The following is a 144,179-nucleotide window of genomic DNA, read 5'->3' on the forward strand; positions in this document are numbered from 1 at the left end:
TGGTTATGCTCTCACCTCTTTACAATAGTAGTCCTCTCTTACAAAGATGTCTACCTGCAGCTCTTATGCCCTTGTGTCTGCCCGGAATGCAATGTCTACCTTGTCGGATAAGGGGCTCTTCAAATAGCTGTGGAGGATACAGCTCATGTAAGAGACAATGACCTTTCTGGCAGTGCAAGAGATGCAGGAGGCTGGAAGGAGTGATGGTTTTTCTGGAGCAGTGAGATTCTTCTGCGTGAAGAAAATGAAGAGCATAGATCAGGCAGTGCGTTAGGAATTGGGTGTGAGAGCTCTAGGAGACATGCAAGTATTTATCAGTGAATCACACTGAGAGTGGAGGGACAGAAAAAGCCACTCAGAAGATGCATCAGAACGAAGAGCAAAGAGCCACAGAGGGAAGGGAAACTGGGCAGGAGCGGAGGCTGAGGGGCGAAAGAAGAATAAGTGAGGGTGTATTTCAGAATCATTTAACTACCACAGAGGAGTGACCTGGAGTATGGATTCCCATGAAGACCTGCAGTTTCAAGTCTAATTGACGAGGATGCAGGATGCATGCTATCTGGGAGAGCCAAGGAACTGGGTCTCTCAGTTTATACCAAAGGAAACTGAGTTCCCGGAGAGCAAATGACTCTCCTAGTATCACCTGGCTAATTAATCAGAGAAGAGAACTGGAATTGGTCCACACCTCACCGGTTCCTGTCAGTTCCTGTCAGTGCACCTGGCATGCATGCCTTTTGGTAGCTGCACACCGAGTACAGTGTCTATGATAATCTAAGCGGCTTTATTCTAAGCACATGGATTTGGCATCATCGTTTCAATTATAAGGCTATAAATATGTCAAAGAGATCTCACAACATATTATTAAATTACAAGAGTGAGCTCGGATACTTTCTGATGTGGGCAGAGTCCCAAAAAGAATGAGTTTTATTGTCAGGAACGAGCCAGGCCTCTCCCTCCCTCCCTCCCTCTGGCCCTCTCTTTCCCCCTTTTAATTTCTATTTGTTTAACATGGACACGTAGTATAAAAATCTAAAATAAATTATGAAAATGCAGTAGAACTCTTTCATCCAAGTGTTTTTCCTTCCTTTTATCCTCTCATTTCCTTGAATGTGGATAGGATTTAATCTCCATAGAGACATCTCAGGGACATCAAAAAGAAAAATCTCTTTTTCTGATGAGAAACTGTGACTAGTATTTTATTTCTAGCTGGGGGGTGGGGTGGGGGGTTGAGGATCATAGCCAGGCCTCGTGTGTGAGACAGGCTCCCACTGAGCTGTACCTTAGGCCCAGTGGCTGCTTTTATTTAAAATTGTATTTCCAATGGAAGTATTTTAGTCTCAAAAGTAATTTATTTTTTTTTTTTAAAAGTGAGCATAATGAAACAAGGTCGCAGAACTATCTTCCAAATTAGCTGCCAGACTTGGGGACAAACTTGAAACTGATAGTTGTAATAATACAAATGTGAGCTCTGAAAATGTGTTCCCACTATGGTCCCTCTAGGAGAAGAAAAAATAGGAAATCATAAGAAAGAAAATGTATTTGTGGTATGAAGTGCATTTATGAAAGTTATAAGTTTATGAAAATTGGTTCCTCTTTCCATTGCGTGCTGCCCAAATAATTCAAGTATCAGGTGCAGAGATAGTAGCTCCAACCACATACTATTGTGAGCACGTTGAGACTCACAGTCTCCCCTTAACACACTAATGCCAACACGTACCACTGGTGGCTCACACTTAGATGTGGCTGAACTAACACGAATTGCAGCGCCAGCGTCAATGTGCTAAATAGTTATGTCTGAGCCACACAGACTCACTAACGCATGAATTCTCTTATAAACTGGTGTCATAAACTTATAACTCTCATAAATGCACTTCATGCCACAAATACATTTTCTTTCTTATAATTTTCTATTTTTTTTCCTTTTTGTGACCCAGCAGTTACTCCCAGTTCTGCACTCAAGAATTACTCCTGGGGACTCCTGGGTGGACCATTGTGGGTGCCAGAGATTGAACCTGAGCTGGTTCTGTGCAAAGCAAGCACTCTGCAGGCTGTTCTATCTCTCCAGGCCCTCTTAGGATTTTTTTTTAATTTTTGCTTTTTGGGTCACACCTGGCGATGCACAGGGGTGACTCCTGGCTCTGCACTCAGGAGTTACTCCTGGCGGTGCTCAGGGGACCATATGGGATCCTGGTAATTGAACCCGGGTCGGCCGCATGCAAGGCAAATGCCCTACCCACTGTGCTATCTCTCCAGCCCCTCTTAGGATTTTCTTAAGAATTTCTCTTTTCTCTAGCGAACTTTATTCTAAGAATGCTATCTATACCACACAAAACTTACAAAGCGCGTGCTAATTGACTGTGTATGTGATCCAATAAGACTGTCAGTAGTTTCATTTCAGGAAGCCCAAATTTATATGCAGATTTTCACCTGCACAGGGTTTGGCATTCCCCAATCCCTGAGTTGCTGAGTGAGCTGTAATGATCTCCTAATGGGGCCTCCTACAGAAGATGGCATGTTTTTAGTCCCACCCCATTTTCTCTCTTGCTGTCTGTGTCTAAGTCACTTTCACGGGTATAGATATTAATCAGGATCCCTAAAATAGGAAGACAGAAACCATTTCAAGTGTTTCCAACAAAGGGATTTGATTACAACAAAGAAGTTAAACGTTGCAGAGAAGGAACCTGGAGATATTAACAACTACAACAAGCCATTGCATCGGTACCTTCACCTACAAAGGTGTACATTCCAATAAACTCATTGCAAATTGAAAGCATCCTAAACTGAAAATGCAGGTTCTAGACCTACCCTGATGATAATCAGAATCTAACTTAGCCCAGTGGTTTGTAACTACCAGTCGGTGGACCACTGTTGGCTAGTAGGTGTTAAAAAAGGCTGAGAATACAGCACTCAAAAGGAGAGAGAGAACAAAAGGGAATGTCCTGCCACAGAGGTAGGGTGGGATGGGGGGATGGGGGGTGGGAGGGATACTGGGATCAGTGATGGTGGAGAATGGGCACTGGTGGAGGGATGGGTACTCGAACATTGTATAACTGAAACCCAAGCACAAATATTTGTAAGTCTACAACTGTACCTCATGGTGTTCCACTAATAATAAAAAAAAGGCTGAGAATGATAGACTTTGCTTATCTTAAACATAGTCAGAATAGTTAGACCTCAGGTGGGCAATTTCATCCAACTCTATGCTTATTTTGTAATGAAGTGATGCGTGCTACTACTAGTACTACTACAAATACAACTACTACTGACTTCTATTATGTGTTGAATTCTGTAAAAGGAGTTTTATCTGGTGCTTGTTGGCTGACTAGAAGTGTCTGCCCAACTCAGGGGAGGGTACCGCACAGCATCATGCTAACCTGGGAAAAGATCAGAATCCAAAATTCCAAGTTCGATTTCTACTGAACTTCTTTCACACTGTGGGAAACTGTAGGATGGCAAGACTAACTATCGTTAGTGGGTTACTGTGTATGTTTGATTATTATATTCATGATATCCCCAGTGACACAACTACGACAGTCAGGGATGGGGCAAGAAGAGGAAACTCTAGGAACTTATCATCTGTCTGGGGAGATGGCTCTGTACAGGAAGCAGAGGAGTGTCCGGGAGTGAAGGGATGACCATGAGACTGTTTCTGGGGTCTGGGAGGTTCCCTTCTGAAGGATTCCCTGGTGCTTTCTGAGCCACTGAAGGGGTTAAAGGATACTGGGCTCCGTGAAAGGGGAATCACGTGGTACTTAAAAATCAAACCCGGGGGCTGGAGTGATAGCACAGCGGGTAGGGCGTTTGCTTTGCACGCAGCCAACATGACCGACACAGGTTCGATTCCCAGCACCCCATATGGTCCCCTGAGCACCGCCAGGAGCAATTCCTGAGTGCATGAGCCAGGAGTAACCCCTGAGCATCGCCGGGTGTGACCCAAAAAGCAAAAAAAAAAAAATCAAACCCAGGTCTCTGACAGGCAAAGCCAGTACTTCGGCCCATTGCATTAGCTTCCTGAATCACATTCTCAGTCATTAATTTTACCTTCTAGAAAGGATTTGATTAAAGTTACTGACAACTTAGAATTAAGTCTTTGTGTGTGTGTGTGTGTGTGTGTGTGTGTGTGTGTGTGTGTGTGTGTGTGTTACCAGGATTAAACGGATGGTCTTATACATGCAAGGCTATGTATATTAAGTCATCTATCTCCCCAATACAATTAGGATAAATTAAGATCCATGTAATATCTCATGGTTATCTAACATACTTTGGTAATGAAACTGACCTTTAACATGGATATTGTACTGGGAGGATCAAATGCTAAAATTTGAGCTGGAGAGATGATACAGAGGATTGGGCACTTGCCTTGCATGTGGTTGACCTGAGTTTGATCCTCAGCACCACATATGGTCCCCTGAGCCCTGTTAGGAGTGACCCCTGAGCAAAGAGTCAGGAGTAAGCCCTGAGCAGCAGTGGGCACTCTCAGTAAAACACCCCCTCACCTCCACCAAAAAAAAAAGAAGAAGAAATTAGGTCATGTCAAATGATAGAAGGCAAAAATATTTCGAAGGACTTCATACATAAACTCTTTTAGATTTTGTGTTTATAAAAATCAGTGTGAATCTTGCAGAAAGGGTATCCAAAATTCCAAAATAAGGGTGGGATGGGGGGGATGGGTGGTGGGAGGGATGCTGGGACCCGTGGTGGTGGAGGATGGGAGCTGGTGGAGGGATGGGCACTTGATCATTGTATAACTGAAACCCAAGCACAAAAATCTGTAAATCTATAACTGTACCTCATGGTGTTTCACTAATAATAAAAAAAAAGTTAAAAAAATTATAAAAAAAGAATTTTAAAATAGCACATGTACATTAAATCAGAAGATAAAGTTTAATACATTTGATCATGTTAAAGGACACAAAACACAGCCAAATCTAACCGAATTCCAGGCATGCATTTACATAAATATATTAAATTAAAAGAAATTATACACTTAAACATCCTGTTCACCTAAAAATCATTAAATCCACAGATCAACAATAAAAAGGAATTCTCTGCATTTACCACTTCAAGATACAATTGTTCTATTTTAAAGATAACACAAATACACTTGTTAGAATTTATATGCATTATACATATATTATATATTACATAGATAGTGTGTATACATATGTAGTGTTTGTACAGATAGATAAATATATATATATACATGGGTGTGTGCGCACGTACAGATACACACAGATGTACTTTACGCCGTCTGGACTGTTATTGCCGGGTTCTAAAGTTGAGCAGAACGAGAGCTGGTCAGGTGTGATTGATTATTCGTTTGTTTCAAGCATGTTCATCATAGCCACTGGCAAACAAGATCCCACTTGTTTGCAAATGTCCTTGCGTTTTCTATGATTCATAATCATGCTAGGCACTTCAATAAATATTTGCTAGATTAAAGAATAGCTGGCAGAATAACCCTTGAAAAAGAACTGAGTTTTACCATAATTTGGTTAAATAATCCAGATTTGTTGAAATGTTGAGAGATTATCTGAGCCAGTGAAATTCTTTTCAAAAGAATACTCACAGAAAGCCTAATTATTACGGATATTTCCTCTGCTCTCTCACACTTGTACCTGCTTTGACTAATTGTTCCCATAGCCAGACTGCCTCTTATAACAGATACTCAAGCGTGGATTACTTCTGGTATCTCTGTAAGAGTATGGCCAAATTTCCCTAACGATTAATAGTCTAAAGGAAATGAACAATGAGGAAAACTCAAATGTCTTAGAAGAATGATAAAGTTAAGACTTCTTTAAAACCGGACAAAATCATCACAGATACAGCCAGGAAAGTCAAGGGTTTCTATCACATTTCTCTTAGGCCCATTAATTACAGTGATTCAGTAATTTATTGATCGGATTTAGATTATTTTATCTAAATAAAAATCGGTTATTTTATCTTCTTGCAACATGATTTTTGGTGAAATTTCGTCAAAAATATCTTCTGAACATGAGATATGGAAAATATCCTTATTTCAAAAGGTTGTCAATTCATTTTTCTCTGTGAGGGCATTATAAACAGGGATCTTTGATCATAAGGACTTAATCTGCAGTGAAATCTAGAAAATCGTAACTCAGGTTTTAAGGATATTTAGTAAGAAAACACCCAACACACAGTATAGGCACAGACTATTCCAAACCTCCTCAATGCTGCTTATGTGACAGGGAGCTGGGGGCTAGTGGGTTTTGGTGCCGAAGGAATATAGGAGAGTTAGTTTCTACCTGGGAAAACTTACACTGGGCTTCCATGCAGTCCCTCACAATTAGCATTCTGTTCTCCCTAGACAATGTGCTAAATTTTTTTACCATAAAAATTAGTCAATTGAGATCACTCACTATACACCTATACTAATTTGTTTGTGTCTGTGTGTATATGTATGTATGATATATGTGTATATATAATTTAATAGCACATAATCTACATGAGCAAAAATCATTAATGAATTGATGTCTGGCTTTGTGATGTACATGAACTATATAACCTTTGGGTTGATGTTGCATTTGGTAGCATTTTAATTTTGTTTTGTCTTATTTTTGAGCCACACCTGGTGATATTCAGGGGTTACTCCTGGCTCTGCACTCAGGAATTATTCCTGGAGGGGCTCAGGAGGCCATATGGGACGCCGGGGATCGAATGCAGGTGGGCTTTATGCAAGGCAAGCATCCAACCCGCTGTGTTTCTGCTCTGGCCCCTGCATTTTAATTTTAAAGTTATTGTATAGTCTGACTAAAAAAGCAATAGTGGGCTTTAGGCTGAAGGTTTAGTTTATGTTTTTAAATTTTCTTCAAGCAATTTTCATATGATCTATACAAAGGGCTATGGGAAAGCAATCTAATCTGATCGGGGACAGACCTCTCCATTGCAGCCAGGGGAACTGTCTCGGAGGTGGAGCCAAGCAGGGCATGGCCCTAGATCACACCCTCACACACTCATGAATACGTTTATGCTTCCAAGGAGTTAATTTAAGGCAATCTGCAAAACTTATAAGGGGCTACTTGAAAGAAGCGTTGAAGTTGGATAGGACTAGCATTTGACTGGTTTGATGTTCATAGTTTAATTGCTGAAATGCTATTATTAGGGTTCCCTCTTTTTTCTTTTTTTACACATTGTATTAATTATTCGAGGTAAACAAATTGGTATTGGTGTAACAAAAGAAAAACTATATATTTCTTTAGGATATTCTATAAGAGAAACATTTGAATGGCCAATATTAACATTCACAGTAATAAGCCCACCAGCTTTCAGTGTAAGGGATAAAGAAATCCAGAAACTGGTCAGGGGTGGAGAGGAGGTGGAGAAGAGGTTGCATGGAATTTTATTCTAAATTTTCTGCAAGTTTATATCTTGTCCCAGAGGAGGGAGTGAAGAAGGATCTAAATTCTCCACCACGAACTACCTTTTTTTTTTCATAAATTTGCCACAGTCGGCTTTCAAATAGATTCCATAGAAATAGCTGTTGCTTGAACAGGACATAGATAGTAACTCTCCACTGTTAGTGCCACTGTGTGTTTCCAGCCTCTCTAAGAGAACAGCAGGTGAAGACAACCGTATAGGCTCTGGGTCACTTCTTCAAGTGACTGTGACATGGGAGGCAAGGGTGCTCCTGTCTAATCTTCATTTGAGACAGGTATTTTTCAGGAGGATAAAGAAAAGTTCATGATCAGTGAAATCAATAGCAATCTACTTCAGGACACATTTAGGAGAGGAGTCCTAAGGACGTGTCCACTTGGCCAAGACAGACCAATAAAAACAAAGAAGGAAGAAATGAAGGGAAAATGGTTATGGAATGGGTGTGCAGTGAAAGTGGGAGAGAAGAGAGAGAGAGATATCAGAGAGAGAGGAGAAAGGAGAGGTATCCAGGTAACATTCTAGAGATTAATACAATGTGTAACTTACTGATCAGCCAACTACAACTCTCCATGGCATATTTTTTATTTTTCCTCTTAAAATTCTGGGATTAGTTTCTCTTTTATGTATCCAAATTTTAAAGGTTCAGCCAATAAAAATTTAAATTAGAATGTTAATAAAAACTCCAAGTGTCACATCTAACCTCACATCTTTCCCTAGCAGGCTTGCTGTATAGTTTATGACCCAGAAGTAAAAATAACAGCAAAAAGAAATATATTTAAAATTGGTAGCAAATGATGATATGAGTGTTCCAAAGAAATAGAGGAAAATGCTTTGAACTATAGAAATGAAATAGAATATATTTTATTTAAGTTTTGTAAATACTATTGCATGTCTGTAGGTTTCTTTACTCTTTAAAATATAACCCACTAATTTTTAGAACAATTTGAATATTCTATGTGATAAAATTAAAGATATATTTTACTATAGAACAGATTGAAACAAAATCTCCAGAAGAAAAGATAGGTGTAGAAGAACTTTTATCTTCAGTCAAGTTTGGCTAGTCTGCTCTTCTTTTTTTGGGTGGGGAATAAGTTGCTCAGGGCTTAGTCCTGGCTCTGCCCTCAGGGATCACTCCTGGAGGGGTTTGGGGGACCATATGGGGTGCCAGTGATCAAATCCAGATTGACTGAGGGCAAGGCAAGCACTCGACCCATTATACTATTACTCCGGCCCCCAAAATCTTCCCTCCTTTTCTTGCTAATGATGTATCAATGCTCTTCTCTTCTTATAACCTTGAATAACCATCAAGAAAAGAAGGTTCTGTTAAGCAGGGCAAGTGTTTAGGCAGAAATGGTGGTAGAAAGTTTCATTCCAACAATGCTTCTTAACTACTGCAGCGACATTTCACACTGAATGGAACCCCTACCGCCACCCAAGTTTGTAATTTAGACTAGACTAGACAAAGGGATGCTAATGTACATATAACTATCTCATTCTTGAGTTCCTTTTCCTCACAATCTGCAATTGGACCATTTCATTTTGACTATGTGTTTTGTAAACTGAATTCTGTTGCCATCTGTGTGATGAAACAATAACTTTTTTCCTAACTCGCATGTCTGTTTTTGGCTTGGGGGTCACACTGGGTGTTGCTCAGGGATTACTCCTGGCACTACACTCAGGTATCACTCCTGGTGGTGTTTGGGGACCATGAGAGATGCCACGGAGCTGCCTGACCCGGTGTACCCTTCCCTAACTCATTTGTTTTAACTAGTTCTTATCTGTCTCATCATGCAACATTTCAGATAATCCCGCACTCACATATTTTCAATGTATATTTGAAAAAAAATCTGCTACTTTTTATTTTAAATGGCCAGTGTAGTTACAATATGGAACTATCAATGTGCAGTTGCAATTGTTCCTTAAGAAAGAAATGACTCTAATGACATTCCCTCCTTTGCAGGAGTTTCATAACTGATGGTCTCGCCACCTTCTTTGCAGAAGAATTTGGTCATTTAGTCTAATGGCTCCCAATGGGAAAGGAAGTGACACCTGGTCTGTACGTTTTTCTAAGCGATTTGAGACTCTTTTCCTTGGGAAAGGTCTGCGTGAAATATCTGAGGCTGATCAACTTAATATAGATATTTTAAAATCGAAGAATGAGCATAACACCTTTTCTTGGGGAAAGATTCTTTTGCAAGGAATAGAAAGATGGAGAGTGTAAGAAGAAACGCTGGCATTTTCAGATTTTCCTGAATATATCGCAGCGATCCTTATTGTCTTCAGGGAAACTATGAACAGGGGAATGTGTAATAAAACTGCACAATTTGACAGATTTGGACAGCTGCTCCCTCACAAGAAGTTCACATTTTGTTAATGTCACCCACGTTGAATAAGGGACAATTAGATGGTAAGGTCCATTTACAAAAATGGTTGTCAGGACATTTTTTTTTTAATTGTAAAACTTTCTGTGATGGAATTCAGTAAAAGGGCTATGAAGAGAAAGCAAAGGGGACAAAAGACTGCTATTAACCTACAGATGCGGGCTACTGCAGGGTTCATTCCAAGATTTGTCACACTGTTGGGCCAATGAAGTGTTAGTGTGGCTGGCCGGGACCACCCCTTTTCTGGGGTAAGAGGGCAATTTGGTCTCCATGCTCATTTAATCCTGAGACTTCTTTGAATAGACTGTCAATTGAATCTAAATCGTGCAAAATTATGCATGCACTTTTTAATGCAGGCTATTGTCCACTAAGCACTGAACCAAGGTTTCTCAACCCATTTCCATTTGGCATGAGGTCACTTGAAACTTAAGTAATCATATATGGAAGACAAGAGCAGTGTACTTAACCAACCTCTCTACATCGTGGTCGCTATATAAATTGCTCGCTGTGCTTTACTTACAAAAATCTCTTGCTTTCAAACAATAGAGAAATTCTATTGACTAGAAACTTTCTTTTCTGTTTTGTAACTGAGGCTCATACAGTCCCCCAAGGTGAGAGGAACAGGTTTGGAAAGTGAGTGTGTGCTGTGGCACAGAATCCATACTACTCGATAATTTAGATTTTGGGGGAACAGGTGCTTATAAAAGGGCCACCTGGAGGGGATGCGTGAGGAGATGCTTCTTTTTCAGTAGTGTAAAGAAAACATCGTTTTGTTCTAATCCAAACGTGGAGGAGAGCTGACCTCACACACCACGAGAGAAATGTCTACCAGACCGTTAGCAGCTTGAAGTTAGAGCATTCCTTTCGAAAGCTTTACAGAACAGTTACAGAAATTTATTCATACAGTAAACAGGAGACAACGTTCATGGCATTTGGAAGGAACATATACATTAGAAGTCAGTAGGCCAGAAGTGTTATATTAAAAATTGGTACAAGCGACTGCTTACATAGCCACGATTTGTTAAACATGCATGAGCTCTTCAGTGAGGTCTGATTTACGGACATCTGCAACATTCTAATCACATATACTCTGACAGTCTGGCTCTCGTGAAAAGCACTTTACAAATGTTTAATGCTGAAATTTTATAGGGATTGGCTGTTTTCTTGCTTTTTCATCCGTCGGGAATGATTACATGTTGGTACAAGGGTACACGGCTAGATTAGCTCCACACAGCACGTTAAATACTGTTTGCTTTCTCACTCTCCTTCTTTCCAATTAAGTTGGTGAAAAATGTAACTTTAGAATTTTACAGGAGAGGGTAAAGGTGTTTCATGTAGGTGATGTCTATATTATAAAAATAAAATAAAAATATAAATATGTAACGCAAACCCAGTGCCTATTGTTAAATAAAATATACAATAAAAGCAGACCTTTTAGGGAGACTGGTTTTAGAATATGCTGTTATGATTCAATTATTAAACACGTTTAAACAATCTGAGAATAAGAGAGTAACCAGGTTTCTCAGCCAATAAAAAAGGCAAGCACATAACATTCTGTAATTGGATACATCGATAAAAATGTAGATTACAATTTTAAATCAGTGTTGCCCATTTATAAATTCAGCAGGGAGTTCTGAAAATGCTCCCTCAGATTATAGTTCCTCGATATGAAAATAGCATTTTTTTTATTTGAGCCATCCGATTTGCACAGTAACATTTCCAAACTCCATTAAAGTTGACCGGAGTTATTATAGACAGAAAATTCCTGGGAAGTCAAATCATCTCTTCTGATGACATAAAAATTCCGTTATCAATTTACAATGGAATTTCTGTGTAAATTACTCTGCACATGGAAATATATATATATATATATATATATATATATATATATATATATAACACCCATCTGCTACGCAACCCACGTATGACAGGGTGGTGACTGTGTGTGTGGACATGCCTATTTGAGCAGATGTGCCCCCCCGTACACACACAGGATCTGCACATTTCTGGAAATCATTTTTTTAAATTAATAGAAGAAAATGAAATCACAGGAGTGTGGAGCAGGATAACAGTCTTTCTTTTTAATGATAGGAGAGAAAAGAAATGCCCGTCGGAAATAGTCACACAGTCCCAGGAACTATACAATGTAACTTGTTAGATCCAGCAAGTAAGATGTCATGTCAATGATCTGGTCAAGAATACCTGCCCGGGTCACCCTGCGGATGCTTCTGTCCATATGCTCGCACTGAGAGCCCAGGTAGCCTTTCTTGCAGAGACACTTGTTGGGTCTGACGCAGACACCTCCGTGCCGGCAGGCGGGCTCACATTTTGCTAGGAGGAAAAAGAACAATCACATGGCACTCTGCTTCGCTCTCTCTGATGAGGAGGCCAGTGAAGGCGACACCAGGGGAAGGGCAGGAGTGGGAAAGGGAGCCCATCCCCAGGGGAGCCAATGAGAACCAGCTTGAGAAGGAACGGGGAAAGCCAGCTTCACGGTCGAGTCAGAACTCAGCCGCGAAGGGAACCAATGTCCAGAGACCAGCGGTCCTCACAGGACACTATCTCGATCCTGGCAGAATCAGTTCTGCCACAGAGGAGGATGGCAGGGGTTCCAGTCTCTGTTTCACTAGAGCATTTCCAAAAGAGGGTTTTCTGAGTAGCCCCCTTCCTCTAAGGCAATAAGAACGAATGAAAGCTGCCAAGTTTGGCTTGATTAGATGGATTAGGGGGCCAAGCCATTCCTTTTCCCAGGGGACACAGCCCTTGTCCCCTCTGCTAACACTCAGATGCTCCTTCCTCTTGGGTTGGCGTATAAAGGACAATAGGGATGTTCTGAACAATTCTTTGTCAGGGTTACTAATAGCGCCAAATAATTTCCTAAAGAAGTTTTTAAAATTATTTTTATGCCACACTCTATTAGGGAATGGGAAGGTTTGCTGGTACAAGGCCATAGAGAAATCAAAATTGGGCATCTGCACTCAAGTCTTTTACTGATGGTGGAAACCTGGGGCATGCAGTCACTCTAGATACAAAGAAAAACCCTCAAATTTGCCTTCTATTCTGTCAGGAGACAGAGTCATTTAAATCTCAAAATTCAATGGGGGTTTTCTATTTGATGCATGGAAAAAAAAAGAAGAAAAGAGTTAATTTTTTTCCCCTTTAAGTCTGTGAAAATTACATGCAAGCAACATGAGCGTATAAATAAGCTCTGTTGGGTTCAAAATATCCTAATAGGGATGGGAGTGATGGTTCAGAGGCTGGAGTGCATGATTTACATGCAGAAACCACAATTCAGCCTGTGTGGTCCTCTGAGCACTGCCAGGAGTGACCCCAAACACCACACAGAGAGTAACCCCTGAGCACCACCAAGAGTGGCCCCAAAACAAACAAAAAAATCCCAAGAGGTCAGATCTATTCACACTACTTGTGCACATTTAAAGGAAAGATCAAATTACTCAATTAAAATAAATTCAAAGAATGTTAATTCAAAGAATATCACATATTGATATCTGTTAATGGTGAGTGTAATGTCACCTGTACTTAAAACAATTTGTGTACCATCAATTAAAATGTACTAGAAGATCCTCGATAAATAATTTATTTGATGGCCTGAGGTAACTTAAGAAGTCAAACAAAATGCAGTGTAAGGAATAAAATAGAACGAGGGCTTTGAAGAAGAAGCAGAGAAAATACATTAGAATCAAGGAAAAGAGAGGGAGAAGAGTATCAGGACTTTGAAGGGTATTGCATTTGAACACCGATTCTCATTCTGAGAAATATGCTTCTGTCATAATCAATATCTTAATGTTATTTGTGTAGAAGTAATTTAATTTTAAGATATACTTTATGTAAGATGTATACATATAAATATTGTTTACTTTTTGTTAGATCTTCTATAAAGTAGATAAGCTATACTTTCTTAGATAAGGTATGATTTTTAAAAACAAATATATGCCAAGAATGAAGCAAAAAGGCCATTGGTGAGTTAATGTTAAGTGTGAACCTGGAACTCCGTCGTGGTTACTGCTAAGAAAAATCTTAATATTGAGATAGGAGAGATTCAGAGTAAATGAGGTGTAAGTAAGTAAGGTGTACATGCTGGTTGTTAAAAATGCCCTTTGAACATATACAGGTTGAAACTCTAATGATCAAAATTATCTCTCTTTACACCAGGGAAAATTCAGATATCACTGCCTGCCATGAGGAAATCTCCAATCAAAGTGTAGAATGACCCTGGAATAAATAAATCTCCATTGCTTTCTGCGAACAACTGCACAATTTGTTGATAATTCATAAGGGAATGGCAAAACAGGATTCTAAACTCTTCATTAATTTGCTTTCAGATAACTGCATTTCCCCGTCCTATTTAATAACACCCATTGAAAAGGCCCTGGTTATTGTGGGTTCTTACCCGGAAAGCATGCAGCCAAGTGAGAGAGGGCATTTTAGGGATGTGGAGGAAAGGCTGGCACTGGCAACAAGGCTGGAGCTAGGGAGGAGCCCCAAACACAGAGCTGGCCAAGCTGGTCACACTGCACTGGTTCTTTTTTTGTGTTTTGTTTTGTTTTTTTCATTCTTCACTTTTTGATAGGATTGATTCAATTAGGGAGCTCCAGAGCAATGCTCAGGGGAAGGAAGCAGTTCCAGAGACATCTAGTCAACCTGGCTAGATGGCTCAATGCTCAGGGGCCTGGGGATGTGATGATGGCAGTGTGTGTGTGTGTGTGTGTGTGTGTGTGTGTGTGTGTTGGGTGTGGCCCCAGGAACATTTTGGATATGATACACCATGTAGTGGTATGTCATTGCCACTGTCACTGTCACTGTCCTCCCGTTGTTCATCGATTTGCTTGAGCTGGCCCAGTACTGTCTCCATTTTGAGACTTGTTGTTACTGTGTTTGGCATATTGAATACGTCACGGGTAGCTTGCCAGGCTTTGCCGTGCGGGTGAGATATTCTCGGTAGCTTGCCGGGCTCTCCGAGAGGGGTGGAGGAATCGAACCTGGCTCGATCGGGCTGGCTGCGCGCAAGGCAAACGCTCTACCGCTGTGCTATGACTCCAGACTGTAGTGATATGACAAGGGTCATACCTTTCAGTGCCCAGATGCTACCAGGACCATATTCGGTGGTGCTGGGGAATCTCTAGGATTATACCCAGGTGCTGTAGGGGGGGTCTCCAGGGCCATATCCAGCAGTACTTTGGGGGGCCACCAAGGGTCACCAAAGCTACACCTAGCAGTGCTAGGACCAGGGACCAACCTATGGCCCTGAACTCAATCTCTAAAGGTCTTTCGTGTTTATGATAAGCTTATACAGGGAATCATCCATGTAACAAAAATGGGCAAGGTTTTTTCCACCAGTGTGGAAACAGGACTTTAATATGACCAATATGGCAAAAACAGTGCTGAATGCCAGCTAATTCTAGAAGCAAGAGGCAAGGGGAAATTCCTGGATTCTTAAGGGCAGACCCAGTCCTGGTGGCATGGGGTACCCCAGAAACACTCACCGATTCTGCAGAAGTCCCCTTCCCAGCCGGGGATGCAGCAGCACTGGCCCGTGGGGGTACAGTAGCCGTTCCGACAGAGCCGGGCACATTCGGAGGTCATCGTCTGTGCAGGCTGGACCGGGGCTCTGCACTCCTCGGGAAGGACAGGTCTGAAACACGAGAGGGAAAGGTCAGGGTCAGAGGCAAGAGAGGCCAGAGCGGCAAGAGCGGCACTGAGCTTTTTTTTTTTTTCCCTCTCCTCATTTTCTTTTTCCTTTTGGGGGGTTTTGGGCCATACCTGGGAGTGCTCAGGGCTTACGTCTGGCTCTGTGCTCAGAGGTCACCCCTGGAGGTAAGAGGGGGAGCTTCTCTGGTGCCGGGGATAGAACCAAGGTCAGACACATTGTACTATCACTCCAACCCTACCTTTAGCTTTCTTAAAATAAGCCGTGAAAAAAACTCAGACTCAGCAGGACCAACCATTTTCAGAAAATGAGAAATCCCTATGAGGGGAAAAAACAAAGTTCTGAGCTTCCCAGCTTCCTCTGCAATATCACAGGCTACATCATCTGCCTCAAAATTCATGGATGCGGAAGTAATTACAGCGTATTGATATTTTGCAGCAGGAAAACTAAGAATTTCTCACAATTACAATGAAAAAATAAAAGACAGGTCCCAATGCCAAAACTTTTTTTTTTTCTTGCATAGGAATAGCATCTGAAGAATGTTTCACCTGTTAGTCAGAATCACAGGGGCAGGTTCATTTACCAAAAAAGCATTTGTAGCTTAGAAAGCTTGGGAATTAACAGTTTTTTTCAATTTTACATTTCGTTTTAGGCATCTTCTCAGTCTTTTAAAAATATGACATCAGAAGTACTGTATGTCATATGACATATTTTAAACTATCATAGCTTGGGCTATGTACAGAATGATTCATAGAAATAATACGCACACGTGCATACAGTATATACACATGGATATGCAAATACATGAAATGCATTTACATACGCATTCCTATATGTAAGAATATACCAATCACAAGAATACTAATGGCAAATAGGAACATCCTAGCTGCCCAGTGAGATATTACAGACTTTGTTTTAATATCTCACAATGTGCTCACTTGAAGAAAGGACCAAGATAAGTTCAGGAGACTTTATGGTTCTAGTATTTTAAGAGTCTTGTTTTTCAAGCAGGGTAAGGCAGGAATTATACTTCCCAACTAATGTTTGGCAGGGGGTGGGGGGCAGGGCATGCAGTGACAGTCTCTCCTAGCCCCAGCTGCCCCTGTGACACCAGGACTCTGTACAGCTCAGGAATGTCAGCCCCATTTCCTCCCCAGTCAAATGGCACTCCTTAAATATCAGTACAAAGAACGTGATCATTACAGGTCAAGCCACCACAAGAGGTAACCAGTTGAGCTCTCTGAGATAAGCTCTAATTAGAGCCTGGAGCCTAAGTTTTCTGGAGATAGGTCACCATGTTAGATCTCTATTGCAATATGAATAGTGATCATAACTTGGGCCTCAGGCTGTTTCCAGAATGACTCAAAACTCCATTAGAAACATACAATGACTCTTTAAGCTCCTGTCTTCCAGTGTTATTCCACTCCTTAGATTTAAGTACTGTTTGGCAACGAATGTGGCGATTCAGAAAACTTCCTCCACCTATTCCGACTCTTATCTCAATCTAGGAGCAGCTGATTTATGGAAAGGTCCTTAAGGTATTCCATGAGCAGAACATAATTTCATTCAGAAAACATGCCTCTTTCCAAAGGAATCTTTCTGAGAATAAGAAGAGGGTGGGGCAGAGGGGGAGAGAATGGTAAATAGTTAAGCCAAGAAAGTGAGGGTGTAAACTTCTTTTCCCTGTGGTTGCTGAAACACTACGTCTGCTCTATTTCTTCCTTATCTGAAATTCTTATCTTATTTGTAAAATGACGGTGGCATTCTGGACCATGCATGGGAAGAGGATTTTATTGTTCGAGATTCAATTATTTAATTTCAATGGCCACAAAATTCTTCTGAGGTCATGATTAGTTAGGAACTGGCACTTAGTCAAAAAAGTATTTGAAATTTTACTGGCCTGAAGTTCTGTGAATTCATTTTCTCTGTTACTATGTGCCTACGCTCTTTCTGACTGGTGGAAAGAGGAATAGAGACAGGGTTTTAGGGTCCATTCCTGGGGTGCTCAGGTCTTAATTCCTGGCTCCCTGCTCAGGGATCACTCCTGGGCGATGCTCAGGAGGCCACTTGTGAAATCAAGGACAGCAACCAGGGTCATTTGTGTGGAAGACAGGTGTTTAAACCCCTACACTCTTTTTTTGTTTGTTTTGGGGAGGGGGAGGCATACCTGTGGTGTTCAGGGCTTACTCTTGGCTCTGCACTCAGAAATCGCTGGGGGCTGGTGTGGGGAGAAAAATGGGGGTGCCAGGGATCAAACCTGGGTCAGCCGTGTACAAGGCAAGTGCCATACCTGCTGTAGTATCTCTCTGGCCTTGATCCCTGTACTATTTTTCTGGCCCTAGACACTTTTTTGAAGGAAAGGGAAAATTTGAGAGCAAAAGCAATCTATCATACGATGGGATGACTTTTCAGTGACTAGTGAGAGCCAATTATACAGATCCTCAAGTAGCAGGACTGTGGATGGCTTTTAGTTTATAATGTTTATATTCAACTAAATAAATGAGAAGCACTCGGTGTGTCTGTAAAGTAGCAGAAGTTAAACCCTGCTGGCGTGGGCCTGCACCCCAAGTTTAAAGAGGTTGAAATCTATTGTGTCAAGGACAACTACTAAATTTTCAAAATTTTGGTCAGGGGTCCAGATTTTAATTTTGCTATAAAACAAAGGAACACAGACAAGGAGTCATACTCAAATAAATAGTCCGGACTTTTTGTCAGCTGCATGAGATATAAGAATTCTACAGCTTCTTTTGGGGCAATGATCTGTTTAAAGGGGAAGTGAAGAAAATCTCTCTCATTCCTTTCCCCATATCTACACTGGGCCATATAGGGCTCCTTTGTGAGATGACTTTCTCCTCTGCTTTTCCCATTCTCAGGGGGCAGGAAATGAGGGGAGGTTTACATGCTCACCCCTCCCAGGATACAGCTTGGTACCTGGTGGAAAGCCAGAATCTGGGTTTGATTGGCCTGACCAATTCCCAGGGTGCGAGCTTTAGCTTGTCCGTCATGGGTGAGTTCAAACTGGAAGGGCAGGTTCTAATGGGGGCCCATTTCTCAGCCAGAAGCATCACCAGTGGCCGGAAGTGAGTGTGTTTAGGAGCTCCCAAGCACGGTCTGTCTGGTGGTGATGTGTGGGGTTCAGATGCAACCTTTCCTGAGCACAGAGCCAGGAGGAAGCTTTGAGCATCACTGAGTGTGATGCCAAAATCAATAATAACAACAACAACAACAACAAAACACACACCAAAAAGCCAACCAAAAAAAAGTAGGCACTCTATGTGTGTATTTATGGCATAAATAAAAATGTATATATATTTTTAGAATTATGAGGGTGGACAAAACTTATGGTCTTTTTTTTTTAATCTCCATACAGGGTCTTTAATATCTTTGTTTCTCTGTCCTGAAATACTCTGAAAAACAAGATAGACTGGGGCTGTATTCTCCCTGCCAGTTATGTCTTTATATGAAGAGCTATAGTATCTGATGATAAATTAACTACAACAGAAGTCCAAATAAGCAATGAGCTTCCACCTTTGTTGGGAGAATGGGGAAGCACAGGACTTAAAGAAACACTTGGAGAAGTTTTAGTTCTTAACAAATGAGATTCATCTTGAGGACTCGATTTTTCACTCTTCATATTCTCCATTTTATGCCTTTTTAATGAACGCTAGTTGTAAGTGGCAATGCATTCAAGTTTCATAGCCATCCGTATAATTGCTCTAGGAACTGATATTCCAACATTCAACCTTGGTAGTGTAAGACTATACTTAGGATAAAGCAAATATTCCCTTAAATGCAGTTTTCTTTAAATTTTTTTTTTTTTTTGGTTTTGGGGCCAAACCTTATTGTGCTCAGGGCTTACTCCTGACGGGCTCAGGGGACCCTATGGGGTGTTAGGAACCAAAGTAAGGTCTGTCACATGCAAGGCAAGAGCCTTACCTGCTGTAGTATCTTTTCAGCCCTGAAGTATTTCCTTTAAATATGTTCAATCTCTAGGAATTAGGATGTATCATCTATCTCGAGCGGGCCCAGTAACGTCTCCATTGGAGACTTTGTTGTTACTGTGTCTGGCATATCGAATACTCTCGGTAGCTTGCCGGGCTCTCCGAGAGGGGCGGAGGAATCGAACTTGGGTCGGCCATGTTGGCCGTTTGTAAGGCGAACACCCTACCCGCTGTGCTATCGCTCCAGCTATCAAACATATATACAAGTTCATTCATATACATATATACTCATATATATACATGAATAAAAGTGAAGTGTATACACACATGCACAAAACCTTTGATAAGCATTTTAAAATAACACAATCATACAGATGCATGTTTCTTCACAAATTATATTTATCTGGAACAGATGCTGGCTCTATGCAACACACATGGTTTGTCTGAGTATGTTTAGGTATGTGGACGCATACATGCACAGATGCAAATCCTGCTGAAGTATGAATCAAATTCCATGTAGACTTAGGCCATGGCAGTGAATTAGGCCTACCTGCTCACCCATTTCTTAGAAATCGGGATTTAGGTCTTATCCTCTTCTTCTCTAACTCTGTACTTTGGAAATGTCTAATGCTACTTGATATCTTAGAAAAGGCTTGATTAGCAGATGTGGCATCGTGTCTCCCCTAGGTAAAACCCAGCATATCAAACATAAAATATGAGCTGGCAGACAAGTCTCTGCCAATTTTTAGTGATAAGCCAGGGAGGAAAATAATCATCCCTGGTTGTGGCACATGCATCCTGTCTTTGAGACTTCAAATCCACCATGCGGAATGGATTTTTATAGGGCATCTACTTGCTCATGACCTCTAGTGTTGAGAAATTCTGTCATGTTTGAAAACTAGTCCCTGATGGAGCCTGTGTCCCTGTTAATAGCTGAAAGGTCAATTGAGCTGCTAAACAGTTTGTGTTACTATCCGGGTGGCCATGAAAACCAGTCTGCAGCGAGGGGACTTGGCAGCTGGGTCAACAGGCACTGCGGGGATTTATCAACCTAGGGGGCCACTTGCATAAAACGTTGACTGATGAATTGGGACTCAACTGGCTTATGGGGCTAAAACCTCTCTATTATGTCTCAGTTTCTTACGGCTGCAGAGCTCCCTGCCAGCCACAGAGCCCTATATGTGAAGGAGAAACAGATGGATTGCTTCTGAGGGGGAAACTTCTGGGGGAGGATAAGCACTCTTCAGCACCCAGTAAAATAAGGAGGATCACGCAAAATAACCACAACAAATTTAAGAAAAGGAAGAAAGAAACCCAAGGCAGTGAGTTGGGACCAGGTAGCGAAAGCAGGCAGGAGAAGCAGTATTTTGATCTGGGCCATAGAGGAACGCTTGGGGTCCTTCCTCACATTTTTTTGTAAAATGATCCCATAAGCCTGGAATTTGCATTGTTAATTTATAGCTCTTAAGGGGGCTGGTCTGCCTGAGCTGGTAGGTTAGCTGATAAGCTGCACATTAAAATCTAGTAAGACTGGGTATCTAATTAAATCAACGTGACTAAAAAATCATTTTGTTTTACTGATTCTTAGAGAAATAACCCCAGAATCACCTCCCGATTTACAACTAATAGGGTCTCTTGGTTTATGTTAATTTGAGCCATTGTCCATAGTATGGCTAAAAAATATTTAGGTTTCTATAAAATGAAAGCTTGGGGGGATGTTGAAAATATTGCTTGGAGGATGCACAACTCTTAGAAAAAAATGCTTTTATGTGCATCTCCCAGGAGCATTTGTGTGATTCTGAAGAGGTTTAGCAAGGAGCAAGCAACCATGGCGCTATTAGTATACTTTTAAAAGAATTAAAAGTATTAAAGTTCTGGAATGTTCCATGAATGCTCCTCCCCCCCCCCCCCGTTCTCCCCCCCCTTATACACACACCCAATTTTGGGTCTAAAAACACCTTCCAAGTTGTCAGAAGACCTGTAAATAATTCATGAATACATGGAAAGAGCCCCAGACATAGAAAATCATTGAATAGGTTTTAAGTATATGAGTAAGTAAATGATCTGCATTGAGCTCCATAGAAATGAGAGGGGAAGAAAGCAAGACCAACTGAGCTTTATGGATGGATGAAAGGGCCAGGTGTGATGGAGACCCTGAATGCAGAAGCCACACCGAGGGTCATGCCAGTGATGCCTTGTCACACCAGGACAGGCTCTGAGTCTTGACTAGTCCCAGTGGCACTGAGTCACACGGGACCTGATCTCTGCTATTTGAAATCTGTTTTCTGGAACTGCTGACTGACGTCCAAGGTCTGCAGGACCCAGAGCGGCACAATGACTTTAGGGACCCAGTGAGATGGTCCAGTAAGCTGGAGGGCTGGTGTTACGACTTGATCCTAACTCCACTCTATATGAGATGTGATTGAACAGTCTCTAAAATGGGTTCAGCATTTGAGTGTGGAGGCAAAAGTTACTGGTCTTCAACTTCCTTTTATTTGGGATTTTGGGACACACCTGACTGTGCTCAAGGGTAATTCCTGGCTCTACACTCAGAGATCACTCCTAGTAGGGGCTCAGAGGACTGTATGTGGTGCCAGGGATTAAACCAGGGTCAGATGCATGCACAGACATTGCCTCAACCTCTGTACTATCTCTACAGTCCCTCTGACTTTCTTTTTTTTTTTCAATTTTTTTTTTTAGATTTTTTTAGTGACCCTCTGACTTTCTTAATAAAGTTTTGTGTTTATTTTTTCTCTTAAAAATCTCCTACGTTTTCGGTAAGACTAAGGAAAACTTAGATGTATTTTAATTAATTTTTCTTTACTTTTATAACAAATAGTGATATTTGGTTTTTACGCTACACTTTTTATCATGAAGCAGAGTGAACTCATAAGTCTTTAATGAGAAGACTACCCACAGTTTGTGATTTGAAATTTATATAAATGATTATGTAATTTATAGCCCAAATTTTCCTTATAGACTGAAGTGGCAATACTGGGGCCTAATCTTTTGCCAGAATAGATTCTAAACTCTCTGATCATGTGTGTGCGCGTGTATATGCGTGCGTGCGTGCGTGTGCGTGTGTGTGTGTGTATGTAACTACATATTGGTGAGTAAAAATGAAATTTCTATGACATGACATCTGTGGTTTCTATATTCTATATGATACAGAATACAAAAATTCAATAATTTGTTTGCATCTCTTACAGGGTCATCAGTTAACTGAGGTCTAAAAGTTATTTTGAATCAACAAGATTTGGAAACTTCTCCAATAAGGATGCAATTATCTTGAGACTTTAATTTATGCTAAATTTATTTATTAACTTTTTTGGGCTGATCTGGGGATGCAAACCAGGTCTCATGAAGACACTTCATTGCTAAACCACATCTTCAGCACTGTGTAAGATTTTTTGACCTGACAAAAAAAAGTCTAGATGTTGTTGTTGTTTAAGTTGATGAGGCTCTTCCTTCAAATTCTCTCTCCAAAGTTTTAGAAAAATAGTTGGGCTCTGGAGCAGACATCCTGAACACGGCTATGCTAGTAATTAGCTCGTGTTTCCAAAATAATCCGGTTGACATACACTAAAGTGTCTGCTTATACAGAACTTCCAATCATCGAGGGAGAAATACTATCATAATAAACACTGGCGTCCAAATCGAAACAGCATGAGGCTCCCAACAAATGTTTATGAAAACATTTGCTTTCTTATCCTCAGTTTAATTTTGAAATTTATGCCTGTGCATGTGTACAAGGACGGCGAGTCTGTGGCCCTCTGTGACCTCCCACCCCACCTTCTGGAAACCAAACATACATCTTAACCCTGGCCCCATACATGACACAACTCACCAGAAACAGGCCCCCTAATGAGAAGTCAGGCTTTCAGGTATGACATTCGGAGACCACCCTACGAGACGGGGCCCCTAGAGCATGAAGCCAAGGTCCCATATGGCAAGCCTGGTAATTAGACACTAATAATAGAGTGAGGTGTAAAATTCACTTCAACTCACCACCAACAGACTAAACAATCGAGAGAGAGAGAGAGAGAGAGAGAGAGAAGAGAGAAAGAGGGAGGGAGGAGCTTTTGGGAGAGGAGGAAGAGGAGGAAGTGGAAGAGGAAGAGGATAAGGAGGAGAGAGACAGAGATACAGAACACATTTGGGGGCGAGGAGGAAGAAGTGAAGAGGGGGAAGGAGGGGGAGGAGAAAAAAGAGAAAGAAGAGAGAGAGGGAGAGAGAGGGAGAGTGGGGAGAGAGAGGGAGAATAGGGGGAGAGAGAGAGAGAGAGAGAGAGAGAGAGAGAGAGAGAGAGAGAGAGAGAGAGAGAGAGAAGAGGAGCATTTGCGTTTGGGGGCGGAGGAGGGAACATTCATTACACCCCTATCAGGAGGCTCATAAAAACCTACCAAGTCTGACAAGCACCAGGGAGACCAGGGAGTGACAGAAGGTCCTTTGAACCCAATGATTGATCATCCAGCTGAGGGAAGCACCCCCAGATCCCCTTTGGCATCACCAATCAATGGAATTTGGTTTTGGTTCTTAATACTGCCACCTTCAGCCATGGCTGGAGGTGTCTCTGTCTCTCTTTGCTCTCCAGAAAGGGGACACTGCTTTCACCTCAGGAGGGAAAGGGCACTTCCTCTGGGCATGCCTCTTTTTTGTGAGGAAGGCAGGACTGCAGAGACCAGCGTTCCATGGACTCCGCAGGGCCAGGCTTAGAGGGAATTACTCCTTTTCTTTGGACCAATGTCAACCTCCATTTTTCTCAGGAAAGACATCGTTCTGTTTTGCAGATGGCTTTCTTCAGGAAAACAAACTCCCGATTTACAACTTCCAAGCGGTATATTTTCAGAGTCAGAGGGACAGTGCAGAGAGAGGATCCTGGTCCAGGTTCCATCAGGCCCCTGAGCACTGAGTCGGGAATAACCCCTGAGCACCACAGGGTGTAGCGCCTAAACTCAGAACTGAGACCAACGAGTGAAAAAGCAAACTAGCATAATGCTCATGATTAGGCTCTGCCCACTGTGCTCAGGGAGGGCCTGGGTGTGGGGTGAGGGCAGCCAGGCTGGGGGGCAGTGCTGGAGAGTCTCCCTGGGGGCCTGGCCGTGCAGCGGCTGGGATTTGAACTCGGGGCTTCCTACGCCAAACTTGTGTTTCTACCACTTGAGCTATTTCTGGGGCTTCGTGACCCTTCCAGATGACTCGGACTGATCCTTCTCAAAGAGAAATTATGTTTGGGAATTTCAATTTGCTGCTGGACTCCTGCACTCAGTGTGCAGAGAGACAGTGAATATCTTAGTCTGACATTTCCGAGTGTTCTCAGAGATTGGTTCTAAAGTAGTTATTTCCAGGGGCTGGAGAGATAGCACAGCAGGTAGGGCGTTTGCCTTGCACGCGACCAACCTGGGTTCGATTCCCAGCATCCCATATGGTCCCCTAAGCACCACGAGGAGTAACTCCTGAGTGCAGAGCCAGGAGCAACCCCTGTGCATCGCCAGGTGTGACCCAAAAAAAGCAAAATAAATAAATAAATAAAGTAAGTTATTTCCAGAATTTTCTGAGGGAGGTCCTGGGGCTTCACCAGCCTATGGTTTGCTGCAAGGGCCTGAGGCCATGGGCTAGAGTGTGGTCACCTGGCCACCCTCATGGTTCATGGGGGCTTTATTTTAGTTTTGGTTTGGAGGCCACACCTGGCAGGCTCAGGGGCCCATATGCTGTGCTAGGCATCAAACCTGGATCAGCACTGTGAAGGTAAGCACCCTTCCCATTGTACTGTCATGCCAGTCCCTTGGGGCCTTTATTAAAGATGTGCCTGGCATCGCATGGGGATCAGGGGGTGCCAAGAAGGAGTGCCCAGAATGCACCTGAGTCACTATTCTGTCTCCTGGCTCCCTTTTCATGACGTGCGATGCAATCTATCTGGCGGTAGAATTGAAGTCCTGAGAGCTCCCATCTTGCCCGTAAAACACACTCACTTCCAGGTACCCTGAATGTCGAGTGGGAGCTAATGTTGAGCAGGGCAGGTGAGGAGGAGCAAGAGCCAGAGACACACGGTCTTGGAAGGCACCTCACAGGCACATGTTCCTTCGTGGAGGAAAAGAACGAAACCCTCCTGTTTCCTCTGGTTCCATCCCAGAAGCCTGTCAGCGCTGTGGGCTTCCGGCTGGCTTGGAAATGAAGTTGAGTTGGTCGAACAGCCAAAACAATGGACCCTGATTTCCTAACCAAAGTCACGTTCTGAGATGGGCCAGGAGGGGTCCTATGTTCTGGTAAGAAAGGGGGTTTATATTTCTTCCAGTTTAGAGCTGGCCACATCAGGGTCATATTCTGGCTATTACCTGAGGACCCCCGATGCCACAAATACAACAAAAATGACATAGTGTACGGCTGCAATAAGGTCGTGAAGGCTCAGCTGAGGAGAGGAGTCCTCACACCCCCTTGCTGAGCATTCGGGGGGCACACCTGAGTTCATGGTGGCTGAGGCATGCACCGAGTCCCCTTAAAGAACAAAACCAAGAGCTCACCTTTTGGGATCTATGAATTTGTACAGCTTTCCATTATGGGTCTGGGTCATACTTTTACTACTTGATAGGATGTAAACTTCACCTGCCAAAACAGAAAAGCAAGAATTAGGAGGATTTTACTTCTGATCGCCGAGAAGATTTTTTTTTATTTTTATTTTTTTGGAATATAGCACTGTAGCACTGTCCTCCCATAGTTAATCAATTTGCTTGAGCCGGCACCAGTAAAGTCTCTATTGTGAGACTTCTTGTTACTGTTTTGGGCATATCAAATAAGTCACGTGTAGCTTGCCAGGCTTTGCCATGCAGGCGAGATACTTTGGTAGCTTGCTGAGCTCTCCAAGAGGGGCGGAGGAATCAAACCCGGGTTGGCCACATGCAAGGCAAACACCCTACCCACTTGCCCAGAACAACAGAAGTGAGGGCGCAGACCTCTGTGTGGTCATAAATCTGGATATAATTTTTTGCGGGACAGGTGGGTAGAATGGGACCACATTCAATTATGATTAGGGCTTACTTCTGACTGTGCACTCAGGGATCACTCTTGCAGGGGCTCTGGGGGTCATATGCAGTACCAGGGGTTGAACTCAGGTTGGCTGCATGCCAGGGATGGACCCTGCCTGTGGTGTCATCTCTCTAGTCTTTGTGTACTACTTTTGACCCCCTCTCCCAATCTTAGCTACTAGCAGCTGCTTTTGACTAAAAGCCTTCCCAATAACCCAAGTTGACGGAACACATATTTTATGTGCTATATTTGTCAGATACTGTATTATTAGAGCAAAATAAGCTAAAGAGATCATGAGCAAGGAATCACTGTATCACCGCCATCCTGTTGTTTGTCGATTTACTCGAGCGGGCGCCAGTAACCTTACCATTCCTCCCAGCCTGAGATTTTAGCAGCCTCTCCTTACTCGTTTTTCCCAACGATTGGAGGCTCTTTCAGGGTCAGGGGAATGAGACTGGTTATTATTACTGTTTTTGTCATATTGAATATACCACCGGGAGCTTGCCAGGCTCTGCCCGTGTGGGCGGGATACTCTTGGTAGCTTTCTGGGCTCTCTGAGAGGTGTGTGTGTGTGTGTGTGTGTGTGTGTGTGTGTGTGTGTATACACACACACATATATATCTCCAAGGAAATCAGGAAGAAAATACTGCCATGCATTTGGGGGATGCCATTCATTCAGATTGTCTGAAAATCCACATGAACATGGTATACTTTCTGTTCAAGTAATAAAATAGGAGACTAACACCCAAGAATAGCCAAGATAAGTACCAGGAGGTTTATTCCACGGCTTGGAAACCAGCTGCACATGCTAGGGGAAAAGGCAGCTCAGATAGGGAAGGGAGGACCAAATAAAGGGTGTTGGGAGGATCCTCCCAGGGTGGGAGAAGCATGCTGAAAGTAGACTCTAGACCGAACATGATTGCCACTCAATGCCTCTTTTGCAAACCACAGCACCCAAAAGGAGAGAGAGAACAAAAGGGAATTCCCTGCCACAGAGGCGGGGTGGGGTGGGGGGGGTGGGGAGTAGGAGGGCTACTGGGATCAGTGGTGGTGGAGAATGGGCACTGGTGGAGGGAGGGGTACTCGATCATTGTAGAACTGAAACCCAAGCACAAAAATTTGTAAGTCTACAACTGTACCTCATGATGTTTCACTAATAAAAATTAAAAAAAATATATCACATGGAGGCAGGACAGACGTGGGCTAGAAGTCGGGAAAAAGGGCACTGTGACAATGACAGAGGTACGTCGTCACTCTGGACCAGGACTAGGTGCTGGAAGGAGGGTGAGTGACACGCTTACTACTTGATCAGTAACAGTATGGCAAAGCACAGTGCCTGAAAGAGCCAAAAACAAAAGGAAATAGAACCTCCCATAGAGGCAGGCTGGGAGGAGGGGTGGGGCGGGGCAGAGGGGAAGGAAACTGGGGACTTTGGTGGATGGAAGTGGACACTGGTGGTGGGATTGGTGTTGCAGCACTGCATGCCTGAAACTCAATCACGAATAACTTTGTAACTGCAATTTGCAGTGAATCAGTACAAAAATAATTTCAGAAAAAAACTGGAAATGAAGCTGCATGTGTGTCTGTAGGTTGAGGCGTGTGCACGTGTGTGTGTGTGTGTGTGTGTGTATGTGTGTGTGTGTGATTCTCCATCCATCCATCACCTCTTTCTATGTACATCTGTGGACCAGCTACCTCCATAGACATGCAAGAAAATCACTTGTATCAAGACTAGAAAAGAGACCCTAGGTGGAGTTTCCAAATGCACTGTGTTCCAATCTTCTCATATCACGCCTCTCAGAGCCCAAGGGAGGCTTGACCGACTTCACGTCCCCTTCTTGCTCTGCTCCCGCCAGCAGTGCTCCGAGCGCCTGTCTCTGCCTCTCCAGTGGCACCAGCCACTGGACCCCATGCACGGGGCAGATTTCTGCCTGATGCGCCTGTCTCAGGACTCACCAACAGGCTGTTTTCACTTGGGGCACCCCAGAGTGGGGCGGGTGAGACCCCCAACCCCAGGGGACCCAGCCCTGGCAGCCGACCTCCACTACCCAACCGCCGCCACGCTCCAGACACATCATAAGACACTTCTTACCCATTTTCCATAATTACCACACCATATTTGATGGGGTTCAGACAGTAGGCAACAAATCATAAACATATATATATATATATATATATATATATATATATATATATGCCCAGCAAGCTACTGAGAGTATCCCACCCACACGGGCAGAGCCTGGCAAGGTCCCCATGATGTATCCAATATGCCAAAAACAGTAACGATAACAGTTTTCATTCCCCTGACCCTGGAAGAGCCTCCAATCATTGGAAAAGATGAGTAAGGAGAGGCTGCTAAAATCTCAGGGCTGGAAGGAATAGAGATGTTACTGGTGCCCACTCGGGTAAATTCACAGTGATACAGCGATAGAGTGACAGCTCCTGTTTCAGGTGCCAACAACGTCATGCTCTTCCACTCTAGATTCCTGTCTCAACTCCTGCCCAATTCTCTGTGTCTCAGCATTTGTCCGGCTTCCATTCTTGAGTTCCTCTTTCCATAAATCTCCACGAGGGTGACTTTCCTCTTGCCTTCAAGTCCTTGTTGAAATATCTTCCCTGACCGCGCTATTTAAATCACATTTTTCTGAAGCTTGCCCAATCGCTTTGCCTCCTCCTCACTAGATTTTACTCCAAAGGATTTTACTACCCATAAGCAATATTTATATTTGTAAATACATACTACAGCTACATAAATCTGTGCGTTTCTCCAACCCCTAAGACAGAACTCTGCAAGAACAAATACTCAATAAATATCTGCTGCTGAGTGTGTTGCAGGCAGGTTTTTATCTTTATTGTGCTTAAAGAGCAAATGGGAATATTTAGTTACCACGTTCTGTTTAACTGAGGCCACACAGAATTGATGCAGTTCTCCTTCTTAATGTTTTTGTTCTAAATTAAAATAAAACAAATATTTGAACGAGTGGCACCCTGACCTGGATTTTTTTACTTCCTACTTGACCTCTCTAATTCAAGCTCTGCTCCTGATGAAGAAATGCGACAGGGGGATTTCAGAGGGAACCACTCTTGTTAATTACCACTACATCCATATAATTCAATATATGGAATGGATCACATGAATAGGGACTTATAACCTATATTTATGATTATATGTTTATAGGACTTTAAAATATATATTTGGTTCTCATTCATGAAATAGTCTTTGATATAGTCTATATTTCTTTATTTCACTTTATAATTATATATTAAGCACAGATGACTGCCTTCTGACTTCTGAAAATGATGTAATGGAATTCACACACATACACACACATAAACTCAGATATAACAGAAAAAATAAAAATAAAGTTAAAAGGCAAAGAAATGTAAAAGGTCAGTATTTCACCAAGTACTTAATACAATTCACCTGGTTTATTCCTTAAAGCAGGCACATCCTGATTTCACATTATTAAGAAACACACCCAGACGAAAACAGACTCCCAAAACTTTTTGTTTCCGAAAGACAAAAATGTAGTCATTTAAAAAATATGATTCTTAGCTAGTAATATACCTAACAGTTTTATATGGAAGTATATTTCTTTCTTACAATAAAATACCCATGATGTTATAAATCCATACAGTATGGATTTTGTATGTTTCATTTCCAACATCGGGTTGAGTGTAGACAGGCTTGTATATTTTCACCAATGGTAGTGATACTGATAGGATTATGGAGGTGAGTCATTTGTAGTAAAGTTCAAGGAAATCAAAATAATTCAGCACAACATCTAATCGCCTCTAACTTTGCAACCAGAAACTTAATTTTAATTTGTATTTTAAAATCAGAGTTTTCCAATGAAATTTAAGTCATATTACAGAGGATTTAAGTGAGCAAATTTATCATTCTGGTTCCTCCCAATGGGGTAGGAGGATAGTACAGAAAAATAAATTTTTAAATGCTTTCAGTGCTGCATAAAAAAAGGGAGATTGGACCTCTCTTTTTCAAAAGAGTGTATTCCCAGAGCTCTGTAATATACCTTTTATTTCAGGAATCTCGTGAGGTCCTTGCTAACCCAGGTGAACACATGGACTATTTCAGGGAATTCTCCACTGAAGCAGGAAAACCACATCCATACGGTTGGTGGAAATATTCCTCTTTGAATGAGAAACATGATTTTTTTCTTAGAACCTGGAAACTCATCTCTGAGTGTAATGAGTATGGAACCATGGTTTGTTTGACTATTACTCTAACGGGAGTCACTTTGAAAAGCTTCTCATCTCTATAATTTAAAATGTGTAGCATTTCCATTCTTGGGAAGGGGTGTCAGATTTCAATGTCAACTTTAAAAAAAATAAAGACTCTTTCATTGAGATAAGATTGTGCTTTTTAAGGCCACAGATGTCATAGAGGGTTATTTTCACACTTCTGCAAAATGCACACTGTCTTCAATGAAAAAGCACAATATTCTTCCAACACAGTCCACCGACCCATCCCTACTTGAACCCCCACTTCCCACAGGTAACCTCAGTTCTGTGGACAGAATCTATGTGTTTATAAAAAACGTTTCGGGGGGGGGTGTTGGAAAGATAGAACAATGGGTAGGGTGCTTGCCTTGCACTCAGCTGACCCGGGTTTAATCCCTGATATATCTCAAATGGTTCCCTGAGCACTGCCAGGAGTCTGCTTCGTGCAGAGTTAGGAGTAAACCCTGAGTATTTCCGGGTGTATCCCCCCAAACAAATAAACACACAAACAGAAACAATTTTTTTTGTTTTTAATTTTTGTGGTGCCAGGGATTGAACCCAGAATCTCATATATGAAAGGTGAGAGCTCTGTCTGAGCTATTTTCTCAGCTGAAGTTCATTTGACTTGGCTTTGCCAGTGAAATAGCATATACCAGGATAGCATATAATAACAACACATTATGTTGTGGGATCATCAACTGGATCGTAAGTGAGAAAAGAATTTCTATTCTGTTGGAAAGGGATCGATATACTTTGTTCTAAAGGAACCATAAACTCAGTTTCATGCCACATGGGAAGAACAGAGTAACTGAGGAAAACAGGGTTAGGTGAGATCCACATTGCATTTAACAAACTTATCCCAAGAGACATAGATAGGTGCAAAATGTTCAATAAAATATAGAAACAAATGATCCAGCTCCATCAAAATCTGTAGATACTTAAGATGCTTTCTCTTTGCGACTCAAAAATTCTCTTTTATTCTTACCTCTCCTTCCCCCCTGTGTCGCTCTTATATTTCGGGAGTGGAGATAAGATATAAGGAACACCAGGGAATAGCTACAAGGGGAGACAGGGGGACCCTCTTTTATTTCTGCAATACATCTTTGCTGGACGTTACATTTTCAATCAATAGAAGGTGAGACCGTTAGACTACTTATTTAGGACAGAAGATCAAGCCCCTTGGGAGAGGGAAGCAAACAGAAAGAGTCTGTACAGTACCTAATTCATCTTCTCCAAATCCCAATATATGGCCCGAAAGGTGACCTCGACAGGAACCACTGCTGCCGAGACAAAGTGGCTTTTCTTGCCACTGCTTGCTCACGGGACTTTGCTGGAGAGTCAAGAAATTCCTACAACAGAAGGATATCATAGACCTCCAGTGAAAATTCAGGAAGACAATAACATGTTGAAAATGAAACTCACAAGCACAGAGTGCCATGCCATGGACCTGGCTTCGAAAAGGAAAAAAGATGTTAGCTCATAATGGGGGTCGACACTGGAATTCCCACGGGGAAGAAAAGGGCTTAAACACCATGTTTCATTTGGAGGGAGGCTCTCAAAGTCCCGAGTATGAGAAAAGCCCCCTTCCCACCCTCTCCATCCAGAGAACGATACTTCCTCTCCAAGCCTACACTCCATGCGGTGCTATTTATCAGAAAGAGGGATGGGGGAGATCATGGGATCAACACACTTTTCTAGTCCCTTTGAGCTCCCCACAGATCAACTTCTGACATGGGCCTGAATGCCAGATACTTGGGAAATGAGACTCTCAATTTGGATCTCATCATCATTTCTTCTCATTATCCATAACTTGGCCTCTAAAATTGGGGCTAACAATTTCATTCTGCAGCCTACCTGCCTCTACAGAGAAATTAAGCTCACGTGCCAAAAGTTCCCAAACTCTGGCAAATTCAATCGCAATGCTTAGCTTTCCAAGAAAATTTAATAAAATCCCTACAACTCGTGTTCTGTGACAGCTTTCCAATGAGCCTTTATGCAGGACATCTATGTTAAGGAATAGGGAAGAACCTAGACAATAGAAACCGTCCATCTGAAGACTCCTCTGGCCTTTAAAACAAGTTTAGAAACTTAACTGAACCTGTTCAGAAGATGTCTCTCGGGACTGAAGATGCAGCTGAGCAGTAGAGCTCTTGCCTTCCATTTTAGAGGTTCTAGATTCAATTCCCAACACCAAAATTAAAAAGCATATCGTAGTTCTTTTATTGAAATGCCATACACAGAACAACAACAAAAAAATAATGCCTGTACATCCCAGGCCTGACCTCCAAAGGCCAATAAATACTTGAATACTTCCTGGCAGCCTGCCAATGAATCAACAAACATGTTACTTGGTGTATCAAATTGTGTCAACAGGAAACCTACCCATTCCGATCTCCAAACACATAGCTTCCATACAGTCTTTCAGACTGGCAGCCTCGGTAAACAAATCCACCAACCAAAGGGCCATTACTGAATGGCTTGAATTCTAAAAGTGATGGCTCACTTTCTGGAAAGAAAGAAGCAGAACATTAGATCAAATGAAACATTTCTGCGAGTATAATAATGTAAGTCAAGCAACAGTGATAATAGTCCTTAGGTTTTGTGCTAAAATCTTTACCAAAAGACCAGCCCTTGCTGTAGTTATCTGGTAAAAATAATTATTTCCTTTGCTGGAGTAGTAGAACATTCGAAGAGCTGATAAGAGATTGCAAATGTTGGCTGCTATCATAACTGCCAACTGAGTCTGGATACTTTGGAAGTCATGTTTATCCACTGTAAAACCAAAAAATTCAGGCTGCTATTATAACTGCCAAACAAATCCGGGTACTTTGAAAACTGTGGTTATCTAATTATAAAACCAGGACACTTTAAATAACAGTTAATTTTTAAATTAAATTTACATGAAAGGTCTTTAAAACACATTTTTTTCCAGTGAAAATATTGGCGTGGTGTACAGAATTGTGTGGTTAAAATCATCTACCCCAGGCCAGTGCGTACAGGGGTTCAAGGTGCTTGCTTTGCATGTGGGGAACCCCAGTTTTATACCCAATACCACCTGGTCCCAGCAGCATCTTCGGGTGTGGCCCTTGAGGCTCTTCCTGCACTGGTAAGGTGACCAGAAAATCCCTGGCACTGCAGAGACGGAATAGCACCACATCCTTGGGCCCTCGCACTGGACCCCACTGGCCAAGACCTTCAGGGGGGCCCCAGGGTGTAGAGTTTTGGTTGGGATAAGCAGTAAAACACACAGATACACTCAGACACATAGACACACAAACATACACACAGATACACAAATACACACAGACACACAATCCTTTTGAATTCCATGTATATAACCATGTCAACACATCTCAACAATTCCATGCATGTTATCTTATACTTGAAAACATGCATATCAGCTGCACTGGAAAAGATCTAAAGCCAACTGTGAATTAACTGGTATTCCTCCGTGCCTCAGGTCAGTTATGCTACCATCCACAGGCAGTGTTTCAGGTAGAGACAGAAATTTTAAAGTTCTCTTTCCCCCAGTTTGATGATGGTGAGACCACATCACAAAAGATTTAAAAAGGTAAGTTTTACCAAGTTGGTGCACAGAGGGGCAGCGTTACTGAATGAATAAGGTCTGGACTGCCTGGGTGCCAGTGTGAGCCCTGCCACTCTACACTCAATGACAGTGACCCTTTCTGGGCAGGGACACTGCGTGTCACACAGGCTTGCTCTGTGCACAGAATGAGGGCAGTTGTTCCAGTGCTGACCACACAGGGTGGCATGAAACTTCATGTGGATGGTTGCCAAAGGGGGTAATTTTTGTCAGCTTTATTGGGGCATCATTGACAAATGAAAAGATATATATGGTGTATCATGGTACTATGATGTATGTGTACACAGTGAAAGTATTTCCTGGATAAGCCTCTTGGTTTTTGTACTATGGACCACACTTGGTGATCAGGGGTGTGGCCCTAATCTCATTGGTGCTAGCTCTAGGAGGCCATGCAGTGCAGGGGATCCAACTCAGGGTCCTGTTTATCCAGGTATGTGCTTTCTCTCTCTCTCTCTCTCTCTCTCTCTCTCTCTCTCTCTCTCTCTCTCTCTTCTCTCTTTCTCTCATTTTTTCTGGTTGTTTCAGAAACATAAATGGAGGTCTGTCACTATGCTGACTAGTTTCAGCTAAACCCCAAGTAATGTGCTTACAGAACTTAGTTTAACATACACAGAAGCAAAATGCCATCCAACTAGCGACAGGGAAGACTTAATTCCAAGCCACATTATTTTGTTCCAAATATCTGTAACAAACACACCACACACCTAAAACATAGTGAAATGACTAGATACCACATAGCTGCTTCATTTCAGTGTTAAACAAATATCTCTGATGATTGAGTAAACAGAAGAAGCACTCAACTTAATAACATTAATGTACTATTTCCAGAATCAGTAATATTTAATATGTGGCTTCCTCCAAATATTAAAATTTGGACTTCATTATTATTTTATATGCATCTCTAAACTCTCTGGTAATCACATTATTAAAAAAATATCTCAATGTTCAATTTCCATGCCTTTAGTAAGATGTTTTTACAAGTCTGTGACTTTGTTTTCTCTAAAATAAACACCTTTAAAAATTAAGATTCTTATTTGAAACACATAATTTTCCTATTTGCTGAGACAAGCACACTGGGTATTGAGAAATTTCTTGCCTTTAACACTTGGCTTTTCCTCTGTATATAAGATGTTAAGACAAGTTCTCCTTTATATTTTACACAAATAGAAGTTATTCATCTTGCTTCACAGATGACCAAAATATTAACTGCTAACTCCTGAAGATCCACTAAAATTTTCTGGACCTACAGAGCACCATTCAATCTGTGGGAACGGTAATTAAGCTAATGGAACCTCCTGGGCTTATAAGAGTCCCAGAGCCTTTAAAAAATGAGCAGTTGATGCCCTTACTGCCGTAAGGCCAGTGTTATGATACTTTCCCAAATGCTCACTCTGCAGAAACCCTTTCTCCCTTTAGTTAATTTTCTGAAATAGAACCAAACTCAAACTCAAGCAAAATCAACACATCATAGTCTACTCACCATAATCTTTCCCTTTTATGATCTGTAGGATTCTGGTTGATGATCTGTTCTTTCCATTGGAATCTGAACATAATATGGTTAAATTGTTGTTAATATCAGGGGGGTGTCGGTCCACAGCACATCTGCAGAAACAAAGGGGTGCATCCATTAATTCCTACCAGGATGTCCTCCGTGATCAGGCTGGAGCCCCTGCCAAAGACCCCCTATGGGCTTGGGAAGGCTATGATTGGAAGCTCTAGACAGAGTGGACGTGATCACTGGTTCTGCTCGAGTGCAGAGATCCGTGGAGAATATTTTTACATTTCTCTGGGTGGCTCCCTCCATTCTGAATGTACACAATGAGTTAAAGTGTGTTCGTTTGCTGTTGAATATCACATGCATAATATAACGGGTAACTAAGAACCAGGCACAAGACCAAGTTAAATATACTACACTCCATAAAGAATTAGTTCTGTGTTTCTTACATAGACTCATGATATTCTATGTAATATATGTAGAGAGAATATATATTAAGGCTGCTTGAGAAAAGTAAAGTATGCGCCCCCAATAAACAAAATTATGAGGCTGGAGTGACATTCAGGGGTAAGGTTCTTGCTTTGTACTAGGTCAGCCCAGGTTCAATTCCTGGCACCAGATACCTGAGCACCATGAGGAGTGATCCCTCAGCTCAGAGGCTGAAGTAAACTCTGAATGCAGCTGGATATGGCTACCAAATAAAAAATTAATTAATTAATTAATTAATTAAAAAAATCAAGATGTTTTTCCTCCACCACTGAGAGTATTTCTTGAGAAGACTCCAATTTCATGATCATCTCTAATCAGGGAACAGAATTCACTGCCAACTCCCTGGGTCCTCCTTTTACTCTGCACCCCCCACCCCAACCTCCCGCCCTTCCCACTGTGTTTCTGTGATCTAGTTTAAAGCCATGGATACAAAAGGGGTCATCGCTGATGACAGATTAAATCACAGGACTGCACGCAGGCAGTTTGGGTGGAGTGAAAGATTCAAGTTGAAAAATCTGATTTCTGACGTTCTCCCAACAGTCTCATATTGTCTTTAGTTTTCTCCTCACTGAGATTACTGAGATTCTGGTCCAGAAAATTATTAGACTGGAAGGGGGGGCACTGTTCTGTGTAAGGCATGATGGGTGTAATTCTTGCATCTCCACTCATGAGATGCTATCAACATCAGTCCTTCCCCCGACCCACCAATCCCCTCGAGTGATGCAAACAAAAAAAATGTTTCCAGACGATGCTAGATCCCATTGACAATTGTGGTTTAAGCCCAACAAAATACATTAATGGCATAAAGATCCAACTGTTGGGGCTATTAAATTTACGAAACAATAGACAAATCTGAATAAGCAGATTCTAGGGGCTTCAGAGACATAAGTCATATATAACAATTACTTGAACAACTATCATGAAACAGACTCAAAACACTTTTGGCTCTAACAAGTCCATTCATAATGGAGACACTAGCGCCTGGCTGGCCAAAGATGGGGGAGCTTCTCTGTGACAACAGTCACTGCATTGTCTTCTTGGATTCAATGGTCACAGAACACAATGCCAGGCAGGGAGGGCACAGAGATAGGCTGTGACTTAAAGCAGAATATAAGTTTATGGCAAAAACGCTCCCTCCACTTCTACTTTTCTTTCTTTATTTTTTTAATGAATCAATGTGAGATACAGTTACAGACTTATAAACTTTCGTGATTATGTTTCAGTCATACAATGATAGAGCACCCACCCAACCCTCCACCAGTGCCCATTCTTCACCACCAATGTCCCAGTATCCCTCTTGCCATCGCACCCCTTCCCACCCCTGCCTCTACGGCTCTAAGATTCCCTCTTACTTTGTCTCTCTCTTTGGGTGTTATGGTTTGCAATACAGGTACTAAGTGACCATCATGTTTGGTTCATAGTCTACTTTCAGCATGCATCTCCCATCCTGAGTGAGCCCTCTAACCATCGTTTACTCAGTGATCCCTTCTCTATGCCAGCTGCCCTTCCCCCCAGCATGTGAGAACAGTTTCCAGCTTCCAAGCCACGGAGTAATCCTCTTGGCCCTTATCTCTACTATATTTAGGTGCTAGTTTCCTGTTATGTTACATTATATTTCACAAATGACTGCAGTCCTTCTATGTCTGTCCCTCTCTTTCTGACTCATTTCACTTAGCATGATACTCTCCATGACCATCCACTTATATGCAAATTTCATGATTTCATCTTTTCTAACAGCTGCACAGTATTCCATTGTGTAGATACACCCAAGTTTCTTTAACCAGTCACCTGTTCTCAGGCACTCGGTTTTTTTTCCAGATTCTGGAAAATAATGCTGCCATAAACATACAAGTACTTCTACTTTTCTTTAGCAGACAGAGAACGTAGAAACCAGCCCAACCAAAGTCAGCCTGTTTCAAGCAAGACAGAGCAAATCTAGTCTCTTGAGAAGCAACTGCTCGCAGCCGTGGAAGGTTCCCCTCGGCTGCATTCCAGGATCTGTTAGCCCTTCCATCCTTTAATTTCTTGTATCCAAAAGACGTGAACTATCTCTGATTGGAATACAACAGGTGAAAACATGTCACTAACCACATGACCAAATCCACCAAGAACAGACATCACCAAGCATGAACTCGAATGTCTACCATGGACACTGGGAGACAGAGAAGAGTTAACACCAGTTCTGGGCAGCTGTAGCACACTGTCATTGGAGAGGCTGCACATGTGTGGGGAAGAAGCTTGCAATGTGGGGGGCGGGGAACACGGGATGACTTTTCCTCTTGCAAAGGGCCAAGTTAATTTGGGAACCTTTGGTTAGAAGGGAGGTACATGGGAAAGCTCTGATAGCGTTGTTTCCAGTTTTCTGTGAAATTGAAAACAGCTCTAAAAAAATTAAAGTCCTTTTAATTTAGAAAAAATGATGAGGTGAATTCAGCTTTCTGAGTATGGCTGAGAAGTAGAAATGAGATCTTAGGTGAAAGATACTATATTCACTGCGTAACTCTCATGGCCTGCTTTTTTATTTTTACTGAATCACCATGAACAACACTTACAAAGCTATCATGTTTGAGTTCCAGTCATATAATGATTGGACACCCATCCCTCCACCAGTGTACATTTTCCACCACCAATGACCCCAGTATCCACCCCCACCACCCCGTGTCCCACCCTTCCTCCTGCCTCTATGGCAGAAAATTTCCCTCTTACTCTCTCTCTACTTATGGGCATTACGGTTTGCAATACCAATAATGAGATTTCATAGCCCTCTCTTTAGTAATACCAGCAGTACCATTTAAAAACTGTAGCCATATATAATTGCACCTTACTTTTTTTTGTCAAAACTGCACATGAAACACCACAATTATGTGGTGACATTAGGCATTTAGTTCAGTTCTCTGTCCCAGGCACTTAAAGAATAAAACAGGCTTTCCTTTTAGCTGATGACTGAGTTAAGCTTCTGGTCTGCTTGTTGAAAATCTTCCTTGGTCTGAAAGTCTTAGAGGAAAGTGTTCCATTAGCTCTCTGCTAGGAGGTTAGAATGTATGGCACAGGCCTCCCAGCATTGCTATTGCCAGGAAAGTGCCTTGTTCTGTGTTTCTGCGCTAGAATCTCCAGGATGAGGGTGCCAGGGAGCGAGGGATGGGGGGAGCGGCCCCATTTCACAGTGCTGTTTGCTGGAGGTATCTGCAAGGGGCTGAGCTGGAGGAATGGAATGTGACTGCTTCCCTCCACATCCTGAACCCACTGTAAGTATTCCCCGTCGCGCAGATTTTAAGATCTGCAGAGATGCCAAAAAGGAAATGAACTGTAGACTTGGACTTTGATGGAGGGGAGATGAAGGGCAGGAGGGATTATAAAAATAAAAAGTTTGAGAAATACTCACCTTGCACATAGTGAACACTCAATAAACATGAAATAGCAATAATAACTTCACTAATAAATGAATGAATGTGGCCCCGTGCCCCTCAGAATGAATAACAGCACAGACTGGGTGAAGCTTTCCATCTAAAATTGCTCCATTCTGCCTCTGAGGATTCTGAAAGGATCCTCACCCCACAAGAGTCTCACTCTACATGATCCTTGGTATCTCTTTTGTTCAAGTCCATGACAGCCAACAGTGCAAACACATTGCTTTAGTATGTATATGTTTGGCCACATTCATTCCTACTCAGGGTCATGCTTGGGGAAACTCCTTTTGGTTCTTGGGGACTCTGTGATGTTGGAGACTGAGCCTGGCCTCCTGTGGGCAAAGCACATGACCCAGCCCACTAAGCTCATAGGCCCTGTCATGTTTTCAAGTTGTTTTTTTTTTAAATAACATATAGCCCAATTCCTCACAAATGGATACTACATCATAGGTTAAGTGAAGCTGTGATAATAAGAATTATAATTTATTTAAGATCCATTAGAAATTCTTGAGGCTGTAGCTGTGTTTCTCTGATGGGTAGAATTCTGTTTAATCACGACAGAAGCTCTTTCATCTTCCCTGAATGGTTGCTCGAACCACCCCTTTTATGGCAGAAGAGAATGAACATTCAGAGAAGTGTGAGGAGGCCCAGGAAAAGGTGGGCCATCTCTCTGAATCACTCAGGTGGCATTTTGAATCATTACACCAGTCCAGTGGTGCTGATCTAAGGATAATCCTCCAGGGCTGGAGCGACAGCACAGCTCACCCTGCATGTGGCTGACCTGACTTGATCCTGGGAACCCCATATGGTTTCCCGAACCTCACCAGGAGTGACGTTGAGCATGGAGCCAGGAGTAAGCCCTGATTCCCAGCTGGGTGTGGTCCCAAGCTCAAATAATAGAAGAACTCATCATCCTAAATGCTATGGCAGGGGCTGGAGCGATAGCACAGCGGGTAGGGTGTTTGCCTTGCACGAGGCCAACCTGGGTTCGATTCCCAGCATCCCACATGGTCCCCCTAGCCCCGCCAGGAATAATTCCTGAGTGCAAAGCCAGGAATAACCCCTGAGCATCACTAGGTATGACCCCAAAAGACAAAATGCTACAGCAATCTCCCCTTCTTCCCCACAACCCCCGCAGAAAACGCTTCTCTTCCTGGTCTCATCATCTGTCCTCTCAGTCAGTGGGGTGAGCGAAACGAGCCAGTGCCATATTAGACAAACAGCCTGGAACCCTGCCCTCACCTGGACACCCTCTTAAAGTCGTCCCCCAGACCCCCAAGGTCCGCCTGGCTTGACAGAAGATGAGAGCACAGGCGTGGCTCACCTGCCTGGATCGTGCAGGCCGTGTGCGAACACCTCGGGGGGCTGGTTGGTGCTGTTGAAGTGCGGGTTGCTCGTGGGGATGGAGTAAGGCACCGTGCACACGTCCGCATCCACGTCCAGCCGCAGCACGGAACCTGTGAAGTCACTGAGGGATCAGAGCACTATGTAAGTATTTCCACCGCTGGCACTCATGGCGATGAAACTGAAGGGGGAAGTGGCGTCTGTGGCTCAAAGACCCGTTCCCCCGTTAAAAAGAAAAAAAATCTCTAAATGCCAGCTGGTGGGACATGAACCCGAGGGATGGTGCCAGGCAGTGGCAGCCTCAGGACCCAGTGCTTTGGGGGCCACTTGACATGCAGCTGAAGCCACGTGGAGCAGAGAACCCCACCAGGAATATGGTTTTGGACCCCTTCCTATAGTGACTTTCAAAAATACTGTACCCACCTACTGTGCAATTCCTCTTTCCTTTATAAACGTGGATGGACCTTGATGCCAGGAGCGAGATGTTTAATCGAGGATGGGGTTGAACTCATACATTCATGACTCTGTCCCCAGTACTGAAAATACTTTAATCTGGGGTCAGGGATGCAGCTCAAGGGGCAGAGCACATTGCTCACACGCTTCAGGCCTGAAGTTTGATCCTTGTGTCCCCTCCCAGCCCAGCGCCCCACAGGCCCCAGGGCAAGAGCCACTGACCCCAAAGCATTTCAATCTCCTGAGATGCTGGCTGGGCTGGGTTTGGTTTACCTTAACCCATCCATCTCTTCCATATCATCCAGTGTGATCATTCCATCGCCGAGAATGATGTACAAAAAGCCATCGGGGCCAAAGAGCAGCTGTCCTCCCAAATGCTTTCTGTGCAGTTCCGCTACTTCCAGAAACACTCTGGCTGTCCTCACATCCACTTGGTGGGGATTTTTTCTGCAGTGGGGAGGAAGCAATACCATCAATTAGAAGATAATACAGGCAGCAGAAGGTCCACACCCTGTGAGGCAAACGCCTTTGCTGTAAATGACCAACTACATGGAGGAAAGGAAAAAGGATTCTGAAAGTCCCTCAGTTTCCACCTTTCAGGATAAGACATCAGACTGAACGAGAGATCTCTTTAGAGGGACAGAATGAAAATGATCATTGGAGCTATTCTCCTCAAAGACATTTAAGGGTTTCAGCAGTGTGAAGACTATGACCTAATCATTAGCACCTTTCGGGCGAATTCTCTGTCATCCCTCAACCAAAACCTATGCAGAGATAACGAGAAAACAGGACAGAAAAAGCCTTGATTGTTTGTGGTACCTGGACACTGTATATTCCACAACCCGAAGGATGTGGTCGTGGGGCCCGATGGCCCAGCGCTCCTGGTTGGTAGTGTAAGACACATACAGCTTTCCATTTTTCTTGTAATTGGGATGGAATGCAAGGCTTAGCAGTCCTCTTTCATCTCCTCCCTGCAGTCAAATGAAAAACACAAAGAATTGTGAAGTTAATTATGTTCTTTATTGTATTTCAACTGGAACCCCCAAAAGAGTCTCTTTCTTTCTTCTGGATAATCTTTTGCCCGCACTCTTTTCTTTTCTTCCTTGCCCAACGCACAAAGAAGGATTATAAAACATTTCCCTTGGCGGAACTCTTTAAGGGTCAGGAACGAGACAATTGTCTTGTGTGGTTATCTCTGCACAGGACCCATACAGGACTTTCTGTCAAGTGATTTGTGTGTGTGTAATCTTGGGACGCTCGAAAGACAAGTTTAAGTGCAGCAGAGAATTCTTTGCCGGGTGACCAGGTTGCTCATAGTTCAGAGACGACAAATCAAAAGACTGATAATCAGCAGTCGCTTCTAATCTAAGTCTCTCAAACCGAAAACAGAGTGTGGGCTGCCAACTCCCACTGTCTTGGCAATATGTTTAGAAAACAGTGAAATTGCTTGTGTAATATGTAAACCTTTGCTTTACCCCGGAGTCATCTATATCAGCCGTCACTATGATGGTGGTCTGCTCTCCATGGCTAGGTAATAAGCAGTTGTGGCCGCGTTGCGTAGTAGAAATGAGGTCGTTTTACATGAATCCCTTCACTGCTTCGTTTTTTTCTTTAGGGAAGCCTAGAGGAATGGGAGGGGTGCTCAGAGCTAAAGGGCGGGGGGTGTTGGGGCTGAGAGGAATGTTGGTGAGCAAAAGAAAAGCAAGCCCCCAACAACTTTCTTTTGTTATTATATGAATGTCAAGGATTTGTATACATTCAGCATGCCAAATGCTGTAACAATTAAAACATCATCGTGTTCTCAAATAGAAAGGCATTTTATCTTTATTTTCTGCTAATTCAGCTTGAGGAAATTCAATAGGGTCTTAGCATTTGCTTTATCCCACAAGTAGTCTAGGAATTTCTATAATGAAATCCAAGGATCTAAAATTATCTAGATCGGAGACTTGAAAGTTCATATCCAAGTAGCCAGAGAGCAACTTCCTTTACAGGCACTACAGGGGAAAAACTTGACCCAGAAATTCAGCGTTGTGCATGCATCCTCTATTCGCTCTCTCATTAAACTCCTCATCTCCATCGGCCCAAAGCTGAGCCTCTTCAGCAAGGAGGGAAAGCAGTTTCTTCACAGGGTTCTGTTCAATAATGAAATACTCACATGCCTTTTGTGCCGGATAAAGTGTTGCCAGCAGGGCAGACAATTGTTGGTCATCTTGGTTCAATGTTGATTTGAGCATTTTAGACATGAGGCTAGCGGGATTGGGGACAAACTGCTTTCAGATGCTACCACCCAAAGGGCAAAACATCCAAACTTTAATAATATTTTTATGAAAGGGTACAAATCTCCCAGAATAACCAACTTGTTATTCAAAAGGGAAAAAAATCTGCCTCTTAAATTTCCTATCACTGTATGCTTAATTTTAATCAAAAAAGTAAGCTTGTTAAACTACAAGATTCCAGGAATCATTATACTGCATGAACAAGTCTCTATTTGGAGGATTATTTTGTTATGCCTTTAATAATAATTTAATTTAATAAAGTGAGGTTGCCATGTTTCTTCTTCTATCTTCCACCAAAACAGTACTTTTTTGTCTCTCTTGAGATTTTGAAAGCTGGGATGGGTAATGACCATTTGCTTGCAGAAAAAGCTATTGCAGACTTAAGTCTCCTTGACAGATGGAGAAGGGGACCTCGGATGGGATTTAGTTTGTGATTAATTCCTCTTCGAAATATATTTCCCTGTGAAGCCGTGAGTGCAGGGTAAACCCTGCCTGCCCACTTCACAAATGTTTGTGTTCTACTCTAAGGAGCTTTGGCTGAAAGCAGTTCTTTTGTAGTTTTTAATTGAATCATCTGCAATACAATTTGAGTTGGAGAGCCACAAGTTTTATAACTGTGCTGCTGGATGTTTGGGAATTAGGAAAAGTTGCATTTGGGCACTGTAGAAAGACAGCTGGGAAAAGAGATTTAAGCAAATCCTAAACAGAAGCCCACCATTCATTTGGAAGAATCATCTAGTCCCCAGTGGCTCTGTGAGTATCCCTGACATTTATTCAGGGGCCAAATGTGGAAACAGAAAGAGACATGGGAGAAGCAAGGAAATAATACAAGAGTAATTAATTGGGGCAGTGGGGAACGGAGAAACCAATAAGTCTCCAGGTTAGAGGGTTTACATTTGCTTGATCATCCTATGATTTCATGATTTTTTTTCCAAACTCAACTTTCAGGAGCAAAGTGGTGTGTTTGGTTTAGAAACAGGACTAATTAATTGCTCAGATATATCCGAGAAAAAATACTCACTTTCTAAACTATGTTGATGAAAAAAATAAGATTCAACATATTCTTTAAAAGCTGAGTGTACCTCTGGAGCTTTGAAGTCATCTGTTTTAAAAGAGCTGCTCAAAGTTCAGGTTTGAAAGAAGGGACCCATCTTAGCTGTCAGGAGACTAAAGGAATCAGAAGCTCAGACTGACCTTGAACAAGCCTTCGGAATTTGGCTGTCTGTATAAAACATGTTTCTGAAAATTATATTCACGTCATCCATTTAAAGGAGTATAAAATCATGATTTTTCCTCTCCCACTCAAACCTATCTTGGATGTGGGAGTTACTTTCTGAGATGTATTTGGAGAAGTCGGTTGCTTAACCATTGAAGGATTTGACTTTGGCCATGATGGGGCAAAGCCACGGACTAGAAATAGGACCAGGTCAGATTGCTTCTGTAGAATCCTTGGCAGAACACTGGGTCACCCTGACCAGAGAGCCTGGTAGGCTTATCTGCCTGGTTTCTCATCTTCCTGCCAAGCAGCTCTGCCCCTGCACCCAGATCAAACTCTGGACTGACCATCTCATCCTGTGTATTGGAGTCCTGAACCCAGGCTCTGAGACAGAACCACCCTTGTGACATACTTAGTTTACTTCCTGATGCTTCCATCCATTCTTCCTCGCTGCATGTAGCTTTATGGAATTAAAACCATGCATTTCATGAAACTAATATCCAAGGCTGGGAAAAACAGGGGCTAGGAGGACTGGTCAATGGTTGGAAGCTTGCCACAATTGTGTGTGGGGTGAAAGGCTGCTAGGATAGAAAAGGGACCAGCATGACAATAATAGTTAGAAATAACCACTCTGGACAAGAACTGAGTGTTGGAAGTAGGTAAAGGGATATACATGATAATCTTTCAGTATCTGTATTGCAGACCATAATGCAGGGAGGGGGAGAGAGAGAGAGAGAGAGAGAGAGAGAGAGAGAGAGAGAGAGAGAGAAAGTGTCTGCCATAGAGGTGGGGGTGGGTGGGAGGGAAACTGGGGACATTTGTGGTGGGAAATGTAGACTGGTGAAGGGATGGGTGTTGGAACACTATATGACTAAAACCCAGTCATGAACAACTTTGCAACTGTGTTTCAATTAAAAAAATACAATAAAAACCAATAAAATCTCTGATTTTTGAACTGTTCCAAGTAAACATCTGGGGGAGAATGAACCTCCAAGTAATTGGCTGAGCCCAGCTAGCTGAAAAAGAAGGTCAAATGGAAGCTACACCTTCCAAAAGACTCCGAATTCTATCACTGTACATCTGAAAACCTTTAACCAATGTCCAAAATGTTTGTTCTTAGCCATATGGAAAGTGACTGGTCCAAATACTCAGATTATGCCTTGTACTTTGTTATTAATGGTGAACTCTGGGTAAACGGTGCGCTTTCAGGCATGCCCTCACTGCGACAGCCAAGCAGACTATGCACCGACCATACAAAGAGGCTTCAGGGTCACTTCTGTTTGGTTCACACTCATTTCCTTAAGCCCTTCCTGCAGTCTCACCTCAGTATCATAAGCTTCCAGGAGACTTTTTATTTAATGCACCCTCCAAGCACCAATGACTGCACTAAATCATGTAACTGAGTGATATGGAAAAAAATATTTCCCTGAGTCTGGAACCCTGAGACTGACCCGCTTGGGAGTAAACCCTAAAAATCTCCTCCTCAGGCATGTTACCCAGGAGTCACCACTCCGAGGACTTTCGAGCTGTCAGTTAACCTTTGGGAACAATTTCAGAATCAACAGATAAGACAGAGCTCCCCGCCCCGACTCCCAAAGTAAAAGTAAAGGCCCTCCCGTTGATCATCGATTTGCTCGAGCGGGCACAGTAACGTCTCCATTGGAGACTTTGTTGTTACTGTGTCTGGCATATCGAATACTCTCGGTAGCTTGCTGGGCTCTCCGAGAGGGGCGGAGGAATCGAACTCGGGTCGGCCATGTTGGCTGCGTGCAAGGCAGACGCCCTACCTGCTGTGCTATCGCTCCAGCCCACTCCCAAATCACCCCCAAAAGAGTACCCAAACCATTCCCAAATCACCCCCAAAAGAGTACTGATGTCTTTAAATATAAGATCCTATCTAGTCCTCGAGCTTTGGAATAGTTTTCTAGTGAAGAGATCACAACTTGAACCAGATGCTAGAAATATTCCTCCACTTGGAAGGATATCGAACACCCAGCTGACAAAAAGATACAACCAAGGGTAACAGTAATGCCAGTTTTGGAGGGGAGATTGGGCCACACCAAGACAACCTCAAGACAAACTCGAGGCTTACTCGTGACTCAGTCCTGGTAGTGTTAGAGATCAAACCAGGGCCAGCCAGGTGTATGACAAGCATCTTAACCCCTGTACTAGGTCCCTGGTCTCTGATATTACTTCTAAAGAGAAAAGGTAATTTATTGTGATATTATTTAATTTATTTATTTATTGCTTTTTTCGGGGTCACACCTTGCAATACACAGGGGTTGCTCCTGGTTCATGTACTCTGGAATTACTCCTGGTTATGCTTGGGAGACCACATGGTATGCTGGGAATCGAACCCGGGTCAGGCCGCGTGCAAGGCAAATGCCCTACCCGCTGTGCTATCACTCCAGCCCTGGGATATTATTTTAAAGAAAACACTTCCTACAAACTTTCAGTGTCCCTACAATTCTTTTCTTTCCACCTCCAATTTCTGACTTCTTTAAAATTTGCTTTACTGTTGACTTGTATATTTTCGGAATCTTGTATATTTGTATATTGAAAGATCTGGGCAACACTGACCTGGAAGCAACATTTCTTTCAGTGACCTTTTGGCGGCAAATAACTAACCTTGTTAGTCTAGTACATAACTATCTGGGATCAATAAAACAAAAGAATGCCAATTAAAGTCACAGTGCTATGGAAATAGATTCCTGTTCTCACCTTATTCTCAAAAAAAGCCTGCAGTTTATTCAGCAAATGTTTATGGACTATTGAGTAGGAATCAGGGAACAGGATTGGCACTCGGAAGAAGAGTGTGAATGAGAAGCAAGCTTTGCCCTCCAGTAACCAACAAAGTGAGTTTCCTGTCGGTCCATTCCAACCACATTGCTTCATGATGGTGATGTTTAAGGGGGAGGAGAGCCAGGGAGTTAAGCAATAAATATTACACTATTAGAAATGTACATGCACCCTTCCACCAAAAGTCAAAGAGAATAAATAAACTTTCTTTGACAGAAAGCTAATTATTATATTTGCACCTAAGGTTTCTCTAATCTAAAACCTGGCAATGAAAGGGAAAAGCCTAGGCTACATAAAAACTAAACTGTAGGACAAATTTAGACAGCGTGACTGCCAACAATTAAGTGCATCTTCTTCTGATTTACATGTACATGACTGAGCCAAAGGGTTACAAATGAAGTCCTCCAATTGAATTCTTTTTCCCTTTTCTTCCTCTCTCTCTTTCCCTCTACCCTCTTCTCTCTCTCTCTCTCTCTCTCTCTCTCTCTCTCTCTCTCTCTCTCTCTCTCTCTCTTCTTTTTGAGTTCTGGGGCCAGACCCAGTGGTACCCAAAGTTGTGGGTTCTGTGCTCAGGGATCACTTCAGGCAGGGCTCGGGGGACTGTACATGGTGCCAGGGATTTAATTCCGGTCAGCTGTCTGTAAAGTAAGTACTACACTGTCTCTCTAGCCCAAGAATTCTTTTGCTCTCGGTTATGATGGATCTTCTGAAAAATCATCACAATAACGGAGCAGCAGCATTTAAAATTCTCTGTATTCTACACTTTCATGATGAGGCAAGGGATCATATGTCCTGGGATCCACAAGTGTATTTTTGCTAACACACATCAGGAAAGGAACAAGAGGATCTGGGGAACAACCTGAGTCCCTTTGAAAAATGTTGTTTCTCTTAGACTGGAACTTCTGCTGTTCCAAAATGAGCTATTTGAGAACCGTCCATTCAAAGACAATAAGGCTGTATTTGTTCTACTGCTGCTGTAGAAAATGACCGCAAATACAGTGGTGGGCAACAACACAAATACATTATTTTAAATTCTGTAGGTCGGGGTCTGGAACAAGAATATAGTGGTTAAGTCACTTGCCTTGCACATAGTTGACCCAGATTCAATCCCCAGCATCCCATATGGTCCCCCAAATCTGCCAGGAGGTGATCCCTGAGGACAGAGCCAGGATTAAGTCCTGAGCACAACCAGATGTGCCCCCCCCAAAAAAATCCTCTAGGTCAGAATCTAACATAGGTCTCACTCAATGTGCTTTCTGGAGGCACGAGGTCACAAATGTTTACTTCTGGGTCCTCTTTAGCTTCCAGAAATCACTTTGTATTCTTTGGTGTGTGTCTTCCTTCTTCATTCTTTAAAGACAGCAGAAATGGGTTGAATTCTATTATTATACCATGCAGACCTCCTCTGCTGCCTCTTCCATGTTTAAGACTGTAGCGACACAGTGCTCGCAGATAATGCAGAATAACCTCCTTATATGCTGGTTAGCGATGAGAATTCCTTTCTGCCATGTCCTAAACATGTACCCAGGTTAGAAAGATTACAGTATCCTTTGGGAAAGGGCATTAGCCTGCTTACTCTATGGATATTTAAATCTCATCTTAAACAAGGATCCAAAGCATTGATGATTTAATCCTTCTTGCACGTGCCCTGTTATAAGGACCATGGAAGAAAAGACTAATGGAGTTGAACCCATAATTTCACCCAAGGAGAGCTGTTTCCAGGAAACACTCTCTTAGCTTTCAATACTGAAGGAATAGGCACAACTTCAGAATGAAGTGAAAGAACTTCTCAGAATTGAGAAGGGTAGAAGACTTGCCTGACGATGTGCATATAGAGCGAGCTCTTTCTCCCCTCTTTCTCTCTCATATTTTTGGGCCACACCCATCTGTGCTCAAGGCATACTCTTGGCTTTGCAGTCTGGGATTTGATCACTCCCGGCAGGCTTATTGAAGCCAGGTTGGCTGTATTCAAGGCAAGCGCCCTACCTGCTGTGCTATCTCTCCAGCTTCTAAAGGATCAATGTTGGAAGGGCTGAGGGGTCTGCATGTGGTGCTGGGGATTTATCCTAAATGGACTGTGGGCAAGGCAAGCATCTTACCTGCCGCTGTTCCATCTCTCCGCCTAAGAGTTCCCATGTTAATTAATAGGAGACAAAGAATATGAAAATACATACAAGCTGACCTTTTCTACTGTCTCAAGGCTTTTACACTCACCAAATCTGCTGTTTTGTTGCTAAGTTTTGAAACACACCAGAGAGTGTTAAATTCTTCACAGCTCCTGGGAAGGATGAGAAACTTATTTTTTTTTCAGTAGTTCCACAGTCTAATTAGGTCTCAGAAGAGGAATGCATAATCCCCTGAGGATCTCTGGTGTATGGGAGGGGCTTCTGGTTCGGCGAGGAGCTCTAATGATCAATGTATCTGGTCTTGCTCTCCCATGCCTGGCACAAAGTGCTTAAAATCACTAGAAATTCTTAAGTGGGAATACTGCCCTGTTATTCCCAGGAGCTCCAGTCAACCTTGCCTGTGTGGATGCTAATGAGGAGGTTCTGAGGGGCCCTGGCTAGTGTTGGAATGGGAAACTGGGCCAGCGGAACAAAACGATGCAATCAGAAGACTGGACCTTTCAGCTTCACTTGTCTGTCTCTGGGGAGGGGAGGAGGAGGTGCAGGGTGAGTTCAGCCACCCACGGCTATGATTCAATCAACTCTACCTAATGAAGATGCCACTAACGCCCCCCTCCGCCCATACTTCTCAACCTTTTCTCGATTGTAACCCTCTTCCAGTCTTTGTTTCCTACTGTGGCATCTAACCTACCAGTTGACCCAGTCTCATGTGTGATATCCTGGGGTCCTCCGGTCAAAAATACTACCAACTTAAGACAACTGGGTTTGGAGAGCTTCTGGGTTGATCAACACCAAAAGCACTATAAATTAGCAGGCTTGCAGAAGCTGTGGAAGCTCTGTTCTCCCCTGCCACCAGCACCACCTTCACTATACCTTACTTTCCCCTAAGGATCTCTTTAATGTAGCTGTTCTTGATTTGCTGTTCCCTTGCACTATAATAAACCAGTAATTGTAAATAAAGGACTTTCCTGAGTTCCATGAGTCATTCCAGGGAGTTCTTAGCCCGAGAAGGGCTCGTGGGAACCCCTGAATTTGTCGTTAGCTGGGCAGAAATGTGGGTAACCTGGCCACTTCATTTGTGGCTGAAATGGGAGCAGTCCTGTGAGACCCGGGGGTCTGGGCTAACACTCAACTCTCCTGTCAGGTCAATGGAATTGTTCGACAGAGTTTGGCCTGAAAAATTTGTTGACGTGAGAAAAAAAGAAAAAAAGCTCTCCTTTGGTGTCAGAATACCCCAGGAACACAGCCAAGAGGCTCCAATGTCTAACCCCTCTTCCCAGGAAGAAGGTGATGAGTACCTCTACAAAGAAGTTGAAGTCTGAAGTTCAAGAATACTTGAAATCATTTGGTAGTCTTTGTTTTATAGAAATCTTGCATTTAGAATTTATCATTCAACAAAAGACCCTGTCATTTCATTATTCATTCTTTTCTGGGTGTCTGTGGCAGGGATCAAACCAGTGGTCATAGGCATTCTACCATTGTGCAACATCTTACGTCTACCAATCTTCACTCTGTTGGCTGTTCTCTCTACAATGTTCTCTGGCAGCCTGATATAGGTGGGATCTATTCCTTTCGACTTGTGTGCTTTTATTTAAATTTCCCCCCTCTTTTCCCAGACTTGGCTCTTCTTTGGGACACCTTACACTTGCTCCAGCTATTCTCTCGGTTTCCCAATAATGAAGACCTGAGACTGGCTTCATCTCCTCAAGGCCTCCACTCAGCTTAATCATGTGCAACCCCAGTTCCTTTTGTCTAAGAAACATCTCCAAGTTTCCAGTGCTGGAGGAGCCATGTTCACCTCCACAACACGCCCTGACAAAGGCGTGTCCTGCTTCAGATGGAGCCATAGGGTTGCCAGAGGGCAGGCAGGTCCCTCAAAGGTTTTACCAAGTGTCTCCCAGGGCAGGTCAGTCATTTGTGTAGACAGCAACTGGCCCAGACCACCACTGTGTCTAGGAGAGCATGTCTTCTCTCCCAAGGACAACAAATCCAAGGAGAGACAAGAACAGCCAAAAGATTGAAAGGTAATTTGCACGAAGACCAGCAACAGCCAGGCTGACTTTCTTCAAGAGCTCTTTTCCTCAAAGTTTTCAAGCAAGGCAAAGTCAGTCAGTCACTAGGTTTTAGAGAATGACTCCAGCGGGAAGAAACATGGAGGGTTTATTGCTTCTTTTGGTTTGTTTTTGGGTCACACACTGTTGAGGGTTTGTGGTTACTCTCAGCTCAGTGCTCAAGGTATCATGCAGTACTGAGGATCGAACCCCAGTCTCCTAAATGCAAAGAGTGCACGCCGGTGCTTTGAGCTGGCTTCTTTAGCCCTCCCGGCTACCTCTTATACTGTATGCTAACTTTTCACATTTTATTTGGTGGAGGAAAAAAATGCATATATATATATATTTAGTTCCATACTTAAAAATATTATGGTTACAATATTTTACACATGTATGTTCATATATTATTTCATATAAACATTGTATATGTCAAATGGAATTTCATATTTCAATTTCATGTTTCCATTTTCCCCAAGGCTCTTAAAAATCTATTTAAACTGTGATATTTGATACTGTGTGGCGTATTACACAGTGGACTGATTTGTACCTTTTCCCTCATCCAGACCTGTTCAACTGCTCTAGAACCGTTGACTTATGCTGCGCAAGGAATCCCTAATGACATCAGGGACTGGCCTGAACTCTGGGGATGCCGGTGCTTTCTGTGACAAATGTTAATAATATCTCTGGTGTTTCCACATTCAGTTCTATAAAACATAGTTTCTAACAGACAAAATCCTTCAATAAAATGAAACTGAGTTGAAAAACCTATCTGAAAGAACAAAAAGCAGCATCAACAACCAACTACAGAAAGTACAAACACCCAATACAAATTCCTATCACAAAACATTTGTGAAAAAGAGAGATTTCTAGAAATGTTGGCCATACTCAGAGAATGCAGAGCTACCGGGCTGTGTTTGGGCAGCATGAAAGCCGTGAGGAAAGATTTGACAAAAACCATGAGAATGAACATGGGAATGAAAAAGTAAGTAAAATTAAACAACTTTATGAAAATAAAATTGAAAAAAAGAAAAAGTAAGTGAAAATGACAAAGAAGCTTAATAACTCCACTAGACCCTTATAACACAATCTGTTTAATATCTGTTGAAACCTAGAGATTTATAAATAGGTATTTTGAGGCTAAACCACAAAGGGGAAAATTGGAGAAAGCAGCATTGTTCCACATGTCAGATAAGTACATTTGGAAAGCCAAATTCACTAGGCTATAAGCTTCTTGAAGGCAAGGGCCTTATCTCCGTATTCCTGGCATCTTAGAAAGGATGTCATCTCTGTTGGGCGACAGGTCACAAAAGAAATATGTATCTAGTTCTTCGTATGTGCCGGAGACATTGCATGATAAGTCATTTGTGAATAGTACCTTGTTTAAACTTTAGATACTTTTGACAGCTCTGTAGTATAATGCTGTTTTTTTAAATTACATTTAGTTTTCTGGGCAAAGCTAAATTTTTTTTTTTAGTTTTGGCTTGAAGTAATTCATTCAAAATGCATTTTTAATGTCTCAAACGAAAACAGAGTTGTTTTTGACTGAAGGACAAATAACGTAAACCAGGGGGCTACATCATCTACCAAATATTTTCTAAATGAAGAGACTGTGTTCCCTCATCAGCACCAGCTCTCCGTAGCTGACTCAGTATAGAAACAGTCTTGCTGAGTACCACAAGGGAATAAAATAAAACTTCTATCTCAGTTATTTTAATAGAAGTGTTGCTTTCATTTTAAAAGCAAAAGTTGTGCTGGTGCACTGTTAATATGGGGGAAAATCTGGGTAACAAGTCCTGTCTTGTGTATCTGTTTTCTGGGGTAACTATCTCACTGTGGCCAATTTCAAAACTGCAGTTTGATGAAGAAATGAATGCACATTACCTCCATGGTAAGATATTCTCTGCTCCTTTAAACCTCTTTTATTCTTTCCTCCCATCTTTCCCTCTCCTATTTAAAATTTCATTATGCCTGTATCTTTAAATGGGAAGCATCCAAATATTTTGGTGACTTAAATGAGGGTTTAAGATACTTAAAGCATTTTGTGCCTCACTGGATTTTTAGATGAAACACACTTAAAAACAAGTAGACCACCCAAACATAGAGCTGAGCACTTCACAAGCCTTTCAAGCTGCCCATATGGTTATTTAATGGGGGAGAGGCACAGAGAAAGTCCTCGGTAAGCATCATTCCTCCTGCTTCTGAGACCTCTCAGATAACGGAAGGAAACAATGAATGCGAAATCAGTTTTAAAAATTCCAATGTGCTACTGAAATGGAAGAGGCACGTCTTGCAGCAGGCAGAGAGGTTAAAACCAGGCTCATAGTCAACTAACCCAATGAGAGGATTTGGAAGGGAATGTAATTTTGAAATAGAGAAACTGTAGGTTACATTTTAGTCATAGAAAGAATGCATTTAAATTATGTAGAGGACTAATTATCTTGCTGCCTGCCATTCAAAGAACTTTTGGACTTTGGAAAATTGCAGGCATGGAAAGGCACTAATACTTATATTTAGCAACAGGCTTGCTACATAGTTTTGATATATATTTGTCTGTATCATTTCAGAGATTTAGATGACAAGTGTTAACCAGTACATCCCTACCCCCACTTTTTTGGGGGGGTGGCACACAGGATTGTGCCTAGGCTCTGTGCTCAAGGATCACTGATGGTGGTGCTCAGAGGAACAGTCTTCAGTACCAAGGTTGTAACTGGGGTCAGATACATTCAAGGCTATGGCTTTACCTTTTACTGGCTCTCTAATGCTTTATTGAGGAATGTTTTTTAAGACTTGAGGTCACTGAATTCTTATTCTAGAGTTAGAACATACAGACTTGGCTATGGAGGAAATATTTCTCTTTTGCTCTGGACACAAATATACCAGGTTTGGTATACTCTAAAGTTTAAACTTCAGCACTGGAAAATTTTTTTAAAATTAAGGAGTAGGAGAACAAATCAACGCCAATATTTGTGTTCTCTAGTAATATCATGGGAAATTATAGAAACGATTCCTCTCCACCAAAAACAAAGTCTCTGTAACAACTTCCAAGATTTGTGTAGAAAAATATGTCTTCTTAATACTGGCAAACAACTATGAAAATGACCTCAAAACAATACTGACTAATAGAATACATGTGTATATAAATGAAAAATATTAAATTCTCAGTTCAAATTTGGATATTCAGTTATAGACTAAGGACTAACATTATACTATTCAAGGAGTGTGAGCATATGTATAACCATTAAAATAAATCAATATCCCCAAAGAGTAGGTGATGTTACAGAGAAAAAAAATATTTGGTTATATTTGGTCAGATTAAATTTTTCCTTCTCTTATAATCTCAAGAATTTCCCTGGAATTATTCTTGAAGTACAAATATTTTTTGAAAAATTACGAAGTTGACAAATATTGACCAAACCTTGTTTATAAAGCAAATAAGTCCCTTGGAATAAGTAAGGTAATTTAGAAAATATTTCAAACGTCCCAACTTATTTTACTTAAAAGGTAAAAAGGAAAAGGTGCCCTATTGTCTTGCAGATTTAAAGGTTTTTCTTGGCATGAACTGATGTGTAATAAAGAAAACTATTTTTTCATAGTTTCTTACTAGCAATAATTTTTCACTGTCCTTAGAAATATAAGGACTATTAATTTCTATAAGAATAGTAGTAAACTATTTTATGAAACTATTTGGAATATGAAATTTTACAGCAAAAACTGATGAAATAAAATAACCCATATGATTTCATTTGCCATGTCTAAAGTGAAAAGCTCTGAATCACGAAGTCTGACCATTTTGTCATTAAATGCAGAAACTGAAAACATTTTCCTGACAGTTTCATCTAATGTCTACTTTCTCATTTTGAAAAATCTCTTTTTATTTGTCAGAAAAAAAATGGGTGATCCAGGATCCTTGAAGCAGATTATTAAAGACAAAAGCTAAACTCTAGGGAAAGGCAGACAATTGTTTTTAATGAATTTGACCTCTTTTATAAAGTTTGTTTTTTATGATGTGTACCCAGCATGGTGGTTATACAGCTAAAAGCATTACACCCTCACATTCAATAGAAATATAACATCAGGATCCTTCAGTTTTCATCATGCTTCACTGCTCTCTGTATTATACACTTCCTATTGCTACTCTAAATAAGAACTCAAATTGACTTATACAAGAACAAACATTAAACAATTAAGGAAGATTAGTGCTTTGAAAAGAAACCTTGAAAAAAAAATCCTAACAGTTTAGACCACCAAGGAGCACTAATAAATTTAAGAAAATATGAGGTTTCCTCTATGTGACTTCTTTTGAAAAGTTACGCAATCCATTTCTGGAACTTCAAGGTCATATAAAAATTATGGCACTTTTAAAATTATCCTCTGATTAGAGTTTGTGTTTACATGATTTATATGTCAATTAAACTTGTAATTTACCAAAAGAGCAAAGTCAAATTCTCTGAACTTGTGATAGTTTCCTTCATCACTGTTCTGCAAAATGATGAAATGCAGAAATTCTAGCCATACAGCCAAACTAAAAAACATAAAACTAATCAATATAAACACTCCTTTTACATGAAAACCCTTCTTATTTCCAAAGAACATGAGTTACAAATCAACATTTGGAAAGAGAAACATTTGCTATTCCTAAGGTATCCAAATTATTAGGCAACTTTTGGGGTACAGTTACTATACTAATTCTTTAGTTGTTGTTTGTTTGGGGGCCACTCTAATGGTGCTCAGAGCTGACTCCTGGCTCTGCATTCAGGAATCACTGCTGGTGGGCTCCTGGGAAGAGAGGGGCAGGTCATTTGGGATGCTGGGAATCAAACTTGAGTCATCTGTGTGCAAGGCAAGCTTGCTATCCACTGTATCATGGATAATAATTAATGAGTGCATTTAATGTTATTTTTAATGTTATTATTAATGTTATTTTTAATATACTCCTCTCTTGAGTAAAAGCAATTGAGCAAAAGCAATTTCATTTCTAAAAGGTGTCTAATATTAAGTCAGATAACAATTTAAAATATAAAAGAATATAATTTAAAAAGTCAGAACAAAATTTGTGAAGAACTAAAGGGTCACCTTGGATTTCTTAAGTCTGAAAAATGTCTGAGTGCACATAACTTGCCTTAAATACATGAATATTTATTTTAAGGAGGCACCATCTCCAGGTTATTCCTGTTTGTTAAGAAACTTTCAACCAATGGGAAGGTTTTCAATGGAAAACCATTCTTTGTTATTTTTAATATAGTAGGGGACTGGCTTTAAGTATCTACAGATAACATACTTTTGGATAAAATCAGGGTAACTTCCAATATTCAAATTGCAGACTGTGCTTAGTTGCACTAAGAATCAGAGAATTAGAGCTCGATTTGCTGATATGTTCAGAATCCAACATATACTGCAATTTGGACAAACTCAAGGACAGACTCATACTTCCCAGTTTAATTCACCTTATCACCTTGCAAATACAAGGTCGTGATTCTAAATCACAGGGCAACGGAAGTGTTTATAAAAGTCCCATCTTCCAAATGATCTGTGCCCACTCTCTCTTCCATCTTCATCAATTCCATGGAGTTTCACTGCATGGTTCTCCCCAATGGATTCCAGCAACAGGAATATTCATTTGTGGGCTTAGATTGGGTTTACACTAGCTCAACAACATAAAGGTGGACGACCTAACTCTGTCTCCTTACTAGCTTTTTTTTTTAACATAGAAAGGGAGCTGAACTCTTTTCCACCTCACTTTTATTGTCTTCATTTTTTTTTTCATCTTACAGGTCATGAGATAGTGAACTGGAGGAGTGAGAAATAGAGACAGACACACTATCGTGCTCAGTGAAGATCTACAGGACTACCTTTATGCCTTGGCCTGGGTTACCAATTCCAGTTGGAGAAAGAGACCTTAAACAAGTCAGGCTACAAATAAATACATAATTATGTTTTGGAGGGGAGTATACAAGAATAGGGTGCAAAGGGAAAGCCTCATGGAAATTTAAATTAGGTAGGAGGTTAGGGATGGTCTCTCTGAGAATGTAGGTTCAAGCAGAGACTTGGTGGTGTCCGAGTAGGAAAGGAAAAAATTCACCAGAAAAGGAAGTACATCCTTGAGAGATCATTCACAAAAATTGACGATGGATCTTTGGGGGAAAAAAGAAAGGGAAGGGAAGGATTCAAAGACACACTATCCCATCCCTAGTCTCAGACTGTGTAGAATTTTAGGTACATATTAATCTAGTGAACAAATGTAGGTTCTCTAAGATGAGAGTTGAGTTTGAATCCCTGCTTTGTGGCTTAACAGGCAGCCTGACTTGGGAGAAGTAATTTAAGTACCTTTGTGCTTCCTTCCTCTTTCTCCGCCCGCTGCCATTGTAAATGGATTAAAACGTTGGCTTCAAAAGGATTCTTTTTCATCAAATAAAATGTAAAGTTACTAGCACTCCATGGGCGTACATTAGCTGCTCACTAATCAGTTCTTTCCTTCCTCAAGGTCAGAGGTGCAGGGATGGGCGTCCTGGACTTTCATATTCTGATGCTTTTGCACTTGGCTGTTCCCTCTGAAAAAATCACCCCTGTATTCCTGCTCTAGAAGAACTCAAGGGTCTCTGAGGGCCCAATACCAACTGTTCTGCAAAGTTTTCTCTCATTCTAGTTTTCACACCTCTTTTCTGTCACACTTTCTACTTCATGGTAAGTTTCCAACAACACCACTATCGTCAACTTGGGCTGATGATGTCTCCCAAGAGATAGCCTAAAGAAGAAATTTTGAATCGAAGGTCTTATTTCTCACTGATTGTATCTCACTGACTGACACTCAATAAGCATTCAAGTGTCTGTTGGGTCTATGGATAAAATAATAAAAGATAGTGTCATCATGCATAAAGATTTGCCTTTAGCCCATGATCCTCTACAATTCATTTTTATCAAATAAACCACTTTAAAGGATTTATCTAGGGTATGAGAATAAAGTTTCAATTCTAACAATAGAGTCTGAACAACGTCCTTCTGGCATTAGCAAAACAGAAAAGAGCAGGATGTTAAAACTTACCATAGCCACAAAAAGACTACTTATGCTAGGCACAAGAAATATTCTAGAAAATGATTAGTTTGAAATTAGAGATTAATCTCATTAGAAGTTCAAACAAAGACAAAAGATTACTAGCATGATGAATATAAAATTTGGGTGCTTTAGTTTTAATGTTTTAATGTGACATGGTAAAGGCATAAGAGAGAACTAATGTTACTAATGTTATTAATGAACAAATGTTAATTTGGTAATCTTGGAATTAGTTACCTAGCACTAATGTCACCATAAGCTGAAGCAGTAAGGGATAATACTAGACAATCTGTTTTTTCTTGCTAACTACTTGTCTAGCGATTCAGAGCAAAAACACTAATAAAACCACCAGTCATCATTATGATGTCATTCTCACAATTTCCTTAGAAATAAACTAGCAAGTACAAAAAATATTTATAATGTGCGACATCATCTATGTGCCTTTCCATTGCTTAAACTTTGGATTATATTAGTGAGTTTCCTGTTTGTCATAAAGAACACCTTCTGGGAGAAATAACTACATTTACCAGAGCCCTCTGAACTCAAATTCTATCTGTAAATTGATGAATGTAGGTATAGCCAAAACACAATGCACTGAAACAATTGTATGACAGAATCCACTGATTTTGACATTTTCATTATTTTTTCTTTTCTTTTTATGTTTTTGGGCCACACCCAGTGAAACTCGATGGTGACACATGGTTCAGCACTCAGAAATCATTCTTGGCGGTGCTTATGGGACCATAGGAGATGCCGGGGATCGAACCCATGTCAGCCTCATGCAAGGTAAGCACCTACATCCTGTGCTATCTCTTGGGCCCTGAAGTTTTTGTCATTTTTTTCCTACCCAAACTATTTATTTAAAAATTATTTACTTAGAAAATACTTATCTGTAACAAAATGATTTTATCACCTAAAGCAAGCTCCCTGGGGCTGGAGTGCTAGTACCAGTGGGTAGAGTGTTTGCCTTGTAAGCGGCCGACCGGGGTTCAATCCTCAACATCCCATAGGGTCACCCAAGCACTTCCAGGAATAATTAATGAGTGCAGAGCCAGGAGTAACCCCTGAGCATCGCTGGGTGTGACCCCTAAAGCTAATAAATAAATAAATAAATAAACACCAAAAAATTTTTAAAAAATAATAAAACAAGCTCCCAAATACATCTGCCTACATTAGGACCTTAATTAATATTTAGAACACACCTAACTTGAAATGATTGGTATCCAGTGGCATTTGGCATTTTTGCTGCTCCCACTTGCAAGTTATAATACACTTTATATACATTTGGGTAAAGGTCTAGGCCTTTACCCAAATTTAACTTATGATCAGTTACAATTTCTGCAGAACAGGAGACAAGAAAAATTAGAAGTCCTGTATGTCTGAGATTAAGTTTTCCACTCCCCACCCCTTCCACTCTTGCAGATAACTTTGTAGAGGATGCATTTCCTCATTAATTCCATTCTGTAACCCTTTTCATCTGGCTGAGTCTGCTAAGTCACATAGCTTCTTTGACATTTAACATGCTCCCCAAACCACGTGTCTTTTGGAGTTTGAAATGTACTTTGGAAAAATAAAAGAATAAAAGAGCTCCAGGTTTCTTCAGAGGACATAACTCTTTTCCAGATGTCCAATATTTAGACTCCCCATTTATTTTGGCAAAATAATCAGACTTCCCATTCATTCAGCATACGGCAAGGGTTATCTCACGATAGGTGAAACTTTCCCCAAAGACTTGCATGAATAATGCTTTCTCATCTGTTTGACTTGGACTTTATAAGAAAACAAAAAAGGATCTCCAAATAATCTTCTAGAAGCATTTTTAATGTTTCCTTTGTTTTTCAAAATTCAACAGAAGGATACTGTCCATGAGCATCAAAGAGAGGGTCTTGTAGCAAGCCTCCATCTCCAATATAACTTTTTAGGTTCATATTGCTCGAGGCCAAATCAAAACCAGCTTCTTTTTCCTGCTCATGAAGCTCTTCCAAGGCTAACCCATTCACAGGAACTGAGACGGCCTTGTATCTTGCTTGGTCTTCAAATCACTGCTGACTCTGAGCAGATTTTCTTCAGATGTGTACAGGTTGGATCTTATGTGGTTATTGGATAAACTTTGGATGAATTATTTTTATCAGGTCGATATGACTTTGAATACCAGTTGTTGCATATATATCACTGTAAGATTACTGGAGTTAGGGCCGGAGCAATAGTACAGTGGGTAGGGCGTTTGCCTTGCACACGGCTGACCAGAGTTCAATCTCCGGCATCCCATATGGTCTCCCAAGCACTGCCAGGATTAATTCCTGAGTGCAGAGCCAGGAGTAACCCCCTGAACATTAGAAAAGAACTAGAATTGGGTCTGTGTATGACCCCCAAAAAGCAAATAAATAAATAAATAAATAATGTGAACTAAAAAAAAGATAGACATAGGATGTTTTAAATTAAAAAAAAATACTGGAGTTTTCAGAACCAGAGTTCAGAAGAAGTTTTACAAAATAGGGATAAAAACACCAGAATTCTATGACTATTACTAGGATTCTATGACTATTACTAGTGGGCTGCATTTTATAAAGTATTTGAACTATAGAAATTCAAAAGATGTGCCCACACCTTTTTCAATTCAAAGTTCAAGTGACGAGGTTTGAGGCATAAATGTAGATATACTTTTGTTTTACGCTAACTTACAGTAAATGCATTGACCTCTTCTAAAGGTTTGTAAAACACTGGTCACCTACTAGGTGGATTTGCCAGGTGAGACATTCAGCCTTTTGATTGGTTTGACCAGCACATCTGTGTAATTTACTTTTACCATTTTATTTTACACAGAGTGAGACTCAGTAGATGTTGCTGGTCAAACAACATCACAGCTTAAACAAAAGCAATGTTTACTACAATGCAGCTGCCCTGTGCAAGACAATACAAGGGTATTATTAAGGTATCAAAGACATAATTGTAGGAATGGCTCATACCCAGGCAGGCATAAGGAGGATTACCTGTTAGATTATTCAGTTGCAAGCGATGAGTGAAAGGAGGCCTGACAACATAGAAAATTTGTGCAATGACAATTCGGTGGCATAGTATCGAGGAGGAATCACCTTGCTCTGAACTTGATCATTTCTTTCACACCTGTTCACGAACCTCTGAGAAAAAGAGTAATGCCCCGAGCAGCCAATGATTCCGAAAGAAAGCCAGGATAATTATCTTTTATTCTTTTAGTGCTGAGGCTTTTCTACATATTGCCAGCAACTCTTTGTCACAGTGACAGCTGAGGCCAGCTAGGAGGGAAGTTCTAGAAATTCCAGGAGCACTGTGCTGAGAATGCCCTGGTGAACCAGAGAGCGGCAAGCTCAGGCTCTAGACCTTTCTTTTGAAAGGTCAGAGTCACATCTTTAATCATTTTTCAGAATTTTTTTTTTTGCTTTTTGGGTCACACCCAGCGATGCTCAGAGGTTACTCCTGGTTCTCTGCACTCAGGAATTACTCCTGGTGGTGCTCGGGGGACCATATGGGATGCTGGGATTCGAACCTGGGTCGGCCGCGTGCAAGGCAACTGCCCTACCCGCTGTGCTATCGCTCCAGTCCCAGAAATTTTATTTTTAAGTACCATTTAATTGGGGAAGCAGAAAGTAAATGGCTTTCTAGTAATTCCTTATGGGAACGCTTCTTTTCTTTTCTTTTTAATATTTTGATAGGAGGAGGGCTCCTAAATCATGCTCAGGAGACCAGAGGCCCCCTGGGCTGCTGGGTGAATTCAAAGGCCCAAGGATGCAGTGCTGCTCTATCCCTGTGGTATCAGGATCTTCCAGATACCCAGGGATCAAATCAGGGTCGGTGCATGCTTAGTGTGTGCCCCGATCACAACACTATTTCCTGGTGCTATTTTGAATACCTCTTTAATTCCACATTGCTTCTCGACTCTAACTCCATTTGTAATCCCCTAATACAGCTACTCCTGCATGACAAGGCTTCTAGTATATTCAAGAGAGAACAAAATATTGCCTTTTAACCAGCCTTTTGCCTTGACCAACTTTGATGCTCTTTCTGCTGATTTCTGTTTTAATTTTGCAACGTTTCCCCTCAAAGACGGCTTCTCACTAATTTCCTAGTTCTTAAAAAAAATCCTTTTCTTTAAGTCTGGTGTCATAATCATACTTTTTGGAGCCTCCAGGGAGGATTCTGCACTTAATTATATTATGGCCACTATAATTTGGTGGGTCCACCACACTTGCTTCCTTAACCAATTCATCTGCTACTCAAGGCTAAACCAAGAGCAACCCTCTTTATGCTTCAGCAACAAGCTGTTCCAAGAAAGCCGTTGTTTATAGTATTGAGAAACTGTTCCTCCAAGCCACATCCCAGTGTAATGTTCAGTTGGCAAAAAAGAAGGGTTGTATGTTGTTCAACAAGGAAGTTGGCCTCATTCGACCACCCAAGCGGGCAGCAAAATAAGGCACCTAGTAAAGGTGGTCTTTTATACGAAGGTCAAACAGAACTTTACTGGAAACTTTGGGTGGACTGGGAAGTCCTGGCTTAATATAGTGAGCTGCATCATTGAACACGCTCGGGTTTTACTGTGGAAGCGATGCTTATTGCAGTACCAATGCTTGCTCGATTAGGCTTTTTTTTCCTCCCTTCAAAAAGCAGTGATTAAAGAGAATGATAAATGAAACAAGATGGTTTGTGCAAGATATTGTTTCCCAATACTGATGCAAGCCTCAATGGGGCCCCCTTCTCACTCCTGGGTTTCCTGTTGTTCCGTCACTGCAGTGTCACTGGCAGCGTGTACAACGAAGCCACCTGCTTTTCTTCACTGAAAGAGTAGCAAGGGTGAGCACAATGCCAAGGTCAGAGTCAAGGGTATTCCTGCCTTCTTAAAACTCTTTCAGCTTTTGCCATTTTCATTGCCATCCAGGCCATTTTTGTGTCAGTCTTCTGGGCACATCAGTTCACGATATGGCAGAGAGAATTTCTGACTTTTTAAATGTACAAAATGTAAGAAGACAGCAAGTCCCACGGTCCGCCCCGACACCATTCTGGTCTGATTCTGAGTAGAAAAACATCTTTATTCTCCTGCAAAAGTAAATCAATTAGGAGGATGCCCCAATTTGGAGGACAAATGGCATGGTCACCCTGACATATATCCCTACTTCAACTCTAGAGGTTGAACAGGAGATTCAGTTTTGTGTCTATGTAGATGGCATGCAGATGTTATCAACACAGGTCTTGTCCTTCAAGAGCTATGGCCCACACAGCAAGACATTAGAGTTTGGTGGTGAGAGTTATGGTTAAGGATAAAACTCAAAAAGCACATTCTTGGACAACTACCCGTAGAGCAAAAGGCTGCAGATTATACATAGTCAACGCAGCTTTTCTCATGGGAGTGAGCCGCAGATCTTGGGCCAAGGCAAGGCAGGTGGGCCTTGGGGTAGATGTCCGAGCCACAGCAAGCCAATGGTTGCTGAGAACCCTCCACATCACTAAAAGTAGAGAAGTCATCAGAAAACGGTGATACCACTTTTTTCACCAGTGCTACATAGAGTGATTCATAGTGATGATCTCAGAAATAGTGCTTTGGAATGAGGTCCAAAAAAAAAAAATCCAAAGACTTAGAAAATATAAACTATAAAAAACAACAGACTTAGTTGAAGACATATTCAAATTTGTTTAGAAGTTTCTCTATTTTTATATATATTGATGCAAAATATAGTCTATTATCTTAACATGTTTAGATAATAGGGTTATAATAGTGTTGAATTTTATGCTACTGATGTACAAAATCATTACACACACACACACACACACACACACACACACACACTCCTACCCCATCAACCACCACCACCACTGAAGTGCCCATGATCATCTACCCGTCATATGTCACCTCCAACAGTCCTCCTCCCCCATCCTATTATTTGAAGATTGACAGTTACATTTGTAGTTTCCCTCAATCACCACCCCTGTGTTCTTGACCCTCTGCTGGGTTCCCTTGTTATTTAGAGCAATGCAGCTTCTCTTACAGAGTGCATTGAGGGGTTATCACAGCCTATGGTAACCTCTCAGCTCTGATGTTCAGGGCAGATGCAACCACAGATACTAGGTAAAGAAATGGAGTGACTATGTTATAATAAAATTTTATTTACAAAAGCAGGCAGTGGGCCAGATTATGTGCATAGTTTGCCAAACCCTAATTTATCATCACCGCATCTTATGTATAATTTATTCAGACCCACGAGCTATATAATAGCCACATATGTAGAAGCAATTGGCTTAATCTAGCACAAGCTTCAAATTCAATTATATTACTGTGATCTTAAACATAAAATTTGAAGGAGCAACCATTATAACCAGTGATATTTTGTTAATGATTTAACATTATTTAAAAAAAGAAAATTATGTACTTATCTTCATTTTAAAAAACCAAGGCTTGACTTTTATATTCAGAAACGCCTCATAAACATGTCATACTTTTTAAAAAATGCAAATGAGAAAGTAAATAACATTTGCTGTAGTCATTTATCTTAGCACACCTATTTGCCTATCACTAGTAAAAATCAAATATAAGGTTTCCAAATTCTTGAATGAGAATATAGAACAGTCATTGTAATTCATCAACATATAAAGACAGAGGACCTCTATGCTTCTATCAATTAGAAACCCAGTAGTATAAGCTTAATGAATGAATCTCTAATGATTAAGGCATCTATAGCCAGATTCCCTCTATAGAGTCAAGCCATACTGGTATTGCAGGCCTCTCAGGAAAACATTCTGTATGCAGGTTCCCACACAAAGACCTTGCAAAATAGATTGTTCCTTGAACTGAATCCACAGCTCTGTCAGCTTCGTTTGTTGTTCTTGTTGTTTGAGTTAACAAACAACAACTGGTGATACTAAGGGACCATCCCTAGCTCAGTGCTGGGAGACCGGACAGTGTAAGGGATCAAATGCAAGTCTCCAGCATGCAAAACACATGCTTCGACAACTCTGTAATTGAATAGAAAGTAGTTGGGTTACCATCTTCCAGTTAACTACCTACTGGCTGGGTTGCACCTAGACCTTCCATGGGGAAAAGCCAATTTCAAAGAACATGTTTTCCTATCATTTGGCATCATCAAGTGGCAGAATGATGAATCTGGCAAGAGGCCCAGGTAGTAAAATGAGGCAAATGTTTCCAGCTACCTGAGCAAATTCAACATGGTTTCCAGAAGGAATGCTATGACTGAAGATGGTAACATATATGCTAAGGAAAACAACACAATTTTTCAGAGAGGGAACTGAGTGTGTACAGGCACACTTCTGAGGCACAGAGAAAGTGAGGAGCAGGCCTGCCATATATTCAAGTAACACTATTCCTATTTAAAACTGAGACATATAAGACACAAACTAGTTGTTTTCATTAAAAAGAAATGAACTTTTTATTTTGGAATGCTTCTTCCATGGAGCTAGCATTAATTTGAAGAACATGTTTGAATGTGACAAAGACTTTCAATGAGAAAACAAAGGGCTAGTTTAAAGGTTTTTCATAACTCTGAGAAATTAATGTACACACATTCTTGGGGAGAGCTGGGATTTGTGCTTTTCAAACTTTCTCCTGCTTTCATTTAAGTCAATTAACAAGAACAGACTTTAATATGCATATTAAAAATGTAGCAAAGCCATACCAGTAGACTCCTGGGAATATTTACAGTGTAAAAGAAAAAATGACACTATTGCTCGTTAAGGAGACTGTGATGCATTAATCATACAATGACCATCAAAGACAAGGGAAAACATGCCAGACTTGAATGCTCAAGTGAATTAAATTGTACCTGATGGCACTCAATCTTCCTGGGAGAGGATATGAATGAATTTCAGAGCCAGAGTTTACAAAACACTTCAAAATCATGTTGCAGAAATACGAAACTTTATCATGAAATGTTTGATAGCCTCTGAGCTTTTAGAGTAAATAATAATAATTGGCCTTTTAATGAGCTTTTTAGAGTAAATTCACTTTATACTACTGATATTCTTATGGGTTTGAGTGTAAATTCTACAGTGACTTATTAAGAAATAGGACTGATGGAGAGAACAGCGCGTGTCTTGTGTACTGGTCCACAGACCCACAGGCAGGATAGCAGGTAGACCAGCAGTCTGTGCAGCAGTGGTTAAAGAACACTCGTTTAGCCTGCCTGGCACCTGTCCCCTCTTTCTCTATTTACATCCACTCTGAATTTCCTTGGGGGCCTTGGCCTTCAACACTGGGGGTTCAGAGCTTTGCATTATGTGGCTCTTTGCTTCTGGCTGCAGAAAGAGCAGGGCACAGGAGCCAGGCCTGGGACCCAGAAGTAGCAGCAGTATGAAACGTCTGTGGAAATGCTTAGAAAAAAGCAGCTCGCGTCCCTCGACTGGACAAGCAGGTAGGACAGTCAGCTTGGTGCTTGGTGCTGCCAGAAACTGCGCCACAGGAAGCAAAGAACCAAGTGAGCAGGAAAAGCCAGCCCTGTTGAGAGGAGAGGCAAACAAGGAGTTCTGACTTATTTATTAAGCCTGCTAAAATTGAGTTTCTGTTTCTCTTAGACTCTCCTCATCCCAGGATTCCTCTTTCAGTTCCTTCCAGAGTTAGTTCTTAAGTTGTCCTGTGCTCCAGAGAAGAAGTTCCCAAATCCCCTAGACAAGGAAGTCAACTGGTTTCCCAGGAGCCTAAGAGATCATCGGGGTGAGCCCTGTAGTTCCTGTGTCAAACTCCAAGCTGAGTATCAAAGACATTCGGAGCACTGTCTCTGGTCTGCTTCTAAGACCCACTTGATCTCCCTCCGTGCCTCACGCTTCCTGCAAGAACAGCTCTTCTCTCTCCATCCTCTCATTCCCTTTAAGAGTCATTTCCTATGTGAGGGGCTGCCACCCTCTGATGGATGGCGTTTCTGCTTCTTCCCTCCAGGATTTCTCGGACTTGGCTTCTAGCATGCACGAGGTCATGCATTCCACTTCCTCTCCCTCCCAGGATACGAGTTTCTCACAACCCTGCTGCTTTTGCCATTCCTCTTCTGATCGGAAGCACTTTGATCTTCCTTAGGGAGTACCTTCCCCATTCCGTGCTCTGGGCTGAAGGCTGGGATCCAAAGAGAGTCCCTGTTCAGTACTTAACGCTTATTATGAACCTGTCTCCTGGTTCACGTTTAAACGTAACTGAATACCCAGTCTCCAGAGAATGATAACGTGAAACAGGCTGCACTGATTCACCTCATCAAGAGACTTCACGCAAGACAAAAATCTAAACCAAAACTAAAACCCACGCCACCCTATGTCCGTGGTATCATATATAATGACACATACTTTCGGCAAAAATAAAAGCATGCCAACAGCTCCAGACTGCTTTCAAATAATAGTATTTTCAAGTACCATTTCCAAATGCATTACAAAAATGTTGAGTTTGTCATTTTCTCATGTGAGACCTTAGTACAGAAACGAGTTTTTTTCTACATTCAGCTTTACCATCCTTGTGTCTTCCAGTGGGGAGTGGGGGGATGGGGGTATCCTATGATGAATCTTTTGGTTGGAAGCATATGGCTGCATAACTCCTAAAAGAAATGTCACAAATTTAATACTTATGTCATTGTTTAAAGACCATTCTCTGCTGACAACTCTCGACACTGAGTTTTTCTCCTGGGTGGCAATTAAGCTATATTTCAAACTTAGATCTTGTTTATATACGCTCTTGAGCCAGAACCTTTGGTTTATAGGAAAGAATTTGCTGATTTCTTTCTTTCCTCACTAAAAAATTACTGAAGTTACACTAATTGTTTCTACAACTGCGTGTTGTTGATCTCCTCAAAGGGTTGCTATCAGACACAAAGCTTAGCCTGCTTGCTTTGCTTATACTACAATCTGAAATATAAATCAAAGAGATTATAGGAATATTCTACATTTAGTCTGTGTGCTTCCATACCTAAACACTGTCTGCTTAAAAATTAGGTGTGTAATTTTTTTGGGAAAAAAAGCTTATCTTAAGTAATTCATTTACACACAATGTTGTGTCATATATGTCTAACATAGTTTATATTTATTTCGATGTAATACAATACAGGTGTGTTGTAAATGCACACATGTAATGCACATTATAAATGCATTTGTACACACACATGGATTTATGAATCTTATAAAACGTTTATAGACAATACAACTGAATCATGAAGTAATTTTCTTTACTAGAGAATTAAAAAATATAGGTCTATTCAACATAATCCAAAACTACTAAAGAGAAAAATAAGATATTCATGGACATAAAATAGACATCTAAGTCTTCCTAACTCATCCCTGTTCATTAATGGGGAATTAATATTGTGAATAAAACATCTTCCAATGTTTTCAGTCTGAAATGCCAAAGGGTATATTAGTTATCTATGTATATCTTCCATAAAGCTGATTCCAAATTCTCACCTCTTGATGTACATTATTGCCTGAAAGCACAATAAAAGCCTCCTCCAAATGGAAACAGCTGAAACAGAGACAAGGTTTGTTTCTCTGTTTAATCGTACATGTGTGGGATGCATTCTGGTGTCATATCTTTCTTCATCTTTAATGATTTTCTAAGTTTTCAGGTGCCCCAGTAAATCCAAATTAGCAAAGTTACAGGTGTTAACTTTTCCACAGGGTTTGCTTCTGTCACCCACAACACGTGCCACGCAACCACTAATCTGTTTTTGAAACTCAGTTATACTTCAAGTCATTCACTATATGGTATTTCATTTGGAACTGAAGAAATGAAAGCCCCTGGCATAAGTTCCCTGGAGATCTCACATTGAATATGTGGGCAGCACCATCTCTTAGGCTAGGTGAAGGAGAGATCTTTCTTTCAATATGACACCCAACAATGGGGCTGAATGCCTCCTAGAAACTTAGAATTAGAAATGCAAAGGTTAGATGAAGTGAAAGGTCATCCCCCCCATGGGCAGGCGAGGCCAGCTTCCCACCAACTTTCTAGTAGAACTGCTTCCCTAGGGCATATCATAAAAGTAATTTACTGACAACTCACCTTACCAGAGGTCACTCAGGGCCTCCAGTCCTCTGGAATTCACTTTTAAGAAGCATGATTAAGTGGGGATGACTATTAGCCCTAACGTATTTAGGCTGAGAACAAATGTCCGTCAGAATTAAATTCTTTGTGTGTGGGGTTTCAGACTTAAAAAAGATGTGTGCCTGATGAAAAGCACATATATTCTATTCACCAAATTGAATCATAGCATGAATATTGGCTAATTGATTTATTAGGTTTAAAAAAAAATTCTCCAGAAAGCCAAAGAGACAACACGGCCTAATAAAGTGGAGACTGCATTTACCAACTGAGTTAAAAAAAATCTTCTGCAGGCTTTTCTAGTCCAGCTCTTTGCTCCTGCTGGAAGAAAAATTGCATTCTCATTATTTCAAAGAAAAATGAAGATGCCATTTAAACTCGGCCAAGAAAGTTGACTTCTTTTCAAATTTTTGTAAGGAAAGCTATTTCCTGATTAAAACAAATCTTTCGTGTTTGGTGGTGTTTTTGATAATTTTGACATGAAATATCTGGTTTAATATTAGGTAGAGAGGGCTTTTCCACATTTAAAAAATTACAAAAGGTTAAAATATGTGTGCCTTGGACAAAATTAAAACAGATTATCTGACACTGTGTGTGGGATACAGCTCTAATCTACACAGGGCATGGAAGCGAAGCTGGTATTTTCAACTGCACAGCACACATCACAGTAATAACAGGGGATGAGGCATACAATTTCAAGGAACACCCACAATGAAAATTATTCTTTCCAAACAGAGAATTGTTTTGGAATAAGTTAGGTTAATTGGCACCATGGGATTTCTCTCAAGGAAACAGAGCATTGAAATCCTTACATGTGCAAGTAAAATGATCAAGCTCTTCCCTCCTTCCCTTTTCCATTTTTCACATCTAGTTTACTCTGTCTGCAACCAAATTAACTTTTGCCCATTCACATGCAGGTAGGAAAGGAGACAGATTTTCTCCACCCAACCTCATTCCCTGCTTAATTTACAGCCTGAAAAGTGTTAGTTCAATGAGGCTCAATTGTCTACGACAAAGAGGAAACTCACTGAAGAGAGGGAGGGATATTCCACTGTGAGGAGCGAATTAATGGATCCTAATAAGCGAGGCCATCACCTTATAATTTCAGTAAGAAATCCCCTACAACAACATTTGTATATTCTCTTATCTGAGGTCCAAACCTTGGCATGCCATCAGCATATAATTCTCTCTGACTTTAAGATAACCTAAATTTTGGCATATCCTGACATGCTGGTTCCAAATATAAATGCCATTAAAAAGAAGAGTCCTGACTGCTCTGTTCCAAAAGCATTTCCCGGGGATGAACACGTGTATGTTAAGCATTCAGTCTTTGTGGTTACCAGTCATGTTCGTGTACTGCCCTTTATAGGCTAAGGAATCTTTGCACTTCAAAACTCTAAGGAAGTAAGGCATGCATTCGGGAAACACCAAGTATAAAATGACTCCGTTTCACCGGGGATGTTTTGGACGATGCCTCCAAGTATGATCCTCTGGAAGCTGGAGCTAAAATGAAACCTCTGTGTTTCCTGACCCTCTCATTTGACAGATGAAAGAGTTTGTTCGAGGCTCCAGGAGCAAATGACAGTCCGAGCACAGAGCACACCCCAAGCAACACTGGCTCAAGACTGTGTTCCTGAGTCCACACCTGCTCTTGCTCTTGAATTGGCCACTGGCCACGCGGACACTCCTTCTCTTGGCTGAAAAGGTGAAGCTGGAGCCTGCCACTCTGAAGCTTTGAATCCCCCTAGCACTCAGAAGTGATGGACGCCCAAGCCAAGGGCTCAGCCCTTTCCTGCCCTGACGCACGCTTGCCACCTCCGCCCACCAACTCCTGGGTGCTCCATGCGGCCACCTTGCCTGTTCCACATGGGTCTCCCCAGCCACCCAGGACAGCTGCCTCGTAGCCGTGAGAAAGCACCACTTTCAAAACCAGTTTCGAAAATTTAGCAAGACTGTGGTTCTTGCACTTTCAGGGCATTTTCCAGCCCTTAAGGGGGACCCGAAGCCTCCCAACATGCTGAGTTCGGCAGCTCTTATGGGGCTGATGAGTCACTCAACAGAAGAATCTTGTTACAGGCTTAAGGGAACTGTGCCAATGGGTTCATGGTGATGGGATGGCATTGGGCTCTGGCTTGCGAGATGCCAACAGGATTTCTTTTTTAATCTATATAAGAGTTTTATTAATCCTATTAGAGCTACCCCATGCATGAAGATATACAATGTGTAGTAGGGTTCTTGCCTTGCATATAGCCAGACCAAATTTGACACCCAGCATCCAAAATGGTCCTCTGAGTCCCACCAGGAGTGATTCTTGAGTGCAGAGCCAAGAGTAACTTCTGAGCATCATCAGGTATGGACCCAAAACCAAAAGAGAAAATGGTCTAAAAGTTGGTATTCTGTGTAGGCTGCGCCTGATGTGATTTTCATGACTAAACAAACTCTCACCGCCAACAGGGTTTCTGTATCAAAACAACGAATGAGGCAGAATCAAGGATGCCCCCCCAACTTCCTCTTCCATCCCACTCTGGAAAGCCTGGAGTCCCCAGCTTCCCAGTCTTGGAACCCCTGATAATTACTGCCCTTCTTCTGGAAACAGTGAGAGACTGACACCATTTTCTATCTCATGCAATTTCATTGCTACAAACGACCTGGGAATCATTTAGCCCAGTTAGTTCTCTGACTTCAAAGGGGATTGATTATGGCAACGTCCCAGGAGATTAAGCTGATTGCTCCAAGTCACTCGAGCCCTGGAATCTTGTAGTGGATGAAGGCTATGGCCACAGACCACCAAGTCTCCCCCAGAGCCCACCTCATGTGACATATCAGGGATCCCCAGCGTTGACAACAGATGCTATCACCCAGAGCTTTCCCTACGGGTACCTCCTACAATGATTCCAAAGGAAGCAGTTTCACAGTCCATCAGCCCAGAAGGCTTTTTTTTGCGTTTGTTTGTTTACATTCATGTGCAGGAACTTTTAGGGAGGGCGATTTAATCAAATGCCAAATGCTCAGAGCAGACACACAACCAGGCACACACACACACACCACCTTTCTTCCACAAGGAGACACTGTCTTTAAGCTGCAATTAAGGACCTTTTGCAATTAAGGAACTATGCCAAGTATTGGGTAAATCTTTTTTTGGAAGCTAGCCACATCACTGCAAGTCACAAAATCCCAACGGAGTTCAGCCCCCAGGGGGATGTGCAGAGAAAGCCCGGGTGTAAATACATTATTAATGTCACGGGGTTAACCTGACCTCCCAAAGCCCTGGAGATTTAAACAGAAGCTTTCAGGGCGGTGTGTGTGGGGGAAACAGTCTCGGTAAGAGAGAGAATGAGCTCCACGTTGGTGTTTGCAACCTAAGGTCACAGGGCTGAGTTCAGGCGAGGCTGGTAATTGATAACTTATGGCAGATGCCTGATGACCTATGCTGTGTGGGGAGGGAATTTGGTTCGCATTTTGTTTCACTTTTCCTGAACAGGTGTGCTCACAGCCACCTGAAGCCTGCACCATGGGGGCCCTGTCACCCAATCGTTCCTCAGAAAGGCTCCAGATCAAATCAGAATTCAGTTTGTTTTGCTTTTCATCCTCCCAAGAGGTCTTCCATCTGAACTTCCACCTACATATGAGCAGCTTCCACTCAGCGTACGCAGCCTTTTAAAAACATTTTAAGGCAGGTTTTCTGAACAGTTTTAAACTGTGAGCAAAGGTTTTTGGAAGAGGTGTGTCTTCCCTAGCTAGAAATAGCCTGAAGACGAAAGTCATTTTATTAAATTTGTGATCTCTTCAGATCTAGGGTGCTTTAGGACGGAGACTGATTCAGAAACAGCCCCTTTGTATTATTTTTTAAGGCAAAGAATTTAGCTACCCTTAAAAAGAAAGCCAGAATATTCAATATTTGAGTATTTGTAAGGAGCATTCTTTTCTCAACAGCTCTGTGGTCATGAAAATTTTTGTCTTATGTTTTGTTTATATAAGCTTCAAATACTGCATTCAGAGTCACAATAAAATGGAATGATTTAAAGTGCTAAGAATGATCATATTAGTTCAGATCAAATGCACTGATGTCTCTCTTTACATTCTTGTCTTTCTATATGTATGTCTGATAAGATAATCAAGATAGCTTACCTTAAATAATGACTTTCTGTGATTTAAAGTCTTTGAGTTTATAAAATATTTAAAAATGACGAGATGAACTTAAAATGTTATATGGGAGGCACAGAGAGAGTCTGAAGGAAACTCACTCACTGGCTGACAGATATGGATCTTATCTCCTTCCTGGGGGTAATCCTGAAAAACTACTGTGATGACACACATTATCACATGGATAACAAAACTCTTGCTGGCATAGAAATGATTCAAAGGAAGATTGGTGTTGAGTTTTTCTCACTAGAACCCATGACAGAATGGTCTCCATAGATAGTGCCTTATTTCTCAAGGTTTACTGGAACTAAAAGTCCAAAGTTGGTTTTGATTTCTAGGCAGTGATCCATTAAAAAAAAACTTTAGCAATGTCCCCAATTCTAGCCACCTTGTTCCGATGACAGCTCAACATAATCAGACATTACAAACTAAAGTAATTAGGGGCCAGAGGTAGTACTGTAGCTAAGGCAGTTGCCCTGCACACGCCTGACCCATGTTCAATCCCCGACACCCCATGTGGTCCCCCAAGTACTCTCAGGAATGATGTCTGAGCACAGCCTGGTGTGGCCCCAAATCAAACAAACAACCCCTCCCCAAAACTATAATAACTAATGTCAATTGATGAATGATACTAACAGGTACATTAGAATGTATATAACATTGTATAGGCAAAGCACATATACTTCACATACCGAACACGATAATCTACTAATGTAAAATATATCTTCTTCTTGTTTAAGTCACACCCAGCAGTGTTCAGGGCTACTTCTATCTCCGTGCTCTGCGACAATGCAGCAGTGGGGAGTGGGTGTGGGGTGGGAATCAAACCTGGCCTCCTGCATGCAAAGTGTGCAGTCAAACCCACTGAGCTATCTCTCTGGCCCCTAAACTGCGTCTTGTAAAATGAAATGCTTAACAAACTTCCAAATTTGGACATTAAAATGTGATACAAATTGAAGAACAAATATGCTCACAGATCCAGGAAACTGCCAAAGCTCTATATCTTGGTTATTATAATTACTATTTTATCATTGCTTGGAGTATACTTTTTGTTTGGGGGTCACACCTGACAGTGCTCCTGGGTCATTCTTGGCTCTGTGCTCAGGGATCACTCCTGGGAGTGCGCAAGGTGTGTTGAGACTGAACCTGGGTTGACTGCATGTAAGGCGAGCACCTCCTCCACTGTACTATTGCTCTGGGTCCTCAATCTACTTTTTAAATGCAAGATTTTAAATAATGTCACATGGTTTAGAGATGAACTGTGTATAAAGTTAGCTTGAACAATGTTGAATGTTGACAATTTAAACCATGGAACAAACGTGTGTAGTTTAATAAGAGGTCCTTCTATGTAGAGAAAACATCGATCAAATACTAAGCAATAAATGTACTATTTGTATCAAAAAAAAAGAATATTCGATGTGATAGGAGAATTTTTCACTGTATTTAAGGCTCCAAAGGAAGGTCACAGAGAACTTCACTATAGCACTGTAGCACTGTCCTCTCGTTGTTCATCAATTAGCTCGAGCGGGCACCAGTAACATCTCCATTGTGAGACTTGTTACTGCTGTTGGCATATAGAACACACCACAGGGAGATTGCCAGGCTCTGCCAGGTGGGTGGGATACTCTCAGTAACTTGCCAGGCTCTCCAAGAGGGACAGAGGAATCAAACCTAGGTCGGCCGCATGCAAGGCAAACATCCTAACCACAGTGCTATCACAGAGAACCTTACCTTGGTATATCTCCATGTCTGATCTTTAACTCCATTCACTCATAAAATTAACTGATACTGGCTGCTGCTGTTTGAATGTCTCCTATAAAGTCTGAAACTTTGAAAGTCCCCTAAAAAGTTCTCTCTTCCAAGACCAGAATTGGGTACATTGGGTAGTGCCTTGCATGCAGCCAACCCAGGTTCAATCCCCAGCACTCCATATAGTCCCCTGAGCCCCACCAGGAGTTATCCCTGAGCACAGAGTCAGAAGTAAGCCCTGAGCACTGCCTGAGGTGGCCTACCCTCCAGAAAAACATCTCTTCCTCGACTTCCGGTGCTATTTTATTGATCTACCTTTTAAAGAAACGTATTTGGTTGAGTAACATTCTCTGAATTTTCTTTCATGTTCTTTCACAGCAATTTGCCCAATTATCCACCCAAATCCCGACATTCTAAATCTGTGCTTCAAGCAACAGCAGCGGGTGGATAAAAATACATGCCTTCAGAGTTTTCAGTCCCAGGTTATTTCCTTTGCAAATCCTATAATTTATTAACTCTAAGGAGACTGGCACAAGCCACGTTCCAAAATAAACACAATAAATGACCTACATTCCTATCCTGTGCAGATGGGGGAAAGCTACTATCAAGGCCAGGGAACGCTGATAGGGCTGCAGCAGAGACCGTGGACCAGTGTGGCTGGATTATCAGGTCCAGGCTCTGAGAAAACTCCAGAACTAGGGGCTTGCACACTCCTCGTGAGACAGCTGGCAGTGCCACAGACCTTGTGTCCAGAGGTGCTGCTGCAAGAAAATGGAAAGGGTTTTCGTTCTCAAATTCGGTCTCCAAATAAAAATCCCGACCAGGGTCACCATTCTGAATGAAAGAAAACTCAATCACAGGCATAGATATAACTTGGTTTGCCACATAGTTCTGGTCCACACACCAAGGTGGCTAGAGGATTTTCATACAGTATCATTCGATTCATTTAAAGGGCATTTAATTTTTTTTTTTGTTTTTTGTTTTTTAGGTCACACCTGGCGATGCACAGTAACTCCTGGCTCTGCACTTAGAAGTTACTTCTGGCGGTGCTCAGGGGACCATATGGGATGCTGGGAATCGAACCCGGGTTGGCCGCAAGGCAAATGCCCTACCCTCTGTGCTATCTCTCCAGCCCCTAAAGGGCATTTAAATTTAAATACCAGCGAGCAGGTGAGTGTGTGGGGGGGGGGAGAGTGGGGAGTCTTTCCTTCTCCTCTCTCTCAGGTGAATGTGACAGATGATGGGGATAACTAATATTCACAAAGGATGTCGGATTCACGTGAAAGAAGAAGGGGTGAGGGGTAATCTCTGGTTCTCTCTAGTCTACAGATAGAGAAACAGAACCAAAGTAACTTGGCCAGGGCCAGACTTAACAGCTGCAGGCTAGAGCCCAAGACTGGAGGCAAAGCTCAGGATCTAGGCCCTCTCTCTTTTGGGGGCACCAGCTATCATCTCCCTCTCTGTCTCTCTCTTTCTCTCTCTCCTTCCCTCCCTCCCTGCCTCCCTCCCTTCCTCCCTCCCTCCTTCTCTCTCTCCCTCTATCTCTGTGTCTCTCTCTCTCCCTCTTCGTCTCTGCCTCTCTCTCTCTCTCTCTCTCTCTCTCTCTCTCACACACACACACACACACACACACGCTTCTCAAATATTCCCTTGAGGCACCCTTATGCATGAGAACTTGGCCTTGGACCACTGCTACAGAAACGACTCTGGGAATGGTTAGGTGGGCTAGTTGGGAAGCTCAAAGAACATCTGGGTATCTAACTCTTCATCTGACATGGGATGTTAATGCATGCCTCGCCAGCCTACGGCAAGAACTTTCTGAAGTGATCTATGCAAAGAGAAAGCCAAGCAAGGGCTTCACCACGGAAGTTCTGAATGATTCGAACGACCAGAAAAGCCCTGCTAACAATGTGGTCACTTGAAGACAACAGTCTTATTTAAGAAACTAAGATGCCTTTACTCTGGAAGCAGTGAACACCTCTAAAAAAGGAAAGTAGTGTGTTTCCTGTCACTTGGAGGCAGCTTTGGTGCCAGCCCTCCTCTTTCCACTAGATAATAAAGTCCGTGAGAAAGCATTGTCCACAGGCCTATCTTCTCTTTCTGGTTAGGAATGGTGAGAGAGAACTGCCAAAGGGAGCAGGGACATCCTTCCGAGTCAAGATGCCTTGGTTTTTCTCTTGAGGCTTAGAGGTACTGTTTCTGCCTGTCAAGTCTCAGACAAATATAAAGGCAAAATTACCACCAAAGATACACTTGCATTTCTTAAACTGGCTTTAGCAATAGGGTAGCAAAAGTCAAAAGGAAGGCATTAGGACACCTGCATAGGTAAACATAAAATGCAAAGCAAAGACAAGAAAATGTGACAGGTTAGACTTTGAACAAATTGAGAAGAAACTGCCTATCAATCCCATCAGACTGATGAGCCCTTGGATGTCCAGCTCATAATGTTTTCATGCTCAGAACGATGCATGTGATTGATTGGAAAACATGCAATTTTGGAGGTTTTCCATTGAGGCTTGTTTCAGTATATCTTGCTTCTCCCTCCAAATGTTCTGGGATGCTGGGACCCATGTCTCTCAAAAGCCCCACCTCAATGGGCTCAACGACTAGGGAAGCAAGAGGCTCTGAGATGGTCTACACATGACATCTGGACAGTGGAGAAGACTGGAGTTGTGTTTTTCCTGGGGAGCCTTCCCAAGGTGGTAGATGCAGCTTCCGTGGTTAAGGCTATATCCTCCCCAAACCCCTCCAAAGTGAAGATTTAGATTTTAGGTAATCAAGGAAAAGTTTAGAAGAACAAATGACCTAGCAATACTGCAGGAAAAAATGATAATAATTGGGTCAACCGGCTGAGTCTGAGATGACCAAAAAGACCAAAACCAGGTTAAAAACTGATAAACACTGGGTAGAAGAATTAGTCAATTATTATTAATCGCCAAGAGAAAAAATTGTCACAGTTCCAGAAATAAGCTCTGGTGTGGTCCAAACTCATTCCCTCTTATCCCCTCCAAAATAGAAATTCAGACAGCTGAAGCTGCTTTGAGTCCTTGCCTGAAGTTTGTTCAGAATTCTGATAAAAACTAAATTCAAAGATTAAAATCACCAGTACCTTAGAAAAGACCCCCACCACCACTAGATAAACTAAGGATAAATGAACACTAGAATAAATACCGCAGGTTCATGTACACACACACACACACACACACACACACCTTTATATAGTTTATTAACCAACTGGTAGGTCAGGCCATTTTTCATAGTGACAATATTGATGTTTTACTGGCACCATGCACCATCACCAATAATCTACCAAATTACTACATAACTTAAAAACATATTTCTGATTCACATTTTCACTTGCCCTTTTACTAAGCTCAATCTTCTGGGATTGCTGTGAATGGAAGCTTCTCTTCCACTTGCAAAGGCAACTTAAATTCACATGGCACTGAATTTAGTCCCTTAAATCCAAGTCCACAATGTATTTTATTTAGCAGAATGAAATCAGTCCAAGAACTGACTGCATTTGGGCTGTTCTGCATATAACTTTTGCTTGGTAAAACATAGTTACATTCACAAGGTGCTAAAATCTACAAATATAGGTATCACAATCTGGATGTTTAAAAACAAGATATTGCATTTTTAGCTTCAGTTGGGACCCATTTAGAAAAGAATAATTCAGGTTTCCTGAATGATGGCCGTTTGCTGCAGTTATAGGAATTAGAGCCAGTCGGAGTTTAAAAAGAGATTCACCGTGTCCAGTTTCATGCCACAAAAAAGGCCAGTCCCTTACCACGACTATTAATTCTTAACTGAAAATTAGCAGAAAAGGAATTCCAGATCCCTCAGTGCCAACACTAGATTTTTTAGAAATGCTTATAATCAGGAATTCCTCTTTATGTTTCTCTTAGCATACTCATACAGGCCATTAATTGCTGCGTGGGGTGTCTGCACTGTGTTGGCTTCCATTTACACGTATGACATTTGGGTTTAGTATACATTATTAATCAGCCATGGGAGACATCCAACCAGTACCTTAGTTAGCTGAAAAAAGCTTTCTGCCCTCTCTTCAGATATTCAAATGGAAAGACTAGAAGTGATATACATAATTATTTATGATCTCCCTATTTGCATTATTCATGCAAGATGATCCTTAATAAACAGACAATGCCCTGAACACCCTCACTAGTCAAGAAGCCTGAAAAAAAAAAGACTATGAAATGTTTTCATTTCAGAAATCTGAAGAAGTCTGAAAAACATCAATAATAGGATCAGGTCATGGATGTGTGGACATCTGCCTCCTCTTAGCAACAGACGCCACTTTTGTCTTCCAGGTGGTGACCTGTGACACATTCCATGGAAACTTGGCTAGAGGCCATGGTAGCAGTGGTAAGAGTGTGGTCCAGGTACTCTACTCAGTCCACACGCAATGACCCATGTGAAGGATCCAATCTCACTAACATCTAGGGCTGAGGACTAAAGGAAGCACATGGCAAGTTTTTACTATAGGCCAAAGGCTGTGAACACTGAGGGTTTGACTCCAGACCCCAGAACTCTTCTACAAAAGAAAGGCCAATGAGAGTTCTGGAAAATTCCTTCCTGCAGGCCAGCAGAACCCACACCCTGCCGACCAATAGCATGGTCTATCACAACAGACCTGGGACTTTTTTTAATGAACAGAATACAATGTCTCAGAGAAGATAAACTTTCATTCAGACTGCCCAAGAATGGACATAAAGAAAAACTGATTGCTACGTGGGGTGTCTTGTTCTGCTCTCTGAAATGACCCCAATTCAAAGGAAGACATTCTCCAGGCACTAAAATTAGCAATGAAACAACAACAACAAAAACTCATGTCTCCATTTCTTAGCCATCTATACACCTTCATCTTATGTGTGTCCTTTTAATACCAACATTTTAACTCAAAACATGTTTGAAATATCATTGAAAGTAATTTCAGAGGAAATTCGCAATGTTAAATATGACCTATGTCCTTCATCATTAATATTTTTTCTATGAATGACTATGAAGGAAAGCATTCATGAGTAGATTAAACAATACATCCAAAATGGTAAATGACATAATTTACAATGGTAAAAAGTTAACACTGAAACCATGTTAAATGTCTCATAAGAAATGGAATACACACCCAAAGAGAAAAGAGAAAATAAAGTCTTACAAAAATGTTAAAAACCTAGGAACAAGCTTATGACACTACTTAAGTGAAAAAGAAAACTAAAAAATGTATATATGGTTTGATTTCAATTTTACTTTAAAGCTGCTAAGGAATAAAAGCTATAAGAAAATGTGTTCTTGTGTTTCCACATTTATTAATCTTAAATCTCATTACCTTTGGAGTCAGAAAGAAAATCCTTAATTTTAATATAAAAACATTTTAATATATAAAATGCTGAGAGTAATAATGCTAACTGATGAATTTGTAGGTCACGCTTTTTCAAATATGTTCCCTAAACTCTGCTAAGCAAGCATGCTTTGCTTTTCCAGTAAGAACAATATATAACTTGCAAGTTATGCATCCTGTGAGGTTTCACCAGCACTGAGTTATCAGAATGAAATAATGAATTAATCCAGTGTTTGTTGGGGACCACAGACAGCACCAGAGATTAAACCAGGATCAGTTGTACAAAACGCAGGGGCCTTGCTACTTTGCTCTCACTGGTTCAGAATATGTTTATTAAAATATGAAGTGAAAAACACTTCTGCTTCATTTTAGAAGAATTTTAACAATTTCTTTGAATTATAATAAAAATTGTATTAGGAGAAAATTATAGTTGTTGACCTACACCATTTTTTTCCAAATGATCTGTGTGTGGGTGCCAAATTCCTTTCCTTTAGAAAAGTCCTGAAAAGTCCTTCATTAATGTAACATGTTCTGGTGATACTGTCACAATCAGAACATGAACTTGGGTCTGGGTGGTCCCACACCTTATCATTCTCTGGGTTCTAAATTATTGCATCCCAGGGGGCTGAAACAATAGGACAATGGGTCAATGGGTAGGGTGCTTGCCTTGCATGCAGCCAACCCAGATTTGATCCCTATATAGTTGTGAAAATTTATCTGGGAGCGATCTGTCTCTGACTTATTTCTTCTGCTTTGATATTTTTTCCATTATTATTACTATAGTTTACTAGGTTACATACAGTTTTTTACTAGGTTACATACAGTTTTTTACTAGGTTACATACAGTTAATATGTATAATTTTGATGTACACAAGGAAGAGAGCTAGGAAACATTTCTATATGCATGGAAGAGTATCAACCCGTCTTCAATTTCTTTTCAGTTAAGGGAAAACAATAACTGGTTCTTCCCAACTCATACTGTTGCTTTGTTTTATTCTAGAAAACCCACGAGCTGTTCAATGTGCCTGAATTATAAATGCCTCAGTTTGCCCAGCACAACTCATGACCTTGCTCCTGTGAAATAAAGCTGAATGTTTTATTTACATACCTGTTAGATTGTTTAACAAGATCATTCAAATTGGGAAAAAAGTGAAAAACAAAGCAAGAGATGCACTTATATTGCATAAAAAGGATTAGCTGCAGATATCAGAACTCAACTTACCTTAGAAACATTGGATAAGATAAGGCACATTCTAAGGAGTTTTTTAAACGACTGAATCAAAAAACAAAGCAGTAAGAGAATGATTTGCAATTGCCAAAACAACCAAAAGTCTGTTTCTACCAGCAGATGCTAATATACAATTCTAAATAGTACTCCTATTAAGAACATTCCTTATAAAATGAAGTATTATGATAATATGTCATTTACATATGGCAAAGCATGTCAAATATATAGGCATGACTGCACTCAGAGTCACCAAATAACATGAAAAGTTTTACGATCTTGTTCCCGTTTGGCTGCCAAAATGATTCTTGTCTCCTTACATTCTCCTCAAATATTCTTTTATTACAAAGAAATCGTTTCAGTGAGGGTAACATGAAAACAGAAGTAACATAGGCAGAGCAAAGATAAAGAAAATGTAAAAAGCCAACCTTTATTCCACTCTGCACAAGTTTGTGAATGTCCAAATAAGGCTCCTTGAAAATTTCTCCTTCGGGGCTAAGAATCTTCACGTAACCTTCCTTTTCCAGAATGAAGAGCCGCTGGGAGCCATCCCCACTGTGGAGGGCACCAACTGGCTGACGAAGTCCACTCACCACCTCCTGAAGACAGAAGCAGTTGTGTTTGTGCTTTCTAAACAAATGAAAGAAAGCCAGTGAGCTTCCCTGAAAATGAAGAAGAGAAGGATGCCCTATGCATCCCATTTCAAGGTGATTATTTTCTTCTAGGAATCAATAACTAGCCCTTAGTCAATCCCAGATCACAATACAATTCTCTGAACCTCTTGGCATGGAAGTCAACAAAACTGACTTCATTCAGAAAACCGAAGAATCCAAATGCAAATGCATTTTGAAATGTTCTAACTCTCATCTGCCCTTTTTCCAACATTAAAATGAGCTTTACTCACAATCATTAATCCTGATGGAAAGCCACTCAGGGAGAAAGTTCTAAGATGTGCTATGACTCTAATTTGATAATAATAATTGTGCTGACTCTTTCCAGGGCAGTGTAAAGTGAAGAGCAATTGTAAAATTTAACTTTCAAGCTATATTCATAAAATTCTCATGAATCATAGAGAAGCCACGCTCATAACAGAAGATTAGTAATCTAAGCATTTAAAGCATTTAGGATAATGTGATTTTTTTCTTTTTGGGTCACACCTGGCGATGCTCAAGAGTTACTCCTGGTTCTGGACTCAGGAATCACTCCTGGCAGTGCTCGGGGGGACCATATGAGATGCTGGGAATCGAACCCAGGTTGGCCGTGTGCAAGGCAAATGCCTATCCACTGTGCTATCACTCCAGCCCCAGGATAATGTGATTTTAAAGAAACAAACTACCACAAAGCACTTGAAGGACAGAGCCACCTTAGATATAACCACAAACAGTTCATTCAATGTCAAAGCCACAAAGTGGTCAGTTGGCTTTACATATTTTTTTAAAGGTTAGAGAGCATTTATCTTTATGAACCTGCTAATCTCTTCCACTTTGTCATATTCTTCCATCTGGTCCAAGTAGTTAGACGCTGGTCCTCTGATTTGCTTCCTTGGAAAATCTGGAAAGCATAACCCACCATCTTTTCTTGCATAGTAAAAGCAAAACTCATCAGCAGTTGTTTGAAGGAAACCTTTAAAATTAAAAATAAAAATGTAGAAAGATTCATTAGAAATACTTAGTGTAACAGTAAAAATACCAAACTTGAAAGATAAGGCATGAGAAACAAATGCTTAGAAATTATAGAAATATTCTAGGAAATGAAACAGGTAAAAATACGTGGAAAGGAATACAAGTTGTTTGGTTTGGGATTTCCATGTGTTTTTAGGCAGAATTTAATAAATTACATTAAGAGTTAAATAATAATGAAGATATTTCTTTTTTTTTCTTTTTGGTTTTGGGCCAAACCAGGTAAGGCTCAGGGGTCACTCCTGGTTTTCACACTCAGGAATAGCGCCCAGTGGTATATGGGATGCCAAGGACCAAACCTGGGTCAGCCATGTGCAAGGCGAGTGCCCTGCCCACTGCACTATCACTCTGGCCCCAACCTAAATAAAATTTTAAAGTATAAAATACTTGTATCTTTTCTCAACCATAATAGTTGATACACTCACCACACCTCACTGAGAAAAAAAAGTTACACTAGCCAAAACAAAAGAGCAAGTTAGACTCACTTAAAGGAAAACAGAAGAAAAGTTTTATTTTCTTTAGACAAAGGGAATTTTAATCAAATGAAAGAGCATGATTTGACTCTAAGAAAGAGGACTTTTTGACAAATAGAAATTTTGACATTGCGATTTCAACTTGGGTTATTAGTTAGAACGTAATGTTGTTGATGGTGGTCGGGGGAAGCGTGCATTAGTAAAATTCGTTTGCTTTAAGTATGTAGATGATTTCTGCTCTCCAAAAATGGCCCCTGTATGATACCCCCAATGCCTGCCTCTGGTCTCACAACTTTTAACTGGGTTCAACATTTTTGGTCCTGATCAGGTAAGCTGTTACCTGACAAACCATGGAAACTGTACCTCGATCAGTTCATAAGTACTTGGTAGCTTTGCCAAGAGATCCAAATGGTTCAGACTTGACCTATATTGCCATCAAACTTTGGGGGGAAATGTATCACACCGACATTTCTGTACCAGATTTTTCAAGGCAATGTCATACCAGTCTCTGGCGGAACTTGCCTTTCAAGGAGGCAAGTGAGAGTGAGTATCTTGGAGCTGGGCAAGGCAAGGTGGCATGCAAGCCAGGAAGGATGCTTCCTGGACAGCCCAAAGGAGACTCTGAAAAATGTCAGGGATTAGAAGTCGAAGGGTTGGGGGGTGGGAGGGGAGGAGGACTGAGGCCGCAGCCCTATTTCTGCATCTTCTACAATCCTCTGTCTGCAAAAGAGACCTCTGGCCTCCATTTTCCATGGTTCAGGGGACTGCTAAAAAGTACCTAGACGTGTGAAACAAGTTGGTTTGAGGTTAAAAAGCAGAAATGCTGCTAAATTAAACTTTTCACACTTTTTTGGCTGAGATTTCTCAGGAGAATATATATAAATATATACGTACCTAAATTTCTCTATTTACCCCCGAGGCAGCACGCTCTCTGCTAATATGCATTCAACAAGGTTGCCCTACTACGCTTCTATTTATAACTGAATGTGCAAATGAGAAATTTTGCTTCAATATGATGTGTGCCTGGGGCGGAGAGGGATGGGTGAGGTGGGGCTGGTGGGGAAGGGGGTGTCACAAACACATTTTAAAGGGCAATTCAGAAAACATTGAGAGGGTTTATTTTTTTTTTCTTCCAAAAAAGTAATCACTATTCCAGCATTGCAGTCTGCAAACCAATCCCATCTTAATAGGAAATTAATGAACAATACTCGTGGCTGATTCCATTTTGTGAAGGGTTGTATGCGCTGGGGGCAAACACGAGGAAATGGGAAATCATTTTCAAATGGAACATCTGAAGGCTAATGAGGACAGACTCCTGAACCCTGTGACTCCAGAGGTACGAGACTCTGCTAGCTTTAAAATTATACCTTGTGGGGCCAGAGAGAGAGAGAGATTGGTAAGTGAGGTTCTTGCCTTGACTGCAGCCAGCCCATGTTGGCGCCTCCCAGCACCACATGTGATTCCCAGTGTTCTACCAGGAGTGATCCCTGAGCACAGAGCCAGGAGTGAGCCCTGTGCACCTCTGGATAAGGCCCTCAAATCAACCACACAAAAACCAGAGCAGTGATAACACAGGCATTAAAGCACATGCATGCAGCCAACCTGACTTGAATTCCCAGCAGCCCATTGTGCCCTAAACATTGTGTGATGAAGTTCTTTCTGCAGGTCCCTGAGAACCTCTGGGATATCCTTGGAGGCTCTGAGCATCACTGGGGCAGCCCTGGGAGCCCCTAGCCTCACAGAACGAGTAGGTCTGCATCCTCAAGTCTTCTACTGGACCACCAGTCTGGCTGGCGGAGAGGGCCGGGATGTAACCTCCAACTTCCTGAATAGTACCTTGGAGGCTCCAAATTATTTTTAAAATACTCAATCTGTAACAACTTACATCTAGCTTAAAAAATAAAATTAAGACTCCTGTGGACTGAATTATCTGTTCAGAAGTAGCTCACAGGACTTTCACACAAGATTAGGGATGTGTCTCAGCAGTGTGAGACCGTGAGTTCTACCCCAACACTGCAAAAATTCAAAAGAAAGCCCGCAAACAAATACTTTTATGAATAGTCTGCACTAGAAGGGTCCAGTTTTGTGAACAATGATGACCAAGATTGTCTTTTTTTTTCCCTAAGAGCTAAGGAATCTCAGATTCAGGCCACCTTCCCAAAGGCAGCCTTCCTTCTGCTAGGGAGAAGCCCCCGGAAGGGCCTCACACCTTCAGGATCATCATGCTAAATCAAATCTCAAGCATGACAGAAAGAAGGCAGCTTCGTTGGCTTATTATTTCTTTTTAAAGTCTCCTGAGGATCTCTCCATGACTTGGAAATTGGCCTCACATGCTGGGGGGTCAAAGGTAGGTGGGATAGAGAAGGGACCATTAAGTGAATGATGCTTGGAGGGCTCGCTCGGGATGGGAGATACGTGCTGAAAGTAGACTACAGACCAAACAGGATGGCCACTTAGTAACTGTATTGCAAACCAGAACACCCAAAATGGGAGAGAGAGTAAAAGGGAATGTGCCTGCCAGGGTCGCAAGCATGGGTGGGGGGGGGGGAGGGTTGGCGGGTGGAATACTGGGAGCATCGGTGGTGGAGAATGGGCACTGGTAGAAGAATGGGTACTCGATCATTATATGACTGAAATGTAATCACAAAAGTTTGTAAGTCTGTAACTGTATCTCATGGTGATTCATTAAAAAATATATTTAAAGAAAAGAAATAAAAAGCTAAAATATAAAAAAATTAAAAAAAGAAAGCAAAATATTCCTGGAAATTCATCCAGCATCCTGGGTGTGTAACTATTTTGCATTCTCAGCCCAATCCTACCATTCCACAAAGTGCCCTATAAAATACTCGTATGCAAACACATCTTCTCTGTGGAGCAGTCCAAGCTCTAAGCGATCCCCAAGCCAGTCTACAAATGGAAGCGCACCTGTCCTCATTAGCAGCACGGAAAGGAAAAAAAAGAAATAAGGAAGAGAGTGAGTGAGCCGGGGGGCGGGGGGCGGGGGAGGGGCTCTGGGTAGCAATTTCTAGCCGAGGGAGCAGACTTTGTGCGTTCAGCCCCATTGCCCGCTCTCCTGGTGTCTAATCAGACACATGTGTAAGATAGAGAGCGGGTCAGGGGGGGCCACGGACTAGAGAAACTCTGTGGAACCAAACCCTTGACCTTGGCCTCATTACCAATGGGATTAAACCAATTGAACTAATTGTATGCAGACATTTCACACTACAATAACCTAGAGCTGAGGAGAGGCTGGTGGCCGAGGGAGAAAAATTATTATGCCAAAGACATGCCAGTGTTCACACAGGGCACAGCAGCGACTCCATCAGCACCCTCAAGGCCAAAACAAGTAGAGGCTGACGGTGTTGGGTCGGGGTGGGCCGTTTTTCTTTTTAATGTGATTTGGGTCTTGGAGAAATTTCTAACACTTACCTCCTGAAGTAAACTCATAATGAGTGTGGATCATGAGTAGTGACACTCCTGTGCCTTTGTTATATTGCTGCTTAATATCTCACCTAGAGGCAAATAAGCCTGTCATGAACATTTCGGAGTTGCGAGTGGCTGGCAAGTTAGACTATCATTCAGGTGTACATTAATCTGAAAGGACAGTTGGCTTATATGTTTTGTTCTTTGCCTCCTGGGTAACTTGGGGGTGGGACAGGTGGCAACGAGAGGTCCTGGGAATTATCTTCTACTTTCAACCATTCCAGCATTTTCCAGCACTTTCCAGCAAGAGACACCCACAGGAAGGCTTTCCTCTTGGTTTTTTTGGTTTGTTTGGGATGTGGGGAGTTGGATCCACCATACTTGGCAGTGCTCAGGACTTACGGGATCTGTTTGCAGGGATCACTACTGGTGGGGCCCAGGGAACCATATGGGGTTCCTTGGATCAAACCCAGTCAGTCACATGCAAGGCAGGCTCCTGACCCGCTGATATAGCTGTCTGACCCTGCTGCATGTTTATGACGTGTAGAACGATGAGGACAGTCACAAGGATGGCCAAAATATATGAACCCGTTTCTAACTGTCAAAGAACTCAAAAAGCAATTGGCTTGGGGCTAGAGTGATAGCACAGCAGGTAGGGCATCTGCCTTGCGCAAGGCAGACCTGGCTTTGATTCCCAGCATCCCACAGGATCCATCGAAAACCACCAGGAGCAATTCCTGAGTGCATGAGCCAGGAGTAACAACTGTGCATCACCGGGTGTGACCCGTAAAGAAAAAAAAAAAGCAACTGCTTTTCAAACTAACTTAGGAAGATCAGAGAAAAGCAAGCTGTGGCATTTAGTAGGCTGAAGGTGAATGCGCTACTGATTAATGCTGAGGGTTTCTGAAACATGAGAGTTCTGGAACTCTGCAGCACCTCCTTGTTGGGGGCAAAGGCAGAGAGGCCGGCTCCCATCTTATTCATCATACTTTAGAAGGTGGCCACCACTGGGCCAAGAATCCATCAGGCTAACAAACTGGATCACGTACATCACGGGAAGAGTGTTATTACAACTCACTTTGGGGATAAGTATTTAGCCCGACGATTAGCATCTGACTCCAGCCCTGCCCGGCACTCGGCTGTCCTGCCGCCCTGGAGTGGGGCTTTCATCTGGTCATCTTTCAAGGCAGCCTGGGTGGCCACCCAAAGCACTTGACATCTTGATGCACTTCAGCAGTTTTACATATATACAAACTTTGTAGAAAAATAAATTTGTCATTCGTCACCACCTATGTGGATCTGGGGAGCGAGGGGCTTGCATCTCAGTCCCTGAGCTGCTTGCTGGGTCCTCTCTCTCACAGGATATCATTTTGGGGGTGAGGGTGGAGTGGATTTGTTTGGGGTAGCTAAAATAACTTCAAATATAGAAAGACCCTCACAGTAGAGTCCTTAGAGCTTGTCAAGTTGTGTCTTTCTCAGGCAGATAGGGGTAGATCGAAAAGAGAAGTGAAGTGTTCCAATCACTTTCAACCTCAGTGGCCAAGGCAAGTCTTGAAGACTTGAGATTTGCTGCAAACCTGAATATCCCCAATCTGTTAATACTTCTCTCTGCAGCCCATGGAGGCAACTGTGACCTCTCACGCTTGGTTGCGGGGAATGTGCTAAAGAGAAGAAATAGTTGGCTTGAAGGAAAGCTTTTGAAACACAGCTGCAGTTGATAGAGACAATAATAATATTTTCCCATTGAACGGATTTCTATACATGTTATAGTACACCTAAGGAAGCAAGCGACCGACCCCAGTCAAAATGTTTGCTTAGGTTATTAAAGGAACTCCATAAAACACACACACACACACACACACACACACACACACACACAAAAGCTGCACTTTATTGGATCAGAAAAATGTACTTTGTGAAACATGTGGGTCAGTTAGAAAATTCTCCAAGGCATCTTTGGGTTCTCAGAGCTCTTGTCTTATCCTTAAATACCTTCAGTTTGACAAACTGTTAGCTTTGCTTAGTCTGTGTGTGACTTGGCCTAACTAAACAGAAACTGTCTTTTAAATTACTTTTTACCTTGATAGTGAGTCTTCCAAGAAAAGCAATACCAACTAAAGCCTACAAACTTGTGATGGGGAAATTACTCTATGGCCAAGAATATCTAAGGAATGATATGGTGATTGGGGGGAATTTTTCATACTGTCAATCTAAAAAATTCTCCATCCTTCTTGCTGTTTAGTGCTAAATTTGGGTTTTCTTTTATTGTCTGCTTTTTTGGTTTTGGGCCATGCCCAATGATACTCAGGGGTTATTCCTGGCTTGGCATTCAGGAATTACTCCTGGCAGTGCTTGGGGGAAAAAATCATGCGGGACCCCAGGGAATTGAATCTGGGTTGGCTGCATGAAAGGCAAACACCCTACTGGCTTGTCCTGTCTCTCCAGTCCCACAACTTGGGTTCCTTGTCCCTCAAATAGAGATTGAGTCTAGTTTCCTTCCTCTATTAGAGGGTTTTGAGAAGGTAATTAATCATAAAAGATGAAGATGCTGTATCCAGAGTATCCTTTCTGAGATTTCCAATCATACCTGATGTCACAAAATACCTTCAAATTCAGTATGGCCCATTTCTCTAACAGCTCAACTGTGCAGAAAGAGGAGACTATCAGAGACTGCTGATTTCTGATAATCAAGGCAGCACCAGAGAGAAATTTGTACAAATAATCCCAGATGTGTAAAGGTAATGTTTTACCCTTTTACCAAGCCACATGAAAACCTTTCAGCAAAACCAATAAACCATTCATTTGAGAGTTGGAGTGACAGAAACCCTGTTAGCAGCAACAGAGTTTACGCATTTGGACAGGTTATGGATAAGGTAAGGCAATTATTTGAAAAGGAAAGAGTCATTTTCAGTCAGGATTTTAACACAGGTATCATCAAAGGCTATTTTGAAATTTTCTTTAATTTAGGCAATTTTTTTTTTACCTGGAAGATGGCCACGGCAAGTGTAAAAGAACTCTTTGCAATAATCCTTACAGAGCAGGGGAAGTACTAAGTCTCGTTCCAGAACTTCCCTGTCAGGTGAGTGGAAGAGGCTCTGAGAATTGGGAGAGCAAAGCGCACATTTGATCTCCTCCAGTAACTTCCCACATTCCGTGCTGTTGGTGACAGACAGGATCTGAAGCATGAAAAAGAAACACGGTTCCTTTGAGCACATATGCAGTCAGTGGGATTGAGTTTGGGTCTGGGTCCCCATGTCCGAGAAGCAGAAAATGGTAATTTCGCAGTGGTCACAATAAAAGGATTTCCATGTCACCCATAGACAATGACTCAATGAATACACCTGAGGTATTTCTGGGGTATGGGTGCGCAGTCAGAAATCATACTACTTTTACGCAATCCATTTCTATGTCTTGCCGGTGTGAACATGAGACTCTTTAACTTTTGATCACTTGACTCTGCCATGCAAGGTATATATCGACTGATGGTTGATTTGCAATATTGCGGATTTTGTTTTCCAACTCTGTGTTAAGCTCCCCAATTTGAAAACTATGACTTTTATGTTTGCATCTTCAACAAAAATCATTTACACTTCTAAAACGCATACCATAAGAGTCTCAAAGATGTGATCCGAATCACGTTCGAGAATGCTCGATGAATTTTCAACCTACAAATTGCACAGATGATGTTCTTCTCGCGTGAAGAACAACTTTCCCTTTCCTATGCCATAAAAATGATACCTGAAGCCGAATCAAAGTGGTCTAAGACTTATTTTTATGATTCATTGCATCTGAGCCAGGAAAAACTTTCTAACTAGCTCTTCAGGTATACTCTCTGTATGAATAAACATGAGAGTTTAACAAAAGTGCTTTTGTAGCATAGTTAGTGAGTTTTAATGGAAAAGGTATGCTTTTATCATTCTTTGTATAGAATGATGCATTTTATTTCAATAAGGTTTATTTGGGAGTTACTGAATTATGAAGGTAATAATTTGGAGATAGAATTGGTCTTGGTGTAGAGAACCAATGTTAAAAAGTAGACCTTAGGCACTCCACTAATGCACATATAAGACAATTATTAGCATGTTTGAGCCATAAAATGTAGTGCCATCTAAATCAAGCACAGAATCCTCATATTAAAAAATACCTTTATAGTATTTTTATAGGAACAAATTTTGACCTTTTCTCAGTTCATGTGACCTTATTAATATTCAATTACTTCCCTTGAACTAGGAATTGAGATGAGCATTTTAAAACCTAAGTCTTATCAATGCAAACATATAATGCCCAATTAAGGCAAACTGTGTGAATTTATTCTTTTAAAGCTAGTGACATTCTAGGTAATGATAAAATTTGGATCTGATAAAGTAAAGCAACTCAGAAATAGGTGCATACAAGCATATTAAATTTTATCACACAGCAATTAAAACCTAATAAAAGTTATCTTACCTTTGGAAAAATACAGCATTTACACAAAAAACATGTGAATATATGCATATGTGCATATATACACACATCATTGTAACTGTCTACAATATTCAGAAAACCTATTCATCACGACAATGTCTGCATTTTGATTTGTATCAATTTATTGAAGTGCCTATGCTTAACTGGCCAAAAGATTCTCAAGGAAACATATACCAATAATGTTTTAAATGTCTTTTATTATCCATCCTCTGGCATCTGATGGATCTGGTCAACATTAATACTGTTCTTGTTTTCCTGACTGTTCCAGAGCAGTCCACCAAGAATAAAACAATTGTAGGATACGAAACCCACCTCTTCAGCAGGCTGGGAAACTGGAATGCAATTGCCTCTGGTTTTACAGGGAGTATCTGCATGCTTCCATTTTTTTCCCTTTTAAATAGCTGAAACAAAATGACCCCTCTATATTCTCTGCCAGCTGCTATCCAAGGAGAACTTGATTTTAGTGCCTAAGGAATTTTGTCTTTTACAATTCTTGGAATGTGTCCTGGCCACAAGATGGCTCATCAAAAGTTTCAAAACTAGGATTCAAAAACGATCTGAAATCAAGTATAGTATTATTTTTTTGTAAGGATGCATGCTGTTCCGGAGCGGCCGCACGGTAACATTTTGCTCTGTGTGAGGTCTGCAGGGTAAATACCTATTTGAAGATAGATAGAGCTATCATTCTGGCTTTGGTTTCAATGAACCAATAGTCTTCCTGAAGTCAATTAAACCGACTCAGCCCCAAGCTGCAATACTGCCTTAGACAGCTGGGTCCTGGCGTGTGCAGGCTGTACTTTCTTCTCTTGTGCCTCTATGTCTGTGCCTATGCAAACGCTTAACTTTACGTGTGACGATGCCATCAATCTCCAGAAGAAATTGAAGCTAATTTCCTGCTTTCAATTTTTACGCACAAGAACTTCCAACTACAGTGGTTTCAACACCAGACTTTAGAAATCAGGTGCAACTTCCACGCCTGGTTACAGCAGGCCTAGAAGTGATGGTTTGCTGACTAATTCACAATATCTAGCAGGTCATCCTTTAATCTTTTGCCACAAGCAAGAGAAGTCTGGAGAAGGTACACCCTAAGGGAGGAAGAACGGCCTACAACTAACTGTAGCTCTATCAGTCAATTTGTCATAAGCAAGGTGGCAGAGACCTTCTGCAACTCTTTTTATTTATCCAGAAACTAAACAGGATTAAAAAAAAAGGTACCCACAAGGGTTGTATGAGCTCACAACGAGAGAGAAATGCATGACAGTATATTAACAGGTTGCCTTAGGATCACTCAGTAACGCAAAAACAAAGTTATTTCTAAAAATTCGATGCCTACAAGGTTGATCAGCTGTTGGTAGAACACATGCTCTCCCGCTCTATGGCGCTGGATTATGTCATTAAAGAGTTCAGTTTCAATTTTAGGCTAATATGTAAATAGATCATTGTACTAAGGCAGCTGTTAAAGGGACCCCAGGATGAGTTATTTGTTTAGTTGGATGTGTGCAACAATAGCCTTTGTCCCTGGAAGAGCCAGAGCAAACAAATGATTGTAAAAGGACACACTTGAAAACAATTACTTTTCACCCATTCCTTGACAGATTTGGCTGTGAAACCACCCAAGGTAGAGAGAGGGCTTCTATTCCTCTGTTGGTCCAAGTTAAGTTTTAGAAATTCAGGCTGTTTCAGCAGACTTCTGATTCGATTTGGCTAATGGGAATTAGATCCTCTCAGTTAGTTGTATAGAAGTGTGGCAAAAATACTGCCCACATCCTAGAACTTCCGAAATGTTAGCCGTACCTATTCGTGAAGGTGGTCAGCAATTATAATCAACAAAATGATGCAAATAATGCCTCCAAATGAAAACCCAAATGCAGAATAATGACCATGGCTCAAGAACTGAACTCAACACTAGCTCATGAGTTTAAAGAAAATGTGGAAGTCTGGAGACTTAATTTAAATTGAGCATTTCAACAGCCTCAATATTCCTACCTAGTTTGCTATTATCTGTTTAGTCTCAGGAGTTTTGGAATGGGGGTGGGGGGGGCTACTCCAACAGTCTATGAAGTTCCAGAGGGGGCTTCCCTCCCCCACAGAAAAAAACTAAAAAAGTAAAGACCTTTTAAAATCAGTCACCGTCTTTCCTATACACACATCATGAGATAAGACCCCAACTTATAAGCCAGGAAGGTTGGGGGGTGGGGGGAAGAAACACTGAAATTTATTATAAAATAACATGTTCTAAAACCCATAAAAATATGAGAACTAACACACAGGTCAAGGATGCGAATACACAATTATGTCAAATCTCTGCTTTGAACAATTTGGGTATTGTTGGTTTCTAACCCACTTGTAATGGAACGGCTGGCTCTACTGCCCCAAGTTTAATTCAGACACGTTTTGCAAATGAGTAGGGGTTTGTTGGAGGTTGGAAAGGAATGCGGATAGCTAACGTGGCTGAGTGTTTCCTAAGGATTATTTCTCAAAAAAAAAAATTATATAACTTCTCTTAAGGCTTCTAACTCCCAGCCACCTCTCCCGCCACCCGCAGTCTATTTAGTTAAGAACAAACTTCTCATTCCTCAGGCTCCCGGAAGAGTTCAGTATTGCAAACGTCTGCATAGGACTGGTAAACTCCTAGTTTGCATCGCACACAGAAGACTCAGTGACAAAAAATTTCTAAACCTCGCTGGTTCTCGTTCTCTCTCTCTCTCTCTCTCTCTCTCTCTCTCTCTCTCTCTGGGTCCCGGTTCTTGGTGGAAGGAGTGGGGGCGGGGGGGGCGGTGGTCCCGGTATAACCCTGGCGAGGAGGTGAACGTAGCTCTTCGGTAATGTAATTCAATTATAGCACGGGAGCTTAATGACATTGTTTGGAATAAAATGCTGGAATATCTGTTCTCTGAATCTCAGGCTACTGCCGCATATGGTAAGAATAAAGAGCGGCGCAGCTGAAAACCTGCACCAAGACAGTTCTCACTCATCTGGGAATCGAGGGAGTTGGACAAATGCTCCCTCAAAAGGCATGAACATTTGGACAGAGCTGGGGACTGAAAGAGAATGATGTTCTCTAGTTTCACCCATTAGTGAACCAACTAACAAGCACAATGGTGTTGTTGTTATTCTTTTGCCATAAGCAACAGGACTCCGTGTGTGGGCAGCAGTTTAGTGCGGAGGAGGATAAGTCGACCCCTTTTTGTCCTATTGATTTTTTCCTATTTGCATGACTTGAGCAAATTAAATGATGCAATATGGCTTTTTGTTACAAAACAAAGTGAGAGATACCACCCAGACACATATGTTGATTCGTAGGAGCTGTTTACATGAGAATAGAGGGAAATCTACCGTGAACTGAGCATAAAAATTAGATTCAGCCTGGGTATTTTTTTTATTATGCCTGGGCCAGCAAGACTGAAGCACAAGTTTTCCAAGAGTCTCAGACCTTGACAACTGCAGTGTTGTAACAGAGGAATTCTTAATTAAACCTAAAACGGAGAAGGGGGCGGGCGGGCGGGGGAGGGGGGGGGAGCAAAGACACCTGATTGTTTATTTCACGTGCAAGGATTGTTAATGACCTGAACCCCCAGTCTTTGCCGGGACTGGAGGAGACAGCGTGCCTTGGTATATCCCCCGGCAAGAAAGATGTTGCAAACTCCCAAATTCAACACGTCCTTCCATTCAACCAACACTTTTCGTAGCAGTTTAGACGCGCACAAGGAAGAAGTAAATGTCATTAGCCCTAAAGCCAGTTTCTAGAAAAGTTCTTCCTAGACAACTAAGTACGCTCGAAACCCTGGCTGCAGAAGGTTACAAAATATCTCGGAGACCGAGAACCAGCGCAGTTTGCACGGAGAAATAACGTCCCAGCAAAATCCGTCGCCGGTTTGGGGGGGGGGGGTTTCTAAACCCGAGTAGCGGGAGTCCCTTTGCTCTGGTAAACGACTGTAACGCAAGACACCCCCGCTGTCGGCCCCCCACGGGGCTGGGGCTCATAAACCAAGCAAGCTTCAACATCCTTTACAGCTCAACCCTCTCCCGGAGCAAGCACGTGGAGCACCCGGCTCCGATCTTTTTTCACCCTAGAAAAACAAACCGGAAACCACAGCCACCTTAATTTACAGTTTCACCGCGGCCAGCGCCCGCTGCGATCCCACACCCGCCGCGAGTCGCGATGCAAATTTTCGGATCTGTGCCCGGGGCCGGGACCGGGGGCCGCTGGTACCACCCGGGCATCCATCCCTTCTTCTCCAGCACAGGCAGCTTTGCACATCGGTGCACTCCACTCCCAACCCCACCCCCGGGACCCCCATCACCCGAAAATCACGCCGGTCCTGGCGCCAAATTAGCAATAGAAAAAAAAATAATAATGAAAGAAAGAAAAAGAAAGGGGAAAAAAAAAGTTACTCCAGTTTTCACCCGGCTCGGGGCACCCCCGGCGCGCGCACGCATGCGGCCGCGGGCCACCCCCCACCCGGCGAGCTCCTACCTGCTGCTGATCCTGGCGGCCCAGCCCCGGGCTGTCACTCCGCGGGCAGCAGGACAGTCGCGGGTAGAAGCCCCCGCACAGCACCTCCCCTCCGCTCAGCACCTCCAGCTGGGACAGGAGCCGCCGGTCTCGCCTCTTCAGGCGCCTCGGGGGGTTCCCGTTCAGGCACCTTCTCCTCCGCGCCGCGCTCGCCTCGCCTCGCTCCCCAAACTTAGCATCTCCCTCGAAGAAGCCCAGCGCCACGGCCAGCAGCAGCAGCTTGAAGGACAGCATCTTCAGCATCGTCGTCCGGGAAGGCTGGCTCGGGGCTCCCGGGGGTTGCGGGCCGGGGCTGGGGGTTCACTTGGTCGGGGCTAGGGTGGGGGGAAGCTCGGGGCGCAACCCCGGCGGGACCCTCGGGGACGCAGAGGGGGAGGCGTTGGCGGCGGCGCCGAGCTGGGGAGCGCTGCAAGTTTGCAGCCGCGGCCGGGCGTGGGCTCCGGTGCTTTCGGGGTGGTGGTGGGGGGGGGGGGGGAGGGAAGTCCGGGGCGGGGGACAGGACTGGCGTGGGGGGCTGGGGACACTGTCTGCAGCGGGGCCCGTGTCAGTGGGCTGCGGGGCGCGCGCGGCGGTGGCCGCGGGGAGGTGAGCGGAGTTGGAAGCGGACGAGCGAGCGAGGAAGCAGAGGCGCGGCCGGGCCCGGAGGACGCCCTGGCGGTGGCGCGGGGCTGGCTTAGGTGACACGGTAGCCGGACCCGGAGCGGCGGCGGCGGCGGCGGCGGCGGTGCTCGGGAGGATGCTGAGGTCTCCTCTGCCGGCGGCTGCAGCTTCTCACCCAGCCTCTCATGTTTCGCTCCCTCTTTTCTTCTTCTTTTTAACCAGCGCGCGGGGAGGTGCTGCCACCGCGCGCCCCTTGACGTCACCGCGGCTCCCGCGCCCCCGCCCGGCCTGGGGGGAGGGGAGGGGGCGGCTCCGGGGCGAGCGCGGCCCGGCCCCCCCCCTACCCCCCCAACTCGCGGCACCGGGGCGGGGCGGCCGCGGGGGAGGCCCCGCCGGGCTCCGATCGGGGAGGAGGCTTCGAGGGCGCGCGGCCCTGCGGCGCCCGCCTGGCCCGGAGGGGACCGGGTGGGGTGGGCTGGGGGCTTCTGCGAGACCCGGAGACGCCCCCTTCGGTGTCTCACTGAGCCCCCTCTGGGAGACGAGGAGAGCAAAAGTGAGTCCGAGGGGCGCGCGGGAGCGTCTTCCCACGCCCGCCCGGCCCGCGCCCCCGCACACCCCCGAAGGAGGAGGAGCGCACGGGGTGCGGGTGGAGGAGGCCACAGCCCTTTGCCCTTTCCCGGCCACCACCGACTCCCTTTCGTCCCCGGACCGGTCCTCCACGCCCGGCCGCTGCTGTCCGGAAAGGTCCTGCCTGGAAGCCTGATTTGGGGGGCGCACGGTGCTGTGTGGGAGGCACCCCCAGAAGGTGCGAGTTGCGCGCTTGCTCGAGTTGCCCCGGTGGCTCGGAGACCGCCGCTAGTCCACGTTTCCATCCCGGCGGCGTCGGGGTGCAGGGCTCCCCGCAGAGCTGGCTGGACCCCACCTGTGCCTCAGAAGCCCGCCCCCTTGCACCCCCCGGGACGCAGGAACTGGGGTTCCTCGGCCCAGGTGGCCGAGAGGAGCAGCAGCTGGCGGCGGAATTCGGACTTTATTTGAAATGGGAGGAAAAATAAATCCCTAGGGAGCTTCGCCTGACGGGGGTGGGGTGGGGGCGTTGGGTGGCGGGCGTTGGTTCTGGAGGGGGTGTTAGTGGCGGTGTTTGAGGGCGTCCAGGAGCGCTGGGCCGTGCAGACCCGCGCAGAGATAAGTCACCTTACCCCAGTCCGGGCTGCGCTGCGCAGACCCTGCCCTGCCGCACACGGGGTGGCTGCAACACGTGCTCCTGGCGAGGGGTTCATGGGAAGCTGCATCTGTGTGTGTGTTTGGGGGTGGGGGGCTCGAATGGGAAAGGGAGGTAAGGTAAGACAGTAAGACAGTTTCCCCTTTTGGGCGGTGGAGGAACGCACCCCAGGTATGGGTGACTCCACTTACCAGATGTAGACTTGGCTCATGGATGACTTTTAAAGTGCCAATAGAGGCTAGTTGAGATTTTTTTCCCCTGTTGGGCCCCCGAGAAGTACCAGGGATGCTAGATTTCCCCTTCCCACCCAAGGTGAACCATTAGAGTAACTGAAAAGAACTGGGGGCTCTTTGTCCAGCCCTGAGCCCACCTCATGTGATCCCACACGCTACTGCTGACCCTGACCAATTTTCTCTGACATGTTTTACCTCTTGAGGACGTCTAACGAATAAAAACAAGTCACAGAGTTACAGGGACACAAAGATTTGGCACTTAGTTTCATGGACAGTGCAGGGATATCCCTTTCCCACCTATTATCTGCCCCCTCCCCAAATAACTTGCAACAATCTCATCCAATTAGGTAATTAGGTGGTTGAAAAAACAGAACCAGGGGATGCCAAGCTAGAGTGTGCTTCCCTTATACCAGTTTTATGTTCTTTTTTCCAAAGTAAAGATCCCTTTAAAATTATGTTCAAGCTCTCAGCCTGTGATGAATCTAGGTCTTCCGCTGGTTTGGACTTCAAGACTCAAGAAGCTTAGGGGTAAATTAATTTTGCTCTTAAAAATGTATGCAGCTGTTATAGCCCATGACTGACCCAATGTTTCAAGATGGAAAGAGTGTCTACAGCATTACTGAAATGAAAGATACGTGTTCTTTCTTGATATATGAGAGGTAGAGTTGATCCCATCTGTTGTTAATCATAAAAGCCAGCAAAGGGAGTCACTTCTGAGATAGTCGAGCTTGTTCTGTATGTTGGTTTTCTAGTCACCAGGCAGTGTTATCCAAGTGAACTCATTCCCGCCCAATTTGTTTCTTTGCAGAGGCAAATCGCAGACCTCACTCGCTGCTGCCAATTCACCACAGAATTCTTTTAGGAACCAAGCACTGAGTTTTATTTCCTGAGATTGAATCTTGAAAGTGCCCTTGCAGTTCTCAGAGCTTTCCTGCACCCTTGAACCTGGAGTGCTGGTCTGTTGTCAGGGTGGTCTCTCTCATCGAGAAATCCTCAGCGGGTGGTAGAAGAAGATGGAAGCCCCCTCTGCCGTTCAGAGAAATCAAATCTGACTTTCCCACAAAGAACAGAACAGCACAGATTATCCACTACCCTCACCACTACCGAATTTAGGAGGAAGGAAGCTGAAACTCTCTTGAGGTTCAACTCACCGTGCACAGCTGTGGTCATGTGGTCTTGTCTACCCACAGGCTATGCCTCCATTTTCTAATTTTTTGGTGGGGGCCATTGAGGAGGGTCCACACCCAGTGATGCGCAGGGTTTATTCTTGGCTCAGCACTCAGGAATCACCCCTGGCGGCGCTCAAGGAATCATATGGAATGTCAGAGATGGAACCTGGGTCAGCCACGTGCAAGTCAACTATCCTCCCTACTGTGCTATCAGTCTGGCCCCCGTGTCTCCTTTTTCTGTCTGGCATCATGGTGCCCTCCATGAGTAGGAGTCAGCTGTGATCATCCCTCCCTTACTGCAATTCTACCCCGGGTTTCATAGTCCTTACTCTGATAGATAAAGATTCTCAAAGAGGATCCTTTTCATTTATTCTAAAAGAGGAAAGATTGGACCCACATTGAAATCAATTCCATAAGCAAGCAAAACTTCCAAATTTCCCCTTTGATAAGAATTATAAGTGTATGTACATATGTGCAAATCTTGACAGGTGGGTACTTCTATTTTGATTTTGGTAAATGTTTAAAATAAAGCTACTTTGGGTGCTGGAATTAGCTTTGAATATGGATTCTGACTCTTTGAAATGAATCAAAGTAGATTGAGTTATTCTTTCATTCTGTTCCCAGAAACGTATTTAGTGCATAGCACTGTGTTAGTATTATGTACATGTATAATTAGGAAAAATCATACAAATACCCCACATCTAGGCTGTTAATAATTTAGTAAGAAAGACAAATGCGAGGGCACAGAGAACATTATGATTATAAATTATAGTAAGGGCTAGGGAAGAAATCTACCCAGATGAAGAACACAGCACATTTATTTCAGAATAAAGGGATTAGAAAATGTCTCTCTGGGGAGATGATATTTCAGTCAAGACCTGAAGATGAGTCAGAAAAATGTTTGGAAAGTGGCCCCACCCTTTCATCTATCTAGACACATTTGCATTTGGAGTTGGATCTGCCAGGTATAAAGAAAGCACAGAGTAGAGTCCTTGTCTGTGAAGAGAGCCTACAGGTCACATCAGTAGTGTCTGGAAACTCGAGGAAATGGAAGTTATATTCATGTGTTTATTGTTACCCTTTGCAGATACAGTTTCCCCCCACCCTTTTGTTTCTTTTTAAATCTGGGATTAATTCTGATTCTACTCCTTTCTAGAAATGATTCTAGCCCAAGAGGCAGGTATAAACATTGTATCTCACTTAGCTGATACTATGTGTGATCTCTTTGCTTTCCTTTGTGGGAGTTGAAGATCTATGAGATTGTAAACTCCCTGAGGACGGTTCCTTCCCCCACTGGAACTCCCACCACTTACCCGCCCCCCCCCCCCCCAATCTCTAGTTCAGTCTCTTGATACGGTGACCAAACTCTCAAAATATTCACCGTGAGGAAGGAATTTAATTATACAAACAAAGATTGACTTGCTCTAAGAGAAGATGTGACTTAAAGTGCATGGTTACTAAGGAATGTAGGGAGACATTGCAGGCAAGTGAGTCCACCAAGAAGGATGAGCGAAGAGCCAACAAAGCTGAGGAATACAAACACATCTGAACACGAAGATTAAGATTGTACACTGACAAATAAACAATGAACTGTAGAGGGGTTAGTGGTCTAATCTTTTAAAAGTGAGTACTTGCTGTGGGCCCTGAGTGCTGACAGTGAACAAAACTCTTGTGGAGTTAGGGTGCTGTTGGGCTGTAGAGACAGAGAGCAGTGACACTAATACCCATAAGCTCTGCAGAGAAATGGAACCTTGGAGAAACGATCACAATCACGACCATTCTGTTAATCGTCAATTGCCTCGAGCAGGCCCCAGTAACGTCTCCTTCGTCCTAGCCCTGAGATTTTTTTAAAAAGTGCCATATTCAAGGCTGTTTCAGAGTTAGGAGAATGAGACCCATCATTGTTACTGGTATTCGGCATATTGGGTGCACCACGGGGAGTTTGCCAGACTCTGCCCTGTGGGTTACATTTGGTAGCCTGCCAGTTTGTCCAAAGTAGGAATGAGATAATAAGATGTCGCGCGGCCGCATTTGCAGCCGCACGCTTCCGGGAGCTGGGTTTTATAGTCTCTGAGTCTTGGCCGTTGATGGGATTACATGGCGCCAGGGGGCCAGTTGGTGGGTGTGACCCCCGCCTACTGGAATTTGGAGGGTCTGGGTGGAGGATGCTCAACCCTGACCTGATCCGAGTAGGCTGGGAGATCTCAGTCCCGGGACCCACATGCCTTTGTTCCTCGGCCGGTACCTTCATGTGTGCAGAGAGTGGTCTCAGCACAGTGGTGACTGGTTCTGGAGGTCTTTGGCTGCCAGAGTCCTGGTCGGGGCGGGGAGGAGAACTCAACCCGCTCCCCTCCAAGGGGCCCTGGCGAGGACAGCCGGGCGCGGGGGCAGGAGACTCTGCCCTGTTCTCTTCTGGGAGCTGGATTTTATAGTCTAGAGAAAGGATGGAGGTGGGATTATTTACGTCTGTTGTCAAGAGTTGTCTTCTGAGGAAGGACGGAGACTTGGGCAGAAAATGGGTGGAGCATTGGAAGTAGCAAACTCCGTGCATGCAGGCAAATGTCTGCAATCAGAGAGAGACCCAAGTGCAAGGTGAAGCAGGCATGCTCTGAATAATTCAGGTGTAGCAGAGGCCAGTGCATGCGAAGCAGAGTGGATGGCAGGATGACCAAATATGTGACAAGGTTGGGTTGTCCAGGATCTTGTAGGTTCCTAGACCTGAGCTTTGACACCAGGAAATGCATATCTCTGTGGGGGCCTTGTCAGGAAGAGAAATGGCGACATTTGCTATTGACACCAAGCAAATAAAATCTGTGGAATTGCCCCAACAGGTGTGGGAAAACTGGAAAACACAGGGGAGGCCACGGAGGTGGCGCCAACTGCAGGAATAGGGCCAATCCGTTGAGGAGTCAGGCAGCAGAGTCTGGGGTGACCGAACTCGGAGCTGAGTGACGTGATGGAGAGACAGGGCAGCTGCCTGGTATGTGCAGAGTCCCTTAAGATGGTGAAATCAAGGTGCTGATTCTCTGAGGTGGCATGGAGGATGCTGTTGTGGGCCACGTACCAGGGCACTTCTCATTTTTTAGACTGATGGTTTGGGTCTTATGTTTTGATTAATGTCACCCAAGATTGATCTTCAAAGACAATTGTCATTGTCTCTCCCTCCAAAGAAGCAGCTCTTTATTCATCTGTGTTTCTCCTCTGCTTATTTTGATTTAATTGATTTCCCCTCTGACCCTTACTGTTTACTCTCTTCTGCTTACTTTGACTTTCATTTACTCTGGTTTTGCTCATTTCTTTCATTGGAACCTAAGGTCATTAACTTGGGAACTCTCATTATCTAACGGAGGCACTTCAAAGCCCATATTTCTCCCCATAGTACAACTTTAGCTGCATCCCTGAGATTCTGAAATGTTATGTACTCAGTTTCATTAAGCACAAAATGCTTCCCAATTTTCCCCTTTGAGCTTTTCTTTGAGTGATAGGTTATTTAAGTGTTTTATTTAGCTTCTAGGTAGTTGAGAAGCTTTTAAAAAAATTGAACTAAATTCAATTGTAGTCAGAAAATGTAATTCGTAAGGATTGAAGCATTTTCATTTTATGAGGCATTTTATAGTCAGAATATGTTTGAGCAATAATTTTGTATTGAATTGGAAAATGTGCATTTACTGTTGCTGGATGATCATGTAGGTTGATTTTTTTCTATGTTCAAATCTTCTTTTTCCTTAGTGATTTCCTACTTTGTTCAGTGAATTATCGAAAGGTGGAATGGTCACATATCTAGATGGGATTTAAACTTTTGGGCTTTGTAATTTTTTTGCAGAGATATCAGTTTATGTTTCATATATTTTGTAACTTTTTAAAGTGGATCCATCAACATTTAGGATTCTTGATGATTCTTTGTCATTATGAAGACCTCTTTATCTTTAATAATAATTTTTCTTTAAACTCAACTTTGCTATGAATTTATCCACTCCCTCTTTTGGTGTGTGTTAAGATATGTTTCAACTCTTTACCTTTCTCACTTGTTCCTCTTTACAAGCCCTGAACCGTGTAATCACATTTCCATCAATGATTTACCACATATCCGGTAGAGGTCAGAGGTCCATATAGCTAATCCCGAAGTCTGCATCTATAGTAGGTTGTGCCATATTGGTTTGTTTTCTTATGGGGGGATGCACTTCCCAAGTGGTGTCCCGGGGTCCGTGAGACCACACTGGGTATGCTCTGCCAACCAGGCCAGCAATTCAGTGCAGGGGCCCAAGGATCCCTGGAGTGCCCAGCACTGCAGGACCACCTGGCTGTGCCTAGGAGTCTCCAGGCCCACACCTCACTCAGGGGATCAGTTGGGGATTCAATCCAGGCTCATGGAGTTCAAGGCATGTCCTTTAATCCCTGTGCTGTCTCTCAGTCTTCTGAACCATCTATATTGTTACAAGCACAGTCTGATATTGGCATAAGGATGAAATCACTTTGCGTTTCTCACAATGCATTTCTCAGAGTGCATCCACTGTCATATGACAATAATTAAATTGTATTTATTGTAGGCAGTAAATAATGAGCTTTTACTCATCTTGGGGTCAGTTTGTCGACATATGATTTTTAAAACAAAATCTAAGCACCAGGATCTACAATTCTGTTCATGATAGGGTTTCATACATAGAGCATTCAAATACCACACTCTACAGCCCCCAGACTCCACTTCCCTCTACCATTGTTTCTGGGTCACTCCCTCATCCAATCCTCTTATCCCAATCCTGTTCTCCTGCCCGAGCAAGCTTAATTCTGTAGACCTTTTCTCTGGCTTTGCTGTATTTGAGCATTTGTTATTATTCCCTTATTAGGTTTCAGTATATCCCACATATGAGAGATACCATTCTGTGTTTGACCTTCTTATGACTAACTTCTCTTGGCATGATTGTCTCCAGATCCAACTGTGTAATGGGAAATTTTATGATTTCATTTTTTATAGCAGAGTAGTATTCCATTATATATACATATTTTTAATATAACATTGAGTTTATAAGTACGTGTATCTCTTTATCCAGCCATTTGTTCTTGGATACTTTACTTATTTTCAGAATTTAACTATTATGAATAGTACTTCAATGAACATAGAAGCGCAGTTTCTTTTTCAGGATATTTTTGAGGCTCGTTGGATTGTTTGATAGCTCAATTTTCACTTCTTAGACAAGTGTTCATATGTTTTACTAAAAGGGTTGAACTAATTCACATTCCCACTAGCAGTGAATGAGGGTTCCTTTTTCTCCATATCACCACCAACAATCACTGCTGGGTTTTGTTCTTTTTGATGTGTGCCAATCTCATTGATGTAAATTGATGTATAATTGTTTTAATGTGCATTTCCCTGATGATAGATTATAACTTATGACTTTTAATTGAGGTGCTTAGATGCTTTACACTTGATTTGATTCTTGAATCATCACTGTATCACTGTCATCCCGTTGCTCATTGATTTACTCAGCGGGTGCCAGTAACCTTTCTGTTCCTCCCAGACCTGAGATTTTTGCAGCCTCTGCTTACTCGTCTTTCCCAATTTTTGGAGACTCTTTCAGGGACAGGGAAATGAGACCATCATTACTGTTTTTGGCATATCGAATATGCCATGGGGAGCTTGCCAGGCTTTGCCCGTGCAGGCGGGATATTCTTATTAGCTTGCCGGGCTCTCCGAGAGGTATCTACCTATCTATCTATCTATCTATCTATCTATATTTCTCTCCATGATTATATATTTCTCTCTATGATTTTTTGAATCACAGGACTTTCAAAATATATCATTTACTATTTGCTTTATATTTATCGCATCTATTCTTTAATTCCTTTTAAAACAGTATTTTTATTTTTATGCTACTGACTTGTTAGCTATAGCAATTTGATTTTGATTAATTCTACTTGAGTTTGTAATCTTTCATTTATTCCATTAATATTATTTCACTTGTATAATTTAGCAATCTTAATATTCTCTCATTTACTCCTCCTAGAATTTCTCAGATGTAAACAATAAGACTTAGTATGTATTATTACTTTTTTCTAGGTACATGCTTATATTTTGCAGAGGTGAAAAATAAGAATTAAAGTCTTTTCGATACCATTTCTATGGCTCTTAATTTCTTTCTTGTATAATATTTTTGTTATTATTACTCTTTTTTTTGCCATGCCTGGCAGTATTCAGGACTTCTGACCTGTGTGTGCAGGACTCACTCTGTGTGCAGGATTCACTCTAGGTGATTTTTGGGAAACTATATATAGTATCACAATTGACCCCAGGTTGGCCTGTACAAGACAAATGCCTTACCTGCCATACCATTTCTCTGGCCCTATCTCTTGTATGATTTCTCTTCTGCGTAAAGTTTTGCCCTTTATGTATATGTATGTATATATATATATATGACATTTTTGCTGGGTATAGAAGTTTATGTTGACAGAGTTTTCCCTTTAGTTCTCTGAAGATGTTGTTCCACTCTCTTTACTTTTCCAACAAGAATTTCTTCTCATTCTTATTTTTACCCTTTGTATATAATGTGCCTTATTACTTGTCATATTTCCCCTTATCAGTGGATTTAAGCCATTTAATTCTAACATACCTTTGGAATAGTTTACAGTATCTTTTTATTTTTGTGCTTGAAATTTGTTTTGGCTTCTTGGATCTGTGGTTAAATATTTAATAAAAATTGGAAAATTTTTGGCCGTATATTTTCAATATTTTACTTGGAGGATGGCAATTATATTAATTCAACTCAAGTGTCTCACAGCTCACAGAAGCTTTCTTCATTAATCCCCTTCTACTTTATTCATTCATTTTAGATGATTTCTATATCTTTATTATTTAATTCTGTAATGTCTGATCAACTGGTTATCTCATACCAGGGTTTTCTTGCGGGGAGTAACATACCCTGCTGTGCTCAGGCTCTCCTCCTGAGCCTGTGCTCAGGGATTATTCCTGGTGGTGCTGGAGTAATCATAGGCAGTGCCGGAGGCAGTACCCAGGTCAACCACTTACAAGGCAAGCACCATATTTACTATATGACGACTCCGTTCTCGGTACTTTGTCACTATACGTAGGTGACTGAACCCCGCCTGTAATAACTCAGTTATCCTGGGCATCTGAGTCCTGCCCGTACCCGCCCCTGTCTGTTCTGGAACTGGTACTGGGTATGGGTGCGCTGCCCCACATGATCCAGGGAGAGAGGAGAGCATCCAAAGATCACTTGCTGGGTTGCAGGGGGAAGGGGAGAAGCCCCTTTTACCTGCTGCTTAATTCCACCCCAGTCAACCCATTCTATGTTCTGATTGGCTATCTGTTCCATGGGCGGAGATTTAAAGTGACCTGACACTCCACACATCAGCTCCTGAGGTATCAGTTATAATATATATATATATTTTTGCTTTTTGGGTCACACCTGGTTATGCACAGGGGTTACTCCTGGCTCTTCACTCAGGAATTACTCCTGGAGGTGCTGGACAGGGGAACCATATGAGATGGTGGGAATTGAACCCAGGCCGGCTGCCTGCAAAGCAAAAGCCCTACCTGCTGTGCTATTGCTCCAGCCCCCATAATAAATGTTTTTAATGCCCTTGTTTGACAGTTCTATCATCTGTGTCCCTTTTGGAATTATTTCTAGTCATTGATTTTTATTTTTATTGTAGCTTATATTACCTTTCTTTAATTTCCAAAATTGATGCTTACCTTGTTAATGCTTAATATTCTATTCTGATAAATATTTTGGGCTTCGCTCTAAAGTGCAGTTACATTGCTTGGTAATAGCTTGATCTTCTCAATCCTGCTGCTAAAACTTAATACGAGAAAACCATTTTTAACCTAAGGCTGTATTTCTCCACCATTTAGGTGTTATCATTGTCAGTGATTTTTAATCTAAGGCTGTATTTCTCCACCATTTAGGTGTTATCATTGTCAGTGCTCTACCCAATTTTCCTTGAATTGAGAGATTTCCTTCTGACTTTCAAAGATGTGAACCTTTCTTGAACCTATCTGGGTTCTGGGTGTCTACTCCTTTTAAGTGGTTCTTTTTTTTTCCTCAGGCAATTTCTCCATTGGCATAGGCTTCTAAATATGAAAACCTGAGGCACGTCCGCTTTGGATTTCCACAGATTCTTTTCTCTGCGCAGCTGTTCCCTTTTCAGAACTTTGCTTTTTGAACTTCAGCTCTTAGCATCTGCAAACTCCAAGTACCTCTCTTCAACTCCGAGTTAAATTCCTCTTTCTTGCACCAGAACGGGCAAAAAACTGGGGTAATGACAGAGTTCCCCTGGTCTCTCCTCTCTGGGGGCCGAACACCCTTGGAATATTTAAAAGATGTGCAGAGTTTGGATGTCATGTCCAGTTTGTTAGTTCTCATTGTCAAACATAATATTAACTTTTCCTTGTTTCCTGTGTGGAAATAAATATGGTCCCTATTTGTCGTGGCTAGAAGCAGATGTCTCTCTCAGGTACATGTGTGTGAATGATTTTAATAACCAATTCGATTTCTTTAAAAATTTAGGCCCATTGAATGCCCTGCCACAAAGGTAGGGTGGGATGGGGGAGATTGGGGGTGGGAGGGATACTGGGACTGGTGGTGGTGGTGGAGAATGGGCACTGGTGGAGGGATGGGTATTCGATCACTGTATAACTGAAACCCAAGCACAAAAATTTGTAAATCTATAAAATTCTATTTTTCTGTGTAGTTATCAATGGACAGTTTCACTCTCCAATGCTCAATGTGTGTGTGTTTCTATAGATATTTATAAATGATGCATATAAATGAAAATCTTCCATAAAATAAAAACAGGGCCAAAGGAAAAAAAATTGTAAATCTACAACTGTACCTCATGGTGTCTCACTAATAAAAATCTAAGAAAAAATAATTTAGGCCCATTTACTCAGCTCATGGGGAATTTATTTCAGTTTTTTATTGTGAGTCTCTGTTCATGTCATTCTACTTATAGCTTCATGGAATGTATACTTCTCTCTCAAAGTAGCGGGCAAGCCATTGTTTCAGTATTTTGTCTTCGCTATGAATTGGGATCCCAACTTCATTTCTTAGGGTGTAGCAGCCCTTCCCATCCTCCCCACCATCCTTTGTCTCCAGAGCCATGCCCAGTCCTTCTTCCCTGCTCAGCTATTACCCTGGGCAATCAGGACTCTGAATTCTTTTTTCTCATGCTCCAATGGCAACAGTTACTTCTTTTGTTTATGCTACTCACTATGTTAAATTTATTTAGAAAACACACAAAACACCCTTCTTCCACATTTAAAAAAAAATTGGCCTGGAGGGTAACACCTGGTTGCTGTGTATTTGGAATATAAGGAGGGAAAAAGCAGCCACAGGGTTTCAATAGACACTTCTGTTTCAGCCCTTCGCTGTACTCTGTTACCCACTGCATCTGTACCCTTGAATTTGTAACCCCTCCATCCTCCCCACATTCTGAAATACAGAATGGCGCCCACTTGGATGGCAGTCTCACCCTGTAGTGTATTCTGGGCTGTGCATCTTTTCCAATTCCGTGTCATTGAGTTTCACTTGCTTTTTACTTCCTACAACTGTGGAATGAAGGCAATGAAACTGTACAATCATTGCTAAACTCCCTCCTGTTCTTTTCTGTGCTCCAGAGTAGACCCCCCTTCAATGGGTAGACACTTGTTCTAGAGAATCCACTGGATTAGAGGAGATTTATTCGTATGCTGTTAATAATCTTCAACTAGTATCAGTTACTCTTAGTGACTCAAGTTAAGAATTACTCCCCCTACCAATTGAACAGCTAATTCTTTAATGCATCTTGGTCAATTACTTTCTCTAAAACTGTCTCACCTTGTTTCAGTGACTGCAGTAGCAAATGTCTGTCAGTTTATGTATCTGGATATTCCTTCTCATTCTTGACTTCCTCTCTACATCCCTTGACATGTTTTTATAGCCTAGATTTATACCTACCCTTGATCTTCTTGGATTCATATGTCTGCCAAACATTTCCACGTAGCTATCCACCTAGCATTCCTAGCCCAAGATGCTCCTAAACAAATGATTTATCTTAACCCCTAAGTATGTTCCTTCACTTATACTTCTCTTGATGAATAGAACATTCAACTTCTAAGCGCCAATTGCCCTTCATGTCCCATCCTATCTCTTTGATATTGCTCAGACATATTTTTTTCTTTTTTCTCATCTCTTTCACTTTATCATGACAAATACTCCAGTAAAGACATTTTTTTAGAAGCCACAGCAAAATTACCTGTCACTGAACTTCAACAATGACCAATATCTAGCTAATCTGCTTCATCTGTATGCCTCCTGCTTATTATTTGCCAAATAAGATTATTTTAAAATAAATTCCAGATGTCATATCGTTTAATCGGCAAGTTCGTTAGTATGCATTTCTAAAAGGAAAAAATATTTTGAAACACAGACACTGAAACTTTACCATAAAAAACTAATAGCTTTTTGATAATATATTCATGTATCCAGTAAATATTTATATTTTCTTGGCTGTCTCAGTCTCTTTTTTCAAAATATATTGTTCCAAATTAGAAATTACAAACCACATACTGCATCTGATTGATAAGACATTTTGATTCCACTAACTTTAGTGGGTTTTTGTTGTTGTTTTCTTTCCATTTTTTTTGATGGATAAATCAGGTCATTTTTCTCTTTCATATTGTGGATCTTTCTGATTGCATCCACATGGTGACCTTAAAGATCTTTCACTATCTTTCTATTTTCTATAAACTCATATTTACTAAAAATTGATTAAAAAATTCTAGAAGTTTGATAAGAATTTTTGAAAGGAGGGACTGGGAGTGTAGCTCTGTGTACATTATTTACTAGTGTAAGACATTGCATTTAATTCCTGACATTGCACAAAAAGAAATTTCCACAGATGGCTTTTATTTAATCATGTTAGGGAGCATACAATATATGACTAATTTTTTTTGGTAAAGAAGATTTTTTAATGATTTAGTGTGTCACTATATGAATTCATCCATTAAAAATATCGTTTGGCTTTCTTCTAGTGCTCTTAACAAGTCTTGATGATTATTGCCAAGATACTTTATGTATCGGGGGCGCTATCATTTATTATCAGAGTTCCTGCAATAATTATGTAAGACTTCCATGCCTAATCTTTCCCAAATAATGCAACTGATGCTGAGTGGATTTTTACAGAATACAGATTATTTCATACAATCTCCTCCTCCCTACCCCCGGTTGAGTTATACAGATGGTTCCTAGTGGATTCAGAATAAAGTGCAAAATCTATAGCAAAGCTATCTAATAGCGTTTGTCATCTGGTGCCTACCTATTATCTGCTTTGCTACCCGTGACGTATTCAATATGCCAAACAGCCCAACACAGTAACAAGTCTCAAAATAGACATGTTACTGGGCCCGCTCTAGCAAATTGATGAACAATGGGAGGACAGTGACAGTGACAGTGACATTATATGCTTGCCATTTTCTGAAATACATTTTTTTGATAGCTAAGAAAAAGATGGCTGGAGGAATCGGTCGCGATGGGAGATGTGTGCAGAAAGTGGATAAAAGACCAAACATGATGACCTCTCAGTGCCTGTATTGCAAACCATAATGCTCAAAAGTAGAGAGAGAGTGTGGGGAATCACGTCTGCCATGGAGGCAGGGGGAGGGTGGGAAAGGGGAAGGTATATCGGGGATATTGGTGGTGGGGAATGTGCACTGGTGGAGGAATGGGTGTTTGATCATTGTGTGATTGTAACCCAAACATGAAAACTTGTAACTATCTCACAGTGATTCAATAAAATTTTTTAAAAAAATTACAGACATTAATAACCGCACTGAAAATAAAAGAAAAATTACAGACTTGTTTGACATGCCAAAAAATAAAAATAAGAAAGAATATTGGTTTAGCATTTATGAAAAAAGGAGAGATGAATTGATACACTATTGAACTACAGACAAATGGCAGAATTATTTTTATAGTGATAATATCTAAGTTCTAAAGATTCAGAGCATCCTGAGAGGTATTTTACCTACTGACAATGGCCATATAGCAAGTTTAAGGAGAATTTCATTCCAAGGCAAGAAACCCAGAGAATGGGCAAAAGATAAGAGAACACTGAGTTTTGAAAGTAAGAAAAGTTATATTGCATGCTTGCTGTAGCAGCACATATGTTAAAAATAGGAACAATGCAGAGAAGATTAGTACGACCCCTGCACAAGGATGATATGCAAATTTCTGAAGCATTCCATATTTTCAGGTAAGGTCAGAAAATAGACCACTATGACAATGATGGTGGAAAGTGATCACTCTGGACAAGAATCTGAAAGGAGGTAAAGTCATATGCTTGATACCCTTTCCTTAACAATACTGCAAAACACAGTACTTAAAAGGAAAAAAGAAAAATGTCTGCCACAGAGACAGCCTAGTGGGTGGGAGGGAAACTGGGGACATCAGTGGAGGAAAGTGGATACTGGTGAAAGGATGGGTGCTCAAACATTGTAGGACAGGAACCCAATCAGGGAAATGCTGTAACTTTGTATCTCATGGTGATTCAACATTTTCTAAAAAGAAAAGTGACATTGCATATTGAGGTATAGTTGGCAATTAAAAATGACATTTATATTGTTATCTAATGACGCTTTCGTATACATGAATATTGTAAAATAATGATGACCATATTAAGTTCTTAGAGTTAGCTTCTGGTGGGGGGAGCAGTTTGATCACACCCAGTGATGCTCAAAGGCTCTCTGTTCAGGGGTCACTTCTGGCAGTGCTTAGGGAGGCATGCAGTGCAGAGGATGGATAAGATAAGCATCATTAGATAAATTAATCACTGTCACTGTCACTGTCCTCCCGTTGTTCATCGTTGTGCTCGAGCTAGCCCATCATGATAATTGTTACAGTGTTTGGCATATCAAAACGTCAGGGTAGCTTGCCAGGCTTTGCCGTGCGGGCAAGATACTCTCGGTAGCTTGCCGGGCTCTCCGAGAGGGGCGGAGGAATCGAACCTGGGTCGGCCATGTTGGCTCTATGCAAGGCAAATGCCTTACCCGCTGTGCTATTGCTCCAGCTCAGACAACTTAATATAAATATCATTTTTAATGGTCAACTATACCTCAATATGCAATATAACTTTTCTTTTTAGAGTATGTTGAATAACCATGAGATACAAAGTTACAGCATTTCCCTGATTGGGTTCCAGTCCTACAATGTTGGAACCAGCATCAGCAGCATGAAAGGAAAATGCCTTCATCTACCTGTACTGTCTCTCTGGCCTGCAATTGCCATTTTTTTTTTGTTTTGTTTTTGGTTTGGTAAGCAAAGTTATATTTCAAGAATGTGCTCATTATAAATTGGCCAAGAAAGATACATTGCTTACTCCGTTGATATTGTTTTTAAAAACTTCCTTCTTATGATATATTTTCATAAGAGTATTAAATGGATGGGCTGGAGCGATAGCACAGCAGTAGGGCATTTGCCTTGCACGCAGCCAACATGGCCGACCCAAGTTCGATTCCTCCGCCCGTCTCGGAGAGTCCGGCAAGCTACCGAGAGTATCTCGCCCTCAAGGCAGAGCCTGGCAAGCTACCCGTGATGTATTCGATATGCCAAACACAGTAACAACAAAGTCTCCAATGGAGATGTTACTGGGCCCGCTCGAGCAAATCAATGAACAACGGGAGGACAGTGACTGACAGTGACAGTGACTGATTAAACGGATACAAATAATAGTGGTTTAATTAATCAGTTCATATACAGTGAAGCTATATTTCTATAATTGACTTATTTGCACCCTTTCCCATTTATATTTTATTTGTACTTTAGGGTATATGTAAACTAGGGTATATATAAAGCTTTATTAAAACATCTTTTAAAGATTTCACATGAATTATGCCTTCTTCCTCATGATGACTGTGTTATATTTACTCACTAACTGAGTGTAATTTTATCACTAGATGTAAATCTTCTAAGAACAGCCACACCAATTAGGAGATAGCGTTTGAGTGAGTTTCCTTACAGATAGTGACAATTGGTTCTTACTCATGTCTTAATCATGATGTCATGATGGGATGATATCTGAATCAAATGGACGTTATGTACAGCCTTCACTGCACTTGATCCAGTTACAGGGGCTGTGACTGCCCCTATCACGTGTTCTCTTTGGTGCAGCCAGTCCATATTTTGTCACTGTTTTGGAGTATTAAAAACTCTGTTGACTCTCCATTGACTATTTCCAGGTCAAAGATTTGCTCTCTACCCCTTGACTAACATCAGTGTCCGTGAGAGGGAGTTGATTGTAATGAAGATTCTTGAGTACTTAATAAGCAAGAAGCTCTTGTAGATTTCTCATGATGACTGGACATTGTGTCTCTTAGAATTGAGTCTTATCAAATCAAACCCATGTAAAAGGAATAGCTCTATTTAATGGTAGTTACTTAAGCTGTTATTTCTATAATGCATTTTAGGCAGTTGCTTTAGTAAATGTCAATTTCTTATACTACCCAAATCAATCACGGTGGTGTAATTTGCTACAACATTTTCCTTTGAAGGAATTGGAACGATGAGCTAATGGGACAAGAGGGTGTGCATAAATGGTACTTAATTATAAAATAATGGAAAACAGGCCACATCATGAAATTACCTCATAAACAGAATGATCACAACTGAGATGACTTAGTAATTAATGATTACATCAAGTAAATTTACTCATTGGTATCTCAATCCCGCGTAAATGTTGTAAGAAAGTATAGTACCTTAACTATGTAAACAATAAAATATGGAAGACATTATAAATTCTCAGAATTGGAAGCCCACACAGCTATAGAATTAATTACTTTTGTGTGCATTAGGTGTTTTGGAAACTAAGCATTAATTTTCTGGCTTTGACTCATATCAAGACCACCCTGTAAGAAAGTTTAGTTCCTCAATGTGTATCTATTTATCTTTTAGCTAAATGTTTGGCAACTAAGCCACCAAAACAACATATGCAAATGAACATTTACTAATGATTGAGTGAAAACATGCTCTATTTCTGATGTGTTTAATTTACCAGTAATGTAAAAAATTAAGACTTATTTATTGAAAACAGGCTACCTTAGTCAAGACATAAAAGTAATTCTTAAAGATACTAACTCTGTAGAATTTTGACAAGTTGACAATCTGAAAAAAATATTTCTTTCAATTATGAATAAGCATAGTATCACGTGCTTGATCAGATCTAAATGCAAGATAATTTAAACATTAAAAAAATAAACATTTAACATAAATTGTGTTATAAATAAAGTGTCCTGAAGAAAATTCTTTGTTATAAACTCCTTTATCATATAGTTTAGAATGTGGGTTTGCAATAATCTTGTGGTTATTTGGTCTGGAAGGAGACAGATATATTTGTGAAAAAATGTTCTAAGAAACAGAAACAAAAACTCAGCGTCTACAATTTGGGGTCAAAGAAATCATTATATCTAAGGCAACAATATATCTGCTTTGATAGAATGTGATATAGTTAAAAGTTATTTGGATGATGTGGTTTGAGACCACAAATTCAAACTTATTCATGAGCTCCACGTGTCTTTTTATTTCAAAATGAGTGGTTTACTTATAAAGAAAGTCTTCAGTTTTTTTTTTGTTGGAAATATATTTCAATTTTATGTCCTACGTATGGGCCCAAAGTTCTGCAAATATATTCAGTTATTAACAGTTGTAAACACCTGGGCATTTTGTAGATATTATAGATATTTTTACTTGCACCAATTTAAAGTGAATGTGAAATATAAGAGAATGCGTTCCCACTTTAAACTCTATTTGTATTTCATAAAACCATAGGTTCCACAAGATTCAGTCTTTTGGTGTTTTGGTTTATTTACCTTACATAAAATGTGATTTTCCTATTTAAAATATCTGAAAAATGTATTCTCAAATATCGGCTAGTTTCTGAAATATATTTGGAGAGTTGTAAGTGTAAATTAACCCAAATGTCAGAATTCCATGGCCTTTAAAACAGATGATTTTTTTTTCTTTTTTAGTGAAGGGCTGGCGGATTGTGGGTTTATTCTTGGGAGCATAAATGCAGAACATATTGAGCCAGACTTTATTTTCCCATGAAAAATAATCCTATCCTAATCACCATATGTGCATTGTTTATTGCTTTTAAAGAATAGCTTCAGATGATTAATAAGCACCTGAGGAAAAATAGTTTTATTTCATCCTGAAAATTCGTGGGCTTGGCCGATGAGACCAACCCAATGGCCCCCATTACTCAGAGAGAGAGAGCTTCACTCCCAGTTAAGAGAGGAAGCTTGCGAGTGTCTGGACCTTGTGAGGTACGGATATTGACAGAGTATCTCCTCAGGGGAAAAATGAGCTCATATTTCTGAAATCTAGTGTTGCATTCTGTAAGTGTGTAATCTAGCCTTGTTTCAAATGGGGGGTTTTCTCTTCATTTCTGCTCCAATATAATGAATCTCACAATTCCCTTTGTGCTATTCAACGTGAAGGGATGAGTGTCATTCCCCTCTATCTAATATTAGAATTCTTCTAAAAGCTTCCTCTCTTTGGTCTCATGTGAAACCCTTGTCTCTAGACCAGAGGTTCCAGTGCTGTACACCCCCCACCCCCCGAAATCTACTATGTGATGGGGTGATGGGGTGGGGGGGGTAGTTGACATCAGACCACACAAGATTGTATTCAGAATTTATTCCTGGTGCTACTTGGAACCAACTGGGATCAGGCACATGGTAGGCAAATGCCTTCATGCCTGTGCAACCTCTCTGGCTGGAGATGTAATTTAAAAAAAAATAATAGCAATCAGAAAGTGTTCCCTCCCCACAATTGCACCCAAAGGCCTAATGCTCCCTGGATTATTCTCATACCCCACTGGAGCGAGCAGTACTAGCCACTTTCAGAAGCTCTACTTCAGACTTTGAATCTATTTGACCAAATATTTTTGTGAAACCATCATTTCTTGAGTGAAAAGCTCATAGGAAGAGTGACGTTTGAGCCCTTTTTGCAAGATGCAAGAGCAACTTTATTGCAGGTAGGGGCTGGAGTGATAGCACAGTGGTAGGGCTTTTGCCTTGCATGCAGCCAGCCTGGCCGAGCCGGGTTCGATTCCTCCGCCCCTCTCTGAGAGCCTGGAAAGCTACCAAGAGTATGTCTCCTGCACGCAAAGCCTGGCAAGCTACCCGTGACGTATTTGATATGCCAAACACAGTAACAAGAAATCTCAAAATGGAGATGTTACTGGGCCCACTCGAGTAAATCGATGAGCAATGGGAGGACAGTGTTTGTTTTTGTTTGACAGAGCATTTGCCTTACACGCGGCTGACCCGGGTTCGATTCCTCCATCCCTCTCATAGAGCCTGGCAAGCTACTGAGACTATCCCACCCAAATGGCGGAGCCTGGCAAACCCCCCATGACATATTCGATATTCCAAAAACAGTAACAACAAGTCTCACACTGGAGACGTTACTGGTGCCAGCTCGAGCAAGTCAATGAACAACCGAAGGACATGCAACAGTGCTACAGTGCTACATTGTAACTACCCTACAAGAAAGACAGCCTACACTATGAGAAGCAAACCCCCAGGCAGGTGAAGAAAATTTTCCTTGGCCATACAGTGGGCAGGTCACAGAACTATGCTACCAACATAGACAGGACCCCAGATTCTACCCAGTCTATTCGCTGCAGGGTTTCCAAGGGAGCCGGGCTGCTTTCTACTGCTTTATTATCCCAAATAAAGATCTTACAGTTTCATTTTCTGCTTTTCTTTATCAGAGACCGCCATCTTTATGTATTTGCATTCAAAGTCCTCAAAACCTGCTTTTTCCTTCTGTCTTTGAAGTCAGAAGTTCTAAGGCCAGGAATGGCATTCAGTGGGAGAGAGCACTTACCCAGATGTGTAAGGCACCAGGGATTTAATTCGCCAGAAAAATAAAATTAAAATTAAAAGGTCTGAATTTCAATGCATAAGACCTTATCGGTCATTGAAGAACAGAAAATACAACTTAACTGTCTCTAAGTCATCCTTCTTTCTGCCAAATTCATCTGGACACCGGCTGCCCCCCCCACCCCAACAGAGAGACAGACAGACAGACAGACACACACACACACACACACACACACACACACATACGGAACAGTTTCAACTGAATGAGCTTTGAAACAACAGCATGATGCTCGTAACAGCAGTCTAGAACAAAGCATACTACAGGTTTGACTTCAGGGCACTCAATGCAGCTGTAAAGGTGTTGGCCGGGACTTCAGTCTCAATGAAAGCTAGAGTAGGGAAGATCTGCTTTCAAGACCAATGGTTGCTGGCAACTTGCGGTTTCTCAGGACGTTTGGCTGAATACTTTGGTTTCTTGTGCATGACTGGCCAGAGGCCCTCTTCAGATGCTTATCAAATGGACCTCGACATGGGTCAGTTCACAACACTGCTTCTGCAAAGTGAGTAATGAGACTGTCTTAAGGGCACGATTACAATGGTGTGCTATGTAAGACATACATGTAATTGTGTGCAGCCCATCACTTCTGGAGTATGCTATCCATTGGAGATCTGCTCACATTCCGTGGAATGTGGATGGCGTCATCATTCCCCATCCCTACCCGCACCCCCTTCCAGAACTCTTTCTGTCATATCTGTTCTTTCAACTCATCTGGACCTCTGGATCATTGATCTCATTCCTTTTTTCCTGATACAGCAGTCTTTTCCTTTTTTTTCCCTCACTGTCTGCCTTGGATTAGATTCTTTGCCACTGTGCTTCATTTACGGTCTTGCTACTATCCCGACTTCCTTGGCCCTTGGTCAGCTGGCTGCATTCACGTGGAAAGCCTCTAATTCTAGATTAAGTCATTGATCTCCTTTCCCTGTGTCAAAACTCAACCGTCATTACTGTAAACGCATGCTCACAAATTTCACTTGGCTCTCAAGTGTTCTCAGCAATTTTACAAGGCTTTCTAATTCAATTAATTGGCTCTCCCACCTTCCGCAACCATTCCAGTCTCTCTTCAAATCCCAGAGCTCCTCCCCTTCCTCTACCTCTTTTTTTAATCAGCATATGAACTTACCTTCTGTGTTATTGTACACAAGAAAAGAGAATTCAGCGCAAGGTTCTCTTCAATTCTGGCAACAGCATTAACTGGCTTTCCTTCTTTCGTCCTTACCCATTTTTTACCAATGTGTTTGCCTTTAGAAAACTCATACTCTGTCTCTAAGTCTCATCTCTACTTCAGCCAATATTTCCAACCTCTTCATCTTCACTGGTTCTTTCTCAATAAATTTACTGAATTAGTTTCCACGGACAAAATCAGATTTTCCGGTCTATTGTTCTGCTATTAATGTCTGGTCTAGTGTCCTGTTGATTATGCTGTAATGCTGCGATATTATCATGATAGAAGGCAGACTACAGACATGTCTGATTAGAGAATATTAGGGTTTGGGGATGCCCTGATAATACTAGTTTCTTATAGAACTTGGACGACTCTGAGAATCAGAAGAATCTAACTTCCTTTTTAAAAAAAATTAATATATAAATTTCAGGAGTATTTTTATGCTGAAAGTAAACTATAGACCAAACATGATTGCCACTCAATGCCATTTTTGCAAACCACAGCACCCAAAAGGAGAGAGAGAACAAAAGGGAGTGCCCTGCCACAGAGGCAGGGTGGGATGGGTGGATGTGGGGTGGGAGGGATACTGGGATTAATGGTGGTGGAGAATGGGCACTGGTGGAGGGATTGGTATTTAATCATTGTATAACTGAAACCCAAGCACAAAATTTGTAAGTCTACAACTGTACCTCATGGTGTTTCACTAATAAAAAATTTAAAAAAATAATATAAGACAGCTGCAGGGGCCAGAGAGAGTATAGTGTGTAGGGGGCTTACCTTGAATACAGCCAATGACCAAGGTTTGATGCCTGTCACCCAATATGATCCCCAAGCACTGCCAGGAGTCACCCCTGAGTAAAAAGCTTGGAGTCAGCCTTGATTACAGCTGGGTATCCAACCCCCCCCCCAAAAAAAACAAACACTAAAACAATCTAAGAAAGTTACACCAGGTTTCCTATCCATACCTGAGCCAGCAGAGTCGATGACAAGAGCAACAGAGAGGAACATCCCTGAGGCAGTGAACAAGTTGGTTTTTCAATGACATTAGAAATATGTAGAATAATTTTTAGTGGTGACCCATTTAGAAAAGAGCCTTCAGCAAACAAAGAAAGGGCTTAGTCTTCCCATGTCCCTAGTTGGACAATTGATATTATTCTGAATGGGAGAAACCAGTAGATGGTCCAGACCTTTTCTTTTCTTGCCAGTGCTTTGTGGGACGAAGACCCCCTACATGCCTTTTCTCTGAATGGAGTCCTTCTTAATTAACACCAGTGGGCATTTTACAAAAAAGTCAATGAACAAATGCTCCCCTGGCCAAAAAGAATTCTGTGCCATGCAAACAATAAAGCGACCTTCCACTGAAGAGACTAAATGCCTACTGCGTCAGATTTTGGTCCCCATCCTCTGGACAGATCATCCACACACAGAACTCGTTGGAAGTCAATGAGAAGAAATTAATGTGCCACCAGAGCAGAGAAAATGAAAATGTGCTGATTTACTATCGGGGACTATTAAAGTCACTCAAAATTCTTTCCATAAGGTGCCAACCAGAATTTAGCTATATACTTTTTATATAAATCTTTTTTATTTTCAAAGGAAATTTTGGTTTTTCTCATTAAGAATAATGGTACTGCTTAATGGCCCCAGAAGACACTGTGAATAAGTGGTCTCTTTATAATTCTCCTTTCCTCCCTCCCCCAATTGTAAAAGAAGTATCTTCTCCATGTAGAAAATGAGGGAAATATAGGAAATCAGGGAGGAAAAAAGAATCCCAATTATCCCACGCAATTCCCCACTTACCCGGAGATTAAAAATTGATAACGTTTTGATTATGAATTTTAAAAAAATTGCAATGAAGTTGGCACCTCATAGTATTGTAAAATGTGACTGTAGTTTGCTGAATGATGGGCATGTATAGTTTTAGTCACAGAAGTGTTCTTCACAGCAGGCGTCTCAAAGCCAAAAAGAGAGGCAGCCGTGTCCCCTTGAATAGAGTCCCACTGGAAAACCAGGCACTTAGCTTACCCAGATTTCTTCTAGTCTCAGCATTTTAATGTTACTTTCTCGGAATTGCCCTCAGAACCAGTTCATAAGCTACAAGACAAAGTGACAAAGTTTACTTGTAATTTTATGACCTAAGTGTTTATCTAAAAGTAAGTATTTTTTGAGGTATTTTTTTTCAGTTGTTATACTTCTCAGTTCATCTTTATGTGGGGACACAGAGTTATTTGAAGATCATTTTGTGGAGGAAAATGTTCTTGAGGAAATTATTATTTTTTTTTAAAAAAATGTATTTTTAAAAAAAAGTGTATTTAAGGTGTGTCCAACCTCAAATATTTTTGCTAATGTGAGGTGACATGACGCATAAATATGCCAACATTTCACATTAGTCATTTGTGTCAAGCTCCACAGTATATCTGTTCCAGTCACATTTGTAATCACTCTGTCATCACAAGACAAACTTGAAATTTAATTCGAGGGAGGCAATGATAAAAGTAAGTCTCTCTCACTCTCTCTCTCTATCTCCCCTTTTAAAAATTTGTCACTTCAAGGACAAACACTGCAATCCTTAAAAACACTGAGTACACAGGTTATTGTGTTGGCATTGCCCACCATGAAGGCCACAAATCTGTGGCCATGAAGTGGAGATGAGATGTGAACCAGTGAATGGGAATTGTCTTCACTGATAATCACAAGGTGCTTTCAGTGATTGGTGCGTATAGTGACTGGGGGGTAGAGTTTTCAACTCCAGGCTATCCTTTCAGTGAAAGGCGTAAGATGGAGGGACACACAAGAACAAAGAGCAGCAGAACAGAGATCATGAGTGAATTCAGTGGTCAGCACTCCTGTTGTCTTGAACTCGTCGTGCCTGGCATGGCATTCTAATTCCACTTTTGCTCTGCTAATATTGTCCCCTAGCTTTCATCCCTTGGGCTGAGTATTCTCTGGTGGTTTTCCCCAAGCATGTTAGGGATTGAGTTATATCCCTACCACACGAAATGCATAGTTACATGTTCTTCCTCTTCTATGTTTATGTGACCAGAGAGAGTCAGGAGGTTAAAGGGCAGAAGGTGGAAGATGGGAAAAGACAAGGATTAGTCGTTTTCTTTTGTTTGGGTTTTGGACCACAACTGTCCATGCCAAGGACTTCTGGCTCTGTGCTCATGGAGCACTTCTTACGGGACTCAGGGACCACATATGGTGCCTGTGGTTGAACCCGAGTCAGCTGTGTATAAAGCAAGTGCCCCACCTGTTGGATTATCTCTCCAGCCCAGTTTCTTTGCTGTGTAATTTATAACCTTGGCTTTGTTACCTCTGCAGCAGTGCTGTGACCGCAGCTTCTACTTCCCTCTCAACTGTGTGACTCCATCAATCCCTTGTTGTCATTATTCCAATGAGCAGCTGCTCTACATGATTCAGAAGGAATGATGGAAACGAGTCTCACCCAAGACAACATAAAAGCTAATCTATTAATGTGAAAAATGAAAACCTCAGCTAAAACTCCAAAAAAGAAAGCAGTGACTCAGAGAAACATAGATGTTCAATTTTTTCACAGTTTTTTCCTCCTTCCTTAGCCCCACTTAATATTTTTTTCTTCAGAGATAAAACGTTTTCTGAATGAAAGGATGGCGGTATCGGGAGGGTTTTGTTGAGAGATGGCTGTGGAGTTTGTGATGATAATGTCACTCCTATGTGTGTGTCTTTTGGAAGATTCTTTGGAAATTCTGATGCCATTAACTAAGAATCTCCTAGTAATGCAAGAATGTCATGTGTGGGGTGGCCATCTTGTTCAAATTAGCAACACCCTGACAAAACTAAATTACTTTGTGAGAGAAATTATTGCCAAGCACGAGTATTTCTGGTTAATTTACACTTAACTCATTCAAAAGATGCATCATTACATTTCTTTTTTAAATGAACCAAAAATCATCTAGCAATTTAAACTTGGAAAGAATACTAACACTCCTATGCATTACCAAGGCTGCCTTAATTGGTTTCTTTTCCACAGGGTTCTTTAATATGCAAAGAGAAAATTCAGTCTTGTAGTTACAAGTCACATTCTAAAAAAGCCATTTCATTTGATTATATTTAATATTTTATCCACAAAATAACAACTACTTGTTTCTCTTTATTGCTTTCTAAGGATCATGCCTCAATTGGAAAAAAAAAAACAGTATTAACATGAGTTCCTCCTGTGTACTGTACAATCGCTTTTCCCACCAAGATTATGCTTCTTGCATTATTTTGCAATTCTGAAAGGTATTTGGTCTTTCATTATACTGATGAAGAAAACTGACCATCTCTCATTCTTTCTCGATTCTCAGTGGCTGAAATAATCCTCCCCCTTTTTACCTGAAACATCCTTTACTAACTAAGGAAAGCCTTTCACTCTTCCAGACAAGAGATTAGAAGTATAATGAAGGGACTGCAATGATGAAGACAGACTACAGGTAAGAATTTGGAAGACTGAGTTATGAAAATCCTAACTTAGGACTTGAAAATACCCATCTGTCCATGGCCTCGAAAGAATTCAAAGGCCCACAGAGTTCTAAAGATTTTGGATGAGGATGAGGGAATGAGTCTTTTGACTGACACATTCCACAATAACCCTAACTCCTTCACACAACCACAGAGGGGCAGAGCACAAATCCACCGGGTTTTGATTGACTATGTGGGATCGGGAGTGGCAGGTGAGGGAAGGGAAGGAAGAGGAGAATATTCGAGCATATTCGGCCCATGAGGGACCAACTCAGTGTGTTGGTCCACACACTACAAAAGTGTGATGTTTGGATGCAGAGGCACCAGTCTGGGTTTCTGAAGTAACTCATAGTGAGGTGATGTCAACTAAGGAGCTTCCTAGGAAGCAGGCCGGCATGGAGAGATAAAGTGGTGAGTCTGAGAAGAGAAAAGAGATGGAGGGGTCAGATACTCTGGTGGCTTCTGCAAAAGCTCTACCACCCAGCTTCAGTTCTCTGAGAGGCCACCCTGTCTTTGAATTCCAGAAGACATGTTTGCCTAAGTTCATTGATTTATTTGGTTTGGGGAGGGGTTCACACCCAACAGTGCTCAGAGCATGCATACTCTTACCTATGAGTTCAGGGATCACTCCTTGGGGGCTTAGGAGACAATGCGGGTTGCCACAGGGATTGACCCCTGGCCAGCCATAGGCAAGGCAAGTGTCTTACCCTCTGGACTATCACTCTGGCTCCTGTTTGTCTAGTTTCAATGCCCAGGTTAATGGCTTAAAATGATATCTTGAACAAGGAGACACACTCTAGAGCCCTGAAACTATCTCCACAGAACCAGAGGACAGGAGCCCAATTCTTCCTCACCACCCTGTCTTCTCTTGCTAGATCCTTCAGATTCTGTTCCTTTAGCCTTCATCGGGTCCATTCAAAACTTGCATTTTTACCATTGTTTCTGTAACTGTCTCTGACAGGGTCTGTTGCATCGATATGGTCAAGGACACTGCTTCTCAAGTATGCAATTCGAGTCCTTGGAGGTGTTCAGATTTATTACTTATCCTAAAGGGCTGGTCTATCACTGCTCTGAAGTTTCCTATTATTGGTTAGAAGCTCAGACTTGTGAGAATAGTGAAGCAGAGATGATTCTGGAATTTTGGCTCAAAACTGGCCCTTTCACCAGAAAGGCCAGAATTTGTAAGCACTCTAATGGCTAGATGAAATCCCTCGTTGGCCTATCTGTGAATTGAATAAGCGAAAATGGTAAGTCTGGCTTTTTGCTAAGGATAAGGGTCAGATCACTGAATTCTAGGAATGTGTGCTGGGATGGTTTATTTAAATTGTTTTCTTTTAATGCTCTGAGAGTGGGGATGGGGGGAAGAAATGAAATGATGAAATTTTCAAATGTGCACATGAGACAAAACTCTTCAGATAAGAAGTGGAAAACTTGGAACATTATAAACTTTAGGCCTGTAGGTTACAGTGTAGTATTACATTTGAGAAAAAAATATATTTCACAATTCTTAGGCTTTGAGCTCTTAGTTACAAATCAGATCAAAAGATCTAGAACTGTTTGTCTTTGGTGGAATTTGACCCTCTTTTAAACTGGGGTCCAAATTTGCCTACTTTTTTTAATTTAGGTGATAATGTGCCTTCTTATTCTATGCCAGGCAGAGCGTTACATGTCTTCAACACAGAAATTCATTAAATTCATAAAGCTATCCCCCAAGTTAGCTGTGACTACTGCCTGTTTCACTGAGGAAGGCAAATGATCTTGTGTGAGTGCCCACACAGTCTGCATATGTGAGAAGAGAGAAACAGTTAAAGTTATGTAAATAAATCCACATTAATCTGGTCATCACTTAGTAAGCCTGAGTGTTCATTAGGTGATAGACGTAGGCTTGATACTTGAAGCACATTAATAAGCAAAACTAAATAAAACATTCCTTTCCTTACACAATTTGTATTTTAATGGGAGGAGACAAAATCACATGACAGATTTTTTTCCTTATTCCTTCGCACCTTCTAATATACCATACAATTGAAATTTATGTTATATGGTATATTAGGAGATGCCCAGGGATACAGAATAAAGAAAATACTCTTCAGATAAGGAAGAACAAGAGGGGCTGGAGTGATAGTACAGCGGATAAGGCATTTGTCTTGCATGCAACAGACCTGAGACTAATCCCCTATACCCTGTACCTTGAGTGTGCCCATGGTAAGGTTTTCTGGTGGTAGTGAAATGAAGAAGTCGCTGTAGATCACAGCAATGCTTTGCTGCTTTAGCCATTCTCCCTGTCTAATATTCTAATGAGAAGGATAGGGAAGACCAACTAGAAGAAAAAATGGGGACCAAGGACAAAGGAAATTGGGTCATTTGTCTTCACCCACCTCTATGCCCCTTCCTTACGGTACTTTTTCCCCTTCAAGTTTCAAGTCAGAAATGATTTAGTTCTTCTAAGAGGTTTTGAGATACAAATAGCCTCTGAACTATGAGCTTTGGTACCTCTTTGTAACTCATTTCACTTATGTAATAATATTTGTCTCTTTTCAATATTTACATTGCTAAAGTTGGCAAATGCTTTGAAATATAGATTTCTCTGACTTTTCTGATTGTTTTTAGGGGGTGGGACACACACCTAGCAATGCTCAGGGGCTTTTCCTGGCGCTGTGCATGAAAGTGAACCCTGGTGATGCTTAGGGGATAAATATACAATGAGGGTCAGGATAGGCTTCATGCAAAACAAGTGCCTTCCTTGCTGTACTATCTCTCCGGCCCCTGAAACAGGAACTTCCATTTACAGAGCCAGTTATTCCACATTTTTGCACACTGCTGGAAATAATTTCTTTTCATTCAGACTACTTAAGCAAAGTGAATTGAGTAAAATAAATACCCAATTATCTCAATAACACTATGGAATCAATCCGTAATTCAGAGGGGGAAATAACCATTTAGAAATGCAATTTATGGTTGGCGGGGGTGGTACCTCATAAGTTGAGAGAGAGAACTGGGTAAAAGAAGAGTGGTGAGAGGGTTTGAAAAGGGGATTCTAAACTCCTTCATGTAACCATGTCAACACTGCTAAAACCACCTAAACTCATTCTCATGAATTAATCTTTAATAACTTGGACCAACTGAGAGCAAATGCTCTTGGAAAAACCAAGATCAAGTAGGTCTGACCAGTAAATTAATTTATGCTGCCATTTGATATTAGGATTCTTCCCCAAATAACCCCTTTCCCTTTACTTGGCTACCTTTAATAAGAAAATGGAAACCAACTTTATTTTACTGTCATGCATTTTATCTTTAGCAGCGATCAAAGTCAATTTTTGTAGTTTGCTTTATGCTGAGATATTCCAATTCATTTTAGCTTCATCTGAATTCTTTTGTCTGGTTCACTGAAACTATATCCAATGTAAACCCAATAATCCATAGTTACAGAATATAGCAGAATGAGAACTTGAAAAACAGCTCAGTGAGCTGTTCTTGAAAGATTCCCTCATGCTATCCATAGACAGACAACTGGAAATTAGTGATGAGGTCTTTGCTGTATAAATTTGCATGGTCTGTGTTGAGATTCTGGGTTGTAATGTCTTGGTGTGAGTTCGGGCCAGTTAGTCATCTCTCCCCATGCCTCATTCTCTCTTTTCGGTAAATGATGCTAACAAGAGTGCCTACTTAGTGAAGTTGAGAGAATTTGCTCAAGCTGATAACTGTTCAATATCTTAAACAGTACCTGTAACATTATTGCCATTTAACAAATAGCAACCATCACAGAGCAGGCAACTCAAATTGCTAAATATTTCTGCCTATGTACTTAGTTGCCTTTCCATCAACTATAACCTATATAAGATTTGATTTTGAACTTTACCATATAACTTAATATGCATCCCAGACAATTTTGACTTAATTAACTTAGCTCAAGTCTAAGCTATAGAAATCACTTATCTATCTCTTGGATGCTCATGTGGGTCTCTTCATATGTGGTAAATGATCCTTGAATGTCTTTATTTTAATCAAATTGCATTAGACATGTAATTTATTACCATCTACACCAAAAAATTCATCACTACTCTCACCACTCAAATAATTGTTATTATATATATATATATATATATATATATATATATATATATTTGGGGGCTACCCCTGGCAGTTCCCAGGACTTACTCCTGGCTCTGCACTGCTCAGGGATCATTCCTGGAAGTACTCAGGGGACTATTTAGGGTAGTGGGGATCTAATATGGGTCAGACCCATGCAAGGCAAATGCCCTACCTGCTGTGTTATGTCTTTGGTCCCACATTTGATTTATTTTTTAACTTCACTACTTTCATACCTGGTATCCTAGTATCAAAAACTTATGGAGGTCTTAGTTTATTGAGTATTGATTCATTTCATTCTTTTTTTTTCAGCTAAATGCCAACAATTATATTATTTCACAATAGAAATGGAAATTGTTGGTTTTTGGCTTTATTTCACTACCCTCTCCAAAATGATTCTCTCTTTGATAGGAAGGGGAAGCAAGTCTTCCTTATCACGCTGTTGGAAATTCCCAGAGTCACAGCACCCTGATCTCCTGATGGAGTGGAACAAGTAAATAAAACTGATAAAGAAAGGCACATCTCTCTCTTTCTCTATCTAGTTGAGTCGAGTCAATGCTGGCCAAGTGGGCACCATCATGGGATGGGCTGAGGTTCTCATCTTTGGAGATCCAGGATTCTCAGGATTTGGCTTCCCAGAGGCTACCTCAATCCAGGAGCAGCTCCCACTGGCATCAACCATCATTGGCCTCATGAAAGTGTTCTCATATGGGGTGGAATTGGCATCAATGTACCTGCAGAAGGCAGAGCAGAGAATGGAGAGGAAGGAATATTGACTTGTTGAAAGGCAGAGGTGTTCTGTCCATCAGACTCAGAGCCTTCTCTTCCCCCAGTTCCCAGCGTCACCTGCACCTTCTCTTGGAGTTTTTTCCCACTGCACAGATGCAGGTGGAGAGACAGAGGTGAGGTATGTGTTGCAGGAGTCACAGTAAAAGTTGCGTGTGTTGCTTGTAGGCCCTTGGGCACTTGCTTTCGGTTAATTCGGGTTTTATGGTTTATGGCATGTTTCCTAAATATAGTAACAAAATGGATTCCATATTTTGTTATAGGTTCTTTCACTGGCTATAAAGGAACAAAATCATATGGGTTCCCCCCAAATTTTCTGGAGGTAGAGTTCCTATGAAACCTTTGTAAACTGAAATTGCCTGGAGTGAAGAAGCAATTACTGTTTATTTAAATTGAAACAGCTTTGGGTGTTCCCAGACCCTTGCCTTGCTCCCAATAACTGACTAACTCACACTCAATAGCTCATAAGACAGAATCATGTTCACACAGTAAATGCAGGGATACACAGACACCTGTAAGGCCATCCAGGAAATGGTAACTGAAGGGATTCTTCATCTGTGGCGTCATTGCCTCTGCAGTGGCTGCCACAAACTCACACTGAACGCAATTTGTGCTTGTTCTGGACAAATTGTTGTAAAAATACAAACTCTTTCCTGGGTTTCTTTTGGTCAGTGAAAGAGTTTCTAATGTAGGTTCTTTTGTAAAAGTGAAGGTCTAGAGTGAGGATTTTTGAAAAACAGAGGGCACCTATATTTGCATCCGCACCCACAACTGCTTTTATAAAGTAGGTGGATCCTACAAAATACTTTTTTTTGCTTTTTGGGTCACACCTGGTGATGCACAGGGGTTACTCCTGGCTCTGCACTCAGGAGTTACTCCTGGCAGTACTCAGGGGACCATATGGGATGCTGGGAATTGAACCCGGGTTGGCCGTGTGCAAGGCAAACGCCCTACCTGCTGTGCTATCTCTCCAGCCCATACAAAATACTTTTTTCCCCCTAAAAGGGAGAAGGGTTAGGTGTGCAAAAGTGGCTGGACTGGATCTTGGGAGGAAGATGTGCTGCAGAGGAAGACTAAGTTTTCCTCATAATTTAGTGGAAAAAAGCTGGTGGTCAGGGACATGGTGGGAAGGAATGACCGAGGAGCAGAGATGCAAGAAAGGAGAGAGGCTGGTGGAGTGGGAAGAAGTAACAATGATATCAGCATTTGAGTTCGAATTAAAATTTAAACATAACCTACAATAGCGTCTGGAAAGTTTTCTCATCCTATTGCAATAACTAGAAAGCTTTCGTTCTGAACATAGAATTACACGAAGTAGCTTTTGGGTGGTGGTGCTGAGAAATAGCATTACGCAGTCAAGTTTCTTTGACCAGCAGTTATGAGATGCTGGGGAATTTTTTTCGATGGAAAAACCTTTATTGGCGGTCTGAGAGTTTACTCTACATCTCAGATTAAAATGACATTTTCTGCACACACATTCTCCTTCCCTTCGCGTGCTGACTTGCTCCGTTCTGTGTTTCAGAGCCAGAGTTTGTCATCATGCAGCAGAACTTCTGCTGTAGTTCATAAATCTTAAAGATGAAGTTTAAATGGGTTCTATTCATCTTTGAGGCTTCTTATTTGGGGAGGGCCACACCTGGCTGTACTCACGGCTTATTCCTGGCTCTGTGCTCAGGTGTCACTCCTGGTGGTGCTCGGGGACCACATGCTGTGTTACAGTCCAAACGTGAATGGGCTGTGTGCAAGGTGTGCACCTTAACCCCTGTACTAACTTTCTGGCCTGAAGCTTCTCTTGTTGAAGTTTCCAGTAGCATCCTCAACTGACTTGCATAAGGCATATATGTCAGCAATAAATATGGATCACACATGTGTGCAGAGTATATAGCTTTTATTTATATAAACAAATGAGTATATAATGTCACCTTTATTTCCTGTCCTTCAATGTTGGTTTTAGACTCCCTCTCTGCAGGACCTATTCTCAGTCAATTTAGATTTTCTAAGCAGTTAATATGCTCAATAGGTTCCTGGTGTCATGCTTAGTTTGTCCATCTGTTCACAGAAGCTGTTGTCATCATTTCCATACGCACTGCTTCTAGAAGCCTATCCTGATACATTAGCAGCCAACTCGGCTACTGAAGAAACAGCTTACAGCTCTAGTATTTATGTTGAGCCTTGAGACTGACTCGCCGTGTTACCTTTATCCTTTACTCAGAACTCTTTGTGACTCATTTCAATCCGTCTCTTGAGACTATGTCAATTTTGGAGCAAGTTTCTACTCGTCTCTTCCTTATTTAGGTTTCTCCAAAGTAACTTGAAGCTCCACTTTACCTCTCCTTACTACTCTATACTCTTGTCCACTGGTTAGCTTCAGCTTGAAAATATGGAACAAGGCAACGAAATTCTCCAGTTCTGCATTTTTTTCTACCGAAACTAGAAAAGAATTTCTAGATTTGAGGGGCGGGAAGATTTGTTCAATTTATCACATCTTCTCCTTCATGTGTTTTTCTTACCACTCTCATGCCTGAGAACTTGCTGATGCATACTGGGCTCAGCTGGCATTGCTCATCAAGGGGCTTTATTCTACATTTCTCTAATGCTCGTCTCAGACCTGTGGGACAGCCAGGTAGTGGTGAGAGATAGCAGGAACAGAGGCCAAACAAAGTCCATTAAAGCTTAGTCTTGTAAGCAACATATTGATCCTCTGCTTCATTTGAAAAAAAATGGAATCTCCATGAATTACAACTTTTTAAAAAATTTTTATTAGTGAGACATCATGAGGTACAGTTGTAGACTTACAATTTTTTGTGCTTGGGTTTCAATTATACAATGATCAAATACCCATCCCTCCACCGGTGCCCATTTCCCACCACCACGGATCCCAGTATCCCTCCCACCTCCCATCCCCCCCATTCCACCCTGCCTCTGTGGCAGGGCATTCCCTTTGGTTCTCTCTCTCTTATTGGGTGTTGTGGTTTGCAAAAGAGGCAATGGGTGGCAATCATGTTTGGTCTATAGTCTACTTTCAGCATGCTTCTCCCATCCTAGGAGAATCGTCCCAACGCCCTTTATTTGGTGCTCCCGTCTCTATCTGAGCTCCCTTTTCCCCTAGCATGTGTGGTTGGCCTCCAAGCCATGGAGTAAAATTCCTGGTACTAATCTCGGCCAACCATGCATTACAACTTTACAAAATTGTTGATGATCAAGTTTCAGGAGTATAACATTTCAGCACCAACATCCCTTGACCATTGTCCCCTTTCCTCCTCCATGTCGCTAGTTTTCCTCCCACCCCGGGCCACCTCTTTTCCCTTCAGACACTTTTCCCTTCACTGTTGTCTTAGTGGCTCTTTCTTCCCTTCCCCACTCCAGTCACAAGCTTCCTACTGAAGACCAGTTCTCATGCTCTAAGTTTCAATTGCCTTTGGGCATTTGTTATTCCCCTCTTATGTTTATATCCTGCATTGAAGGGAGACTGTTCTGTGAATAGCCTTCTACCTCTGACTTACTTGCCTCAGCAGGATCATCTCCAGATTCATCCATGGAGCAGAAAACTGCATGACTTCTTATCAGCCGAACAAAGTGATTTGTTTGGATCCAAGTCAAGAGATGGTGAAACAAGCTGTGTCTTTGCAGAGGCACTTAAAACTCATAGCAAATAGCATGGAGACAGAGAAGAGAAAAATTGGGGAGTCAATAATGCCACTTATTTGTCAAACTCTTTTCCATTCCCTCATATTTCGAGTTCCCAAGGAACTTGACTTTTCTTTCTGGATACCAACCCATATAATTATTAGCACTTCTAATAGAGGGAAGGCCAGTTTGTAGAGATATTGGGAATGAATCAATGCTTTAAAATGTTTTCTTGGTACATTTGCTAAGTGTCTCTCAGGAAGGTACTAGGATTGAAGCTGGGGGCATCTGTTATAAGTCAGTGTCGTTCAGTCCTGGAGGAAGTTAAGTGAAGTGTGACTTACGGGACAGCTCTAGACTCTGGAGGAGCTAGCATGCACTCCATTCGGTTTTGGGGGAGTCTTTTTGCACCCAGTTAGAATAGACAGTTCCTATGCCTTTGTTGTTTCAACTGAAAAGGAACTAAATAAATGCGAAGTGACTCCTTCACTTTGTTCTTGAGAACTGATGCATGTAAAGTATTTGCAACATTGCTGGTCCATGATCAGTACCATACATAACAGGTATTATTATTGTGTGATCTTTTCTTCATTTCTCAAACGAGAAAAGTAATAATCTCACGAATCTATTCCATATTCAATATATTAAATAAGAATACTTCACAGAATATAAATGTATATAAATATATTCCAATTTGTCAAACCCCACACACATATTGAACACATGTAAGTTGATATAATGTATGTATATGACTTTTATAAATAAGACATGAAGAAAAGTAAAATAAATGGGAACTGTTTCACCGCAGAAAATGGAGAAGCTAGCCAGGGTTTTTATTTAAAAGTAGGTGGCCAGGTGTTCTCTGTCTGCTAAGGATAGAAAATGGAATTTTACTGCAGTATGAAAAAATTAGATTAAGTGAAGGAATTCCTTACAGAGAATCATTAACCCACATTCCCATGGTTGCTATTAAATACACATGAAATCTTTCAAGAAATAAGTTAATGGCTTTTTTTCCCCTCTGTGTTTTAGTTCTGTAAAATTGTGGGAGAGGAGTTGAAATAAGAGATTTTACTTACTTGCTTCACCGTTTTTGTCATCGCGGAAGTACATTTTCAACATATTTGCATCTGCTAGCTGGAGCTGGTGGGTCCTCAGCTTCAATTCTTCATATCTTCATTTACTTTTGCTTCTCTTTTTTAACAATGTCACTGCAATCATTCATTTTCATTACTACAAAATGTCATAGGATTACACATATTGCAATCTATTTGCATCAAAACAGTATGAATGAGGTCCAAAGCAACCTCACTATGCAAAATTTTGCATTTAAATGACTGCTTAAAAAGCACTTAAAACAACAGCTTTGCCTTCATAAACATCTTTCAATTTTTTTTTTTTTTTTGCGAGGGAGGGTTCCCTTCTCCTAACCTGTGGATCACTCCCAGCAATACCCAGGCAACTGAGCCTGATATGGCACCAGGAATTAAACTCAGGACTCTACACATCAGCATTTTCTCCAATTCTTTCAGCTGTTTCCCTGACCCCTGACCTCTAGAATAATATCTTTGGCATTACTAATGTCTTTATATTTTGACTCTTAATATTTCAGCTCATTTTTTTTTTCTTTTTGGGTTACACCAGCGATGCATGGAGGTTACTCCTGACTCTGCACTCAGGAATTACTCCTGGTGGTGCTCAGGGGACTATATGGGAAGCTGGGAATGGAACCCAGGTTGGTTGGATGCAAGGCAAGTGCCCTACCTGCTGTGCTATGGCTCCAGCCCTTTCAGCTCATTTTGAAAGAGCTATTTACTTCAAAGTGTGCTCATTGATTGAAGCTAGAGGAAAAGGAAGCCTAAGTGATTATCTCAAACTAGGTTTTGTGGTCAAAGTGGGTAGGGCATTTGCCTTACAAGCGGCCAACATGGCCGACCCGAGTTCGATTCCTCCGCCCCTCTCGGAGAGCCCGGCAAGCTACCGAGAGTATTCGATATGCCAGACACAGTAACAACAAAGTCTCCAATGGAGACGTTACTGGGCCCGCTCGAGCAAATCGATGATCAACGGGAGGGCCTTTACTTTACTTACTTACTTAATGTATTATTTCTAGGAAGCTATTTGATATTACTAAACATGCTGGTTCTTTTTAAATTATTCAGTGGTGTGATTTCCATTTTTTGTTGCCATAGATCTATAGGATATGTAGTCAGAGGATATGCTCTAATTTATTAGAGATATGACTTCTTTTTAGACTTTTCTGTGTATGTGCAATATATTTACTAATTATCTCAGAAATGTTTGTTGAGGTCTACATCTGTGTGTGATACTTTATAATTATTTGCTCATCTACCATACATGTTATCTTCAGTCAAATTTTCAAACGTATGACTCAGAAACACTACTACCCGAATTATTTCTTACTCTTCATCATAACAGGGACAATGCTCATTAAAAATGGCATGAAGCTCGCCTTGAAGTAAGCCATGTTTATTTTGGCAATAGCACACTTGAGTATGAGAAATTCCATAAAAATCTTTCCTCTTAAGTCTTTTCGCTTCAAATTCTTCATGTTCCACAAGCAAGTCAACGGCAAAAAAATGCAAAGATTCTCACCTGGTGAGGCTCGTCTTTCACACAGAGGATCATAAAACACGGGGTGAAACACAGCACTTCCTGGGGCCTCTCTGTCCACTGCATATGAATGTGTGGGGCCCTGTGCATTTTTTCTTTCTTTGTCCAGAGCAGGGTGGGATCTGGGAGCAAATGTGCCGCATAGCCATTTCCTGAGGTCACCAGGAGCTCTGCTGGTGGCGTGCCGTCTTAGACTCTTGCCAAGATCACTATGAAACAACATAGCTGTGTTACTGGAGACATAACAGTCTTCAATCCAAAGGTGAGAATTCTCATCACCAGGACCCAGCTCTTCACCAACTGTATCATTGAATATTTTGGCAAAGAATTTCTGCCTATATATTTTTTTCAGAAATTATGCACCAGAGCAAATCTTGTGTCCATCTGTTGGAATCTTTATAGACTATTTCTTTTTTTTTTGCATGTGTGTGGTGCCAGGGATTGAACCCAAGGTCTCATATATGCAAGCAAATGACCTGCCACTTAGCTGTATCTGTGGCCTAGCTCATTGACCTTATTTTGTATTTTAGAACTTGAGAGTTCAGGAGGTTTTCCGCTGCCAGGGCTAGTTGGGGCTAGTAATAACAAATTATTTTTGACTTGAAAGAGAGAACCTTTGTTTTTGTGTCCCATCACAGCTTACATCATAATTTCTTTTATATATCAAGTACATGTCATATAAGATATAATTTAGTTCTCTTTTTAAAAGGCTGATAAATGATACATATTTAAACTTTTACTGAAGTATAACATGCTTGTAGAAATATCCTGGATATGATTTATGAATTTCACAGAGCAGACACATATATGTAATTATTACTGTGATCTTGGAGTAAATGATCAGCATAGCAAAAATTCCTAATGTACTATCTCCCATAACTAATTGCCCCTCTCGGAGAGCCTGGCAAGCTACAGAGAGTATCTCGCCCACACGGCAAAGCCTGGCAAGCTACCTGTGACGTGTTAGATATGCCAAACACAGTAACAGCAAGTCTCACAATGTTACTGGGCCCGCTCAAAAAAATTGATGAACAACGGGAGGACAGTGACAGTGATTAAGTTATTGACTTCTAAATGGTAACCACTTATCTGATTTTGAATATCATAAATTATTTTTAGAACTTTGAATAAAAGATTTCCCACAATAATTATTTTTTTAATTAATTAATTTATTTATTTATTTTTTAATAGTGAGGCACCATGAGGTACAGTTGTAGACTTACACATTTTTGTGCTTGGGTTTCGATTATACAATGATCAAACACCCATCCCTCCACCAGTGCGCATTTCCCACCACCTCGGATCCCAGCATCCCCTCCCCCCGCCAGCCCCTATCCCACCCTGCCTCTGTGGCAGGGCATTTCCCTCTCTCTCCTTTTGAGTGCCATGGTCAGCAAAAGAGGCATTGAGTGGCAATCATGCTTGGTTGACAGTCTACCCTCAGCATGCTCTCCCATCATGGGCGGATCCTCCCAACACCCTTTATTTGGTGTTCCCTTCTCTTTCTGAGCTCCCCCTTCCCCTAACATGTGTGGTTGTCCTCCGGGTCATTGAGTAAAATTCCTGGTACTAATCTCTGCCATACATGGGTGTTAGTTTCCTATTTTGTTACTTCCACAATAATTAATTTTTGTTTAGACATTTTGTGGTCAGATTCATTTAGGCTTTTTCTGATTGTAAGGTCTGTTCACTCTCACTGTTATGCAGCATTTCAATATTTGCCCTCACATGATGTATTGATTCTGCCACTAGTGGCATTTATATTTTTTCCAGTGCTAATGAAATTTATGCTGATATGGATATTCTGATATCTGATATCTGATATTATTCTGATATCCATATCAGCATAAATATTTTTGCAGGAACATGTATAAGTTTCTTGTGGGTATACATATATGTTATATACATTATATATATGTACACACATAGGTAAATTTTATTGAACATTGTGATATACTTTTCTGGAACTATTATGCTGATTATGAACTGAGAGATGGTACAGCAGGCAAGGCACTGGCCTTGCATGTAGCCAACTAGATTTTGATCCCAGGAACTTCATATGGTCCTCCAAGCACTACCAGGAGTAATTCCCGAGCACAGAGCCAGAAGTAAGCCCTGAACATCACTGAGTATGGCTGTCAGACCAAACAACAAAAATTTAAATCATTATACTTATTTTATATGCCAGTGCGTGAAAGTTTAAGTTATTCTTTATCTTCACCTACTTTGGTTTTGTTATGAGGTATAAATTTGCTTCTGATGGCTAGTAAAGTTGTGTGCTTTTTCACACTTACCTTTCATAACCATTTGAATATTTTTGTGTTAGTTTGCTGAACTAAGGGCCGGAGCAATAGCAGAGCGGTAGGGCGTTTGCCTGGCATGCAGCCGGGCTGGCCTTGCCAGATTCGATTCCTCCGCCCCTCTCGGAGAGCCAGGCAAGCTACCTAGAGTATCTCGCCCGCATGGTAAAGCCTGTGACATATTTGATATGCCAAACATAGTAACAACAAGTCTCACAAAAGAGACATTACTGGACTGGCTCGAGCAACTCGATGAACAATGGGAGGACAGTGCTACAGGACAAAGTTTGCTGAACAAAATTTCTACATAAAAATTGTATCTTTCATACTGATTTGGAATTCTTTATATTATTAAATATGAATTATTTGTGTGTTATAAACCTACTCATATTTGGGTTATTTTTCACTCTTAATGTCTTGTGATTAAGTGTTTTTAATTTTAATTTCATTAAAATATATTAATATTTTAATTTTTATATGAAAATATAAAACATATTAATATTTTCTTTTATGAATATAAAATCTTGCTGAAGGAACTTTGTATTCTAATTGATGAGGTCTTGCCAATAAATCCCAAACTCTAAGCATTACACAGTTTTAAAGGATTTTAAAGATTGTTCTGGTTTAGATATATGCAATGAGTTGAAAGACTAAAGAGAACATTCTGGTCTTGGTTCTCAGTTAGAAAGTCTTAAAGTAGTTGGGATGGCAAAGACCTGAACTAGGCAGAGTACAAGAAATTGAGTGAGTGCGGCTTATTTTTCAAAGAAACAATAGAAGGTACTTGATTAATGATACCTTTTGCACATATCATAACATGGGGCTGAGCTTAATATTTCCATTTCACGCATTTGTTATGTCTGATTAGTCCACATGCTGGATAATGCTTCAAGTCCTCCATTTCCTCCTACCCTCTTATCATTCTTTGTCCAGGAATACTGTAATATAACCCTTTCTGGTCCTCATCCTAACCCTGCTCTTTCCTCATTACTGCTGAGCCGGCCTGTCTTTATGAAATACAATCGTATTGTCCCAATTCACTACTTAAATCTTCTCAATAGATCTTTATCGTCCAAAATGACTTTTTATGGGACATGTAAGGTTCCTTAGAACATTGCTCCAGCTTTTCTTTTGTATTGATCATTACTATATTCAGGCAAAGGATTTCTGGTCAAACCAGAAGATTGAAGTCTCCCAAAGATGCCACAGACTTATTCTCCTGCGTACCTGACCCACAGCTTGTTCAACTCCAGGTCTGAATTTTGATCTTTGACGTGTTCTCAGAACCATCTGAAAATGTCATCATTTCTTCTCTCTGAATTTTCTACATTGACCAGGGAAATTGGTGATAAGTTAAGCCCTGGCAACTCACATGGATTAGAAAATTGATGATGTCATTTCCAATGACATGAGTCCAGAAAGTAGAAGCTTGGATTTCAGTTATTCTGGGTTTGGGTTTCTGGAAGGACATCACATCAGAGATGTGAAGCAGGCAGTGCGAAACATAGAGTGAGATGCTACAAGTGAGGATGATAATTTTGCATCTGGAGATGTTTAAGATGATACGAATATATGAGCCTGTCAGAAGAAGAATATAAAAGAGATGCAGTTGAAAGGCATATATTTACTTGTTACTTTGAATAGACTTTTTATATATGTGTTTATGATTTGCAATAAATCTTCATAAATTTAAATATCTTTAAATGACTATGGTAATAATAGCACATAAACTTATAGAATAATAAAAAAATTAAAAACCAAATGAAAATAACCTACCATTCAGTCATAGGCATTGGTGACATATTTTAGTGCTTCCCCTGATAGAATTAGACTCCTGACTCCATTTTTAACAATATATTTTTAGACCCTGTAGGGTCGCTGTATATAATCTAACATCTAAACTTTTGAAGTGTGTGTGTGTATGTGTGTATGTGTGTGTGTGTGTGTGTGTGTGTGTGTGCATGTTTGGGACCACACACAGCAATGCTCAGGATTTACTCCTCACTTAGCATTTAGGGTTCATTCCTGGCAGACTCTGGGGACCATATGGGGTGCCAGGGATTGAATATGGGTCAGCCATGTGTGAGACAAGTGCCCTATCCATGGTAATAGCTTTCCAATCTCCAGTCCTTTGATATTTAACCTCCACTTAACACTTTTTCACATGTCTTTTACTTCTTCATAATCTTAAAAATGGCTACCAAGATCATGTCCAACCTTCTGTCACCACAAAACAACTAAGTGTTGTTGTCATTCTTCATAAAGTTATGTGTAAAAATTTCTCTGGCAGATTTATGCCCAAGAATGAGATTTTGGGGATAATGGAATGTGCACATTTATTCTTTTTTTTCTTTTTTTTAATGAATCACCATAGGGTACAGTTACAGACTTACAAACTTTCATGCTTACGTTTCAGTCATACAATGATCGAGTACCCATCCCTTCACCAGTGTCCATTCTCCACCACCAGTGATCCCAGTGTCCCTCCCACCACCCATATTTAGTTTTTTAACATCATGAACAGTTTTCACCCTTTCATTAGCAACATACAAATTTCCCATATCTCCATCTATAACAACACAAGGCGTTGTTCTCCTTAAATTTTTTTCTAGTATGAGAGTGATTCTTCATTGTTTTCACTTGAATTTCTGTATCTTTTTGGTGATTGAACTGAGTTCGATCCCTGGCATCCCCCAAGGTCCCCCAAGCTGGTCAGGAGTGATTCTTGAGTAAAGAGCCAGGAGTAATCCCTGAGCATTGCTGGATATGGTCAAAAAACTGTGCGATGGTTTGGTATACTTATATGTTTAAATATATGGTAAATATTTACCAACATAAGCTTTGTTAAGAATTCCATCCCTGGGTTGCGAGAGATAGCTCAAGGACAGCTCAGCATCCTGGAGGCCAGCAGTATAACACAGTCCCTTGGCACCTCCAAGAAACTTGAACACAGAGACAGAAGTAGTTCCCCAGCATCACTGAGTGAAGTCCTGAAACAGAGCCAAATATAGACAAACCAAAAGGACCTCTGTCCTGGGTCTGGGGATAGTGCATTAGTGCATGTGGAAGCTCTGAGTTTGATTTCTGGCACTGTGTGGTGTTTCAAGCACTGCTTGAGAAACCCCTCCAAAATGAAAGACCTCCATTCTTACACAGAAACACTGGATTTTTTGGTGGGATGGGGGGCTCAAGAATAACATTTAGATATTCTTTTGTAATACCAGTCAAATACATAAGAAAATATTATTTATTTTTTGGGGGGGACGTGGGTTGGGGTCGATCTGATTATGCCCAGGACTAACTCCTGGCTCTGTGCTCAGGGTGTTAAGAGGACCATATGTTGTGCTGGGGATTGAACTTGGTTGGAACTCTCTCTCTCCCCATAATATTGTGATTTTTAATCACCATGTTGTCCAGGTTGTCCATCAGTTTTCCAGAACTCCTTCATTTTATAGCTAGAAGTTGGAACTGTTTAACCAATGTCTCCCTTTTTCATCCCTGTCAAAGTCTAGTGATCATCACTCTATACTCTATTTCTACGAGGTAGGATTTTTTAGATTCAATGTATAATGGAGAACCCACAAGGTTTGTCTTTGTCTCACTTACTTTATTTTGTATGTTGTTTCCAAAGTCTTTCTATGCTGTTGCAAAAGGCAGATTTCTTCCTCATGATGAATTTTGGGAGCACTGTAGTGGAATAGCCTCTATGGATAATAAAATGGATGATCCTCAAAAAAATAAAAACAGAAATCATGTGATCTAGAAATTTCACCTTTGTAATATGCCCAAAAGAAGTGAAAATACTATACTTTTAAATTTATCTGGGGCTGGAGCAATAGCACAGCGGGTAGGGTGTTTGCCTTGCACGCGGCCGACCCGGGTTCGATTCCCAGCATCTCATATGGTCCCCTGAGTACCACCAGGAGTGATTCCTGAGTGCAAAGCCAGGAGTAACCCCTGAACATTGCTGGGTGTGACCCAAAAAGCAAACCAAAAATAAATAAATAAATAAATAAAATTTATCTCCTCCTTCCTGGCCAAATCTGCACTATTAATTAAACAGTCAAGACATAGAAACAACCTAAGCACTTAGATGTTGCTGTAATATTATTCACCATAGAAAAATGAAATCTGCCATCTGCAAAACATGGAGAGGCCTTGCACTGTTGTGAAAAGAATAATCTTGTATGATCTCACCTCTATGCGATATCTAAAAAATAACAACAACAAAAAAGAGATCAGATATGTGGTTGCCAGAGGCAGAGGGAGGGGACATTTGATAAAGGACAAAAGGTATAATCTTCTGGCTATCAGATACCTAAGTCTGAAGGATGTCCTGTGCAGAACAGTCCCTAGTAAACATGCTGTAAGAAGTATAAGAAAGTGAAGAGGTAACATCTAGAGTTCTCATTATGAGGAAATTTTGACTTTTTTTCCAAATTTTTTTGTATGAGATAGTGGCTGGAAGCTGCATTTACTGAAGCAGTCATTTCATTATCTCTGCATGTCAAGCTCTTGTGTCTCTCTTATGAACAAGGCGATGGAGTTTCTGAAGGAAGTAGGCCTGCCTGAAACTTCATCTACCTTTAATTTCTATAGTGATGTCTGTCAGTCATATCTCATAAAGCTGGAAAAAATTATTTCCAAAAAGCTCTTCTGAATGACTTTGGTATATATTTAAAAATAATTGCAATGGAGAGAAATGCTAAACATCGTTGTAGGTTAATCTTAGATCCAACAACATTGCTCAACTCTCTTACTAGTTTAAATAGTTTACTCTGCAAATTTCCTATACAGATAATTATATCATCTGAAAATAATCACAGTGACATCTCTTCCTTTCCCATGTTTACAGCTCTTATCTCCTTGTCATTTCTTATAGCAATGGGGTTGGACATGGTTTTAAATGGAAAAGTTTCTCCATTGTGTATAGTGTTGGCTCTATGTAGCTTGTGCAATATGAAGGAAGTTTTGGAAGATTGAAGAAAATATAAAGACAGTAAGTGGTGCTGAAATGAATCAGAGAAAGTTTGGCGCCAAACCCCAATCCTTGCTGGTATGTTCAGGTTGGACGGTAGAGGGTAGTAGGAAGAAGTTGAATATCAGGAGCACCAACAAGTTACCCTGATCTTTTCATGAAACATTTTTTTTAACTATAAGTCTCCTTGCGTATATTTCAAAAAACTGGCAATTGTGGGATTTTATTGTTTGTTATTTGGGACCATAGCCAGCAGCACTTGGGGGAGGTCACTTTTGGAAGTCCTCAGGAGACCAAACAGTGCCAGAGATTGTACCCAGAGTTACAGAATGTGAAGCATGCACTCCACCCTTTGAGATATCTGCATGACATTAAAGTAGAAATTAGTTTTTTATTTTGACTTTTAGGAGGTCATACCAGTAGTGTGCAGGGATAATTCCTGCTTCTCTGCTCCGGGATCACTCCTGCTGGTGCTTGAGGGACCTTAGGAGGAGCTGAGAATCAAACTGGGATTGACCATATGCAAGGTAAGTACCTTACCTTCTGTACCATCACTCTGGCCCTAAAATAGGAGTTAAAACCTCTAATTCAACAAGATATGAAGTAAATGCCGGAGTATTACCTATCTCCTGCATTTGATCACTCTAAATGCTTTTCTGTACTAAAAAGCAGATCACAAGTTTGCAAGAACACAAACTTCTAAGTGTTGCAAGAACAGAGACACAAGTCTCGGATGTGGCAATATCCCAAGTTGGATCATTAACACCACTAGTGTGGCCCTGGTGGTCCTTTTAGCATGATAACATTCATTAAAGAACATGTTAGTGGCTTTATAGTATAATTAGAAATACTTTTAGTAGATATGTCTCAAAATCTTGCCTTTGTCATTAAAAATATACTGGGAACACTACTGTTATTATTTTTATGAAAACAGCATCTCTAAGGGCCAGAGTGATAGCATAGCAGGTAGGACATTTGCCTTGCCCTTGGCTGAGCCGGGTTTGATTCCTTCGCCCCTCTCAGAGAGCCCGGAATGCTACCAAGAGTATCTTTCCCACATAGCAAAGCCTGGCAAGCTACCTGTGACATATTCGATATGCCAAAAACAGTAACAAGTCTCACAAAGGAGACATTACTGGTGCCCGCTTGAGCAAATTGATGAACGATGGGAGGACAGTGCTTGCTACGGCATCTCAAAGTTAAGATAGATCCACGGTTTAAAATCACCACTCATATAACTTTTATGTAGAGAATGAGTTAAAGCTGGTTTTCCACAGGGTTCTTACTTGAAAAGTATATAATGTCAATTTTTGAGAATTCAATTGAAAAGAGTCCCTTTATCAAAATCATTTGTCTAGGTGAAATTGTCACATTCCATTAAAAATGATCTCAGGAGGCCTTGGTATCCAAGTCAAGTCTAGATTCAAGCAGTCAAACTTTTGCTTTTCTCCAACTCAGGAGGCAGGAGCTCACAACCTCTTACTCACAGCCCCAGGGAGGTAGATGCTATTTTTCATTAGAAAGATATTTTGTTGTCAAAATAGAGACTCTTCAGAAAGGTCCCTTAATTTGAACAAATATTTGCAACAGGAAGATTGCAGAATTTTCTGAATATTCATAGACTTTGTATTTCAGCTCTAGTCCACAAAAACCACAATCAAGAAAGGTCATAGACAGGTTAACTTTAGGATTTCAGGCATAATACAATGACCAACTCTGTTATGTTCAAGCTGCTTTGCAGTTTTCTGCTTGAGTATTAGGTGCCTGTGAACATCTGTTAGGACAAACACTATGAGCTTCCACTCACAAAATAATTTGTCAACTCTCTTCTCTTGAGAAGTGCTGTTCACTTATTCTTTTCAATAAGAAATTGCCTTTAAAGGTATCTCAAGAAATCACACCTTATTTAAGAGATATAACTTTACAATGATAAC

At 41.5% G+C, this 144,179-nt stretch overlaps 1 protein-coding gene and 1 non-coding gene across 2 annotated transcripts; one reads left to right on the forward strand and one right to left on the reverse strand.

Annotated features, from left to right (window-relative positions):
• Nucleotides 1–11,736: 11,736 nt before the first annotated feature.
• Nucleotides 11,737–97,461, reverse strand: HHIP (hedgehog interacting protein). The gene is made up of 13 exons (XM_056119083.1): nt 96,995–97,461; nt 91,037–91,229; nt 83,945–84,101; nt 82,907–83,108; nt 42,262–42,413; nt 41,716–41,889; nt 40,970–41,113; nt 35,735–35,856; nt 33,033–33,156; nt 31,869–31,999; nt 25,907–25,988; nt 15,281–15,429; nt 11,737–12,107 (listed from the first exon to the last, which is right to left on the reverse strand). Exons 1-13 carry the CDS (start codon nt 97,274–97,276, stop codon nt 11,914–11,916), a joined length of 2,106 nt encoding a protein of 701 aa, XP_055975058.1. The 5' UTR covers nt 97,277–97,461; the 3' UTR covers nt 11,737–11,913.
• Nucleotides 97,462–112,394: 14,933 nt separating this feature from the next.
• On the forward strand, nt 112,395–112,498 carry LOC130028495 (U6 spliceosomal RNA). The gene has a single exon (XR_008793219.1). It is a non-coding gene; the product is annotated as a U6 spliceosomal RNA (small nuclear RNA).
• The last annotated feature ends 31,681 nt before the right edge of the window (nt 112,499–144,179 follow it).

This window comes from Sorex fumeus, unplaced genomic scaffold (assembly GCF_029834395.1).
Source record: "Sorex fumeus unplaced genomic scaffold, SorFum_2.1 ptg000039l, whole genome shotgun sequence".
Taxonomy (NCBI): Eukaryota; Metazoa; Chordata; class Mammalia; order Eulipotyphla; family Soricidae; genus Sorex; species Sorex fumeus.

Excerpts from the sequence above, each read along its gene's own strand:
- HHIP (XM_056119083.1), bottom strand. The coding sequence starts at position 97,276 with ATGCTGAAGATGCTGTCCTTCAAGCTGCTGCTGCTGGCCGTGGCGCTG. Across the intron at positions 83,109-83,944 it reads AAAGTGGAAGAGATTAGCAG|AAAGCACAAACACAACTGCT; the intron begins GTTCATAAAGAT and ends TCATTTGTTTAG. Across the intron at positions 41,114-41,715 it reads GAAGAGATGGATGGGTTAAG|TGACTTCACAGGTTCCGTGC; the intron begins GTAAACCAAACC and ends CTGATCCCTCAG.